The sequence below is a fragment of the Sciurus carolinensis genome, chromosome 14, assembly GCF_902686445.1.
Source record: "Sciurus carolinensis chromosome 14, mSciCar1.2, whole genome shotgun sequence".
Classification (NCBI taxonomy): Eukaryota; Metazoa; Chordata; class Mammalia; order Rodentia; family Sciuridae; genus Sciurus; species Sciurus carolinensis.
In genome coordinates this window covers 64,330,480-64,474,658 of record NC_062226.1, presented here as the reverse complement: position 1 = coordinate 64,474,658, position 144,179 = coordinate 64,330,480, and the positions used below count along the sequence as shown (strand labels likewise).

General features: G+C 37.3%; 2 protein-coding genes across 5 annotated transcripts; one reads left to right on the top strand and one right to left on the bottom strand.

Moving 5' to 3' along the window:
* Positions 1-35,311: 35,311 nt before the first annotated feature.
* Positions 35,312-89,027, bottom strand: Plgrkt (plasminogen receptor with a C-terminal lysine). 2 transcript variants are annotated; one of them, XM_047525285.1, is made up of 6 exons: positions 88,920-89,012; positions 87,811-87,926; positions 85,257-85,343; positions 42,455-42,585; positions 41,557-41,666; positions 35,312-35,503 (listed from the first exon to the last, which is right to left on the bottom strand). In XM_047525285.1, exons 3-6 carry the CDS (start codon positions 85,335-85,337, stop codon positions 35,382-35,384), a joined length of 444 nt encoding a protein of 147 aa, XP_047381241.1. In that variant the 5' UTR covers positions 85,338-85,343; positions 87,811-87,926; positions 88,920-89,012; the 3' UTR covers positions 35,312-35,381. The 2 variants fall into 2 exon arrangements, with proteins under 2 accessions (XP_047381241.1, XP_047381240.1); XM_047525284.1 differs by lacking the exon at positions 87,811-87,926 and having other exon boundaries at positions 88,920-89,027.
* Positions 89,028-106,408: 17,381 nt separating this feature from the next.
* Positions 106,409-124,758, top strand: Cd274 (CD274 molecule). 3 transcript variants are annotated; one of them, XM_047523656.1, is made up of 8 exons: positions 106,409-106,578; positions 107,970-108,041; positions 109,875-109,940; positions 110,779-111,120; positions 117,321-117,605; positions 119,645-119,755; positions 121,271-121,330; positions 122,397-124,758. In XM_047523656.1, the coding sequence occupies exons 1-8, from the start codon at positions 106,500-106,502 to the stop codon at positions 122,417-122,419; spliced, it is 1,038 nt and encodes a 345-aa protein (XP_047379612.1). In that variant the 5' UTR covers positions 106,409-106,499; the 3' UTR covers positions 122,420-124,758. The 3 variants fall into 3 exon arrangements, with proteins under 3 accessions (XP_047379612.1, XP_047379614.1, XP_047379613.1); XM_047523658.1 differs by lacking the exon at positions 107,970-108,041; XM_047523657.1 differs by lacking the exon at positions 107,970-108,041 and having other exon boundaries at positions 106,409-106,629.
* The last annotated feature ends 19,421 nt before the right edge of the window (positions 124,759-144,179 follow it).

Sequence of the window (144,179 nt, the reverse complement as noted above, 5' to 3'; positions counted from 1 at the left end):
TAAGGAAAATGGTCAGTAAATCTAAGATGCTTCCTGTCTCACTTTTCAGGACCCTGACAGAGGCTTCAGGGTGCTGCCATGTGCCCTTTTGGCACAGAACCAAGAATGAGAACCAGCTCACTGGCTCATTTTATTGGCTCCTTTCCTCTTGATTGGAGATGCTCTGACTAGGTGCCTGGTTACCACTGTGTATGCCTTCTGGCCTGCTCAGCTTTTCCTCTGGGGTCCAGGAGTTTACTTATCTCCTGCTGGAAGTTGGGCACTATCACCTCTTTTGTGGCTTCCGCATGTCCCCACACCATTGACCTGGCTGCCAGGGGAAGAGAACACCAATTGTCTCTTAGGTGAGTTTTTTTGCTATTCTTTCATTTCCCCCTTTCTCTGGTGAGAGCCTCAGAGAGGCTCTTTAAATAAAAGCGAGTTACAAAAGAAAGGTCCAAGCTTTGGACAAGAGACACTGAGTTAGGTCTGAGCACTGGTAGCCAATGGGATCGCAGGTTGTGTGGGTCCTTGTTCTGATTGGTCAGCAGCACCAGAGCAACCAAGGGGAAGTCAGAACTGCTAGGGAGGCGATGGGAGCTCTCACTGGCAAATCTCCCACCAGGTTGTCTCCCGGACCTGTCCCAGGCCACCTGACTACAAATGTTGATTAGTTCCTTGAGTAATATATGACTGCACTGCTGAACAACGTGTTCCTACCATCCCGCTGAGGCTGCTGTGGAAGCTTGCTTGGCTCAGCAGCAGCCGGACTCCTTGGAGATGGATCAAGAACAGGTGAGACGTCTGGGCCTCTTCTGTGTTGGCCGTCATGCTCTGGGGACTGCTGTGGATGTCACCTACAGACCTGAGTCTATGTGGCTTCTCCGGCTTCAGGCTGCTTTTCCTACCTAACTCAACCAGGCTTTTATATCCTAAGGGCTCTAGCTTAGCTATTGAGCCAATTGGGTCCTAGCTCCACCCTTTTCCCACCCACTTCCATGGAATTTTTATCCTCAGTACTTGTTCACCCTCCCCATCTTTCCTCCATTACTCTATCTTTATTCCCTGGGCCTGTTTACAATTGAATTTTCTTACCCTCAAACCATTTTTTATACTAACTTTATTCTGTTTTCACAGATTTTCCTTAATTGTAGAGCAAGGAATGGACATTACACTGAATTACATCGCCAAAAAATAACATTGAAGTCATCTGTCATCTTACAACCCAAAGTTTTCCAACGTGAACATTTGTTACCTTCAAGCCTAAACAAGATTATAGTTAAATTTCGTCATGTAGTGTCTGGCATATAAATTCATAAAACCCATAATGCATGAATGGATAAATTGTTGACAGGAGGGAAAAGCTGATGACTGTTACTGTGAAACATGGTTAAAACACACACATACTAGGCTTGTACGGTAATGTCTTAAATTTATAACACACTTTCTCCATCATACTTGCCTATTCCTCTGGGAGACAGCTGGATTGTAACCAGCTACCTGAATTCTGTCGTGTGAGATTATATTCTGTACCTTAAGAGATTGGAGAAAAGAAATAGAGACAGAGATAGAGACACAGAGAGACAAAGAGACAGAGAGAAAGGGGGAGGATGTAAGCACATGGCGCACAAACTACGGAAGCAGGAGACAGGAAGCAAATGGATTGGCAAGCTTTCCTTTATTCTGCAGTGAAGTCAATCCATCAGGCATGGAAGGGCTCATTTTCTGGGTATGAAAATGGCCCCCGGTTTACAGAAGGATTCTGGGTTTTATAATTTACAATGAGAGTGAATAAATCATTGGAGACTGTGAATGTGCCCTTTGCAAAGTCAAAGACCTAGATGTTCAGGTTAAAATTTTAACTCAGGAATGCAGTTGTAAAAAGTTTGAAACTCATTGTCACTGGGAAAAGCTCACAACTCGGTGTTCACTGCTTATCTTCTTCCTCTGGGACTCATTATTACCTAGAGCTTCACTATTTGCTTTTCTCCTTCCAGGACTCATCGGCAATGGGAAAGCATGAAAGTCCAGGACCCCTCAGTATTCTCCTTCCTTTAGGACCTATTGTGGTTGGGAAGGGGCAAATGTTTGCTTTTGGTGGACATGCTGGAGATGAACCCAGGAAGGGATGAAAGTTTGCCTTTTCCCTCAGGGCCCATTATTACTGAGAAAGGATGTACTGGGAGACGTTTAATGTTTGGCTAATGTCCCTTCCCTTCTCCCAAGTCACACTGTCTCTCTGTTTTTCCTGGGCTGTCTTGTAGGAATATTGTTTTACATAACCTTTCAGAGAGAGCACAAAAGGAAAGAAGAAGCAGTGGAATCCCACAATCTAGAGAAAGTATTTTGCTAACATGTTATAGCACAGAAATTATATGCTTGTTTTACTTTTTTTTTACCATAATCTGTGTTTATTGCATTTGATAAGAGGTTATTTTTGCCACCTTTAATTTAACCTTTAAAAAATTCAAGAGTCTCAGTTAATATGATCATTAACCATTATTGGTGTACAGGGAATTTTTTTACTGCAAATAGGTTCATTTTTTCCAATAGTATATTTGCTTCAATTCATAACTTACTCAGATTAGCTAAGTAACAAATACAGCTATGGAATAAAATTATTCTAATTCCAACAGGGCCCATTCAGCATTGCTCAATAATTATCCAAAACATACCAGATGAAAACATTAGGCATTGCTTTTTAAAAATAGTGTCGTACTAAGACAAGCAGTTTGGGAAAGTCTTCTCAAAGCTAGTTTTAAAGGTATTAGGTAGGGAAAGGGACTTAAGGGTCCTTGTAAAAATGAACCATTTACAAAGCCATCTTCCAAAGGAATTGTCCATTGCAAAATGTAAACTTCCAGGAAAGTTTCAATTTTTACTTTGCTTGGATGCTTTTATAGAGTCCTTGCAACTGTCCAGTGAAGTGGCCACTTTCCCATTTTACAGAGAGAAAAAAATAAATTGAGAGTGGTCACATATTTATACTGTGCAACTTTGGCAAGCATGTGTGTGGGATGTGGGTTTATACTGTTAGAATAACAGAAAAATGTTGGAGTCACAACCTTGTTAGGTGCAAATAAAAGACATTTCATGTCTTTATACAACAAAACAAATACACAAACAGAAAACCTTTTTAAGAAGAAAAGGTAAACAATTATGCATACAACTGGCAAGTGGTAGAGCAGGGTTCCAACCCATGTCTACAAGGTTTGAAAGCCCCTGTTCCTTGGTGACACTATATCCCTTGAGTCCAGTTCCAAGTGGAATTAAACATGAGTAGTGAAGGCTAACAGACACAGATCAATGTCTTTGAAAGAATCACTGAAGGTGAAAACCCTTTGACTCTTGAGGCTGATAAGTGCTGGTCATGATTTCTCAAGATCTCTTGTAGGCATCATGTTCATTTGCACTGTTCTGTCCAATAGAGTGTAAGCACACATGTGGAGGTTTCTGGTAAAGCCAGAAACTAAGTCTTCTTCTTTCCACTTTTTCTTGCCTGAAAAGACGCTGAGAAAGGGAACTGAAGCAGCCATCTTGAGACCATGAGTTGGGGAGAATCAGGAGAAAATTTTACGTGCTAAGCATAGCTGACTGGGAAAGAGGGAGGATTCTGCAGGCATCATTCAGAAACTGAACAGAGTTGGATGTTTATCCTATCGGCACCTATGAGACATTGCTTTAGTGGTTTCTGCTACTTACAGAGAACATAATCTATTCAAGAGGGTGGGGAGAGAGAGATTTAAAAATTTTATTAACTTATTAATGGGGTACAGTGTAATTTGTCAACACATGCATTTAGAGTACACTGATCAAATCAGAGTAATATGCATTTCCCTCTCCATGACATTTCTTTATGTTTGGAGTCTTAGAACTCCTCTCATCTAGATCCTCATAATATGTGATCTATAGTCACTCCAATGTTATACAAAGAACAGAATTTATTCCTTCTATCTAAATGTGTTTTGCTCCTAGTTATCCAACTTGTCTTTATCCTCCTCCACCATCTTACAAGACTCTACTAGTCAGTATTCTGCATTTAGATAGACATATTTATTTTTAACTTTCATATATGGGGAGAAATGTGTTACTTGTCTTGCTATGTCTGACTTATTTTACTTAAGTTATTGTCCTCCAGTCCCATCCAGTTGCCTACAAATTATAGGATTTCATTCATCTTTATGGTGGAAAAACATTTCACTGTGTATCTATTCATCAATCAGTGACCACATAGGTTACTTTCTTGTCTTGGCTATTGTTAATTGGTCCTCAATAAACATTGAATTGGAAGCCTCTCTTTGATGTCTTGATCTCATTTCCTTTGGAGTCTAGATCCACCTACTAGTTTTCCTCAGGACACTCCATACTTTTCTGGATATAATTTACATTCCCAACAACAATTAATAAGAGTTATTTCTCCACATCCTTGCCAGCATTTTTTTTGTCTTTTTGATCAATTCCATTCTGACAGGGGTGAAATGATACCTCATTATAGTTTTTATTTCCATTTTCCTGATAGCTAATGATATTGGCCATATTCATATATTTGTTGGTCATTTGCATTTCTTCTTTTGAGAAATACCTATCCAGATCACATGCTCATTTTTAATTGGATGGTTTCACTGGTATTGACTTCTTTGAGTTTCTTTACACCCTGGCTGTTAATGCTTCATCATATGAATACTTTGCAAAAATTTTCCCATTCTATTCATTATCTTTTAACTGTACTATTTCCTTTGCTGTATAGAAGCTTCTTAGTTTGATATAATCCCATGTGTTCATTTTACTTTTGTTTCCTGTGTTTTGGGGTCATATCCCGCCCCCCCCCCAAAAAAAAATCACTGCTTATACCAGTGTCTTGAAGTATTCCCTCCATGTTGTCTTCTAGTAGTTTCTGAGTTTTAGGTCCTACTTTTAGGCATTCGTCCATTCTGATTGGACTTTTGTGGAGAGTGAGAAAATGGTCAAGTTTCAAACTTCTGCTTGTGCCATTTATCCAGCACCATTTATTGAAGAGACTGAGTTTTTTCCAATGTATATTTTTGACACAGTTATCAAGAATCAGTTGTCCATAGTGTGAGCATTTATTTCTGGGAGATTTACCCTATTAAATTGGTCTATATGTCTTCTTTCATGCAAAAGAAGTACTGTGGTACTGTGATTCTGTAGTATGTCCTAAATTCAGATACTGCAATGCCTCCAGCTTTGTTCTCTTTGGTCAAGATGGCTTTAGCTATTTGTGCTTTCATGGGAATCTTAGGATTATTTATTCTAGTTCCATGAAGTATGCCATTGGTCTTCTGATGGGGATTGCATCGAATATTAAATCACTTAGTCTAGTATGGACAGTTTAACAATATTACTTCCTCCAATCCATTGTAGAGGACTTTTGCTTCCTTAGATATATTAAGTCCCAGGTTCTTACAGTTTCATTTTTATATTTTTGTTGCTGATATAAATGGGGTTGTTTTCATGATTTCTCATCATCCAATTTGTTACCAGTGTATAAAAATACTGCTGATTTTTGCATATTGATTTGTATTCTTTACTGAAATTGTTTATCACTTCTTGTAGTGTTTTTTTTCACTAATTTATTTATTTATTTTTTATTGTAAACAAATGGGATACATGTTGTTTCTCTGTTTGTACATGGCGTAAAGGCGTACCATTTGTGTAATCATAAATTTACATAGGGTAATGTTGTTGGATTCATTCTGTTATTTTTTCCCTTCCCCCCCACCACTCCCACCCCTCTTTTCCCTCTATACAGTCCTTACGTCCTCCATTCTTGCCCCCCCAACCCTAACCCTAACCCTAAACCTAACACTAACCCCTCCCACCCCCCATTATGTGTCATCATCAACTTATTAGCTATATCATTCATCCTTTGGTTTTTTGAGATTGGCTTATCTCACTTAGCATGATATTCTCCAATATCATCCATTTCCCTGCAAATGCCATAATTTTATCATTCTTTATGACTGAGTAATATTCCATTGTATATATATACCACAGTTTCTTTACCCATTCATCAATTGAAGGACATCTAGGTTGGTTCCACAATCTGGCTATTGTGAATTGAGCTGCTATGAACATTGATGTGGCTGTATCTCTGTAGTATGCTGATTTTAAGTCCTTTGGGTATAGGCTGAGGAGTGGGATAGCTGGGTCAAATGGTGATTCAATTCCAAGCTTTCTGAGGAATCTCCATACTGCTTTCCAGATTTATGACCATTGATCTTGTAACCTGCTACTATACTGAATTCACTTATGAGTTCTAAAAGTTTTCTGGTGGAATTTCCGGGTTCCTCTAAATATATAATCATGTCATCAGCGAACAAGTATCATTTGAGTTCTTCTTTTCCTATTCATATCCCTTTAATTTCTTTGGTTTGTCTAATTGCTCTGGCTAGAGTTTCAAGGACAATGTTGAATAGAAGTGGTGAAAGAGGGCATCCCTGCCTTGTTCCAGTTTTTAGGGGAAATGCTTTCAGTTTTTCACCATTTAGAATGGTATTGGCCATGGGCTTAGCATAGATGGCCTTTAAAATGTTAAGGAATGTTCCCACTATCCCTATTTTTTCTATTGTTTTGAGCGTGAAGGGATGCTGTATTTTATTGAATGCTTCTTCTGCGTCTATCAAAATAATCATGTGATTCTTAACTTTAAGTCTGTTGATATGGTGAATGACATTTATTGATTTCCTGATGTTGAACCAACCATGCATCCCTGGGATGAAACCCACTTGATCTTGGTGCACTATCTTTTTAACATATTTTTGTATGCAATTTGCTAAAATTTTGTTTAGAATTTTTGCGTCGATGTTCATTAAGGATATCGGTTGAAATTTTCTTTCCTCGATGTGTCTCTGTCTGGTTTAGGTATCAGGGTGATATTGGCTTCATAGAATGAGGTTGGTAGGGTTCCATCCTCTTCTATTTCATGGAATACTTTGAGGAGTATTGGAATGAGCTCTTCTTTAAAGGTTTTGTAGAACTCGGCTGAGAACCCATCTGGTCCCAGACTTTGTTGGTAGACTTTTGATGACTTCTTCTATTTCATTGCTTGAAATTGATTTATTTAAGTTGTGTATGTCCTCCTCGTTCAGTTTAGGAAATTCATATGTCCCTAGAAACTTGTTGATGTCTTCGAGGTTTTCTGTTTTGTTGGAATATAGATTTTCAAAATAGCTTCTAATTATGTTTTGTATTTCACTCAAGTCTGTAGTGATATTTCCTTGTTCATTCTGAATTTTAGTAATTTGAGTTTTCTCCCTCTTTCTCTTTGTTAGTGTGGCTCAGAGTTTATCAATTTTGTTTATTTTTTCAAAGAACCAACTCTTTATTTTGTTAATTTTTTTCGATTGTCTCTTTTGTTTCAATTTCGTTGATTTCAGCTCTGATTTTAACTATTTCCTGTCTTCTACTAATTTTGGTGTTGGTCTGCTCTTCTTTTTCTAGGGCTTTGAGCTGTAGTGTTAAGTCCTTTATTTGTTGATTTTTTCTTCTTTTGTTGAATGTGCTCCATGAAATAAATCTTCCTCTAAGTACTGCTTTCATAGTGTCCCAGAGATTTTGATATGATGTGTCTTTGTTCTTGATTACTTCTAAGAATTTTTTTATTTCCTTCCTGATGTCTTCTGTTATCCATTCATCATATAATAACATATTAATTAATCTCCAGGTATTGGAGAAGTTTCTGTTTTTTATTCTGTCATTTATTTCTAATTTCAATCCATTATGATCTGATAGAATACAAGGTAGTATCTCTGTCTTCTTGTATTTGCTGACAGTAGCTTTGTGGCATAATATATGGTCTATTTTAGAGAAGGATCCATGTGCTGCTGAGAAGAAAGTGTATTCGTTCTTTGTTGGATGGTATGTTCTATATATGTCTGTGAAGTCTAAATTGTTGATTTTCTTATTGAGATCTATGGTTTCTTTATTCAATTTTTGTTTGGAAGATCTATCCAGTGGTGAGAGAGGTGTGTTAAAATCACCTAGTATTATTGTGTTGTGGTCTATTTGATTTCTGGAATTGAGAAGGATTTGTTTGACGTATGTGGATGAGCCAATGTTCGGGGCATAGATATTTATGATTGTTATGTCTTGCTGATTTATGCTTCCCTTAAGCAGCATGTAATGTACTTCTTTATCACTTCTGACTAGTTTTGGCTTGAAGTCCACATTATCTGAAATGAGGATGAATACTCCAGCTTTTTTGCTGTGTCCGTGTGCATGGTATGTTTTTTCCCATCCTTTCACCTTTAGTCTATGGGTATCTCTTTCTATGAGATGAGTCTCTTGCAGGCAGCAAATTGTTGGATCTTTCTTTTTAATCCAATCTGCCAGTCTATGTCTTTTGATTGATGAGTTCAGGCCATTGACATTTAGGCTTATTATTGTGATATGATTTGTATTCCCAGTCATTTGACTCATTTTTGTTTTTTGACATGATTTGGTTTCTCCTTTATTTGGTTATTCCTTTAGGCTAGTTCCTCCCTTTGCTGATTTGCATCGTTGTTTTTCATCTCTTCCTCATGGAATATTTTGCTGAGAATGTTCTGCAATGCCAGATTTCTTTTTGTAAATTCTTTTAGCTTTTGTTTATCATGGAATGATTTTATTTCGTCGTCAAATCTGAAAGTAAGTTTTGCTGCGTATAAGATTCTTGGTTGGCATCCATTTTCTTTCAGGGCTTGATAAATGTTGTTCCAGGCCCTACTAGCTTTTAGGGTCTGGATTGAAAAATCTGCTGATATTCTTATTGGTTTCCCCCTCAATGTAATTTGATTCTTTTCTCTCGCAGCCTTTAAAATTCTGTCTTTATTTTGTATGTTGGGTATTTTCATAATAAGGTGCCTCAGTGTGGGTCTGTTGTAATTTTGTATATTTGGAGTCCTATAAGCCTCTTGTACCTGGTTTTCCATTTCATTCTTCAGATTTGGGAAATTTTCTCATATTATTTCATTGAATAGATTGTTCATTCCTTTGGTTTGTTTCTCTAAGCCTTCCTCAGTCCCAATAATTCTTAAATTTGACCTTTTCATGATATCCCATAATTCTTGTAGATTCTGTTCATGATTTCTTTACCATCTTCTCTGTTTGGTCAATTTTGTTTTCAAGATTAAATATTTTGTCTTCATTGTCTGAGGTTCTGTCTTCCAGGTGTTCTATCCTATTGGTTATGCTTTCTATGGAGTTTTTAACTTGGTTTATTGTTTCCTTCATTTCAAGGATTTCTGTTTGTTTTTTTTTCAGTATCTCTAACTCTTTATTGAAATGATCTTTTACTTCCCGTATTTGCTCTTTTAACTGTTGATTGGTGCGATCATTTAATGCCTGCATTTGCTCTTTCATCTCTTCCTTCAATGCCTGCATTTGCTCTTACATCTCCTTGTTTGCTTCCCTGATTGTTTTAATTATGTACATTCTGAATTCCCTTTCTGACATTTCTTCTACTGTGCTGTCATTGGGTTTTATTGATATAGTATCTAGGTTTGTTTGGGACATTTTCTTCCCTTGTTTTCTCATATTGGTCAGACATCAGTGGGACTCTGAGATATTGCAGATTTTCTCTATTGGCTTATAGTGTCCTTGTAGATTTCTAGTATACCACCTCCCAGCCTTCAGTAGCCTGAAGTCTTGGAAGAACTTGATGATGCAGTGCTTCTAAACAAAGCTGCCCCTAGTCCTCTACTGGATCGAGGGCTGGGGGCTGGTTCTGCATGGAAATCCTTTCACTGGGCGAGCCTGCTCCTAGAAACTGGCCATAGACAGGGTCTGCCAACGCCTGAGGGAGCCAGGCTGCTCGGGAAAAGCCTCTCCCTGTCCTGCCTTGGTCTTAGAAGCCACCTGCAGGCCATGGCCCCGTGCTGGGTTCAGAGCTTTGGGTTGGCTCTGTGAGGAAAAGCTCTCACTGGGCGGGCCTGCTCTGAGAACCTGGCTGTGGACCGGGCCTGCTGTGGGAGGGAGCAGGGGTGCTTGGGGAAGACTCTCTCTCCCCTGCCCTGCTCAGTGAAGGTGCCCACTGTCCAGGCCTGCCACCCACTTCTGAGCTTCACCCGGAGGGAGAGACTCACCCTGCAGCTCTACGTTGGTCTAAGTCTCGCAATACCTCCCCTTCTTGATTCCTGAGTTCTGGAGCGACAGGAGATGCAGTCACCCTCTAGTCTGCCATGTTGGATCTCCCTTCTCATAGTCTTTTAGTGGGATCTTCAGGTTTTTTTTTTTATTGTAAACAAAAGGGATACATGTTATTTCTCTGTACATGGAGTAAAGGCATACCATTTGTGTAATCATAAATTTACATAGGGTAACGTTGTTGGATTCATTCTGTTATTTTTCCCTTCCCCCCCACCCCTCCCACCCCTCTTTTCCATCTATACAGTCCTTACGTCCTCCATTCTTGCCCCCCTCATAACCCTAACTCTAACCCTAACACTAACCCCTCCCACCCCCCATTATGTGTCATCATCAACTTATTAGCTATATCATTCATCCTTTGGTTTTTTGAGATTGGCTTATCTCACTTAGCATGATATTCTCCAATATCATCCATTTGCCTGCAAATGCCATAATTTTATCATTCTTTATGACTGAGTAATATTCCATTGTATATATATACCACAGTTTCTTTACCCATTTATCAATTGAAGGACATCTAGGTTGGTTCCACAATCTGGCTATTGTGAATTGAGCTGCTATGAACATTGATGTGGCTGTATCTCTGTAATACGCTGATTGTAAGTCCTTTGGGTATAGGCCAAGGAGTGGGATAGCTGGGTCAAATGGTGGCTCCATTCCAAGCTTTCTGAGGAATCTCCATACTGCTTTCCAGAGTGGCTGCACTAATTTGCAGCCCCACCAGCAATGTATGAGTGTACCTTTCTCCCCACATCCTCTCCAACACCTGTTGTTGCTTGTATTCTTGATAATCGCCATTCTAATTGGGGTGAGATGGAATCTTAGGGTGGTTTTGATCTGCATTTCTCTTATTACTAAAGATGTTGAATATTTTTCCATATGTTTGTTGATTGCTTGTACATCTTCTTCTGTGAAGTGTCTATTCATTTCCTTAGCCCATTTGTTGATTGGATTATTTGTATTCTTGGTGTAGAGTTTTTTGAGTTCTTTATAGATTCTAGAGATTAGTGCTCTATCTGAAGTATGATTGGCAAAGATTTTCTCCCACTCTGTAGGCTCTTTCTTTGCATTGCTGATAGTTTCCTTTGCTGAGAGAAAGCTATTTAGTTTGAATCTATCCCAGTTGTTGACTCTTGCTTTTATTTCTTGTGCTATGGGAGTCCTGTTGAGGAAGTCTGGTCCTAAGCTGACATGTTGAAGATCTGGACCTACTTTTACTTCTATAAGATGCAAGGTCTCTCGTCTGATTCTGAGGTCCTTAATCCATTTTGAGTTTAGTTTTGTGCATGGTGAGAGATGTGGGTTTAGTTTCATTCTTGTGCATATGGATTTCCAATTCTCCCAGCACCATTTGTTGAAGAGGCTATCTTTTCTCCATTGCATATTTTTGGCCCCTTTGTCTAGTACGAGAAAATTGTATTTATTTGGGTTTGTGTCCATGTCCTCTATTCTGTACCATTGATCCACCTTTCTATTTTGGTACCAATACCATGCCGTTTTGGTTACTATTGCTTTGTAGTAGAGTTGAAGATCTGGAATTGCGATACCCCCTGCTTCACTCTTTCTGCCAAGGATTGCTTTAGCTATTCTGGGTTTCCTATTCTTCTAGATGAATTTCATAATTGCTTGCTCTATTTCTGTGAGGTACATCATCAGGCTTTTCATTGGAATTGCATTGAATCTGTATAGCACTTTTGGTGTATGGCCATTTTGAAAATATTAATTCTGCCTATCCAAGAACATGGGAGATCTTTCCATCTTCTAAGGTTTTCTTTAATTTCTTTCTTTAGTGTTCTGTAGTTCTCATCGTAGAGGTCTTTCACCTCTTTTGTGAGATTGATTCCCAAGTATTTTATTTTTTTCGATGCTATTGTGAATGGGGTAGTTTTCCTAATTTCTCTTTCTGAAGATTCATCACTTATGTATAAAAATGCATTAGATTTATGTGCATTGATCTTATATCCCACTACTTTACTGAATTCACTTATGAGTTCTGAAAGTTTTCTGGTGGAATTTCCTGGTTCCTCTAAGTATATAATCATATCATCAGCAAATAGGAATAGTTTGAGTTCTTCTTTTCCTGTTCATATCCTTTTAATTTCTTTGGTCTGTCTAATTGCTCTGGCTAGAGTTTCAAGAATGATATTGAATAGAAGTGGTGAAAGAGGGCATCCCTGCCTTGTTCCAGTGTTTAGGGGGAATGTTTTCAGTTTTTCACCATTTAGAATGATATTGGCCATGAGCTTAGCATAGATGGCCTTTACAATGTTAAGGAATGTTCCCACTATCCCTATTTTTTCTAGTGTTTTGAGCATGAAGGGATGCTATATCTTATCAAATGTTTTTTCTGCATCTATTGAAATAATCATGTGATTCTTGACTTTAAGTCTATTGATATGGTGAATGACATTTATTGATTTCCTGATGTTGAACCAACCTTGCATCCCTGGGATGAAACCCACTTGATAATGATGCACTATCTTTTTAATATGTTTTTGTATGCGATTTGCTAAAATTTAGTTTAGAATTTTTGCGTTGATGTTCATTAAGGATATTGGTCTGAAATTTTCTTTCCTCGATGTGTCTCTGTCTGGTTTAGGTATCAGGGTAATATTGGCTTCATAGAATGCGTTTGGAGGGTTCCCTCCTTTTCTATTTTATGGAATACTTTGAGAAGTATTGAATGAGCTCTTCTTTAAAGGTTTTGTAGAACTCGGCTGAGAACCCATCTGGTTCTGGACTTTTCTTTGTTGGTAGGCTTTTGATGACTTCTTCTATTTCATAACTTGAAATTGGTCTATTTAAATTGTGTATGTCCTCCTCGTTCAGTTTAGGCAATTCATATGTCTCTAGAAACCTGTTGATGTCTTTGAAATTTTCTATTTTGTTGGAGTATAGATTTTCAGAATAGCTTCTAATTATGTTTTGTATTTCAGTCGTGTCTGTTGTGATATTTCCTTGTTCATTCTGAATTTTAGTGATTTGGGTTTTCTCTCGTCTTCTCTTTGTTAGTGTGGCTAAGGGTTTATCAATTTTGTTTATTTTTTCAAAGAACCAACTCTTTATTTTGTCAATTTTTTGTATTGTTTCTTTTGTTTCAATTTCATTGATTTCAGCTCTGAGTTTAACTATTTCCTGTCTTCTACTACTTTTGGTGTTGGTCTGTTCTTTTTCTAGGGCTTTGAGCTGTAATGTTAAGTCCTTTATTTGTTGAGTTTTACCTCTTTTATCGAATGCGCTCCATGAAATAAATTTTCCTCTAAGTACTGCTTTCATAGTGTCCCAGAGATTTTGATATGATGTTTCTTTGTTCTCATTTACCTCTAAGAATTTTTAATTTCCTTCCTAATATCTTCTGTTATCCATGCATCATATAATAGCATATTGTTTAATCTCCAGGTATTGGAGTAGTTTCTCTTTTTTACTCTTTCATTTATTTCTAACTTCAATCCATTATGATCTGATAGAATACAAGGTAGTGTCTCTGTCTTCTTGTATTTGCTAACAGTAGCTTTGTGGCATAATATATGGTCTATTTTAGAGAAGGATCAATGTGCTGCTGAGAAGAAATTGTATTCACTCTTGGTTGGATGGTATATTCTATAAATATCTGTTAAGTCTAAATTATTGATTGTGTTATTGAGATCTATGGTTTCTTTGTTCAATTTTTGTTTGGAAGATCTGTCCAGTGGTGAGAGATGCGTGTTAAAATCTCCTAGTATTATTGTGTTACGGTCTATTTGGTTTCTAAAATTGAGTAGGATTTGTTTGACATACATGGATGAGCCACTATTTGGGGCATAGACGATTATGATTGTTGTATCTTGGTGATTTATGCTTCCCTTAAGCAGTATGAAATGTCTTTCTTTATCCCTTCTGACTAACTTTGCTTGAAGTCCACATTATCTGAAATGAGGATGGATATTCCAGCTTTTTTGCTGAGTCCATGTGCATGGTATGTTTTTCCCCATCCTTTCACCTTTAGTCTATGGGTATCTCTTTCTATGAGGTGAGTCTCTTGCAGGCAACATATTGTTGGATCTTTCTTTTCAATCCAATCTGCCAGTCTGTGTCTTTTGATTGATGAATTCAGGCCATTAACATTCAGGGTTATTATTGAGATATGATTTGTATTCCTGGTCATTTGGTTCATTTTTTAAATTTTATTTATTTATTATATTTTTGACCCGATTTGGTTCCTCCTTTATTTGACAGTTCCTTTAGGATAATTCCTCCCTTTGCTGATTTGCTTCTTTGTTTTTTATCTCTTCCTCATGGAATATTTTGCTGAGAATGTTCTGTAATGCTGGCTTTCTTTTTGTAAATTCTTTTAGCTTTTGTTTATCATGGAATGATTTTATTTCATCGTCAAGTTTGAAGGTAAGTTTTGCTGGGTATAAGATTCTTGGTTGGCATCCATTTTCTTTCAGGGCTTGAAAAATATTGTTCCAGGCCCTTCTAGCTTTTAGGGTCTGGATTGAAAAATCTGCTGATATTCTTATTGGTTTCCCCCTGAATGTAATTTGGTTCTGTTCTCTCACAGCCTTTAAAATTCTGTATTTATTTTGTATGTTAGGTATTTTCATTATAATGTGCCTTGGTGTGGGTCTGTTGTAATTTTGTTTATTTGGAGTCCTATAAGCCTCTTGAACTTGATTTTCCATTTCATTCTTCAGATTTGGGAAATTGTCTTGAATTATTTCATTGAATAGATTGTTCATTCCTTTGGTTTGTTTCTCTAAGCCTTCCTCAATCCCAGTAATTATCAAATTTGACCTTTTCATGATATCCCATAGTTCTTGGAGATTCTGTTCATGATTTCTTACCATCTTCTCTGTTTGTTCAACTTTGTTTTCGAGGTTAAATATTTTGTCTTCAATATCTGAGGTTCTGTCTTCCAGGTGTTCTATCCTATTGGTTATGCTTTCTATGGAGTTCTTAATTTGGTTTATTGTTTCCTTCATTTCAAGGATTTCTGTTTGGTTTTTTTTTCAATATCTCTAACTCTTTATTGAAATGATCTTTTGCTTCCTGTATTTGCTCTTTTAACTGTCAATTGGTGTGATCATTCAATGCCTGCATTTGCTCTTTCATTTCATCCTTCAATGCCTCCATTTGCTCTTTCATCTTATTGTTTGCTTCCCTGATCATTTTAATTATGTACATTATGTACATAACTCCCTTCCTGTCATTTCTTCTGGCATGCTGTCTTTGGATTTTATTGATGTAACATCTAGATATGTTTGGGGCATTTTCTTCCCTTGTTTTCTCATATTGTTCAGGAATCAGTGGGTCCTTAAGATATTGCAGATTTCCTCTATTGACTTATAATGTCCTTGAAGATTGCTAGTATATCCCCTCTTATCCTTCAGTAGCCTGAAGTCTTGGAGGAAGTTGATAATGCGTGCTCCACAAGGAAGCTGCCACTCTAGGGGTGGTGACCCTCAGGTGGGGTATATTCCCTGCTAGTGGGCAGAGGTGCCTCCACTTGTTGACCAATGGTCATCCAAAGGTGAACTAGGCTGCGGGCTGAGGCAAGGCCTGATTGGGCCTGTGTCTCTGGTTTTACCGTCCTTGTGGGAAAACCTCTCCCGGCAGGGACGACTCACCCAGTAGGGAGGTCTCGCTGGTCAGTTCCCCTCCTAGAGGTTCCCCTCAATCTACAACTACTGCCTGGGCCGGGTTGCCTTCCTCTGCAACATTCCCAGGGGCCTGGACCTACCTCCTGGGCCTGGGAGCCTCACCCTTCGCAGACCAGTCTCCTTAGGCTGCCTCTCCTCAGAGAATCTGCCCGCAGTCCTGAAAACTTCGCTCCGCCCTAAGCATGTCTCTGTGCAGCTCTTCCACCAAGAAGCCACCTAGGTCCTGGGACCCTGCTCTGCACCTAATCACCTGGCTATGCGGCCCCTCCTCTGAGCAGCCACCTGGAGCCCCGTACAGTCGCTCCGAGTCCCAGCGACCCGCCACACACCTCTTCCTCCGGATAGCCACCCGGTGTTCCGACACGGTCACTAGAAGTCCAAGCAACTCACTTTGCATCTCCTCCTCCCGCCTCCTCCCTAGGCAGTCACTCTGAGTCCAAGTGACCCGCCCCGTTCCTCCTCCTCCTCCGGGTAGCCCCCCAGGTGTTCAGGAGTGGTCGCTCTGAGGCCAAGCAACCCACCGTGATCCTCCTCCGGGCAGGCACCCGGTGTTCAGGAGCAGTTGTTTTGAGTCCAAACAACTCACCACTCGCCTCCGACTCTGAGCAGCCACCTGGAGCTCTGATGCAGTCACTCCTAGACCAAGCGACCCGCCGCGCTCTCTCCTCTTCCTCCGGTCAGTTCCCTGGTGTTCAGAAGTGGTCGCTCTGAGTCTAAACAGCTCGCCGTGCAGCTCCTCCTCTGGCAACCACCTGTAGCTCTGGTGCAGTCACTCTGAGACCAAGCGACCCACCGTGCTCCTCCTCCTCCTCCTCCAGGCAGGCCCCAGTGTTCAGAAGCGATCGCTCTGAGTCCAAACAGCTCGCCACGCAGCTCCTCCTCTAGGCAGCCACCTGGAGCCCCAGTGGTTGCTCTGAGTCCAAGCGCTGAGCAGCCACCTCTACGATGCTCCCAGTTGTCTGAGTTCACTGCTCCAGTGGGTGGAGGGGTGTCTCGCTGGGCAACTCTACTTCACAAACTTCCCTGCGTTCCGGGACTACCACCCCATCTGGGACACCTCCCCAACGGGAGAGACTCATCTGGCGGCTTTGAGTTGGTCCCAAGTCTCTCACTATCTCCTCTTTTGAATCCTGAGTCCTGGAGCAACATGGCATGCAGCTACCCTCTAGTCCGCCATTTTGAAAACCCCCTCTTCAGATTTTTTTGTACCTAGATTCATCATCTACAAACAGATCATTTAACTCCTGCCCTCCTAATCATGTTCCTTTCCTTTCTTTCTGCAATCCAATTGCTCTGGCTAAATCTTCCAGTACTCTGTTGATTAAGAGTAGTGAGAGTGGACATCCTTGTATTTTTACAGCTCCTAGAGCAAAGGCTTTCAGTTTTTCCATTTGTTAGGGTCCTGCCAAAACTGAATGGTCCTGGAGGGAGCAGGGAGGAGGGAAGGAGTGAATTATGAGGGAGAGGGGTCAGGGCTAGGTTTCCCTGTCCTTGATAGATGGGGTCTCCGGACTGCTGCACATTCCTCAGATAGATATCTCTGAACAGCCTTGATAAACCTGGGGCCCAGCACATCCCATTTGACCTGTATTGGCCCTCGAAGGCGCCGCTGCGGCTACTGGATCCTCGGTGCTTGCACGCCCTTTTCCTGGGGGCCCAGTTCACGAAATAGCTTGTTTATAAAAAAGGGCTGCACCGATGACACCCCGTTCTCAACACATTCGCTATGTAGCCGTATATGATTTTGTGATATTTAGCCCTCCTTGTGTTGTTGTGCATTCTTTCTATACTTAATTTGTTCAGGGATGTTATCCTGAAGAGATGTTGAATTTTGTCTAATGCCTTTTCTGTCTCTGTTGAGATAAAGTCTCACTAACCTGCTCAGGCTGGTCTTGAACTTGTAATTCTTCTTCCTCAGCCTCCCAAGAAACTGGGGATTATAGGCATGTGCCACCACACCTGGTTAACATAATTTTAAGAATGAATGCCCATTCTTCTCAAACTATTGCAAAGAATTAAAACAAAGGGAAACCTTCCAAACTCATTATACTAGACCAGCATCCCCTGAAACCAATAAACACAACAAGCAAAAAAGAACTATTGGCCAATATCCCTGATACTCTTCCTTATCACAACAAAATGCTAGAAAATAAAATCAAATCTACACGCCTATACAAAAAATTGTTCACAGATTCAGGATGGTTTAATATACATAAATTAGTGTTAAATCACAAAAACAAAATGAAGGACAAAAATTTTGTGGTCAACTCTCACAAACCTCCCTTAGCACATTTCAGTCTATCAATATCTCTAATCCATTGACTTGCACATATGTTTCACAGAATGTTGTTGACCACAAATGAAGTCCTCTAAGGAAAAAACAAATTAACTGAAATTAGTAATCCATCATTCAACCCCATGACACTTTTCAAATGGGGTCAAAGTGTTTTCAGCTGTTAGTTCTCATTTTAGGTATGGCAGATTGTGGGAATGGAAAAGGCAATTGAAACCTTTATAAACTCTTTTACAAATTTTTTTTATTTGTGGATGAGTTCTTTGTGCTGATGAAGTGGAGGTTAAGTTCTCTCCTACCTGAAGGAAACCAGGAAACTTGGCAATCTCAAAACAATAAAAACACTGATATGCATTCAAACCTTGCATAAATAATTTTTAACAACAAAGTGGGCCAAGACCTTCCACTTAAAAGCATGTTTAACTGGAAGTTAAGCCCGCTTGGTATGTCAAGAAGCTGCATAAGCATGGTGTGAACAGATGTAATTATAATCGAAGTCAGACATTTTGCCAAGTTTCCTCTGTAGAGAATTCACCTTTTTCTTGAAATTTTACAATTCAGGCTTCAGCCTTTGCACTCAGGAGAGTTTTGCTCCAGCATGAGCTCTTGTACTCTACATAGACCTAATTTATACCATGAGCCAAAAAGAATAAACGCACCCACACAGCAAAAAAAAAAAAAAAAAAAAAATTGTTTTAATTAGTTATATGTGACAGTAGAATGCACTTTCATCATATATAATGGATTATAATTTCTCATTCTTCTGGTTATACATAAGGTAGAATTCCACCAGTCAGTTAGTTATATATGTACATTGGGTAATAATGTCTGATTCATTATACTATCCTTCCTACCCCCTCCCCCCTCCCCTCCCTTCATTCCCCTCTACCTAATCTAAAGTAATTCTATTTTTCCCTAGTCCCTCTCATTATAAATTAGCATCCACATATCAAAGAAAACATTTGACTTTTGGTTTTTTGGGATTGGCTCACTTCACTTAGCTGATATTCTCCAGCTCCATCCATTTATCAGCAAATGCCATGATTTCATTCTTTTTTCAGGCTGAGTAATATTCCATTATATATATATATGTATCACATATACATATATCACATTTTTTTTATCCATTCATCTATTGAAGAACACCTAGGTTGGTTCCATAATTTAGCTATTATGAATTGAGCTACTATAAACTCAAAACTGTCTGAATCATGAATTACAGGGAATAGAAATCCTGATTTTCATCAATAACTTGATGTTACCACACTTCTGAATCTGAAAATTAAGTTGGATGTTTACAGGGTTCTGTATGTACTTTATACATTCAGAAGCATTTTTTTGGATAGCACCAAATATTTTTATAACCGTACATACTAATTTATTACCAGAATATATTGTATTAGAATACTAAATAAAATCTGATAATTTCAGTTAAAAAAAAAAGTCTTGCTCAATGAAAGAGCTGCTCTCTGCACAGGATCTGGGAACCAGGGCATGTGGAAACCACCCCCAGAAAGAACAGTCCTCAGTCACTCACCCAACTGTGTTGCTGCTAGCTCTTAAAGTTTGAATTTAACTGTTCCAGATTTGTAGGCATCACCACCAATAGGAAATAGACAGATGTGAACTGTGGCAACATGAGGTTAAGGGAATAATTCTATGAACTGTGTCTACTCTGCAGTTCCCACATACTTTCTTTTAAAAAGCAATTTACCTGTAGCCTTCCTGACTTAGGTCAATAGGATATGTTAAATTCCTCAGCAATAAATCTGCTATCTACAAACCCAAAAGGCTTCTTCTGCCAATAAGAAGAGTACCAGTTACCCTAAAGTGGAGGGTGGATGTTACTTTTGTGTCCCTTATATAGACCAGATTCCAGAATTCAAGGAAATATGATACTCGAAATTTGTCAGTATGGACCAAAGTGACAGATTTGCCTTGAATTTGTACCATGTTCAGTGGAAACTTGAAAGTCTGATGCAATCCTGATGTCAATCAAAAGTCAAGAGGTGAACCTGGGTAGAACTCTCTGGAAACATGCTTGAGACCCCCAATAAATTTGGATGACAGTAGGGGCATGTCCTCTCCTCTCTGAGAGGACCATTTCCCATTTATAATAAATTCATGCATGCCTGCTACTTTGAGTGACATCTCAAATCTTTCTGGCATGATTGCAAGAACTGGCAAGCAAGGACTGCTGTGACTGTCTGACCTGATAGCAGCTACTTGCTTCTAACATTCATCACTGACCTCTTCTGCTTTTCTCTGCAGGAAATGCTCTCATTGGGTTTGCAAGCAAAATGATTGAACAGAATTTAAACTCATTAAAAATGCTCAGGTGAACATTTCAGGCCCTCATTAAGTTCTTTAGAAGGATTAAACACAGGAAGGATAATTCTTCATACCATCCTACTTTCTCCTTCAGCCACAGTATCACTTCACCATTTGAGAACATGAACAACCAATGTTAGGAGGTAAAGTCATCAGGACTTCAGCCATGATGAACCCTGTATGGTCCAAGTGCCAACAAAATTCCCTGAATTCCCAGTGTATTCCAAACCAATATACAATAGAGTGCATTTCTTGTCATACCATGACTTTAATGAATATGGGTGCCAAGGAATAAAGGATCTCAAATTAGCTAACAATGTTATAACCAAAAGTAGAGCACACCCACATTATACAAACACACCCCTACATTCAACCTCCTGAATATTTAAATAACACCCCAAATAACCACATGCAAACTTTGACTGACCTGTGCTGTGACTCTCTCATCTCTCTCAGTCTAGCCATTAACTCAGGGAAACACCAGATGAGAGGCAATGGGTGATGAAGAAAAGACAGACACATAGAGAGAGAAAAAACTGGGGCCAGGTGGGTAGCCAACCTCTGATGGAGACTGACTGACCTAGAACTAGCTCAGCACATTTATCGTATAGGTTTCATCAAAAGATTATTTGTGGGAAATTTTCAGCAAAGCAGGCAATCTGAAGGACACAGGACTGGCAAGAAATTGGGGTTATCATGTTGTGTTCATAATTCTCTATCCCCATGAGCTGGTGCCTATGCTCAAGTTCCTGACTGAGTTTCAAGCCAGCATCACTATAGCAACTGGGCCATCTTGACCTGCACCTTCATAGAGGAAGTCCCCACTGCAAATGCAGCCACAAAGTAATCAGAAAGACCACGATTCAAATAACTGCTCTCCACAGGCCTGGAGAATTTCAGGAATATCTTGCTCCTTTTCTTAGAATATTCTTTTCAATTAATAGTAAAACAAGTACTTGTCTCTGTATGTAATATTTGTTCTTTCCTCCCACACATGACCCATTATTTTCCAGCTCAATGTTTTTGGGTGGGTTACTTTATCAATCTGGTCTTCATTTTATCCATGAAATAGGCACAAACATCATCAACACCATCACATAATTATTGTCAGGATCAAATAAAGCAAACTATATACAAATATGAACACACCGACTACCTCAAAATATATGCTTAGTAAATATGAGGTTTCCTTCTAACTTCTAATATTTGCAGATCTGACTGATCTTACCTAAAATCTCACAAAACCATCAAACATTTCAACCTTGCTTTATCCCTTCACTGAACACCAGCAGTACATTATACAGGCCTAACTTAGCATTAAATCATGTGCTGGCCTTATACTGTTTCCAAATTACTTTACCTCTCTCAATGTATCCCTTTGTTTAATTGTAAGTTCTTTAATGACAGAGGACAACTTAAATAATATAGGAGTTGCTCAATCAATTCTTTATAATCAAATAATGGTATGAATGTCGATTATGGCACAATAACCATAGTAAGAGACATCCAAAGCAATACATGGTGACTCTTACTGCACTTTTATTTCTCACTCCTTTACCTCTTCACCTTTTCCCAACCTGACTTATGTTCCCCTGTTCTGGTTTCTTTCTCCATCCATGACCTTCCACCCATATCTCTAGATATTTTATGGTAACAGGGCTGGATATAGGTGACTATTTTATTTATTTATTTAGGCCCTGGATCAATACCAGGACCTTGTGCATAATAGGCAAGTGCTCTACCACTTAACTATATCCCAAGACTGTTTTTTAGAATCACTTATCAGGAATAGAGAAGATGATGGATTAGAGAAATTCTGCATTCCTAGTTGTTCCATGGCTTGGGACTCAAGCATCAGGAATACACTTCTCAGTGAGTTCGGAGAAAGAGGTATTTCACTAAAATTCAATACTGGTCAGTCATAGTGTCTTAGAGACTCAAGAATTTGGGTACATTGAATAAAGAAAGAGTCTGTTGGATCCAAGCCAATTTGGCAACAGCTGTGGTAGTGGTGCTGGTTTGCCACAGGTGGGAGGAAGAACACAAAAAGCAGCATGACAGACAGATTTGGTATGGAGAAACCTGAGATCACAAAGCAGCCAGAACTTAGCTGATCCCGAGGATGCACCATGCACTGGTGCATGAAAAGTGCTCTGTGTTCCTCAACTGGACACAGAAAGCTGAGACAGCAGCCATCTTGAGGCACCCACACTGTAGCTTGCTCTGTAAGAGCTGGGAAATCATGGCAAATATTTCCATGCCTCCCCAGTGAGGACCTACTGTGTGCCCTAGGGTATAACTAGCAGAATTTGAGTGAAATAGGGAAAAAGAGGATTGTACCCAGGGGTGAGGGGGGTTAATGTCAGGAAAACTACAGGGGAGCCCAATTCACTTTTCATTTGAGTCTGGTGACTCACATGACATTCTGTGAGGTGATTATCAAAGTGAACAAGCAGGTGTTAATACATTCAGGGACTAAGCTTGGGAATGCTGTGTTCATGAGCAGTCTGTGTGTAGGATTGTCTCCCCTGCCCCGTAAGTAGAATTCTTGGGAAACTCTAAACATCTATACTACAGAGATAAGCAACTGCAGGGCCCTAGGTGTTTATTGATCTAATCTCTCCACAGCAGATACCACCCAACAAACCCCTAGGTCCTAAGTAGAACTAAGCCCCACCTGCCAGAACTCTGAACTCTACAAAAGCCCCACCCTAGGAGTGCAATGACCTAGTCCGTGCAGGCAGGACTCCAACTGACAACCGTATTCTGTTTTTCCCCACCCCTTATTGTGTGTTGGTATCCATATATCAGAGAGAACATTCGGGCTTTACTTTTCTGGGGATTGGCTTCTTTCCCTTAGTATGACAGTCTCCAGTTCCGTCATTTGCCAGTAAATGCCACAATATCATCCTTCATTAGGGCTAAGTAGAATTCCATTGGGTATATATACCACAATTTCTTTATCCATTCATCTGATGAAGGTCACTTAACTTGGTTCCATAGCTTAGCTACTGTGAATTGAGCAGCTCTAAATATTAATTTGGCTGTGTCACTATTGTATGATGGTTTTAAGTCCTTTGGGTATATAACACAGAGTGGGAAAACTGGGTCAAGTGGTGGCTCCATTCCAAGTGGTTTTTTTTTTTTTTTTTTTTTTTTGCGGTACTGGGGATCGGACTCAGGGCCTTGTGATTGCAAGGCAAGCACTCTACCAGCTGAGCTATCTCCCCAGCCCCATTCCAAGTGTTTTGAGGAATCTCCATATTGATTTCCAGAGTAGTCACACCAGTTTGGAGTTCCAGCGGCAATGTATTAGCAAACCTTTTCCCCACAGCAGCACCAACATTTATTGATACTTTTATTCTTGATAATTGCCATTCTGACTGGAATCTCAGTGTAGTTTTAATATGAATTTCTGTAATAGCTAGTGATGCTGAAAATTTTTTAATATATTTGTTGACCATTTGTACTTCTTCTGAGATGTGCGTGTTCAGTTCTTTGGCCCATTTATTGATTGACTTGTCTTTCTCACTCTCTTTCTCTCTTTCTCTCTCTCTCTCTCTCTCTCTCTCTCTCTCTCTCTCTCTCTCTCTCTCTCTCTCTCTCTCTCTCTCCCTGTGTGTGTGTGTGTGTGTGTGTGTGTGTGTGTGTGTGTATGCGTGTGTTTTTGAGTTCTTTATATATCCTGGAGATAAATGCTTTATCTGAGATGCAGGTGGCAAAGATTTTCTCCCATTCTGTAGGCTCTTTATTCACATTCTTCATTGTGTCCTTTGCTGTGAAGAAGATTTTAGTGTGGTGCCCTTCCATTTATTGATTTTTGATTTTACTTCTTGTGCTTCATAGGTCTTGTTGAGGAAGTCATTTCCTAAGCCAACATGATGGAACTGGGCCTACATTTTCTTCTACTATGCACAGGGTCTCTGGTTTAATGTCTATGTCCTTAATGCACTTTGAGTTGTGCTTTGAGCAGGGTAAGATATAGGGGTTAAATTTCATTCTACTACATATAGATTTCCAGTTTTCCCAGCACAGTTTGTTGAAGAGGCTATCTTTTCTACAATGTATGTTTACGGAGCCTTTGTCTGGTATAAGACAACTGTATTTATGTGGGTGAGTATCTGTGTCTTCTGTTCCATTTGTCTTCATGTCTGTTTAGGTGACAATACCATGTCATTTTTGTTACTATAGCTTGGTACCAAAATGTCTAATGTTGTGATGTCCCCTGCTTCACTTTTCTCACTAAGGATTGCTCTAGTTTTTCTAGGACTCTTATTTTTCCAAATGAATTTCATGACTACCTTTTCTATTTCTATGAAACTTCATTGGAATTTTAATAGGAATTGCATTAAATTGCTTAACACTTTTGGTAGTACGGCCATTTTCACATTATTAATTTTGCCAATCCATGAATACAAGAGATCTTTTGATCTTCTAAGGTCTTCTTCAATTCCTTTCTTTAGTGTTATGTATTTTTTTATTGTAGAGGTCCTTCAATTTTTAAGTTTTTTAAATTCATTGTACACAAATGGGTCACAACTTTTGATTTCTTTGGTTGTGCATGAAGTAGAGTCATGTGGTTTGTATAAACATACATGTACATAGGGTAATGATATTTGTCTCATTCTACCATCTTTCCTTCCCCCCCTTTCCACCCCTCATTTCCTTCTATAAAATTCAAACTTTCTCCATTCTTCCCTTATCCCCTCCCCACCATTATGTATCATCATCCACTTAGCAGAGAAAACATTAAGCAATTGGTTTTTTGGAACTGACTTATTTCACTTAGCATGATATTCTCCAACTCCACCCATTTACCTGCAAGTGACATAATTTTATTCTTCTTTATGGCTGAATAATATTCCATTGTGTATATATACCACAGTTTCTTTATCCATTCATCTATTGAAGGTCATCTGTTGAAGGTTGATTCCACAATCTAGCTATTGTGAATTGAGCAGCTATAAATATTAATTTGGCTGTTTTTTTGGGGGGAGGTCTCCTATATAGAATCATGTCATGGAAAATAGGAAGAGTTTGAGCTCTTCTTTTCCTATTTGTATCCCTTTAATTTCTTTCTTCTACCTATTTGCTCTGGCAAATAGGACTATTTAAGGACTATGTTGAACAGAAGGTGTGAAAGAGGACATCTATGTCTTTTTCCAGTGTTTAGAAGGAATGCTTTTAATTTTTCTCAATTCAGAATGATGTTGGCCTTGGGTTTGTCATATATAGCTTTTACAATGTTGAGGTATGTGTCTACTATTCTACTATAATTTTGTAGTGTTTTGAATATGAACAATGCTATATTTTGTCAAATACTTTTTTCTGCATCTATTGAGTTAATCATGTGATTCTTGTCTTTAAGTCTATTAATGTAATAAATTACATTCATTGATGTCTGTTGAACCTTGCATCCCTACATATCAAAAAAATAGTGCACCATGATCAAAGATAGTACACCACTTGATCATGGTGCACTATCTTTTTGATATGTTTTTGTATGTGATTTGCCAGTATTTTATTAAGAATTTTAACACTATGTCCATTAGGGATATTGGTCTGAAGTTTTCTTTCCTTGATGTATCTTTGTCTGCTTTTGGTATCATGGTGATACTAGCTTCATGGAATGAATTTGGAAGGGTTCTCTCCCTTTATATTTCACAGAATAATTTGAAGATGATTGGTGTTAGTTCTCCTTTGAAGTTCTGGAGAACTTGGTTGAGAATCTCTCTGGTCCTGGGATTTTCTTTGTTGGTAGGATTTTGATGGTATCTTCAATTTCATAAATTAAAATTGATCTGTTTAAAAAATTTTATGTCCTGATTCAATGTGGGTAGGTCATATGTCTCTAGAAAATTTTCAATATCTTCAAGATTTTCTATTGTATTGAAGTATATATTTTCAAAATAGTTTCTTATTATCATCTTTATTTCAGTAGTGTCCATAGTGCAATTTCCATTTCATTATGAATTTAAGTAATTTGAATGTTTCCTCTCTTTGTTAGTTTGGTTAAGTGTTTACCAATTTTATTAATTTTTTTGAAGAACCAACTTTATGTTTCATTGATTTTTAAATTTTTGTTTTTATTTCAATTCCATTTATTTCAGTTCTGATGTTAATTATTTCCTGTCTTCTACTGCTTTTGATGTTGACTTTTTAAGGGCTTTAAGATTTAATATTAAGTTATATATTTAGTGACTTTCTATTCTTTTAATGAATGAGCTCAATGCAATGAACTTTCCTCTTATCATTGCCTTCATAGTGTCCCAAAGATTTTGATATGTTGTGTCACTATACTCATCTACCTCTAAGTACTTTTTATTTCTTCCCTGATTCTTCAACTGTCCATTGTTCATTCAGTAGGGCATTCTTTATTCTCTGAGTCTTACAATAACTTCTATTTTTTATGTTATCATTGACTTCTAATTCCATTTCTTTATGATCTGATAGGATGCAAGGCATTACCTCTCTTTATATTGACCTAGAGTTACTTTGTGGCCTAAGATATAGTCTCTTTTAAAGAAGGTTCCAGGTGCTGCTGAGAAGAAAGTGTATTCAGTTATTGATAGATTAAATATTCTATATGTCTGTTAAGCCTAAATTATTAATTGTATTTTTAAATACAATTGAATTTAAAAATTGTATTTTTAAATTCTATATCTTCTTTTTTTTTTTTTTTTTTTTTTTAGTTTTTGTTTGGAGAATCTATTCAGTGATGAGAGAGAGGTGTTAAAATCATCCAGTATTGTTGTATTGTGGTCTATTTGATTCTTGAAATTGAGAAGGATTTGTTAGATATATGTAGATGCCAAAGAGTTTGGGGCAAAAATATACACTATTGTTATGTCTTGTTGATGCTTAATTCCCTTAAGCAGTATGTTTCATGTTGTTTCTGTGTCTACCCACCAAATGGTATGGATTTGAAGCAGTAGAGTTCCTACCCTGTGGATGTGGAGCATCCTCGAAGGTTTCTAGTATCTCACAGTTTAGGGGAGAAAAAAAAATAACTATTGCAAACAATTATTGTATTAAACCATATAGTCCCTGCTATGGAATCTACAATGCTAATTGTAAGAATAAACAGAAATCAGATAATCAGTTTTTGACCATTGTAAAAGCAGTAAGTTTAAAAAAGGGTTTACAATTGCAAGCAGGGAACAGGAGTAGAAAATAAGTGATGTAAGGTGTGGTGATTTTGAGGGAGGAAGAGAGAAAATAGTAAAAACCTAACAGAAGTGTGAAAGACAGAACAATAGAGATTGGTTGCTGGCAGTTGAAAAGTGAAAAAGAGATTTGAGGAAAACAGATAAGTGAGAAAAATGTATAAAATACATTTGTTTTAAATAAAAATAAAAGAATGTAAGAACAAAACTGAAACATACTAATCAAACATCCTAATCCTCAAAATACTGATCTATGAAAAATAACTGCCATCAAAAATGCTAGAAATTAGAAAACAGAAGCAGATATGAATACCTATGAGTCTCCATGAACCATTCGGGTCACAATTGAACACAGAAAAGAGAAAATATATAAAAAATAAAAATAAAAAACATCTAAATGAAAAGATGAAGAGTTGTCTTCATTGCAGTTCAAGAGATTCTTGGCTTCCCTTTTTAGCTATGTTAGGTGGAGTTGCAGGAATGTGATAGGAAATTCCATAGGCAGAGTTCCTGGAGGCTATGGTAGGCTGCAGATTCCTCTTTTTTTTTTTCCTCAAATTCAATATTTTATTCCCACCATAATGTTTGGTATTTTCTTTTCTTTTTTTTTTTTTTTTTTAGTATTTTTTAAAATTTATTTTTATTGTACACAAATGGGATGCATACTGTTTCTCTATTTGTACATGCAGTAAAGGCATACCATTTGTGTAGTCATACTTTTACATAGGATAATAGTGTTTGATTCATTCTGTTATTTTTTCCTTCCCCCCATCCCTCCCACCCCTCTTTTCCTTCTATACAGTTCCTCTTTCCTCCATTCTTACCTCCTTCCCACCCCCCACTATGTGTCATCACCCCCCACTATGTGTCATCAGATTCCTCATTGAATGACAATTATTCTGAAGATTTAAAATCAGTGCTATGGAAGTAACTATGAGGGCTGCTCAATAGCCTAGGCATCTAGCAAAATATAACCCAGCTATACAAGTTGTCAGTTTTTATCCTAAGGAATTAAATTCAACATACTACAGTGATACATGCATACCCACGATGATAGCAATACAATTTACAATAGCCAAACTATGGAACCAAGTTAGATGTCTATCAACAGATGTGTGGATAAAGAAAATGTGTTTTATTCAGTCCTAAAGAAAAATGAAATTGTGTCATTTTCAGGAAAATGACTGGAGCAATCTTGTTTTCTCTCATACATGGAAACTAGAGATGAAAAAGAAAAAAGGGAGGCAGGAATCTTTTAATTTATTGTATTTTCTATTCAGTTATACATAAGAGCAGATTGCATTCCTATTCACTGTACACAAATGAAGTACAACTTTCATTCCTCTGGTTGTAAACAATGTAGAGTCACACCATTTATGTAATCATGCATGTACATAGGGTAATTCCACCATCTTTCCTTCCCCCTACCCCCTCCTTTACCTCATTTTTCTCTACACAATCCAAAATTCTCCATTCCTCCCTTCCTCCTCCCCATTATTTATCAGCATCCACTTATCAGGGAAAATATTTGTTCTTTGGTTTTTGTGGAATTGACTTATTTCACTTAGCATGATATTCTCCAACTTCAACCATTTATCTGCAAATGACACAATTTTATTCTTCTTTATGGCTGAATAATATTCCATTGTGTATATATACCACAGTTTATTTATCCATTCATCTTCTGAAGAGCATCTAGATTGGTTCCACATCTAGCTATTGTGAATTGAGCTGCTGATTTTAAGTCCTTTGGGTACAGGCCTAGGAGTGGGATAGCTGGGTCAAAGGGTGGTTCCATTCCAAGTTTCCTAAGGAATCTCCATACTGCTTTCCAGAGTGGCTCCACCAATTTGCAGCCCCACCAGCAATGTATGAGTGTACCTTTTTCCCCACATCCTCACAACACCTATTGTTGCTTATATTCTTGATAAGTGCCATTCTGACTAGAGTGAGATGAAATTATAGAGTAGTTTTGATTTGCATTTCTCTACTTGCAAGAGGTGTTGAACATTTTTTCATGTCTGTTGATAGACTGTATATCTTCTTCTGTAGAGTGTCTGTTCAGTTTCTTGGTTCATTTATTGATTGGGTTATTTGAATTTTGGGTGTTAGGTTCTTTTAGTTCTTTATAAATTCTGGAGATTATCGCTCTATCCGAAGTGCATGTGGTAAAGATTTCTTTCAGTCTGTAGGTTCTTTTCACATTATTGATTGTTTGCTGAGATAAAGCTTTTTAGTTTGAATCCATGCCATTTATTAATTCTTGCTTTTATTTCTTGAGCTTTGGGAATCTTGTTAAAGAGGTCTGGTACTAAGGTTACACAATAAAAATTTGGGCCTACTTTTTCTTCTATTTGGTGAAGGATCTCTAATCTAATTCCTAGGTCCTTGATCCATGTTGAGTTGAGTTTTATGCAAGTTGAGAGATAGGGATTTAGTTTCATTATGCTGCATATGAATTTCCAGTTTTCCCAGCATCATTTGTTGAATGGGCTATCTTTTCTCCATTGTGTGTTTTTGGCACCTTTGTCTAGTATGAGAAAACTGTATTTATTTGGGTTTGTGTCTGTGTCCTCTATTCTGTACCATGGATCTACCTGTCTATTTTGGTGCCAATACCACGCCATTTTTGTTACTATTGCTCTATAGAGTAGTTTAAGTTCTGGTATTGTGATACCTCCTGCTTCACTCTTCCTTCTAAGGATTGCTTTGGTTATTCTGTATCTCTTATTTTTCCAAGTGAATTTCATGATAGTTTTCTCTAGTTCCATGAGATACATCATTGGGATTTGAACTGGAATTGTGCTTTTAATTGTATAGTACTTTTGTTAGTATAACCATTTTGAAAATCCAAGAACATGGGAGATCTTTCCATCTTCTAAGGTGTTTTTTTTTTTTTTAATTTCCTTATTTAGAGTTCTGTAGTTTTTATTGTAGAGCTCTTTCACCTCTTTTGTTAGATTGATTCCAAAGTTTTGTTTGTTTGTTTGTTTTGAGGCTATTGTGAATGGGGTAGTTTTCCTAATTTCTCTTTCAATGGATTCATTGCATATGTATAGAAATGCATTTGATTTGTGGGTATTAATTTTATATCCTGATACATTGCTGAATTCATTTATTAGTTCTAGAAGTTTTCTGGTGGAATTTTTTGGATCTTCTAAATATAGAATAATGTCATTGGTAAATAGTGATAGTTTGAGTTCTCCTTTCCCTATTCATATCCCTTTAATTTCTATCTTCTGTCTAATTGCTCTGGCTAGAGTTTTAAGGATGATGTTGAATAAAAGTGGTGAAAGAGGGCATCTTTTTCTTTAGTTCTTGGAGGAAATGCTTTTAATTTTTCTCCATTTAGAATGATGTTGGCTTTGGGTTTAACATATGTAGCTTTTACAATGTTGATGTGTGTTCCTACTATCCTAGTTTTTCTGGTTTTTGAACATGAATGGGTGCTGTATTTTGTCAAATGCTTATTCTACATTTATTGAGATAATCATATGATTCTTATCTTTATGTCCATTGATGTGACAAGTTACATTTATTGATTTGAACCAACCTTGTATCCCTGGGATGAACCCCACTCAACCATGGTGCACATCTTTTAATATGTTTTTGTATGTGATTTGCCAGAATTTTGTTAAGGATTTTTGCATCTATGTTCATCAGGGATATTGATCCAAAGTTTTCTTTCCTTGATGTGTCTTTGTCTGGTTTTCGTATCAGGTTGATACTAGCTTCATAGAATGTGTTTGGAAGGGTTCCTTCCTTTTCTAGTCATGGAATAATTTGAGGAGTATTGGTATTAGTTCTTCTTTGAAGTTCTTGTAGAACTCTCAGCTGAGAATCTATCTGGTCCTGGACTTTTTTTGGTTGGTAGGCTCTTAATGACTTCTATTTAATTGCTTTAAATTGCTCTGTTTAAATTGTGCATGTCCTCCTGATTCAGTTTGGGTTTATTATATGTCTCCAGAAATTTGTTGATGTCTTCAAAGGGGCAGAACTCTTATTAAAATCAAAGAAAGCTCACTAGAGGATAGGACTAAGGTTGGGAGGAGGGGAAGCAAGGGAGCAAGTGCTAAAGAGTGATATTGGCTAAATTATATTATTATATTGTGTGAATGTACCAATATGTAATAACAAATTCCATCATCATGTACAACTGTAATGTAATGAACCATCAAAAAATGGGGAAAGAAAAAAAATCACTTTTTTATTTGGCTTTGCAACTATTTACTCAACGTCAGGCAATGTATTGCATTGAAAAGAATCCTGCCCAAAATGCCAAACACCAAGGATTTAATACAAATTACTACTTCCAGATACAGAAATTTTAGTGAATCATGGAAGGCCTCCATTTCCTCAACTGTAAAATGGAAGATTGGACTAGAATATACCTAAGGTTTTTCCTTTGATCCTTAGCATTCTTGACTATAAGTTCAGTAATGGTAAATTAAAACTGTCTTGATTACTATGTGGACAATACCATGGTCTTTATATAGGGTCATGAGTACCACACTTAAAGGAAACTTCAACATTATCTCCAAACCCAAACTGAGATGGGAGACCACCATAAAAGTTTAGCTTATTTTTAATTTTAAATCATATTACTTTGGATATAATGTGGAGCAGAGTTTTATCATTTGAATGAAGATTATAAATATTTGAAACACTTAAGTACTACACTATTATAAACTACTTTGTTACTTTTTTAAATTTATTTTTATTCTAAACAAATGGGATACATCTTGTTTCTCTGTTTGTACTTTTACAAAATGATTTCTGAGAAGGCATTTTCTGCTACAAAAAAAGTCTCTGGACCTATATTTATGCCCTTCAACCATGACCAAGATGACTCATACATGTAGGGGGAGTCTCTGCATTGCTTTGTCTGGGTTAGCACTGTCGTGGGAAGGGGACAGTCTAAGGTAAGAGTAAGATTTCCTCCCACAACTTTGGTTTTGATTATTGACAAGGACATTGAGAGAGATTACCACTTTCTAATTTTTAAATATGTGTTCATAATTAGACCTTAGTTTCTTAACCTTCTCCTAGCATACTTTCTCATGTTTTCTTGTTCTTCTGGGAACAACAAACCAATTTACAAGGATTATAAACTAGGTGAGTGAAAACCATGTAAATTTTAGTATTTGGAAATATTGGAGTTTAGTAAGTAATTAGGGTTTGAGAACAATAAATAATAAGTACATATATTTAATTCACATAAATAACCAAGAGGTAGCTTGAGTGTCACACCTGAAATATTTGTCCTTACAATAAAAGGTTAATGTAATAATAAGACAGGAAATGCTCTGGATATCAGCGATACTACAGACAATTGAACTGTGTTCTAGTATCCTTGCATCATTGGAATAATGATGGTTTTTGTAAATTAGGAGCAAAAAAAAAAAAAGAGCATAAGTGCATGTGTGAGTGTGCTTATCAGCAGTGCTTCTCTTGAGATACAATTAAAAATGAACTCAGTTTTGATGCCAACATAAGAAGTTAATACAAGTGAATGGCCTAGTGGTCCCAGGGGACCCAGTGCAAATCCCATGTAAGGTCTTTAGCCAGGTCACCACTTGTATGTGCCTCAAAACTATACTTGGTGAGCCCTGGCTAGAGTATGTCAGGAAAATTTGCATAGCATAATTGAACTTAAGGGGGATAAAATACAATTCCAAATTTTGACATGGTCTACAAATCATTTTAGGCATTCATTATCCCTCAGTATACCTTCCTATCACTTCTTTGTTCCCATGTTCTCCATGGGCCCCAGTTAACCCAAGATTGAATGAAGGGAAATCACTTTCTCCTACCTCTATGATTTCAAATCAGTTTCCTAGTCCTGTTAGTCTTTCTTTCCTCTAAAAGCATCCTCAAGACCACAGCCTTATCAGGACCTGGTCAGTGCTCAATTGGACCACTCCATCTTACTGCTGAACTCTAGGATCATTCCCTTCCAATCCACTAATCCTGGTAAAATTCCAAATTGGATTATTTCACTCACATCACCCTAATAAGAGTCCAGGAGTTCTTGATGTTACATCCAAGGCCCTCCAAGAGTTGAATCGTGTCACTAGGTTCATTTCTTTGAACATGCGTAGGTGCCAGGCATGGTATCAATTGTCTGTATTTCTAGCTAGGTAGGAGACAGAGGCAGGAGGATCACAAGTCCAAGGCCACACTAAGCAATTTAGCAAGATCTTGCCTCAAAATATAAGATTAAATGAACTGACAATATTGTTCAGTGCTGAGTTTCACTGGGTTCAGTTCCCAATACACACACACACACACACACACACACACACACACACACACATTCCCCCAGCTGAAGAATCCCTTGCTCCAGGCAGCAGAATGGCCCTTTGAGCTTGGCACACATGGTCCAGCCTTTGTTCAAGCTCCTTTTTCTCTCTGAGATACCATTCCTCCTTTTCTTTTCTTTGAGTCTTGACCTACGGGTTCTCTATAACTGTAATTGTATCAACATCACAGTTGATATGTCATCAGCTCCTTAAAGATAGGGTACCCAGCACATTCATGCTTGCTCCCACCCTCAGATTTCATCACTTGCTACTCTCCCTGACTTTCTTTCATTCTTTGGCCATATGGAGTCTCAGAGCCTTTCCTCTGGCTCCTCCCTTGACCTAGAGATGCCTTCCTGTCCCCACACCCTGTTCTGCTCTTCACAGAGTGACTTAGTCATTATTCAGGTCACAGTTCAAATGTCACCTCTGCAGAGTCACAGTGTCTACAGCTCCAGATCTAAAGAAGCCGCCCACTACCCCCAATCATTCTCTCTTAGCATCTGGGTTCTATTCCTTTGAAGCATTCATCACCATATAAAATAACCTTGTTTCTTCTCATGTTAGTTCACTGCCCACCCCTGTTCTCCCACCCGTCACCAGAACTTACTCATCTAACCAGGATGTGGGGTTCTCTACTCTTCACTGATGTAGCTCTATGGCATACAACAGTGCCTGTCACACAGTGGCCTAAAATAAATATCACTGGAATGAGAGTGTTATATGCAGGGTATCCACCTGAAAAAATAGTATAAATAGGAGTATAGGTTTCCCAGTGAATCAAAATTAAAAAGGCAAGCATCCCAATCAACCCCCTTCTGCCTCTCTCACAACTGTGTTCTCAGTCCTTATTTGAATATTGCTACATTTTGTGTTTCATAGCAATTGTTTGTATGTTCCGTGTAAGACCTATGTAAGAACGATTTCAAGACTTTTGAATACAGTGTAGCCAAACCGTCCAGGTTCAGATCCAAACTATGCCCACATATGACCTTGAAACCTGCCCCGTTTTCACATTCATAAAATGACGCCTCATGGGCCCACTGGGATGATTACAAGAACACAAACGCAACAGTTCAAACAGTCTCTACATAGCAAGTTCAGTACACGTTAGTCATTGATATTGGTTGTTTGCTATTATGTAAGGAGAGGGCACTGTTAATAAATCCAAACAGAATCACCTGTGACAGCTGAATGTAATACAAAACATCTGTGTGCCAAAAAACTACAAGCAGCAGGATATTTGCTTCCAGGCACCATAATTTATTAATTTTATATTTAGACAATTATAAAAACACACATATATACAGGAAATGTAAAAGTATTTTGGAGTACCTCATGATTTTGTGTTGAATGTTATAAACTTTATTTTAAAATAGTTCAACAAAACTCATCTTGCATTTTATTATTTCAAAATAAGATCCATGATATCAAAATCTTGAATATTTTTTAAAAAAATCGTGAAAAACCATGATTCAAGTCAAAATTTCTGTGCTTTGAGAGTTAGTGGGTAAACTTGGTTTCATTTATCCATGAAGAATTTACTCTGTTCCCTTCTGGCTTTTTCAAGGCTTTCAAAAGTGATCATTCCTTTTGGCAGCTGCAACTTACTCTTTTCTGTTTCCAGTATGTCCTCTGCTTCACCTTAAACAAAGCATAGATATATTCAAGGTGACAAAGTGGTCATCGATATATTGTAAGAAGGCCTGATTGCTGTGTTCCTGTGACAAGCTGTAAAACTATATGGGGTCATCTCCCCATATTCCATAGTTTAACTTTTCACCCATTTTTCTCAGAAGTAATGTACCAATGTACCTACCAGAGGAAACACAATGATGAATTCTGAAATTTGTAGACCAATTAGAGGCCAGAAGTTTTTTGACACAAGGCAGCATTTGAAAATGTAGAGGAGAAAGAAGACAAAGATAAGCAATATTTCTTTCCTTGCACCAAAGTCAGGATCATTAGTATTAATTGTGTTTGAACTCTATGTAATTTCTCCATCTCACAATGGAATGAGATGGAGAAACTACATACGCTCATTCCCATTGTCCCTTAGTATGAACGAAGTGTTAGGAGAGAAAGTCTACTAAAAATTGTAATTTTTCAGGAAAGCTATTCTTTGATCTGAAATCACTCACAAATACCCAAAATAATATTAAATATTCCTTAGTCTGTAGGCATGCTTACACACACATGTATATATTATTTTTACATATCACCAGTCATTTTTATATTTTTATTTTGAGTCAGGGTATTGCTAAGTTGCTTAAGACCTTACTAAGTTTCTGAGGCTGGCTTTGAACTTGTGATCCTCCTGCTTCAGTCTCCCAAGTTGGTAGGATTATAGACATGTGCCACTGTGCCTGGCATATATACATTTTTTATAAATAATTCCTATTTCAAATAAGAACTAAACAAAGTAGTAATTTCTTGGACCCAGTGATATTTGCTTTTATTACTGAAAACAAATTTAAAAAACTTTTAAGAATTATATTATAATACAAGTTGTTGACATTTCATAACCCTGCTTATAAATGAAGGCAACTGTTTGCTGTAACCACTCCTCTTATAATACACAATTTAATTAATTAATTTCTATTGGCAATTTATAAGTACATACCTTTGAGGTAATGGTGATGTTTGTATTCATTTATACTTTGTATATTTATCAAATCATGGTACTTAGCATATCCATGACCTTATTCATTTATCATTTCTTAATCATACTCCAAACCCATAAAGCAGGCTACAATTTTCAAATTATAAGAACATTTTAACCATCTGCAAACACATTTTTTGCCTCAATCTTAAATAGTAAGTAAAAATTAATAAAATTATACATAAATAGTTGGTCTTTAAGACAAACCAGATGTTTTCCATGAAGATTCAATCAACAGGAATTGTATATTTTAGAATTATCACTATTAGCAGGGGAAGAAACATAATGTCAGCTTTCTATTATGATAAGTTTCCTGATGGATTCTAAAGCTATAATATTTTTAAAGAAACTTCACATAAAATGCCTTGAAATTTAAAATTTTTGATTGATAAAATTAATTTTCAAATAGATAATCAAACTTTCCTAGAAAGTAAATATAGCATTCAAGTGAATGCTATGTAATGGAATTGATATTTCTTAATATTACATGTCAACTTTTATGAGGCACTAAGAATTCCACTCTCCATATAAATATGAGGCATATTTGAGCTTAGACTAATGAGTTCTTAATCAGATGAGTAATATGAAACTGAACAGGCAATGGACATGAGATTTAATATTTGTAAACCAGTTGTGTACAGTAAATTTCCATCTTAAAATGAGTTTATATTCCAAAAGTTAATTTATAAATTAGTGTTTTGGAACTCAGAATACAACATAGTAATAATGTTATAAATCAATTTCAAGGCTATTCACAAAAACTCTTTATCCCACAATATAGTTAAACCATGATACCAATAATATCTGAATGTAAATGGACATTTTAGTATAGTTTCGGTGTGGAAGATGCATTTCCATTTTAAAATGGGAATTTGTAAGAACATATAACCCCTCCATCTCCCTAGGCTTGGGAATGAAATGTTCTGCTCCTTACTCTCAATACCTGGAGAGGAGTCTACAACTCTTCCTTTGCCATACCAAACCAGTATAATAGAACAAGGATAGGCTCATGGCCCAGGACAAGACAGGTTGGTAAAGATGAAATTTGTGAAAACACAATTTTCAATGTGCTCTGGATTGAAGGGTTAAGAAGAAAGTACACAGGGATCTTTATGAGAGTGTGACTCTCAGAAAAGTGGTAGGAATTTGGAAGACATACATATCCTAGACTAATGGGCAACCCTATCTCCCTGGGACAGGAATGGCTACTGTGTCAGCAGCACCATCTTCTAAAGTAGTAAGAGCCAGGATCCTGTGAGAACAGTGTTACTGCAGTGAATATTTAACAACCAGCTCTCTAAATAAATAAATAAATAAACCTAAGTTTATTGTAAAGTTCACATATATATAGCATACAATAAACATATAATACTCTTGATCATAAATTTCATGTAACAAATTGATCCTCACTGAAAGGTTTCACTGATTTTTGCTGAACTCTTGAATCCATAACTAAGCTACAGTTGCAGTTGATGAGCAAGTATAATTTCAATATGAATGATGATTGATGTTTTCATTTATATTAAGGAGTAGGACAAAGGTGAAACAATGATGACTGTATTGGAACTTCACTCATTTGAGAATGTGGTGAATGACTTCTTTGCTAAATCAGATAATAGTTTTTTAAATACCTGAAGAATATTTTCTCATGTTTTTACACTATTCACAATATAATGGTGTTTTAGTCAGCTTTTTTTGCTGCTGTGACTGAGAGATCCCCAAAAGAACAATTTTAGAGGAGGAAAAGTTTATTTGGGGGCTCACAGTTTCAGAGGTCTTAATCCGTAGACAGCAGACTCCATTCCTTATGACTCGAGGTGAAGATGAACATCATGGCAGAGGAGTGTGGCAGAGGGAAGCAGCTCACATGATGATCAGAAAGCAGAGCAAGAGACTCTACTCCCCAAATACAAAATATATACCCCAAAACCATTCCCCTAATACCTACCTCAAACCCTGAGGAATGGTTCTGCTATGTATAAATTGAGACCTCTGAAACTGAGTCCCCAAATAAACTTTTCTTCCTCTAAAATTGTTGTTATCCAATCTTTCAGTCAGAGTAGCAAAAAAGCTAATGAAATTAGAAATCGGTACCAAGAGTAGGGTTATTTCTGTGACAAACCTGACCATGTGGTTCATCAGCATTTGGAGTCTTTTAGAATTTGTGGGAGGAATTTTGAGATACTTAGCAGTGCAAGCTGGAAATGCTTTAGATTGTTGTAAGCCAAGCTTAGAGGATGATTTTGGTGGGAGCTCAGAAGACTAGAATGCCAATAGGGCTGTGAACAGTGAAGACAGGGCTCAAGAGGAAAGGAGGACACTATTGGAATTTGGAGTAGAGGCCATTCATGTTATGTTCTGCTGAGAAGTTGGCTGCATTTTGCCCGTATCCGGAGACTTTCTGTAAAGCTGATTTTAAAAGTGATAGATTTCTTAATCTGATGGAAGTAATTTCTAGACAGCATAACACTCAGGCAGTGGCATGGATATTGATGGCAGTTTTTAGTCAAATTTATTGTGCTAATCAGGAACAGAAAGCAGAGCAGAAATATTTTAAAAACTTGGGTTTGAAAGGCAGGAGTAAAACGGGGGCTAGTGAAAGTTACAGACATTACTACCACTACCAAAATACTACAGACTTTGCCCAGAGACAATGAGAAAGATGGCTTGAGGGCATCTCAGAGCTGGCAAGACCACAACCATCTCAAGGGAGTAAAAATAAAAATTCTCTTGAGATGAGACCAGTGGAATATCCCTCATGCACAAGGGGGCCTAGGAAGTTTTTTCTACATGCTCACCAATCCAGGAACTTAGAGGCTACTGCATCAAGGGTTCCTGGAGGCTCGGCTACTGCTCAAGGTGGTGGCAGACCTTGGTGTCAACCCATGGTGCTGGTTCTGCAGGAATGCAGGGTGCTGGAGTTAGGGGTTCATGGAGGCTTCCACCAAGATTTCAGAGGAAGGCCTGGGAGGCCAGGCAAAGTGTAGCAGGGCCAGAGTCCCTGCAGGCACCCCTGAGAGGGTGATGTGCGGAGATTTAAGGAGGAAATGAAAACTGCAATACAGATTCCCAAGATTAAAAAAATGCCAGTAATGTGGGACATCATCCTAGGTAAGCTGCAGAAATCAAGCTGAGGCATGCCAACTGAAAGGCTCTTGTGCTGCAACCAACAGGACCACAGTGGAGGACCTACAGAAGCCCTTTGGAGAAAACATCATAATGCCATGACTCCAGATGCTAGACACAGATTTACAGGTCTTGTTTGCCCAGCAGGATTTCAGTATTGCTTTGGTCTTACCCTTTCTTCCTAGGCCCCTATTTTTCTGAATATAAACGTTTACTCTGTGCCATTATATATTAAATACTTGTAATTGCTTTTTATTTTTTATAGGAATTCATAATGCAAGTTTGCCCTGAGTCTCAGAGAAGGCTTTGACCTTGAATTTTGAGCAATATCAGAACTGTTGAGACTAGTGGGACTCTTGGGAATAAATTAAATGTATTTTGCATTGTTAGATGAGTGTGAGCTTTTGGAGGTCAGGGGAAGAATGTTATAGTTCATATGTGAGCTGTCTCCCAAAAGCTCATATGTGAGACAATGCAAGAAATTCAGAGAAGAAATGAATGAGTTATGAGAACCTTAACCCAATCTGTGAATTAATCATCTGATGGTATTGAGTGGTAACTGAAGGCAGATGGGTTGTGGCTGGAGAAGGTGAGAACTCGAGCATGGGTTCAGAGCATGTATTTGTATTTGGCAAGTGGAAATTTCACTCTCTTTCTGCTTTTTGATCATCATGTGAGTTTCTTCCCTATGCCACACTCTTCTGCCAGGATGCTCTGCGTCACCTTGAGCCCTAAGGAATGGAGCCAGCCTTCTGTGGACTAAGACCTCTGAAACCATGTGTTCATCCTCTACAATTGTTCTGGTCAGATATTTTAATCACAGCAGCAAAAATGATGACTAAAACTAATGGCTACAGATACAACACATTTAGCTTAATCACTACTATCAGCATTTTTTTTCATCAATTTCTAAAGTCTAGACTATGGGTTGGCAAACTTTCTTAAAGGGCAAAACACATAGGCTTATGAGGTCTTATGTCTCCATTTCAATCACTCAGCTCTTTCATGGTCATGAAAAATAACCATAGATAATACAAAAATAAATGGACATAGATTTTTTCCAATAAAACTTTATTGTCAAAAATAATGAACTAGGCCAACTCCTGATACAGAAAATCAACAAAATAAAAATTTAAGTCTTGACTTGGCATTTGAAGATTTCCATGGTTTAAGTATTCCCACTATGACCTACCTTATGCTACCACTGGGATTTCACTTAAATGAAAGTGTTTATACATATGTGTGTGTGTGTGTGTGTGTGTGTGTGTGTGTGTGGACACACTGGGAATCGAAGGTTGAACCCAGGGGTGATTTACCATTGATCTACATTCCCAGTCCTTTTATTTAAATTTTATTTTGAGACAGGGCCTTAATAAGTCTCTTAGGGCCTCACTGAATTGCTGCGGTTAACCTCAATCTTGTGATTCTTCTGTCTCAGCTTTCTGAGTTACTGGGATTACAGGTGTCACTGTACAAGGCATGTAGCTACATTATGTTATGTTTGTATATTATATCTTTATTTCTATCATACAGATATAATTGACACAAATAATGTAAGAGTATAATAATAATTATAAAAATAAAAACATTTTGAGTATTTTGTTTTAAGTATAATTTAATATTTGTTTATTAGAATTTATTTAAATATAATTCTATATAATCTAATTTTTAATAAATTAAATGTTTAATGTCCAGTTTATAAAATTACTGAGAATTTAACCATCAGTTCTTGTGAGCTAGTAAAACTGAGTCCAGTTGCTAGTATATGAGAGGAAGCATAAATGTTGGTCATTAGAAGCTTGGAGAATTGTTCTTGTTTAAAATCTCCATAAGTCAAGGATTCATAAGGAGGGAATTCTTGAACCAGAAAATGAATCAGAAAATAGAAACTCTGGTATATTAGACTTACCTTTCATTCGTTGTAGAAGAGTACCATAGCCCAAGTCATACTGATAGATGAAGATAAAGCTTAATGGAAATATAGGGATGAGGAAGGCTGGTTTCTTTTGTTTTATTGCTCTGTTTTTCAAGAAAGAAAAAAAATTATCAAGAAATAACCTGAATATACATATATTTACACTTGAAGAAAAGAAAGATACCTGCTTTCTGAAAGAATGCCCTCTATGGCAGAAGTTATTTAATTCTTTAAATCTTCTAGGGGAATAAGAATTTCCTTACCCAATACCCCCCATCAGACTCTGCAGTTCTCAAAGTTAGTTTTTATTACCTGCATTTATTTATTTATTTATTTATTTATTTATTTATTTATTTTGATACTAGGGTTTGAACCCAGGGGCAATTAACCGCAGAACCACATCCCCATCCTATTTTATTTTATTTTTATTTTTGAGACAGGATCTTGCTAGATTGGTTAGGGCCTCACTAAGTTGCTGAGGCTGTCTTTGGATTTGCAATCCTCCTGCCTCAGCCTCCTGCACCATTGGAATTACAGGGGTGCATCACCAGCTGCTCATTTTTATTTGACTTTGACACTTAGGTTCCTGTTTTAAAATGGATGAAGATTAAGGGCTACCATTCAGGGACTGTGGAGATAGTCCAGTCTATCTTGATGTCAAGTCCGTCCTCTCCCTAATTTACAAAGTGAATAAAAGGACAGATAAAATCTAAAACCCTGAAGGCAGAATTCACTATTACTATGCTGGTTCTGCAGAGTTACCACCAAGAACAAGAGGTTTCTTTGTTTACATGTACACTCTTTGGACCAAAGTCCTACCTTTGCCAACTTAATATAATTGTAGTAAGACAAAAAGAAGTAAATTATTTTTTAAAGTTTTAAAGAAACATACCCAGCTGTTAAAGAGATGGTTGTAATGCCATAAAATGTTCCAAAATATTTGAGGAATTCCCGAGACCAAGCAACCTGCATGGCCATTTGTCTTTCCCTCATTTCATTCTGCAATGTTAACTGCCTCTCCAGCTGAGGACAAAATGAAAGACATTATGTGGTTATTTATCTTTTGAACCTGAACACAGAGTTAGTAATATGATTTTTCAGTGGATTTTCATTCTTCATTGCTTTGATTCCTTTTCTTTTCTTTTCTTTTCTTTTTTAAATCTCAACAGACTTTGACTAAAGTCCCTCTGGACAGTAATCCCCAACTGTTACTTTGTGAAATCTTGGAATAGATACAGAATAGATATTGATGTTTGATTTTTGCTTTCTGAGGTCTTGATTGCATTTGGTCTGGAGCTTCTATCCAAGCCTCAAATATATGTCCATTTTTTTCTATTACATGTGAGAAAAGATCTATGGATTTTTAAACACAGATACATCTTAACTGGCTTTTATTGTTGCATGAAACTAATTTTGCCTTCCAAATCCATGCAAGTACAGATTGAGATTCCCTTTGCGCATCAGATCACACTGCGATGTGAAGATGAAGAGGTGCTATTTTGAGACATCAGTGGAAATTTTCCTTTGCCACATTTTTTCTTGTGTCAAGTCTCTTGCCAATTAAGTCAATGCCTTTTGCTGCTTCGTAACAGAAGGCAGATAACAGCTAAGAACACAGGAGACTGAATATCCAAATGGGTTTTTAGGAAATACACAGAGAAGTAACAGACTGAAAGCCCAAGCCTGTTATTTGAAGAGAATCAGATTCTGGAGAGAGAAAAGTATTGTTTTCTTTTTGGATTTTTAATTCTAAAATCTTGGGGCTGCATATCATTAGTAAATCTAGAGGACAGCAAGTCTAGTGTTCATGATGAAGGAGTAACAACATGATTCAGTTTCCTCACCATTCCCTCTTTCTATGGTGGACAGGAACTGGGAGAGGAGAATGAGAGTTTCCATGTAAGAATAGTGTCAGCTATCTGACCTTTCTTAGGCATTAAAGTACCAGGAAATGTAAAGCAAACCTTAGATGGGCTTGGGGATTCCCCAAAAAAAGAGGATTTGTGGCCCTGCCTCCTACTGAGAATTCTCAGAGGGGACAGTTACGGCAGGGTAGAAATGGTTGTGGGGCACATCCAGGCATAGTCTCTCTCAGCTACCAAGGGGCGTGGAGAAAGTCTGCAAGATTCCTGTGTCACCTGGACAGGGGCACAGGAGAAAGACAAAAATTAAGGCAGGTGACACACCAGAGTATGTAAAACCTAGAGCCATGGGACCCCAAAACAGACATGTGGGTAGTGATCATAAGCTAGAGACTGCGTGGAGAAGGCAGATGGATCTCAAGGGATTCACAGCACCCAAATATGTAAAGGTGATGGCTAATCCAGCCTGGACCATGACTAGATGCCTTCAGAGAAAATCACCCGGTACTGCCCAGGTTGATCAAACAGAAAAGAGCAGCATAAAGGCCTTCTTCAACCAAATATGCATTCCCTGATGTCTGAATCCAAACCTATATTGTTCCAAGGAAAAGATAAACAGAGAAGGAAAGAGGGCAAAACTGAATTCAATCTCAGAATACGTGAGTTTTAAATTAAAGTCATTATATCACTTTGACTTGTCAAATTTCAGTTTGTCCTTATCGCTAGAAATAGAGGTTCATTTTGAGATCAGAATAAAAAATAATGTATTTCATGTATATGATTATTTAGTTGTGGAACTCACCCTTGCTATGTTACCTACTCACAAAGCTTGGATAATAATTCATACCATTTTCCAAAGTGATGTAAATGTATCAATCATTGGTATTTTTGATCAAAAGGCATCTGTATCAAACAACATATGGAAAAGCCCAAGATTAGTGGTTCTAAACCTTAGCTCACCACTGTGGAAAGCCATCCTTATTTAGCAGAATCAGACTAGGTTGAGCCATGGGATGCAGAGGCCTGGCCAGGAAGCATGTGGCACTGCATGGGAGTGGTTCCCTGTCTCCTTCTGGAATTTTCCCCTAAGAGAATGGCTCCCCTAACTCCACCCTATCCTGCCAATCACAGAAGCTCCTCCCAGTCGTTGCCCCCTATACCTGTATATTATAAATAAAGGAGAGTTGGGCCTGGCTTCTAGGTATGGCCAGACCCATCACGCCCCCTCTCATAAAAAGAGTATTGGCTCTTGTGTCTTTATTGAGTAGATAAGTTTTTTGGGTAATAGATAGAAAAACCTTCATCTTCCTCCAGCAGTGAACCCTTTTCTCCTCCACACAGGACATGGAAGAGAGGACCCCTATACACCACCATGAGCATCTGGGGAGGTTTTCAAAGACCAAATGCCCAGACTCACACCCCAAACCAATTAAACCAGGTGGAACTAATTAAGTCAGGATCTGGAGATAGAATCAGGTCTAAGTAATTTTTTTTAAATGTCCAGGAATTCCATGGGGCACCCAGAATTGAGAAGCACTTCCTGAAAAGAACTAACTCAGAGACTTTACTCTTCTTTTTTTTTAACCCTCTTTCTTACACCTCTACCATCTTTGAATCCAAATATTTTTCATGCATCAATTTATTGAGGAATGGGATGTCTGAAGAGTATATTACAGTTTTGTTATATATTCTTATATTTTTACATTTTTTAAAATCTGTATATATTTTTTTCTCTCACCTACCTGTCTCCCTGGATTCTCTTTCTGACTTCTCTCATATTAACAGCCAACCTCTGTTAATTCCTCCCTCTTACTATAAATTTTTACCTATATCTTCTCTTCCTCTCCCTCATAAACATCACATCTTATTCTACTTCTGTTCCTTCATTGTCCATCATTTGAAATGACAAACCCTTTTAGCAAACTTACTGTTTATGTTGTACACAATAATTGAACACTCCATTTCTGTTTATTGTGACAAAACTGTAAATTCCTTAATAGGAGCCATTTGTTTTAAGGTGGTATATTGTTTGCATTGGGTGTTATTAATATTGTTCTCCCCCTTAAAGGTAAAGTACTGGAAACCTTCAGAGACACTATAAGACTGCAGGGTAGAATCTGTACCACCTCAGCTCCATATTACTAGATGAGAAGACACACAAAGAACATTGAAAAACAAGGGAACAAAGCAGCCCAAACAAACCAAGATGTTAAAACAATAGGATCAATAGAAAACACAACTGAAGAAATATCAGAGAAGGAGTTTAGAAAATACATAGTTAGATTGGTCTGCAAAATAAAGGATGGTATTGGAGAGAAAATACAGGAAGTGAAAGATCACTTCAATAAAGAGGCAGAGATTATAAAAAGTAATCAAGCGGAAGTCCTTGAAATGAAGTAAACAATAAACCAAATTAAAAATTCAATGGAAAGTGTCACCAACAGACTAGACCACTTGGAAAACAGAACCTCAGACAATGAAGACAAAATATATACTCTTGAAAATTAAGTCGACTGCACAGAGAAGATGGTAAGAAACCATGAATAGAACTTCCAAGAAATATGGGATAACATGAAAAGATGAAATTTAATATTTATTAGAATAAACAAAGGTGTGGAGATACAAACCAAAGGAATGTACAATCTTTTCAATGACATAATATCAGAAAACTTCCCAAACCTAAAGAATGAAATGGAAAATCAACTATGAGAGGCTTACAGGACCCCAAATGTACAAAATTATAGCAGACTCACACCAAGGCACATTATAATGAGAATGACCAACATACCGAATAAAGATAGAATTTTAAAGACTGCAAGAGAAAAAAAATCAAATTACATAGAGGGGGAAAACAATTTGGATCTCAGCTGATTCTCAACCCAGACCTTCAATGTCAGAAGGTCTTGGAATAATATATATCAAGCTCTGAAAGAAAATGAATGCCAAATGAGAAATTTATATCCAGCAAAATTAAGCTTCAGATTTGAGGAAGAAATAAAGACCTTCCATGATAAACAAAAGCTAAAAGAATTTGCAACTAGAGAGCCAGCACTACAGAACATTCTCAGCAAAATATTCCATGAGGAGGATATAAGAAAAAAAAAATGAAAACTAGCAAAGGGAGGAACTATACTAAAAGAAAGGTCAATTCAAGGAGAAACTATGTCAAGTTAAAAACCAAAATAAACCAAAATGACTGGGAATACAAATCACATCTCAAAGATAACCCTGAATGTTAATGACCTAATCTCATCAATCAAAAGACATAGACTGGCAGACTAGATTTAAAAAAGACCCAACAATATGCCATCTCCAAGAGACTCACCTCCTAGGAAAAGAAATCCACAAACTTAAAGTTAAAGGATGGGAAAAAAGCATGTAACTCACGTGGACTGTGTAAACAAGCAGGGGTTTCCATCCTCATATCAGATAAACTGGACTTCAAACCAAAATAATTCATAAGGTAAAAAGGACAGTTCATACTGCTTAAGGGAACTATACACCAAGACATAACAATCATAAATATATTTATGCCCCAAACAATGGTGGACTGATGTACATCAAACAAACCCTTCTCAATTTCAAGAATCAAATAGATCACAACAAAATAATACTGGGTGACTTTAATACACCTCTCTCACCACTGGATAGATCTTCCAAACAAAAACTAAACAAAGAAACTATAGAATTAAATAAGACAATCAATGATTTAGACTTAATAGTCATATATAGAGTATTTCATCCATTATCCAGCAAATACATTTTCTTCTCAGCAGCACATGAATCCTTCTCTAAAATAGACCATACGATTGCCACAAAGCAACTCACAACAACAACAAAAAATTAGAAATACTATGCTGCATTCTATCAGATCAAAATGGAATGAAACCAGAAATCAATGATAAAATAAAAAATAGAAGCTACTCCAACACCTGGAGACTACATAGCATGCTTCTGAATGACAAATGGATAAAAGAAGAAATCACGAAGGAAATAAAAAATACTTAGAGGTAAATGAGAACACCGATACAATATATCAAAATCTTGGGCTGGATTTGTAGCTCAGTGGTAGAGTGCTTGCCTAGCACATGTGAGGCACTGGGTTCAATATGGAAAGGGGTCTAGCTAAAGGCTCACAGTTTATGTTTAATCTGTGAAAATTAATTGAGCCATATACTACAACACTGTAGAAGGCATATGTAATAAGTCAAAAAGATACATTGGAGGAGAAGGGAGAAGGGATGGGAATGAGAAGGACAGTAGAATGAATCGGAATTAAGTTTCCTATGTTCATATATGAATGCATGTCTAGCATAACTCCACATCATATACAACCACAGAATGGGAAGTTATAGTCCACGTATGTATGATATAACAGTATACTGTCATGTGTATGTAACTAAAAGAAAAATAAAAACTTTTTAAAACAAATAAAAGATACTTAGTAGAGCACTTTAAGACATTAGACAGTGTAGCTTTAGAATATATAAAGCAAAACTGTTGGGAAAACAAGAAAAAATTTACAAGTTATTAATAATAATGGTAGGATTTAACTACCCCCTTTTTAAATGTAGTAATATTGAGTGTTTAAGCAATTAAATTAACAAGCTTAATCATGTGTATTTGTTATGCTCAACAAACAGAAAATTACCCTTTACAAATACTAAGAAAACATTACAATATATAACAATAAAATATCCCAATAAAATATCCAAAGTAGAACTCAGGCCTTTATTATTATTATTATTTTTTAGGCCTTTATTTTTAATTGTAGTGCAGTAAAAGTAAAATTAAAACAACTGGATAATTATTGTCTAGCTATAAAAATTCAAGAAAATTAACTAAAATCTATTAGAATCAATAAGATAATTTAATGGGATGGATGAATGTAAGACCAACAGACAAAAGTTAAAATATTTTTTATGTGCCAAAACCCATTAAAAACCAATCAATATTACAAATACTATATAACATTCACAAAAAAATTCTAATCAGAATTCTGTCAGGAATTACCTTAATAAACATGACAAGATCACTGTAAAATATACCTGGAGGAAAAAATATGCAAGAAGAGAAAAGGCAATTTTGAAAATTGTCCCACCTTCCAGACATCCAAAGTTATTATGGAAATGTGTTCAATATGGTAAACATTAGCTATATCTGGGTATTTATATTAAAATTAAAAATTCAGTTTTTCAGTGGCCCTAACCATATTTCAAGCACTTAATAGCCACATATGTGTATGCATGTGCATATAAAAACTCACATAAATATATACCTAAAATGCATACTTTCAGCCTGTCAGATATATGTATATACATATACACATATATACAAATATATGAGAAACAAAAGAAGCTTAGCAAATAATAAAAGAAATCTGCAAATCAAAAAGATGAAGTTAACCCAGTAGAAAAAAGGTCAAAGTTATAGACATTTCACAGAAGAAAAATACAAAATAAATACATGAATATGTTCAACATAATTAGTAGTCAGAAAAATAAAATTTAAACAACATACATATTGTATTTTTATTATCATAAAGATAAGAATTGGCAATACCCTGTCTTGGTGAAAGAATGGGAAAGGGGCACTCAGATACTGTGAGTGGGACACAGGTGAGCATGGCAGTTTTGAGGACAATTTGGTAGCATCAGAAGACAAAATAGGCTTTCTTCCCCTGTAGGCTTTCTTCCCCCGTAGTTTTAGGTTAGGAAACTATCTACCAAACTATTTGTATATCTGATTAAAGATATCTGTATGAGACTTTTCAATAAAAGCATTATTTGTAATATGGGGTCCTTCTAAATACCTACCAATAAGGGAATAGTTAAATAAATTCTAATTCATTCTGACTGTAGGTGTGGGATTTAAAACAATACCAACAAAAACAATTGCTAATATTTATAGAATATTATAGTTATTTTATGCCAGGTACTATTCTATTAACTCATTTAATAGAATAAAACTCTATGGTTTGGGTGGTAGTATTATCATCAAATATCATTTTCTCATGACGGCTTTTCTGATCCTACTTTCAGGTGCCCCATGACCACACACACTGTTCCTTCCTCTGCCTTATTAAAATTTCACCTTCAGATATAGTACATAATTCACATTTTAAATTTGGTTCATTTTCTCCTGCTTCTAGAAAGCAAGTTCCATGAGGGCAAGGCTTATTTTTCTCTTTTGTTGATTTGCTATATCCTTGGTACCTAGAACAATGCTTAGAATAAGTACATAATAAATACTTTGAATAGAATGAATCATCCCCAATTCACATGACTTTCTCATGGCCACACATCTGCTAAGGAGCAGACCTGGAATTTGAACCCAGAAAGACTGACACAAAAACACGTTCTTAACCACTACATCATACATACCTACCCCATCACTATTACCATCATGTTGTCTCAAGTCCACCACCTGGTATAAAGTACATACAAGCATACTGTTTCCTGCATGGAACATTTGATCTATATGTGATTCCATGGAATACAGTGATATAAATATATCTGACATACTTACTGTTAGGTAAAAAATTTTTTTAAAAAAATCAGCTGGGCATGGTGGTACACCATGGGATTCAGCTCTCTGAATCCCAGAGATTCAGGAGGCTGAGGAAAGAGGTTTGCAAGTTCAAACCCAGCCTCAGAAATGTAGTAACGCTCTAAGCAACTTAGCGAGATCCTGTCTCAAAATAAAAATTAAAAGGGCTGGTGGCTCAGTGCTAAAGTGCTCCTGAATTTAATCCCTAGTACCAAAAATAAAAAAAAATCAGTTATAAAACAGGTGTTTATATGATTTCATTTACATAAAAATAAAATATGCCCTTCACAACTTGCTATAAAATACATAGAATCAGAGAGCCCCATAGACTAAGTAGTAGATGATTTAAGCACTAGCAAAGGATGCATCCCAAAAGAAGAAAAGCAAATACTGGGAAAGTAGTTTAATATATTTTTTTAAATCTCCATAATCACCATGGAAATATTTAAATGTATTATACTTTCTTACACCAATGCTACAGTCAATATTGCTCTGATTTTTAGTTTCTCCTGGGGCTGTGGAGATACCTTAAGTTTGGAGTCTCTAATAATCTGAATCCAACCCAGATCTGCAGATTTGCAAAAACAAAGATGATCAGGGACTCTAAAGGAGTCACTTCTGGGAAGAGGATGAGATTGGGGCCAAGAGGGTGAGCCAGCCCTTCACTTGCTTTTCCTGTGTACAAGGACTTTGTAGTTTGGAAGTTGATCTAAAAACATGCAGAGCAATTGTAGTTTTTTAAATATATAAAGAAAAACAATAAGTTTAAGTAACAAATTTTCCTAACAGATTAATGAATTGTGCCAAATCACAGAGGAACAACATCATGAAGCAACAGTTTCATCCAACAGGGCCACTTTCCCAAGTCAGCTCTCAGGACCAAGGCACTCCTCCCTTGGCCTATTTGCCTTGTCAACAGACTCAGCAGTTGTTCCATGATAATGGAAATGAGCAACCTGGAAAAAGGTTGTGTTAACCTCACAATTTTCCTGCTTTATTCCCAAAGTAGAAAACTTTAAATTTGTTCATAACATATCATTGGAAAATAAACTGGTTCATGAAGACTTTATTCATTGACTTATTTGCCATGTATTCACAGAGAGCCCACCACAAGCCAGCACTCCCTGGTGTTATGGATAGAAGACAGCTTTTGCTTTCATACAACCTATGGTGTAGTAGAGGGAGATGGACATTCAAAAATAATTTTAAAAGAAGGAGGAGAATGGGGCGGGGGGGAGGAAGAAGGGGAGGAAGGGAAGGAGATGAGGAAATTTCAATGGTGGCAATCAGAGTTGTGACAGATACATTTCAGAGCATCAAGAGAGTGTGTGACAGGGATGCCAGAGCCAGTTAAGGGGTCCTGGGAGGGCTCCATAAGGAAAGAAGTTGACACTATGGGAGTCAGTGTAATGGGAGTCAGCTAGGCAAAGGGAAACAGGTACAAGGAATGAGAATTAGGGAAGACTTCAGACAGAGGCAGCAGCATGGGCCCAAGTCTTAAGTGAAGAGCAAACACTAGTGAATTTGATGAAACTCAAAAAATCCTATATTGGTTACTGAAGAAAAAAGAGAGCCAAGGGAGGTGACAAAGGAGGGCAGGGCTGGATGCTTGAGAGATTTGCAAAGCCATGCTGACAATATTGGACTTCATGGGGAGCCACCAAAGAGAACAGTGACATGATCAGATTTTCATTTTAAAACGATCCCTGGCTACACTGTGTGGAATAGAATGGAGGGGAACAGGATTGGGTGCAGGCAGACCACCAGGAAGTTCTCCGCAGTAGGATGGTAGAAATGGGAAAAAAAATGGGTGGGCTCCAAAGGGCATAGAATGGGTAAGAACTGGTGAGAAACTGGACTTAGGGAAAGAAGGAAAGAAGATTAAGAATCACCTCCCTCTGTTGGGTTGAATGATGCCCCCGAAAAAAAATTAAAAGATATGTGCACATCCTAATCTTTGGAATCCAAGAATGTGACCTTATGTAGAAAAAAAATCTTTGCAGATGTAATTAAGAATACTGAGACAAAGCATCCTGGATTATCTCATTGGGCTCTAAAGCCTTTGACAAGTATCCTTATAAAAGACACATGGAGGAGGAGAAGAAGGTCATGTGAAAACAGAGGCAGAGAATGGAGTAAAGCAACCACAAGCCAAAGAACACCTGGAGCCACCAGAAGCAGGAAGAAGCAAAGAACAACTATCCCTAGAGCCCTTGTAGGGATATAGTCCTGAAGACGCACCTTCATATTGACCTTCTGGCCAACTGTGAAAAATTAAACTTTGCTGTTTAAAGTTTCCACGTTTGTTAAAGTAGCCCTAGAAGTGAAGGCTCTAGGACAGTACTCCAAGGAATGGCAAAAAAGCAAAACACTGGAAAAGGAAACTGAATGGACATAAAAAATGTACAGGTGATCAGATCATAACTAGATAGGAGAAATGTTTAATTATATCTGAGTAAAACAATGATTTTTATGACATTTCCAGTAAAACTGATAAAATAGTTCATACTCCCCATTATTTAGATGTTCTGTTAGCAAGGAAGGAGGAAGTCAACAGTGCATGCTATCCCAGAGTTGATGAGAATTGGCTGGATGAGAAGAATGAAATCTCACCAGGACAATGATGTTTTTGGATAGTGACTTGTAATCACCACTAAAGAATGAGATTGATTTTTATATTAATACTTTCACTATGGAGACAGCATACTGGTTTAGTCTAAATCATCTGTGAAAGGAAAACCAAACTGTACAGATGTAAGATGAAGGAAGACTGACCATGTGAAAGCACATCATGAAAAAGAGCTAAGATCATGACGGACTGAATTGAGACATGAATTAGAAATTCATAGCTACTCTTAACTTACACAGAATATAATCATCACCACCCACACAAAAAACAAGGTGATAAGATTCCAGTACAAGAATTCTGTACAACTCCTGTCACACAGAAGGTACCTAATTAATTTGAATTGCTTCCCCATCCCCCCAAGGTGTAATACTGAAATGTATAAATAAAATATAATAATTTTAATAAATGAATTTATTTTCCTCAGATATTTGGCATTGCTCATAACTTTACTTAAGAAGAACAACAATGAAAAACTGAGGGAAGACAAAGTCAGAGATGGGGAGACAGGTGAGATAAGGTCAAATGGGGGGTTGACTAGGAAGAGCAGGTCATATGGGATCTTATAGGTTGTTGTAAATGTCTCAGGTTTCATTCCCATATGGAAGCTTGTGGAAGGTTTTGAGGAAAGAAGTAACACTGTGATTATTATTTCTATGACAGTACATAGTTATAACTCAATAAAATACTTCTACTTCTTTAGCCTATAAAATTTAAGATATCAAATAAATATTGTAAGAACTTTTTGAATTGTTATAACCTTTATAACTCTTTTAATGTCTGTTATTCTTGTGACCTCCCGTCTGCTTAATATGGGTTGAAAAAGACCCCCTAATTGATGTCTTAATAGTACCTGTGTGTTTGTTCTGTAAAAAAAAAAAAAAAAAAAAAAAAAAAAAAACAAGAAGAAAAAATCTTATGGGGAAGGAGAAAACCCAAGACAGAGAAGGTGGTCAAAGGGAAAGGAAGACAGCCAAACTCTGTGGTCTACAGTTAGAAAGACATTGTTAAGAGACAATTCTTAAAGGGTCTCTCACATTTCTGTATGCCTTGTGAGCAAAGGGACACAAGAAAGTTCTTTCTTCCAGATTGTACTTTCAAGGATGCCTCTTTAGAAAAAGACTTGGAAAACAAAGAATGTCTATTTCAGGAGAAAAATATGGGAGAGATTATTGTCAGTTATAAAACACTTGAGTTCCTTAGGTCAGACATCATCTGCTGTAATAGAGTCCACTGCATATCCACATATCTCCTGGCCCTGTCCATGTCGCCCCCATGGGATGTAAGGGCAAAGGGAACTGATGCAAGGAAATGCTAGCACACTCAATACTACTGCTGACACGTATAATAAAGTCCTCTTTCTGACCCAGGACTTCTGTGTCTTCTGCTGGCATTCATAAAATTATGCTGGACTAACTTGCTAACCTGTAAATAGGATACATCTCAGATCTTATAGAGTTCCCTCTACAGTTCTTGGATACTGGTTGATGTTAGCAGTGGAAGAAGCATGGGGAAGCCATCCAGGGATTGAAATGATCTACCTATTGATCTGGGTGATAATTTTATTGGTATGAAAATGAATAGAAATGTATCAAATTGTACATTTGATATTTGTGTACATCATTGTGTCTACGTTTTTTTTTTATCTTAGAAACCATAGCTTTATTCCAAAACAAAAGGTTCTTTTTGTCACCCTAACTCTTGAGTAATAATATCAGTTGTATACAGAATTTTCTCATCATCTTCAAAACATTATTTTGTCTTTCAGCTTATTTTTGTGGAACTTGATCTCAAGCAAACCATTGCTCCTTTCAAAAGTGATAGATCTTTTATTTTTGGTTGTTTTTAGAGATCTTCTATTCACCTTTGATAATGTATAGTTGCATAGCAAGAGTAGAATTTTTATGGTGGATTTTTTTCATCCTATCTGCTGTAATTCTTTAATCTGAGAAATTACGTCTGACTAGTCAGTGTTTCTGTAAGTAAAGAAGACAACATGACAAAGGAATTAACATTTTAAAATATAACAATAGAACTTCTAGATAGAAATATAGTGATTGGAAAAGAATATTTAATTTATTAAAATTCAGACACAGTTAATGAAAGAATTGATAAATTGAGAAAATTACCAAAGATGCTGCACAATGAAATAGGGTTCAAAAATATGGTTAAGAGATATGAGAGCAGGGGCTCAGTGGTAGAGTGCTTGTGTGAGGCACTGGGTTTGATCCTCAGCACCACATAATAATAAGTGAATAAAATAAAGGCATTATGTCCATCTACAACTAAAAATATTTGAAAAACAAAGAGATAAACTGAGAACAGAAGTAAAAGATTCAGCATTCAACTAATAACAGTGCTTGAAGAAATGAGAAAGAGATTTGTGTCTGTGTTATACCTAAGCATAAGAAGAAAAGAAGAACTTGCAGAGTAGCAAAGAAAAAAACAAGGAGAGCAATTGGGAGGCTATAGAACTAATCCAAGCAAGACACTGGGGAATGAAGCAGAGCCACGGCAGTAGAGGTGGTGAAAAGTAGTTAGATTCTGGATATGTTTGGAATTTAGGACTGAAACTGATTTTCTGATGGACTGGATAAAGGAATGGAAAAGAAAGAGAATAAGCAAGAATTGACTTTCCCATGTACAACCTGAGCATAGCATATAGTGTAATTTTTGGAACTGGGGAAGACCACAGAATTAGCAGATTCAGTTCAGTGAGAATGAGGAATTGTTTCAGATATGCTAGTTTGAGACATTCATGGACATCCAGGTAGAAGTGTCAACTAGGCAGTCTGATAGATTAGTCTATAGTTATGGTCAAAGTTTGGGTGAGAAATATTAATTTGAATGCATTAGTTATATAGGTGGTATTTGAAATTATGAGACTGACAAAGATTACCTAGACTTGAAAATAGTTGACTGAGAAGACAATGGCAAACTGAACCAGGGCCACTCCAGGAAGTTACAATGGTCAGGGAGAAGTGGAGGTAAAGGAGACTGAGATGGATGGCATGGGGTGGTGGTGGGGGAGAGAGTGGGCTTCCAGAAACTACTGATGGGTGTTTTTTAAGGAAGGAGTAATTAATGATTAGCTGTATCAAAAGGTGCTAAGAAATTAGGTAAGATGACCTCTGAGACATTACAAGCATATTATTGATTAGTAAACATCTAAATCGTGCCTATGTCAGAGAAAGCCCTCAATAGTCACAGGACATATAAAGAAGATGCATAAAAATCTGTACACAAACTCATTGTTCTCAAAAAAAAAAAAAGATCATTTTTTTGCATTGAAGAAAATAAAAGTTCACAAACTGGTCCACTATCTTTCTCCTTCCTCAGTCCTTGAGGTTTTGATTAAGAATGAGCAATTAGAGAAGATCTTCACCTCATTTAGAGCAGCCTTAGGGAATGAGCCCTTAGTCATCCTGGTCCTGAAGATGATAGAGCAATGAAATGTTCTTGGCCTATTCTATACTTTACAGAATCCCCAAACTTTTGAGGAAATATCTCTCTTTGGGGAAACAGGACTTCAATTTAACGTCTCTGTTTCAGTCTCCTCATCTACAAAATAAGAATAGCAAGAATGTCAATTTCAAAATTTGTTACAAGGATAACAGATGTCAATATATGCAAAGAATTCACAACAGTGCCTAGTGTATAGTAAATGCTAAATAAGTATTAGATATTTACTATAGCATCATTGTATATTGCCAGTATCCTCCAGCTAAAGACACCAGGAACGTACCTGTAGTAGGAAAAGCAGGACAATGCAATAAACAGTAAAAATATAGCATATTAGCCAGAATGGGGATTCTTGGTCACCACCGTGCTCTGGACAACATTCATGTTGTCCTCTATATTTTATTATGGTTACAAAGTGCTCTTGTTTTTGTCTTACTCCATCATGGTCACAGCACAGACTTATCTGATGATGACCTGTGACATTTCTATTCTACAGGAGAACACCATGGCCTTGCTGACCACTCCAGGGAAGATCCCAGCTATGAGGGGAATGTTTTCTTTATCGGTATAAAATGTCATGTGAGGAGAAAGAACTTTCATAGTTTACTGTGACACCATCTGAGTAATGGATCATGAGACAGAACCTGGGAGTGGCCAGGGGCCTGAAGTGTAAAATGTGCAGGAAGGTTATAGTACGGCCAGAAGTACTAGAAAGATGTCTTCAGGATCAGATGTTCATTCCAGAGACCCATCAGAGTCAGAGGAACCAGTGCAGGCTGTCTAGGAGGCTCTGAAGCCAAGGTGCCAGCCTTTGTCTGCCTCAGGCTAGGGTGTTATTGTATAAAATCCCAGCAATTTCCAACTCTGTGTCTAATTCAGATCTTTATTATACATTGTTTGCCTTTTCTCCATGTAAAAAGTAGCCCTGCAAAACTGTGGGCCTGGCAGGGTAAGACCTGGACATGTTGATACTACTACTGAATAGATCAAGGCAACCTGATGCTGGACAATTTTCAGAATCTAAAATATCATAGGAAGGGCCAGAGAGCCCTCAGGCAGAAGAAGTCAAAGGTAGGCTGTGAGGGCCTGGAGATGCTTCCTGCCAGGGTTCCATACCCACCATATTTAAAAGCAGAAGGGGAGCACCATGTCGTCATTCTTGCCTGTCCTCTACAATTTTTATTTTCTCCTCAGCATGCCATAAATCACTGTTATTTGGATCTGGAATGTCCCCTGAAGACTCATACATTGAAGGCCTGGTCCCCAGTTGGTGGCACAACTGGAAGGTAGTGGAAACTTTGGGAGGTGAGACTTCACTGGGGGAAGCAGGTCACTTGGGCTGTGCCTCTGAAGGTTTATTTTGTCTCTGGCCTCTTCCTCTCTCTATCTCTCTCTGCTTCCCAGCCATCATGAACTTTGCTCCACCATATCTCTCTGTCATGATGTTCAGCCTCACCTCAAACCCAAAGTCAGAAGGGGCTAAGTGACTATGGAAAGAAAACCCTGAAACCAGGAGCCAAGATAAATCTTTCCTCCTGTAATTTGATTTTCTTAGGTATTTGACATAGTGATGGAAAGCTGACTCACACAATCACTGAATCAAATTGGGGTCTATGGCTTTGGAGCCAGAGAGACCCCAGTCTTCAACTCAGGCTCCTTTGGGTATGAGTCACCTGATCTTATCCATGGCACTCCTCTAAGATGCAGCTCTTCCACCTGTAAAATGTATCTGCTAACATATTCCTTAAAAACTGGTTATGAGGCTTAAGGATAATACATGAAAAAGGCAAGCCCTGATGTCACCAATAATAGAGGATGAGGCAAAGTCAAATCTACAGGAATGTTGCTTTTCATGTTTCACATCAAGTGGGGACATATGAAGTGGAAAAGGAAGGAATTTTTAAATATCTTCAAAATACAAAATAATTAAATGTTTTCTAAAAAGTTCCACTTACTGGGCTGGGGATATAGCTTAGTTGGTAGAGTGCTTGTCTTGCAAGCACAGGCCCTGGGTTCAATCCCCAGCACCGCAAAAAAAAAAAAAAAAAAGTTCTACTTACTAACATACTACTCAACTGTCAGAAAATTGTAACATTGGGGATATTTTTTCTTTTGTCCTGTTGGGTCTCACCATCTTAAATAACAAAACAACACATATTCTAAGAACAACAATTAAAGACGCTTAGAATAACCCAATAGCTGAAAAAATACTTTGAGGAATTTATGTTAGCCACAGAAGACCTTAAAACCTTAATAAGAATAGTTAAGTATTTGTGTGTGCTTACAGCATCATTAACTTTATCTAAAGTCATTGATTTGAGGCTGTCTTGGACAATGTAAAATAGTTTTGATTTGTGCTAAATCTGAATAAGATTAGTTTTCTTTGAAACAATTGCAGTTTATGGCAATTGGTTTGTCAGGTGAAACAGAAAAGAGCCAAGATAGCAAAGAACAATGCCGAGGGTAAAATGAAGATAAGAGAAGGAAGTCATAAACTGCTGCAATACTAGTTTCATCTAGTTTATCACAATTCTCCTAATGGTAGCATATTTTGATTTTAGATCAGAAGATTACACAAAACTCATTTGTCATATATAATGAGTTTTGCACCTGGATACAACAATGTTGCCACATTAACTCTTTCTTAGAATCTTTGATCAGAAGCAGTGATAAACTGGAGAAGATCCAGCTCTGCTTTCTCCTCATTGCTCTGTTATCAGGGACATCGATATTGGAAACTGTCCTTCAGGTTTTGTGACCTTGAAGCAAGAGTAAATTTGGCCTTTCATCATGGAAGAACCAAGAAATAAAGCAGACAGCCCCAGAGGTGCCCTGATGTGTTCAATCACAAGGATGCTTTGTCGAGTTTAACTGTCCTCTAACTTTTAGTAAGCCAAGAAACACTGGAGCCAGTAACTTATTAGGAATGTTGGCTGAAAAAGCCCCACAGGTAATTTGAATGAAACTTTCCTCCCCCACTGCTACTATACAAAGTGAGGGGAGGGCATGTTCCTCTGTGTTGGACAATTCTAGGCTCTTCTCCCAGGCCCTTACCTCTTAGAGTTCTAACATTTGTACTGAGGTCTAGAAGAAGAAAGTGGATGAGGCAACAAATCTCTTAGAACAATGCTGGGAAACTGGTGTTTAAATAAATCAAGGCTCAAGCATGCTAAGCATGCATGGCACAACACTTGACTTTTCTGGGCCTTTGGACTTATTCCATTTACATTTTAGACAATATAGTAATTGTTATATCATCTGATCTCTTTAGGATTACTCCTGGAATGTGCTATTAGGGTAAACTAAGTGACACTTGTCAGGTTATAATAGATGCTCACAATAACATACTATCATAATTCTGAGTAGTTGCTTACGGTTAATATATTTATGTAAACCAATTGCCAAACTGATGGATGGGTTAATGAGCTGCTAGCACTAGTTTGTCTGTTTTCCCCTGTTTCTGTTTTATGTCACGTCCTCTGTGCCTTACTTCCTAAATAATTAACCCATAATGTCAACTTTGCCTGTAAAGATGAATAAGGGAAAACATCAAAGAACAATACCAGTAATACGACCTCATAATCAGTCATTTTTCTTTGAATTTACAGAAACTAGGAATGTCTGGAACACCTAGTGACCTGTGGACAACATTCAAACCACGTCAAGAGAACTAATTACTTCCATGAGTTACTGACCATGCCAGTGCCCGTCTCTCTATGGCTAAAATTAGACTCCCCAGAGACCCCATATAAGCTTTTGCACCTGTGATGCCTAGCAAGCTGGAATTTGGATCATAGTTCTTCATCTTCTACCTACTAGCTTATTACCAACAAACTGTTTCTTCTCCCATCACCTTCTCTCCAGTCGTTGACTTCATTGGGCAGCAGCAGAATACATACACATACATATGTGAATATATGTACGTATATGCACACATATATATACATATGCATACACATATATATATACACATGTATATATTAAAAACTGAATCATGATAATCACATACAGATGTTTAATTATTTAAGAAGAAAAGCATCTTACATTTTACTGGGATGCATTTTCCTTTGATTGGTAAATCTATAGAAATTAACATCTCCATAGCCCAGCCTTCTATCTGGCACTGCTATTTTTATTATAAACACAAATTTCATACATCCATTTCCTAAGGAACTATGAACACATTAGTTTTTAAGTTACCTTTGGTAAGTGAAATGCTCAAATGTCTAGCAATCTAGACTTTCTGATACAATAACAGATTTTTTTTTTAACTACTAAGAAATAAAAGCAGAAAGCCTGTATGACATGCCGATAAAATGAGGGCAGGGGGAGGAAAGCAACTCGGGATGTGACAGCCAGGAAGTGGGGAAGGGGGAGTCATAGCCAGGGAAGGGGCCACAGGAAAAAAAAACATACCCTCAGTGACCCACCTCCTCCAGCCATGCCCATGTACCTACAGTTACCAAACACTCAATCAGTCCATTCAAACTAGGATGGACTGTTTAGGTTATAGCTCTTGTAATGCAATCATTTTAACTCTGAATATTCCTGCACTAACAGGAGCTTTGGGGGACACTTCATATTAAAACTATACAAAAACTGAAAGGTATTTGTCTCAGCCTTGTTACCCCAACTCCACTCTGGGTCACCTCTTTCTCCAATTTATTTTCTTTTATTTAAAGACTAGAACTGGGAGGCATAAAACTCAGAGGACATAATTGAGATGTGTGTGAATAAAAACTGTTCTTATCAGTAGTCCTGTGTTAGTGTTGGTTAAGCTTTAATTGTCTCTTTAGACAATCAGATGTTAAAGACTATGGAGATCTTTTTTCTTTGTTCCTTTTATAACTTGTCATTGTGCATCTATTAAATATTGATCAGGGTTTCAAGAACTGCAGTAGGTTTGAAAACAGACTTGTCAATATTGATTTGGGGTCTCCCAGAGATAGAGTTCACAGTTAATTGTTCAACTCTAATATAACTGGCCATTTAAAATTGAACAACAGTTTATTGTTTGTAACAATGTCAGTTGTTAACCCTTGACATTTCAATTAAAACATGAATTGTAGTTATAACTCAATGTTATAATTCAACAGTTGTATTTGGAGTTAAATTATTTTAACAAATAAGTTTATTTAATGAAAAAAAAACTGTAGCTGGGAAATTAGGATATATAGTGGGTGAACAGCAAGAAATGCAAGCAGACCATGAATAACGTTCCTTTCAGGTGTGAGGTTCTCTGACTATGAGTGAGTGGCGGAAAGGGCAGCGGCAGCATCCTCACCTTCCTCTGACCTCCCCCAAGAGGGACTATCAGGGGTCATACTTCAGAAATGCTGTTTTGCTCTCTGAAGCCCTGAAAATGGCACAAGTCATCCCTAAAGAAGTCCACAGACAATTTAGTCTCTGAGTTTTTCATATTAAGATGCAGTAAGTTTTCAGTTTGATAAAGCTATAAACATGCTGGCATTTCTCATCCACTGCACCCAACCCCACAATAGACTATGAGTGATGTAAAGCAATAGCTGTGCTTTGGGATCCTCTCATAGAGAGATCTGCATCTGAAATATCTCACTTTTATCATAAAGCTTTGTGGAAATTATGTAGTGTTTAAATATCTTTTTAAAAGACAGCATTGTTATACCACCAAGTAGTAATGGGGTTCAAAATGTTTAGGTACAAAACTATAGCTGCAACTTTCATTGTGTTTTTGTTGTTGTTGTTGTTTATTTGTTTATATGCCTAAAAAGAAAACATAGTTGCAAAAAAGATTTCCCAAGAAAAAAATATCACTCATAATTTCCTCACTAAACATAACTTTTAACTTTGAAGTCTTCATGTTCAAAATTCCCTCAAAATGAATAAGACTTTGAATTTCCAGGTGCATAACTGAAAATAATTATTTACACTGTAAGTTTATATTCAAATTATGTACAATAATTTTAAAAATCAAATGATGTGCCCTTCTATAACAAAAATGTAAATACTAAGTGACACAATTTTATTATCATAATGAAATAAATCCCTAATCTGAGGGCCCCCATATTTCTAATTTGTTTATGTTAAATATACTAGAACTGAACCAAATCAAACCTCCCACATCACTGAGATTACAGGTCTGCATCACCAGGCCTTGCTAAAATTTTTGTTTATTAAGCATGATCCAAGTCTTTTTCCAATGAAAGTATTATGTGTAATAACTTGAACCACAAGAACATATGAATAAATATTTTAAAAATATTAATCTTGTCTTTTCATCTTTATATCCTTATTGACCAGTAGAGGGACTGACATATAGTGAACATTTAATAAATACTGAATACATAAATCACTATTAGAACATTCTTTTTGAAGTTCTATCCTTAACATAAACATCAGTGTGAAGAGACAAATGAAAATATTAACATATTTAATGACCTATAATATGTTTAATGACTAGTAGTCACTAATATAATGCAATTCTAACATATATTTCCAGAAATATTCTGAGGTATTGCTTTGCAAATTTAAGCTCACATGTAAGAACAAAGATAGGAGAAATGGGGGTCTTGGGAGACTTTACCCTCAAAACCCCAGAAACCAAATTAGATAATATTGTAAAATAATGGTCTTAGAAATAATCAAATAATGTTTTCTCCTAAATATTTTTTAAACAAGGAAAAACTTCTATTGCTGGCCTTAATTATTATTGTTAATTTGTGGGGAAGGTGACTGATGTTAGCATTTAAGTCTGTCCATTTTCAGATATTCAAGTTTAGTGTTCCATTACTCAATCTGTACAACAGACCTCCTGTTGTGCTCAAGTTGTGAAAATTAATAGAATCCCCGCAGGCCACAAATAATAAAGATAATAAGTTTAAATAGAGGAGCCTGAAAACAGTTATCGATACAATTATGCTTCTCTAGAAAACTCCATTAATTTGTTCCCATTGAAACTTTGTCCAATGATGTCGTGTGTGGCATGTCATTTAGAGTAAGGTAAACATCCTATAGAACAAAGAAACTTAATGAAGCAATAGAGTTAATAATTAAGATGGTGTACTTCCAGTACAGTTCTATGGCCTATATGCCATACAAAGATTAGAATAGATGTCAAATCTCGTGATAAGAAAAATTGAAAACAGGAAATATACAAGGAACATTAAAAAATAGTACAGAAATTTATAGGAGAGACAAAAACCTAACAAAAATAGTTTTCCCATCTGGGTAAACTGTGCTGGAAGGCTGGGTAGAAATGAGTATGATTCTGTTACATTTCCATTACTGTTGGTCCCATTCCAGAATATAGAAGCCAACATTGGATTATTCTAAATGAATAACAAAGATTAGAATGATTTATCTTACCAAAATTAGGCACTTTATCTAAAAGTGTATTGAGGGAACACAAGACAATTCTTATTCTTTGTGTTGTAAATTTTGAAATAGTTCATACTTCACAATTAGAATAAAGGCAAAAATAGAAATGTTTCTACTGCTGAATCAAAATAAAACAAAATCACAGTTTTAACTAGACACTTAAATTTTAATATCATTCTCACATTCTGTTTCGAGTTAACCTCTATCCTAGATACAAATAGATCAGTGTTAAGTATGAATGTGAGGATAGGACACAAAATTATGAATTCTCTATTAGTGATAACAGATGGACCAATCCATCACTAAATGAACTCATGTACCTTCACGTAAGAAGACGAAAGGAAATGCTATTTCTGTTGCCTCCATCTGGTTCATAGCTTCCCCTTCACTTGACTCAAGGCTCTGCCCAAATTCTTCTTCCTCAGAGAATGGTCTTCCTTGAATCCCACATCCCAGTCTAGTGTTTATCACATTACTTAACTGGACCCAACAGTTTACATGTCTGTGTTTATTCATATCTTTCATATTTAAAAATTAGACTCTATTTAAGCAGTGACTTAGTTCAATTCTGTATTTTACTACTTTAGATGGATATCCAGTAAGTATTTGCTGAATGAATAAATAAATGAAAAAAGAAAAAAAGAAAAAGAAAAGAATGAAGCAGTGGTCAGCATGGAAGGGTTGAGGTATTTCCCCTAAGGAAAAAAAATTTTAAAGCCACTCTTGCTGGAGACTTGGGAGAAGGTGTACCTACAGCAGGCACCTATCACAGGTGCTGCTCTGAGATCTGTGGAGAAAAGTGACAGAGAATGGGAGAGCAGTGACTGAGATTGGAGGTCTCTGATGACCTCATGGCCGTGGAGTGCCTGGTGCCTGGGAATATTTCTGTGCAAGGGCACAGCATGCCTAGCTGCTGTGGTAAAGCCCTGTCTGAGGAAGCTCTGTGCAAGAGTCCTATCAGCTTTGACTTTGCTCTCATGCACGTAACTCCTGGGAATAGAGGAATTCTCATGCTAGACAACCACAATGTTTCACCAGCTCTGCTACTCCTGAGCCTGCCTGCTTAACAGTAACTTTAAACAATGGACCTTCTTGAGCTACACAAAGCTCCTAACATTGCACATTGCGACTGTGGATTGCAACTGTGGAAAAGTTGAATAGATGTTTCTAGTCCTGTAACTTTCTGAGTACAAAGAATAATGCTTGCATAGTCTTTAACTGATAATGAGACATATATAAATAAAGATTGCTGGCATAACTCTTCAGATCTGCTTCTCCATCAGAGAGCAGCACTACACCTGATCCCAGCTATTTGTCTTCAAAATCTGTGTTTGTGAGTGTTTGTTTTTCTAATCCCCCATTACCCCTCACCAGAACCACAAGTTTAGCTGTGCTGGTTGCTGAATTCATGGGAAATAAAGCTGGCTGTGGTGCCAGCTGTACGCAGCAAACCTGCTGAGGTTTATGAGCTTCTTCCTATCTGAATGGGGTCCCCTTCAACTGTGAGGTCAATGATGCTAGGCCAACTGATAGGGCAGCAAGTCATATCCTCAACTTTCAACCCCTCTACCCTACAAAAAGGGAACATCAAAGGTTATGCTCCAGAAATGCTTTGCTGCTTAGATTAAGAAAAAATGAGAAACCTAAGTCTAGTCTTGGAACTTCAGCAAGAGCACATCAGGAACTCTCCAGAAGTAAGGCACTTTTAATTGCAGAAAGTTGTAAATACTGAAGTTTCCGAAAACCAGGTAAAGTGATCCACAGGGAAAAGATAATTCTGTTAAGCCAAGAAAGTAATGCAACATTTCACCTGGAAGAAGAAAAACTGAGAGAAGTGAGTAATGATCTTCCCTCCTTAAGCAACTGCTTTGAGTGCCCCTGGTAAAGAAAGTCTATAGACAACCATTTCATCTCTAAGTTTTAATATTAAGAAGTGCTAAGTTTTCAGTTTGATAAAACTATGAGCATGCTGGCATTTCTCCCTCACTGCACCCAACCTCACAAAAGAATATATGCATGGCACAAAGCAAATGGATGTGCTTTGTAGGTCCTCTCATGGAGGAACAGATCTGAAATACCTCATTTTGCACCCTAAAACTTCTGGGAAATTATATTATGTTTAAACACTTTTTTTTTTTTTTTTTTTTTTTTTTTTTTTTTTTTAGAAGGAAGCACCATATGGTGATATGATGCCAGGTAGCACTTTACCACTAGATAACTTTTCCTCCAACAAAATACATGAAGAGGACAAAACCATGGTCATTTACTTTCACCCCATGTTTCTTAGGATTACTTGTTCTTCCTTCTATCATTCACAATAGGCAGATTGTTGGGGATTTTTTCTTCATATGTTTTGTGTATTTGGGTATCTAGTTATTGTGAATGACAGCTCTCAAATATGGAATTTATAACTGGTGTATTTATTAAAGGGTAAAAGAAACAGAATATTACTTAGGAATTAATTAATTTTGAGAGGTTTTTAAAAAAATCTAACCTAATATAGATTCTTTTGTTCTGAAGTGTCCTAAAGTTTAAATATACAAACATTTTAAAACTAAAAATATAAACAAAAATTGAATTAAAATATATATTCTCAATCAGCAAATTAGTTGTTATTGTTAAGGTATAAGGTCTAGAACTACAACTCACTGTGTTGTTCACTTGTTTGTGTAAATAGTAAGATAAATTTAGTTTTTCAAGAGAAGAAAATAACTTATAATTTCTACTCTCTCATAGCATTTAAAACTTTGAGATATTCATGCTCAAAATTTCCTTAAAGCAAATGTGGTTTAAAATTAATATATTTTGCTGGCATGGTGGCACACACCTATAATCCCAGTGGCTCAGGAGGCCGAGGCAAGAGAGTCACAAGTTCAAAGCCAGACTCAGCAAGAGCGAGGCCAAATACAGAACGGTCCCCTGACTAAACATGAAATAATGATTTGATTCAGCTTGAGAGAATATTTTCAGAATTCTGGTTTGGATTAGATCTAATATTTGGATAACAAATTTTAAATTTTTAAGTAATTTTTGTTTTCATGAGAAATTATGGTTATATATGAATCAGAATTAGTTGCAAAGTAAATGCTAAGTACTGGGGAGATTCCAAATCATTTGACAGAAAAAAAAATGAACAAAGAAAATATCCAGATGGCACTAAAATATTAAATAAATAAATATTTAGGAAGAACACACTGAGGAAAAAATATTTTTGCCCTCTGAGAATCAGTGCTGAAATAATACTTAAGCATTATTTTGTTGCATTCCTATCATTGTTCTCAATGTACAGATGGAAAGCCAGCTATGGATAATTCTACAGTGATACATTGAAACACACATTGAAACAATTTGTCTCATTAAAATTAGGCACTTTGTTATTAGAGAGTTGAGGGATCACACAATGATTCTCATTTTTAAAGTTGTAAATTGGAAGTGAGTCTCATTTCATAATAAAAATAAAGTCAAAAATGACAATTTTTTTCTTCTGAATAAACCAAAATCACCATTTTAGCTAAAATTTCAATTTCAATTTTATTCTTATTTTCTATTGAGTATACTTGCCTAGAAGCAAATATTTAGTCATAAGTATGAATGTGTGGACTACAAAACAAAATTATGGGCTTTCAATTAGTGGCAACAAGCAACATGAATGAAGCAATCATGCTGGCTATTCCCTCACCTGACACAAGGCTTTACTCGGGTGAAACCTCAGGTTATACCTCTCCTAGATATCTCCCCCTCAGAGACAGATTTTTCATATAATATATATATATATATATATATGAAAATGAAGGCTATATGTGGGCAGTGAATCTGTTTGCCATTATTGCATCATCATCACCTTAAATAAAGTAAATATCTGTGAAATGAATGAATCAGAGAATGAATGAAAAGTGGGACGAAGTAATGGTCAGGCAGTTAGAGGGCTTGGTTAGCCTGGCTTGTGCATGAGGAATGCAGTCACTACAGGTAATTGTCTAAAGTGCTGCCTTCAGTTCACTGAATTCATGGGGCACAAAAAGGCAGCAAGCGTTAGCTGGTCCTAGTGTTTGGTTGCACTAGGCATAACCCCTAAGGTTTGTGAGCTTTTTCACCATTTCTAAATGTGGCTCTGAGGCAGTTCTTTGGAGCCCTGGACACTTCCTTCTCTACCTTGTATCCATTTATTTAAAAACTAGAACTGGGAGACATAAAACTTGAAAGAAGGCATAGTTGAGACTGTGTAAATAAGAACTCTGCAGCAGAGGAATCAAAATATGAACATGGGTTAAAGCTGAGTTTGAACCATACCTTCTGAAGACATGTAGCAAGATTAGATTATCTGGCAGATGGACAGCAAAATGGGGCAAAAAATAAATAAGGTCTCTTCCAAGATTGAGATTCTCTTTGTGACTCCAGACAAGCTGATAGGGCAGTAGCTACATCCTTGCCCATCCCCCAATCCCACCCTGCAAAAGGGAAACACCAGGGATAGTGATGATCCAGAAATGCTTTGCTGCTCAAATTTAGAAAGAATGAGAAAACTACCACCCAGTTGTGGAACTTCAGCATGTCAGAGACTCTCCAGAAGAAATGTAAGCTTTAATCACAGAAGAGCTATAGAAACTTAAGAGACTTAACAGACCACATCAAGAGATTCAGGGAGAAAAAACCAATTCTGTTAACCTGCAAAATTGGCACAAGCCTTCTACTGAAGGAAGGAAAACTGAAAGAAGTGGGCATTGATCTTCCCTCCATCTAGCAACTGCTTTGAATCTTCTTGGGGAAGGAAGTCCACATAAAACAATTTGATTTCTGAGTGATTAATATTTAGGTGCTCTGACTTTTCATAAAAGTTTTGGTGATTCTATGAGCATGCTGGCATTTCTCCCACATTGTAATGAATAACAAACATTACATTACTGAGTAAGGTGTTATTAAGATTACAAATTTGGTTTAACATTAATAAATCTCACTATAAAATATGAGGAACATAAAGCAAAGAGCCGTGCCTTTGAGATTCTCTTGCTGGAGAGGTCCACATCTGAAATACCCTATTATATACCATAAAGTTTTAGAGAAATTATATCATGTTTAAACATACTTTAAAAAAGGAAGGAAAGCATTTGCAAATGACAGTTTTTGAAAATGAAAGCTCTAATTGCTCCATTTAAAGGGGCAAATAACAAAGTACTATGTAAAAGGGAAATAATATTAAAAGGTTTTTAAAACTAACTGAATAAAATTGCCTTTGCTTTTTAGCATCCTAAAATATTTGCATATGCAAATATCTAAATACTACAAACATGAACAGAATATCAAATCAAAATATTCATTGCCAAATAGGACTTATGGTGTTTGGACTTTTATTATAATATGTGCAAAGACTGGTTCACCCAAAGCCTGTGGGTGAACAGACTTCTTAACAGTAAGAGCTGCTACTGTTAAGGTCTTTATAAATATAACACATAATCAGAGTTTTTCAAGAGAGGGAAATCACTCATAACCCCACTACAATACAGCTTTTAAAACTTTGAGGTCTTCATGTTCAAGGTCTCTTCAAAATAAATATGACTTCAAATTAATATTTTTATTTTGGGGTACATAGCTAAAAATAATTATTTTTGATATAAATTGGCATCTAAGTCATCAACAATAATTTTAAAATCAAGTGGATATTTCCACATATAACAAAAATTCAGATTCCCAAATGATATATTCATATTATTATAATAAAATAAATCCCTTATATAATGAGCCACGTTTCTAATTATCTTCAATAAATAACCAGAAAATCTAAAACTAACATCATTCATTTACCAAATAGATTTGAAGAGAACACAAAATTTTTGCTTACTGAAGATGATCCAACTATTTCTTCTTCCAATAAAAATACCATGTAAAGTAATTTGAACTATTTCAGAACACATAAGTACCATAAAACTTCTAAACCTTGTTTTTTCATCTTTATATTCTCATTAGCACAGGGCCTGACATACAGCAGCCTTAATAAGAATTGAATAAACAATAACTCTGTTTTGTAATACTCTTTTTGGGGTTCTATCTTTAACATAAACATTAATAAGAAAATTTAAGTGAAAATGCCAACATGCTCCATCACACTGTCAGGCAGAAGTATAAGGTAATTCTGACGTATTTTTCAGAAACATCTTGAGGCATTGCTTTACAAATTCTTGTTTAAGTTTAAGGATAAGTATAGATTTGGAGAGATTTTACCCTCTAAAATCCAGAAACCAAGCTCATAGGACAACAAAATAAATGATAAAATTAGATTTGGGCTTAGAAATTTATTTTTAAAAGCAAGAAAAAATTATAACTGGCCTTAATTGTACCTGTTAATTTTTATTTATTTATTCATGATTATTATTTTTGGCAACAGAAGTAAGCATCTAAGGCTGTCATTTTCAAGTGTAAATGATTATACTTCATTACCCAATCTATGCAACCAACATTGCTATCAGCTTAAGACAGAAATTAACAGATGCCATCAAACACATAAAAGTCGTTCTGCTGTCATGTATAAACTAATTAGATCAAATTAAAAAAATTATAATTAAGGCAATAACTAGTTCTAGTATCAAAGGGACTGGATTAATTGTTGTAGGTTATGCTTCTCTAGAAAAATACACTGAAGCTTTTGTTCACACTAAAACTTTGTCTAACATTGGGGTCTGTTGCAAAGCATTTGGATAAGACAGATCCACAGTATGACCTGGATCCCAGAGAAAGGCAAGAAATAGCACATATCTTTTAAATTTCAGATAATGGCTTATACAAGAACATGAACGTGCCATTATCTTCTTTAAGTGGTATCAACAGGAAATAGAGAGTGCACGCCCTCTTAGACTTGAAACAGTTTAACTAAAAAGAATTTAATTAAGGGACAGTGAGCTGACTGTGATGGGGTTTAGGTAACCACAGGGATGGGAAGGCATCAGAGGTTTGTAACAATAAGAAGTCACTCTGTCTTCTAGTGAAGAAGGAGAAAGGGAATGGAGTTGGATAAGGGTAAGGGTGAAGTCAAACAAAATAACCAACATAGCAGTCACCTGGTTGACATGAAATAATGATTTGAAGCAGCATGAGAGAATATGTTCAGAATTCTGGTTTATATCCAATTCAAAAGTCTTAGAAACTATTAAAGGTAGATAATGAATTTTAAATTATCAACTCTTTAAAATTTTCAGTTAAAAATATGGTTACATGCAGATTGGAAATATTTGTAAAGTGAATGCTAAGTATGATAATTGGTGTCAAATCTCTGGACAAAAAAAAAATTGAAAACAGGAAATATCCTTATGCAATCAGTCAGCTTCAAATACATGATTCAGTAAAATCTCCACTCAGTAACTTCCTAACTTTATGCTGGTTTCTTTTCAATATTCCACATAGAACACAAGTCAAATTGCTATTTGCTGAGCTCATTTTAAACTAGGAATGTTTTGTTCTGAAGTTTCCTAAATAAAGAAAAAAGAAGAAAAAAACATTAGGTCAGGTCACAGGAAATTTTTGGAATGACTCTGGTTCTTCCATGTCTCTGGAGGAGATACTCAAAAATGTCTTCTAGTGTTTCAGAGCTAAGCATGCCCATTGGGATCCAGTAATCCTCTGAAAGGCTGTGGGCACACAGGTAATTTGGCCTCTCAGTCATTTGCCAGAATTGATTGTTTAAAGTGCTAAATATCCTACATGGCAGTGGTGAGGGGAAACTGGAAGAGCATATGCTTACTCCAAAACTGAAGGTATAGGGATAAGGAAGAAAAAAAAAAGATGGCAAATTTCATTTCCTGCATATGGATTTTGTTTTCCCAGCACCATTTGTTGAAAAGGCTATCTTTTCTCCATTGTATGTTTTTGTCACCTTTGTCTAGTATGAGATAACTGTACCTATGTGGGTCTGTCTCTGTGTCTTCTATTCTGTACCATTGGTCTACCTGTCTATTTTGGTGCCAATACCATGCCGCTTTTGTTACTATTGCTCTGTAGTATAGTTTAAGGTCTGGTATTGTGATACCTCCTGCTCACCCTGTATAAAAGTCAAAATGAATCAAGCACCTAGGAATTAGACCAGAAGAAAAAATAGGTCCAAATCTTCATCATGCCAGCCTAGAATCTGACTTCCTTAACAAGACTCCCAAAGCACAAGAAATAAAAGCAGGAATCAATAAATGGGATAGATTAAAACTAAAAAGTTTTTCTCAGCAAAGGAAACAATCAACACTGTTAAGAGAGACCCTACAGAGTGGGAGAAAATCTTTGCCACATGCACTTCAGATAGAACACTAATCTCCAGAATTTATAAAGAACTCAAAAAACTTTACACCAAGAATACAAATAACCCAATCAATAAATGAGCTAAGGAAATGAGCAGACACTTCACAGAAGATATACAAGAAATCAACTGATATATGAAAAAATGTTCAACATCTCTAGTAAGAAGAGAAATGCAAATCAAAACTACCCTAAGATTTCATCTCACCCCAATTAGAATGGCGATTATCCAGAATACAAGCAACAACAGGTGTTGGCAAGGATGTGGGGGAAAAGGTATACTCAAACATTGCTGGTGGGGCTGCAAATTAGTGCAGCCACTCTGGAAAGCAGTGTGGAGATTCTTTAGAAAACATGGAATGGAACCACCATTTTTCCCATCTATCCCACTCCTTGGCATATACCCCAAGGACTTAAAATCAGCATACTACAGTGATGCAGCCACATCAATGTTCATAGCAGCTCAATTCACAATAGCCAGATTGTGGAACCAACCTAGATGTCCTTCAATTGATGAATGGATAAAGAAACTGTGGTATATATACACAACGGAATACTATTCATCCATAAAGAAGAATAAAATTATGGCATTTGCAGGTAAATGGATGGAGTTGGAGAATATCATGCTAAGTGAAATAAGCCAATCCCCAAAATCCAAAGGCTGAATGATTTCTCTGATAAGTGGATGGTGATACATAATGGGGGTCAGAGGTAAGGGAAGAATGGAGAAAGGATAGATTGTGCAGAGGAAAATGAGGAGTGGGGAGGGAGCAGGGAGAAGGAAAGATAACAGAATGAGACAAACATCATTATCCTATGTACATGTATGATCACACAAATGGTGTGATTCTACTTCATGTACAACCAGAGAAATGAAAGTTGTACCCCCATTTTTGTATAATGAATCAAAAAATAATATTAATTTTTTTAAAAATATGGCAAAGAGTGAAAATAGGAGAATGAAATTAGAGATAGAAGAATAAAATAGTGATTGTGAGCAAACAGAGAGGAAAGTAGACAAGGAAAAAAAAAAGGAACATTATTCAGCATATTCTGCCACATGACCTAGTACTTGGATATTATCCCATCTTAGAGATGAAGAAGCCTATGTTATTTAAACAGGGTCATTTTCATGTCCCCCAGGAGCTCATGTGTCAAAGTTGACTCTACAATGTACCAGTGTTCAGAAGTGGGGTTTTTGGAGGTGGTTGGATCATGTGGGATCATGAATGGATTAATCCATTTATGGATTCATAGCTTAATGGGATTCAGGGACGTGGCTTTGTTAAAAAAATGAGCCCTCTTGCTGTGCTTCCTGGCTACCATGAGATGGGCAGCTTTGCTCCTCCACATGCTCCATACCATAATAATCTGCCTCACCGCAGGCCTAAAATGATGGATCCAAGTGATCATAAACTGAAACCTTAAGAAAAATCTTACCTCCTTTAAAATTGATCATCTCAGGTATTTTGCCACAGTAACAGAAAGCTGCCTAACACAGTCACTCAACCAGTAAGTGATGAAGGCAAGGTTGGACCCAGATGTGTCTGAGTCCAGTGCCTGTGAACTTCCAGTTACACACAAAGGAGAATGAATCCCTAGTCCTTGGCAGTCATACCTTGGCCTTAAATCCTGTAAGCAACAACCTGGGGCCCAATTTTCCTTTCTAGGTTTCCTCTTATGCCTTGCCAACCTGCCTGAAAGTTCAGTCATTCTCTCCTTTCATAATCTTCAGTCTCAAACAATATTTCAGAGTAAGACTGATTCCTTCTTGCTCAAGCAATAAAGGACTAAAAAACAATTACATTTCACTCTGATCAGAAAATAAAATTATAGCGTGAGGAAGGAAAAGAAAAAGAAGAGCCTTTTGATTTTCTATAACTGGATTCACTGGTCTCACTTAAGTTTGTGAACAAACCTAGAATCAGTGAAGTAAGTGTAGGAAGTGTCTGGTCCCACTGTCTGGATGGAAAGCATAGGTAGCAAAGGATCAGTTTGGTGGCTTGACCTTTATTTACTATTTGTCTACCTTTGTAGACATGCATTTATGGCACCAACAATATTCATAAATTGTTTCACTTTCACTCCCTACCATTCCTAGACAAAGACCACTAATAAGTCAAGATGTCCTCTTCATGGAGATTGTGTGAATAGGACCTTCATCTGAGGCTGTTATAGACTTAGTCTGCTACCCCAAATCTTTGCTGTACAGTGGCTAACTTCATAAAGAAAGGACCTCATCAGGAGGATTGCAAGTTCGAAACCAGCCTCACAACTTAGCAAGGTCCTAAGCAACTTGGAGAGACCATCTCAAAATAAAAGATAAATGAATTAGTTAATTAAAAGGGCTGAGGATGTGGCTCAGTTATTAAGTGCCCCTGGGTTCAATCCCTGGTAAAAGAAAAAGAGAAAAAAGAAAGAAGGAAAGAATTTTTTAAAAAAAGAATGGATCTCAGGCTAGGACAACTGGACATCCACATGCAGTATGTGTATATATCACATACCATATAACAAATTAACTAAAAAATGGGTCAAAGAGCAAAATAAGAGCTAATACCTTAAAACTCTCAGAAGAAAACATAGGAGCAAATCCTTATGACCCTGAATTTAGTAATAGTTTTTCAGATATGACACCAAAAGTACAAGCAACAAAAGAAAAATTGGATTTCACAAAAATTAAAAATGTGTGCTTCAAAGGACAGCATTGAATAAAGACAACCCACAGATTAGGAGAATACTTTTGCAAATTGTGTATCTGACAAAGATCTAGTACCCATAATATATATAAAGAATTATTACAACTCAACCATGAAAAGACAAATAATCCAATTTTAAAATGGGTAAAGGACCAAAACAGACATCTCTCCAAAGAAGATATCCAAATGGTAAACAAGCACATGAAAAAATGTTCAATGTTGTCAGTCATTATGGAAATTCTAATCAAAACTATGATTAGATACCCCACTAGATGGCAAGAAGAAGGAAGAGGAAAGAAAGATGAAGAACAGAGAAAAAACAAGTATTGGTAGGGACTGGAAAAATCAGAAGCCTTCCACATATGGTGAGAATGTAAAAAGTGCAGCCACTGTGGAAAACAATTTGGTGGTTCCTCAGTGAGTTAAACATAAAATTTCCACATGACTCAGCAATTCCATTCCTAGTATTTACCCCAAGATAATTAAAAACAAGTGTTCAAAAAGAAATCCTTGAACAAGAATGTTCATAACAGCATTATTCACAATAGCAAGTGGCAGAAACAACCCAAATATCCACCAAGAGATGAAAGGATAAACAAAATGTGAAATATCCATAATGGAATGTTATTCAGTCTATTTAAAAAAAAAAGAAAGAACAAAGCACTGATACATGCTACAACATGGCTGAATCCAGAAAGACATTTGTTAAGTAAAAGAAGCTAGACACAAAAGACAATGTGTTGTAGAATTCCATTTATATGAAATGTCCATAGAGACAAATCCATAGAGACAGAAAACAGATTCATGGTTGCCAAGAGCTGGGGTTGGGGATGTGGGGATGAGTGACTGCTTTACAGGTGTAGGCTTCCCTTTTGGAGTAATCCAAATGTCATAAAATTAAATAGTGGTAATGATTGCACAACATCGTAGATTTACTAAAGGCCACTGAATTGTAAGTTTTAGAATGGTGATTTGTATATGATGTATATTTTACCACAATTAAAAAAAAATACCTCAGAAAAATGATTATTGGTAAGTGACATGGGGAGAGAAAGAATAGATAGTGGGTGTGGGAGACATAGGCATAAAGGGGTCCCAGAAGGATAAGTTAAGGACAGTTGGAGACCCAAGCATAGGAATTTGATCACGCTTCCTCACAGCCACACAAGGTCCTGGTGAACTTGTGATCAGGTTGCCCCTTTTATTCAAGGCACTTCCTAGCTAAATCCCCTGACACTTCAGGCCCTGTGCCACATGCCACCTACTCCCTCATGTCTCCACCTGCAGAAGATTTGGCTACTCTCCCCAACTTCTCACCACCTACTCTACATTTTGGGTCCCTTGTCACCACAAGTCTACAAAGTACATACTGTGCTGTTTTGCTTTTCTGAGAACACAGAGCCCTTTCTAGTTCAAGATGCTGGCAAAGTTTCCACCTAAAGCAAACAGAAAAACAGATGGGAGGGCACAAGAAGAACAGACTTTGGAGTTATGAAGGCTTAGGCAATTTTAAAGTGTTCTTTCTGATGAAAGTTATTTGCTTGTTTTAATTTTTGTGTATCTGAAAAAGCACATTGAGCACACACTATATTTCATGTCATAAAAAGCATCAGGTCATGCCATTCCTCTACACCAGACCCTTTCATGACTTCCCAGGTCAGAATAGTCATGATAGGTGCTGGGCCATCAGAGTCTCTCCCCGACCCTTCCAGAACTCAGGCCACACCAGACTTTTTGGTGCTCCTCCAACTCAACACGGGTCCTCCCCCTCCAAGTCTCTGCCCTCACTTTCCTTCTGCCTGAAACCATCTTTTCTATACTTTCTTTTGGCTTACATTTTCAGTTCCCTCGAGGCTCCGCTCAAATGTCACCTTTCTGAGAGGTCTTCACCACCTATTCTACTGAAAATGGCATCTCCCCACCAATCCACATTCTTTGAAAATTATGCCCTCACCCTGCTTTTTTCCCTCACAGAACTCAACACCAGCAACACACCCTGGCTAGTTGGCTTGATGCCCGCACCCCTGCTGGCATGTAAGGTCCATGAGGGAGGGACTTTGCCAGCATTGTGCATTGTTGTATCTCCCCTTCCAAATTATTGCCTGGAGTAGAGCAGGGCTCCACAAATATATGGTAAGTGAATGCACGACGGCACTGCTAGTAATAAAAGTTTAGCTCAAATTACTGACCTTGCCGAGTGTTACATGGGGTCAATGGTCTGTGCTAAATTCCTGCACATGTATCACCTCATTCAAACCTCAGAGCAACTACACAAAGCATAATAATCCTTATTACTAAACTACATACTTAAATGTGGGAGATGAGACCTGCTCACAACAAGGATTGATTGGGTCTCATCTCACAACAAGGATTGATTGGTTCTTATTCAAAGGACACAGATGTCAGGTTGAACGAGCTCCCCCTAGCCAAAAATGGGACAATTTGAGCATCAAAAACAAGAATGACTGCAACTGATTAAAATACATCAAGAGTTTACAGTCATAGTATACAAATAAAAAATTATTTTGTTAAATATGTAGATTGCTCTGGTATCAGTTCACTATTATGAAAATGGCTAAATTAAAAGAAAGGGTCAAGCATTCATTTTGTGCTTCCTGTATCAACTGTACTTGAGATAACCAATAGTTAGTAAAGGAAAGTTCTTAATAAGCTTCCAGCTAATAAATGCAGACAGAAGGAATCTTTTTAAATCACCATTTCTCAGCCCGAATGAAGTAATCTATCTATGTAATGATCACAAATGGGTAGTAAAGTCACACAATGACAGGTTGGTGGGGAACGTTATAAGGGATAGGTAAGGTTGACATCACTGAAAATAAGACAACCATGTCTTATATGCTTGTGGTGTGATGTACAAACTCTACTCCTAAGGGATTCTTGAAAAAAAAAAAAAAATTGAACCTGAGTCTCAGCAAAGCCCTGGATTATGTCAGCATGTAGGAAGGATGAAGGACAGAAGGACAGAAGGATATGTTCGATAATTTGACGAGGAAGCAATCAGGGGACAGCCATAGAACAGATGACCTGGTTTCTTCAGTAAACAAATGCATGGCAGGTCAAAAGGAAGGGATATTGTCACAAATTAAGAAAGACTTGGGAGCCCTACTAACCAAGTATAATGCAAAAACTTGGATTCAGATTTCAAACAATTATAAAAAAAAGTGTATGAAGAAATTGAGATAAGGTATCACAAAAGGAAAGAATTATTGTTAATTTAGTTAAATATGGTTATTAATAACTACATTAATTTAGTTAAATATGGTTATAACCATATTTAGTTGCCACACAACTAATCTTTAGCCCTAACCAATTTGTCTACATAGCATTGTAGTATAGCATACAATCTGTCAGAGATTCATACTGAAGTATGTACAGTTAAGTTGAAATTTGCTATAAAGTACATTCCAGCCAAAAACAAAAAAATAATAATAATAAAGGTAAATGAAGATAGGGTTGAAGAAACAAGATTGCCAAAATGTTGGCTTAAAATGTTGGCTCTATATGTATATTAGCAAGTTAGATTTTGCTGGTAGCTCTTAATATGTCTTTATTAATTGGCGAGATTATATATCTTCAGTTAATTTTTTCAATGACACCTAGATGACTCATTTTCTGAATATCTGCATGTCTGAATTTCTCTTTTCATCTGCAAGTATGTACAATTTTCTAAATGTAGAGTTTGGGGGTTTTCCTCTCAAACCTGAAGATGTTGCTCCATAATCTTCTAGCACTTTGAAGACATTTGACACCAACTCAATTTTGGTTCACAAACATTACAGAATTTTCAGTTCTGAACACAGTATTGAAACTGCTGGTTGTCATTGCCCCTGGGCAAGAACAAGAATTGCTTGGAAGAAGAAATTCATTTAGCAAAGTATCTTAGTTCCTGATTCAGCTGGCACATGTTAGACATTCCATAGAAATTTATAGAAATGGAAAAATGAATATTGAAATGGCTAAGAAAACCCTCACAGGATGTGTCTGGAACTGTTTTCTTTTTATTAGTACATTTAGAATACTATCTTTCATCTGCTTTCAAGGAAAATGAAAGGAATCTATAAATTCTGGCTTCATTTTTTTCACTGTACAGGTTAAAGTCTGTTTTCATGGTTTTTTGCTCTTGTTTTGAGTTTTTTGACTTTTCTTTTTCTTGTTTTTTTTTTGTTTGTTTGTTTTGTTTGTTTGTTTGTTTTGGTTCTGTTTTGTTTTGTTTTTTAATCTTTGGTTTGTTGCCCAAACATAGCAAACAATGAAAAAAATTTATTCATTGCACAACTAATCTATAACCACAATAGCATTGTCACATAGCATGGACCTATGAAATCCATTCTCTCATTCTTTCTGTTTTAGACTTCCTGTTTCCATCCTAGTTCATAACAGCAAGATGCTTTTCTGGACAGTCAAGTGAAATAAAATTAGTTTAGGTGTGCCACCTAGTGGCATTTTAAGAAAGTATTCATTTTCATAGGCGTAAAAGCTTACTGACTACCTATCCATCACCCTCAGTAAGATGTTAGAAAAGGCAATTTCTAGTGGGAAATTGAAGATTGCTCATGATTTGAAAATATCACTATAACTCATAGTATGAATTTCCTCCATCTTTCAATAGAAGAAAACATTTCAGTTTCAGGACTTACAAATTTTGATTGACCAGACCCCAATAATTAATTTCATTTCATGATTAACTTCCTATGAAGTGAAAACTTATTTGGTTCCACCTCCTACATAGATTTCATTGAATCACTTTCAATCACTAATTATGGTTATGTAGCATCACAAGAGAAAAAAGGAAAGGACAAAGTTTCTCATGCCAGACAGTGTACTATAACCCTCTGGAAAGCTTAAAATAACAATGACATCCACACAGAGCCATGAGAGATCTGATTGGTCTGGGGCAGGACCTAAATATTCAAGAGCCCATTAATGAACTAAATGTACATCCAAGATTGAGAACCTGTCCACTGGTATAGGAGATGTTGCTAAATTTCTAATTTTAGTCCTTTTCCATGAAAGAAAAAATGATAATAAGAAATTATTGAGTTGTGATTTTTCTTTTTTTCTTTTACAAAGTAGAAATAAAACCCACTAGAATAAGGATTCAAGTCATTATATTTTTCTCTAATAAAAATTTTGCTTATTTATTCTATTATTTATCATTTTCATTGAAAAAAATAGTCAACACATACACACAACACATAATCACAAGTTAAATATATTATTTAAGCGTGGTATTTCAATCAGGATTTTTTTGTAATTTCTCGTCTGAAGATCTTATAAATTCATGTCACCCTCCATTCCAATGGCCCATGTCATCACAATTGCCAGGTCTTCCTCTGTCCTAGGGACTTCTAGACAGGAGGTCACGTATATAACCTAGCTTTCACAGTTTGGAGTCACTCAACAAGTAGGGAGGATCCTACACGTAGCTCCCGAGTATTGTGATAACATAATTCTTAAGTTATTTGTGGGTTGGTTGATGTTCATTTTACTATGCTTCATAACTTAAACATTTATTATAAATATATTCTGTTGTATATGTCAAATACTTCATGATGCTTTTTTAGAAAGAAACAATAGCTCTAAACCCAAGAATGATTCTGGAAGTTTAATTATTTTAAATAGGGAATATTTAAGGACCAACCTGATCTTCCAAAACTACTACAGATGGCAATGTTTCTCTTTAGGCTGCCCCCGTTAGGATCAGAACTCAAGTAACTTCAGGGTTCCAAGACTTGTTTAACTGTGTAATCTATATTCTCCTGGCTATCCTTCCTTGAAATTAACAGATAAATAATAATCAACAAGGAAATAACAATCAATGGGAAAACCAGTCTTCTTAATCAGCACATATGTTACAAGAATTAATCCCCCATAGTCCCTGGGTCTGCCTGCACGTTCTTGCGGGCTAGGCCAGGGTTGCAGCTCTCTCTTTGGGCACTTTCCCAGAGTTGTGGTTAGCAGCCTTGAGGGATAAGGTAGCAACTCCTCCTCATTAAAATGCAGGTTTGCTTGCCACTCACAATAAAAGTGGTAGGTTTCACAAACCCATTGTACGCAACTCAACCTCCAACTAGGCTCGCCTACATCCCCTTCATGGGAAATGGAGTACACAGAAGACTGGTGCCAACATGCAGCATGCTGTGCGGTGAGAATAAGGTCTTTCACTAGCATCTGTGAAATCATAACAAGCTAACTTGTTAATTTGCAAGTCGGGCAAAAACCAATTTGGGCAACAAGGATGAGATGATGATAGACACATGGCTTTCTGGAAAAGACAAGGCTCTCATTGTTTGAGTTAGAAGACATAGTAAAATCCCTAAGATCTCATAATACCTGCTCTCTCCTGCATGGTGAGGGTGGGAGGGTAAAGCAACACACTGTCCTGTATGGTGAGTGAGACTGAGCACCAAAAAGTAGGGTTGAGAGTTGGGGATGCAGCTCAGTGGTAGAGTGTTTGCCCCGCTTGCTTGAGGCCCTGGGCTCCATCCCAGTACTGCAAAAAAATAAAAATAAACAGATAGGGTTGAAGCAAGCTGCCCAAATAGTGCTTTAGTTGTGGCAATACTCTCCTCTGGGGTGGGAGACAGGAAGAATGCTCTGATGATAATGGGGCAGCAGGTTCCACATTCCAACCAAAGGCAATATAACGTGTCTGTGGCTGCTGAAGCACGGGGTCCCTGAAGCCTAAAAAATGGTGTCAGGGATGAGTATATAGAACTTTGGGTCAACTGAAATCATTAGACATTTAATTTGTTGAGCCGTGGCAGGAAGCCACTTGAAACTGAAAGTAAATACAAAAGCTTGCTTTCTGGCACCAAGCTGCTTTCCCCCGCTCCTTGCCCTCAGGAAAGACTGTAGGTCTTTCAGAAAGAAGTCTGGGTGTGCTGGGGAACTTTGAAGAGGGACCCAACTTTTTATGGCTCTGTTGGATGTAGGTACCAGAGTTTACTTGGTCCCACGGAGAGAGGTGTGCTGAGCACTAAGGTGGCCCAGGTTACCAAGGGCCACAGGGCAGCACTGTGGTACCAGTGAAGGCTAAAAAAGTAATTCCCCTGGACAGCAGTGCTCTCCACAGCCAGGGGCACACAGGAGTGTCCATTCTGTGATGAGGAGTCAAAGAACAAAAAGTCCTTCCTACCCTTGTGTACTCCTGATTGACCCTACCCACCTACTCTCCTGAACCTATATGATAACCCCTGAAGGACTTACATCATACTATTTGGTTTGTAGTCAAACTGAGAGGGTAGGAGGAAGCATCTGAACTCAACTGGTAGAGTGAGCAAAGTTTATAATGAAGAAGGGAAATTAGAGGGACCTTGAACCAATTCAAGATACTGCACTGTGTCCACACTTTCCCACTGCATATAAATGTTTCATGAAATTTCTGTGCTACATGTTTGTATTATAAAACCCATAGTGACCAGAGGATCTGAATACCCTAATATCCTCCCAGATGGTCTTATACAAACATGGTAAAGTCCCTGGGAAAAATAGGGGAAATGACAGGTGACGTGCAGAGAGGCCCATTGCCTTGTACTGCAGCGCCACCTGCTGGAAACAGACCAAATACTCTTTGTAGTGATTCACCAGGCTGCAGTAATAAGGGAAAGGCCATAAACTGGCTAGTTTGAGCAAAGGAAGTTTCTAGTCTAGGTCCTAGGCATTAGACCAGAGACCCTGCCCCTACTAGAAGAAAATGTAGCACCAATTTTCCATCATGTCAGCTCAGGAACTAACTTCCTCAACAAGACTCCTAAAGCACAAGAAGTAAAATCAAGAATGACAGCAAAGGAAATAATCAAGAACATGAAGAAAGAGCCTACAGAATGGTAGGAATCTTTACTGCTTGCACCTCAGATAAGCATTAATCTCCAGATATATAAAGAACTCAAAAACTTAACATCAAAAAAACAAATAACCCAATAAATAAATGGGTAAAGGAACTGAACAGACCCTTCACAGAAGAAGAAATACAATCGATCAACAAATATGAAAAAATGTTCATCATCTCTTGCAATTAGAGAAATGCAAACTAAAACTACACTGAGATTCCATCTCATTCCAGTCAGAATGGCAATTATCAAGAATACAAGCAACAATAAACATTGGCAAGAATGTGGGGAAAATGTTCACTTATACATTGCTAGTGGAACTGCAAAGTGATGCAATCACTCTGGATAGCTCTATGAAGATTCCTCAGATAACTTGGAATGGAGCCACCATTTCACCCAGTTAACCCACTCCTTAGTATATAGCCAAAGGACTTAAAATCAGCATAAGCCACATCAACGTTTATAGCAGCTCAATTCACAATAGCCACGGAACCAACTGTGGTGCCCTTTGAAAGATGAATGGATAAAGAAAATGTGGCATATATACACAATGGAATATTACTCAGCCATAAAAATAAATGACTTTATGACTTTTGCCAGTAAATGGATGGATCTGGAGACTACCATGCTGAGTGAAATGTCAATCCCCAAAAAACAAAGGCTGACTGTTCTCTCTGACATGAAGATACTAACACACAATAAGGGGGAGGAAAATGTAGAAGTTCAGTGGATTAGACAAAGGGGAATGAAGGGAAGGGAGGGAGAATGGGAATAGGAAAGACAGTAGAATTAATCTGACATTACTGTCCTATGTTCATATATGAATACACCACCAGTGAACTGCCGCACCATGTACAACCATAAGAATGGGATTCTAATTAGAATAAGTTATACTCCATATATATAATATGTCAAAATACACTCTGCTGTCATGTATATCTAAAAAGAACAAATAAAAAATAATTTGTTTAAAGAAAATGATGTGTTTGAGAGTATGGCTGGCCTGTTCATATCCAAGTATCATCTCAGTTATGCATAAGAGAATAATAGCCAGCCTCTGGGGAAAACTTTATTCCCCCCGACTCTGCCACTTGAGATAAAACTGCTAGCTCAATAGGACCCTGGACTCACAGATATTCCCCTAAATGCCTGGGTTCACCTTTGGTTCAGCTAAGCAATGGCTAAATTGCTACCATTTGACCTGTCCCAGCTATGTAAAACCTGGCCACTGGGATGGGTGGAAAAAACCTCAAAGCTATTCTCAGAATCTGATAAATCAGGATATTATCATGAGCCCAGAATGTCCCTGCACATTCTTGCAAGTTAGGTCAAGAATGAAGGCCTTAACTGCTCTTTACATGGGCCATTTCTTGCTTGTGCTGCAGTGAGCAACCTTGAGGAATGAGATAAAGCAACTCCCTTTCTTCTTCCCCTCACCCCTCCCTCGTTCATGGCTCATTATAAACGCAGAAGATTTCCCAAGCTAAGCATTCCTCAAATGTGATATAAATCCACTGAACAGCACCCAACTAGTCCATGCCCACCTTTGTCACCTCCATGAGTCTTAGAGGGCATTGGGAATTGACACCAAAATTATGCTTATGCTGCTCGTTATGCTGTGAGTAATAAAGTCCTCCATCTCTGCTGTAGGTGTCTCAGGGCTTCTATAACAGACTAACTAAAGAGTTTTCCATTAGGCTAAAATCCCCAATCCTTCACAGACACTGATGGTCATGGGGACTATAGTTTCTAAAGATCTTTGACAAGGATGTTCTAAGTATCTGACATAATTGACTGGTTTCAAATATCTAATATTTGGTCTCTTGTAGGTCACTTTGCTCTGTAACAATAATTCAACTGTCCATTCTTTCAATTGTTTCATTCCCCCAAAAGAAATATTTATCCTGCACAGGACACTCTTATCAATCTTTAATATCAATAACAACAGCAATACCTAATACACCTTAATGTCTAGAGGCATTTTTCTAACTACTGGAGGTGTGGTTCTATGTAATATATATTGACTTTACTCCTTAAAACATCTCTCTGAGGGGGATGTTATTACCTCTAGAGTACAGATCAGGAGACTGAGGCACAAATCATATAGTTAGTCAGGGGTGCAGCTGGGATTCAAATCCACGCAGTCTGGCTTTGGTCCTCATTTTAACCACTGGCTCTACTGCCTAACAGTAGAACCTTCTACTCCCAGCACCATAAAGGACAACCAAGACCTAGAAATCTTTATCTAAAATCTTAGGAAAACAATTTGGGTCAAACTTTTAACCCTTGATTTTGAATTCCAACATTTCAATGTGCTTTTTGACAACTTTTATTAGACAACTAGACAACACTCTACTGTGCTTGATCTTTTTTATCTACTCATTGTATAATCTGGTATAAAGGTGTAAATTATAAGAACTTAATGGTTTAAAAGAATAGAAATCTATCATTTTACAGTTGTGAGGTTTATAGTACAAAATGACTGACAGGACTTAGTCCGTATGGAGGGTATAGTGGAGAACCTGTAATCTGTTTGTCTTTTTTACATTCTAGAGACTGCCTGTATCCTTTGGCTCTCAATCCTGACTGACTCCATCTCAAAGTCAAAAGTAGAGTAGTTCAGTACCTTAAAACTCTCTCTCTCTCTCTCTCTCTCTCTTTCTCTCTCTCTGTATATGTATATGTATATATATATATATATACATATATATGCATACATATATATATATGCAGATATCTTGGAGAGGGCATTATTCCACCTATCATACTCTATAAGTAGTTATCTCTTTCTACAGAAAGGAAATTTTGAAACAAGTATCTGGATTGGAGACAAACAAGGGCATTTGCCAGATTATTAGCAATTCATTTCATCTTGTCTTTGAGAAAGAGGCCCCAAGATCATTTTATTTTTTTATTTAATTTTTTTGGAGGGGGAAGGTCAAAGAGAACAGCTAAAGTACAAGTGGCAGAACTTAACCACTGAAAAAAAACGTAACAGCATAATTATTTCAAAACATACCTGAAGTTGGGCATTCGTAAGCATGAACTCCTGCTGATTTTTCATGTTTTCATTCATAGATTTTGAAAATATAAACCCCATCTTGATCTAAAAGTGTAAAAAATACAAGGAGACTTAAAAAAATATACTACATACATCCTTGCACGCTCTGCTTTGGGCTACCATGACCTTATGACAAAGTTAAAAAAAAAAATTTCTGGCTTAGACTCTAGTCTTTGCTCCTAACTAGCCATCTAGCTTAACCAGCTTGGCCATCATTTACTTACCTAAGTCTAGATGACTGGAATAGATCATTTCCAAAATCTCTCCCTACTCTATAAGTATATGGCTCCATATTTCCTGGTTTTTCTTCCTGCTGTAAATCTTGAGAGCAGGGTGGACAGCACTCATCCTCTTACCCTCTGTACAGGTGGACAATAAAACCTTGCGTCTCAGGGGAAGTGAATCAGAAGATGCTTTGAGTATCTTGTGAACAGATTTTTGTGTGCTCACTGCCCTTGTGTTTTAAGAAGATTTAGGTGTCTCAGGGTCAGTACATCAATCCTGTCATAACTCCTGTCCCTCTTCAACATGCCACTTATTTCCATCCACACATTTCTGACATCACTTAGCCATCTTCCCCCAGTTTCTCCTTTGTCCTCTCCAAGTTAGTACTGAAGTTCCCAAAGGACGGAAAACATACCTATGTTTAAATATTCTCGGGAATGCACTTTTTTGTGTGATTTTTGAATTATTTTTTTTTTATTTTTACAGACTGCATTTTGATTCATTGTACACAAATGGGGTACATCATTTTGTTTCTGTGGTTGTGCACAATGTAGATTCATACCATTCTTGTAATCATACATGGCCTAGGGTAATGATGTCTGTCTCATTCCACCATTTTTGTACCCCCCATCTCATTTCTTGCTATGTAATCTAAAGTTCCTCTATTCTTCTCTCACTCCTCACCCACCCCACCCCCATTATATATCATCATCCACTTTTCAGGGAAAACATTTGGTCTTTGATTTTTTGGGATTGGCTTATTTCACTTAGCAGGATATTCTCCAATTCCATTCATTTGACGTTGTGTACTTGCTCCTCCACTTACAATGGAGGAGGTTTCATCCCAATGAACTCATCATAAGTTGAAACTATCATTGTCAATAATGCATTTAATATCGCTAACCTATCCAACGTCATAACTTAGCCTAAACTACCTTAACCATACTCAAAACACTTACATTAACCTGCAGTTGGGCAAAATCATCTAACTCAAAGCTTATTTTACAAAGTGCTGGATATCTCATGTAATTGATTAAACACTATACCGAAAGTGAAAAATAGAATGGTTGTTGTATATGGTAGCTCAGGAAAAGACTGAAGTTCAAAATTTGAAATATGGCTTCTCCTGAATACATATTGCATTTGCACCATCATAAAGTCAAAAATCCCAAGTCAAACTATCGTGGAGGTCAGAGATCATCTCTATCCTCTATCATAAAATCTTACTTGAGAAGTACTTAAATGGGCTGTCAATTCTAGGTGGTTCAGAATTCCAAATTTTGTTCTTTACCCATTCAGTAAGAGAAGACACTTAGTTCTTGATTTTACATTTAAAACATGGCAAAACCCAGAGAAAGTTACGACTTCTCTACCTTCCTCAACAATGTTGCTGATATAATTTCTTTCTAATAGGTTATTGCATAGTGTGGTGGAACTTCTGTCAGGATGGCCAGACTTAATGCTTTATATCTAGGATTCATAGGTATCCTGTGGAGGCCCAGAAAGCTCCTATTTTCCATATCCTTCCACATCAGGAAATCTTGGGTTCTCGCTAACTTAGGAGATGATGGGAGGGGGTCAGTATTTAATGTCAGGCAGAATGAGTTACCCCTGCCAATGGTGCTCCAGGTGAGTGGGAGCTACAAGCCAGACTTCAGTGGCTTCCCTGTGTTCTGACCAAGGAACACAACCTAGAATTATAGGGACCGCTGAGCCAGAATCAGCATTAAAATTGGGCAAGAGAGAAGAGGCAGGGTGCAGAAAAGACCTGGTAGTCATAAGGTTTTTCTCTCCCTCTGTCCCACTCCAACAACCTGTGGCCAAAGATAGAGGCCACCCAGCGAGGGTAAGGAGATCTAGCAATTCTCTTCTTTCTCTAAGTTTTAGCACCCCACATACAGACCAGACAGCAGACCAGCAGAACTTGCCTAAAAGGCCTGAGCAATAGATTATCCATCTTGACAGTCTCCATGGTGTCTACTTCCCACAAATGTTTGCACGAAGCAGATGATGCAGTACAAGAAGAACTTAGGCTCAAGTCATTGCCATCCCTTATTATTTTTTCTTCTGCACATAATACAGAATGGTTGAATTTTTACATCTGCTGCAAACATAAAGAAAACGTTTGTCCACTAGTTTCCATGCATACATTCTGTATGTCACAGTTCTGTGTCCCTTAGAATGCTTCTGTTTGTAAGGGGGGTGGGATCTCCCCTGAAGAAGGACAGTCCTCATGTCAATTATCTAGAGAAGAGAGACACTTTAGAAAGTTAGGATTTAGATTTACCTCTTTCTGGGCCTTGCTCTCTTGGGACTGAGCTTATAGTCTGGGACACTCCCAGGTAGAAGGGTTAAAGGTGGAAGCTGGGCAGAAAAAAAAAGCTTTCCTTCTGGAGTCCACACCTGAAAAACACGTGTGCCACACCTTGTAAACTTTACCCTCAATGGATTTAGTATTTTAACCTCCTCTCCTTCCCTACTGGTAACAAATCCATTTTCCAAAATCTGGGAGTGTTCAGAATATTCTCAACTTTCTTTCTTCCACTTACAAAAATACTAATCAGAAAAAAAGAAAGTGTGATCTTGCAATAGGAATAACTGATTTCACTGATTTGTATAAGGTAAGTCTAAAAAAATCCAACACTTTATCATGGATTACAAATGTGTTACTACTTTTACAACTTGTGACACCAGTGTGTCTCAGAGGGCTAAGAAAATTGACTTGGGTCCCTTCTGCCTTCATTTTTCCTTTAATTACTTATGAGTCCTTGGAAGAGTCTGTAATGCTCTAGCCCTATCTTGGCTATCCTATAGATTACTGAGGGAAGGTGTATTTTGAAGGAGGAGAATTACAAATTCCAGACAGTCTTTCTGTGGTCACCCCTGGAAATCCAAATCTGATTTTCAGGGAGAGACTATGAATTCCATGACTTCTAACATCCAAATATCTGCATTTATTTCCTGATCAAAAAACACAATGCCTGAATTTATGACTGGTCGCAAAATCACAATCATTTTCAATAGATGTTTGTGATCCAAACTAGGCCATTCCCACCTGCAAATTTCAACCCGGTGACAGGAGGCTTTCTGTAATTGTCTCCATTCTCGATCTTTGGAAAAAAAAATTGCTGTAATTTAGACATCCCCATCAAGTGGTAGGCTGATTTCCTTCGCTAACTTGTCCCAATTCCATTGTAACCATACAAAGAGATCTCAAGTCAATGTGAACAGAACCAGTTTTTCTGAAATGTGTTTGGCAATACCTATCAGCTCTAGGGGCAGTGGGAGAGCCAAGAGTGGGCCCAGCTCACGAGGAGAGCAGCCTCTCCAGTCCGGGCCGGGAGCAGCGCCGGCCGACCCTCCCTCCCCACACTCCCGCGGCAGGCGCTCACTCACCGGCAATGGGTAACGGGGCGCACGGACCAGGAGACGGCTGCAGAGGCCTGCAGGCCAGGGCTCCCTTGTATCGCGGCTGGGACCGCCCTGCTCCGCAGCGCCTCGGGATTGGCTGGCCATGACAGTTGTTACGAGCTCCAGCCAATCAGTGAGGCCCTTGGCTTCCTTAAAGGGCCCGCGTTCCTAACAGAACCCTGGAGTATCCGTCCGGTCGAGGCGGGAGTAGAAGTGGAACAGGCAGGTCAAAGAGGCAAATTCAAAACCATAACAACTCAACAGTAGTTTGTGAAGCAATTCAGAAGAAATAGAATGGAAATCTCAAATAAATGCCTCAGTTTCCTCCGCTGTAAAGCTGCCAACATTAAAGTAGCAAAAGGGTAAGACGGGAAACAAAAGAACAAAAGATCAGAATTACTTGTTCTTTTTTGAATAGAGCCATGTTCATCCCCTGTGCTCTGAGAAATACTCATTTTTTCATTCCGACCAGCAATTTCCAGCTTGAGTAAACCAAGTTTCTCAACTTCCTTGAGAGAATATTTGAGGAGTTATCTTCTGTTACCAAATGGCTAGGGAAAATAGCATGGATTTCATCCGTCTCTGGCCTTGAGGAAGGTCCAGCCTTCAGTATTCCTTAGCTGTCAAACAATATTTGTTCAATGGCTGAATGGGAAAATTGCAATGACATCCCCACTCCCAGATGTGGGAGCAGGAGTGTGTTGCCAGGAGCAAAACCATGAGGAGACATTAAAACTGATCCATGAAGTAGGAAGTAACATTTGAGAGCATGGAATAGTGCTTGACTGCACAGACTGCCATAAACACACCTAGATCCAATGTCCAGCTCTGTCACTGTCACCCTGTCACATTATCGCCTCTATCTACAATAAGATTAAAAACATCTAATTAATTAAGCTGTAAGGACTAAATGAGATAATATATTTAGACACTTAAAGTGTCTGGCATATAGGATTTAATAAACAGTAGTAACCAGCAACAATGAGAACTGTTACTAATAAGTCTGAAAGGACAGGAAGAGAGGTCAGTTACTATAACCAGGTGAGATTTGAAGTTGCAACTATAGGAGAAATTACCCAATAGAAGCCATATTATTTATAGAGGAAAGCAGTCAATGCCAACCTTTGGCAAGGCAGGATGAGATTCTATAGTTGTAGCCACTGCTGGGACCTCAGTTCAAAGTGGAAACAAAGTGAAGAAAGAAGGCCCACGTCTCTGTCCTCCCATGTTCTGATATCCTGCTGGCGTCCTCCATTGGCTAGATCCACACGGCAGTCAGAAGACAAGGAATTCAGGTTGATGAAATCTATGGTAGTCAGGCTCCTAGATACAATGCCTAGAGGGAAAACAAGAAAATATTGGCACACCATTTCTCTGACCTTGGGTTTATCATGTTTCAAAGTCGTAATTCAAAAGAAAGAAATGCTTCCATTGGAGAACCCAGACATGGTTCTACTAAATTGGAAGTTGAAACTGCCCTCTGGTAATTTTGGTTCATCATAGTTATAAAACTGAAATGCTTTATCCCAATTACTAAAAGGAAATTGGGTTGTACCCAATTTTTCTTGTATGCAAGAAGAGCAAGAACTATGTGTGACAATCAGAGATTCACTGGATAGCTCTTAATTCTCTCATGAGCAATAATAATGATCATTAGTTTGCTGCAGTAAGCCAATAAAGTTGGAACCAATTAAATTTCAAATTATGCAAAAGTTGAAGTGTTATATCACTACTCCAGGTTAAACATTCTGATCTATCAAGTAACTGGCAGAGGGCAGGGAAAACATGAGTGAATGAATAGGAAGCTATGATTATCAACTTTAGCTCAGCAAGAAGCTGTAAAGTCAGGAATTATATGATAGCTCCACATACAAAATGTTAATTGACTATTTCTTCCCTGCTCCTCTTTTCTTCTGCTACCTTGCATAAAGAGTACTGGTGAAGACAAATGTAATTTAGTGTTTAGATGAGAGTATACCTGAATTGACCACATCTCAAGGCAATATGGTAGCTGATGGGACTTACAAAAAATCAGAGCCAGACAGTAGTTAAAGGGATAAAAATAATTTTTATTCAGTAACTATTGAAATAGGAGGGGAAAGGAGCTCTGTAGAGAACTGGGTTCAATTTCAAATATAGTAAGAATAAGTGAAGGTTTATAGCTAAGAAGCAAGGTGGTAGAAGCAGTCAGTGGATTAAAAAGCACTAAGTGGAGACATGATAGAGGGAATTCTTACTAAACTGACTTAAGAATTCTTGCCAAAAGCAGGTCAGAATGATCAGATATCACCTGAGAGATGGTGGGGAATAAGTAATTTGATATCTGGTCTAAGTGAGAAGAGGGCTTTGAGAAGCCTTACAGAAGTTTGGATGAGGACAACATGATTTCTATGAGTAGAGGATCAGTTTCTCTTCATCTGAGCCAAGGGCAAGAATAATGCTGGATGTCAAAGTTCACAGACTCTCTGGCTCTTCTGTCTGCCTTCCGTTATATACATTTTCCTCCCTCTTTGTACTTAGTGGACCACAGAAGATGGCCTCTTAGGAAAGCATCATCTGGGTTCTCCCCAGCTGATTTCCATTTGGGGCTTCCATAGGAGCGAAAGGAATTCTTTCTCTGGCTGTGTTCCTTCACAACTGCAGTTCCTGAAAAGTGTTCCCTCTTCTATAGTTCAAGCTTACTAGACTCTGGACACTGTTCTGTCCTTATTCTATAGCCTAAACATGTCACAGGCTTCCCACTGATGCTCTGGATGCTTCAGCTTGATGGCTCTCTTAACCCACCCCAAGCCTTTTAAATATTGTCCTCATTGATACGTCCTTAGTTGAGACAACTGAGTAAAATTCCAATTCCTGATTGGAAATCCAATAGATACACTGTAAACTATATACACAATTATAAATATATTACATATATGATATTGTTCATAATTTTAAAATGTAAGTGAAAAAGATGATTGTGAGAATATGTCTAGGGAACTGAGGAAAATCTTGGTATAGATACTGGACACATTTTATGAAATCTGGACTAAAATGATTAAAGGAAATGTTTTGATACCAGTGACATAATTTTAACTGATACGTAGATTACATTCAGTTTTATGAATTTGCGAACATATGTGTGCATATTTTCACACACATACAAATGTATGTGTCATGCATTACAGCATGAGAATTTTCATGTTATTATATAACATTCATATTGCTAGTTTTAACAGCTATATGATTTTCATCAAGTGTGTGTACAGCAACTTCCATTTCGAACATTTCTGATTTTTTATTGTGAATAACATTATAATAATCATCTTCATGTATATGTAGCTTGTTGTATTTTGATTAGAAATGCTGGATTAAATGAAATTAGAGAGAATCAATGTAAAATCCTCAATTCAGTGGACACTCCTTACACCAGGACAGTGAAATTTGTCCAATAGTTCTCTTTACCTCTAAAAAGTATGGGGTTTTTTTTCTTTAAAAAAATATTGATTTTGATTCAGAGGGAAACCAATAAGAATATCAGCAGATTTTTCAATCCAGACCCTAAAAGCTAGAAGGGCCTGGAACAACATATACCAAGCCCTGAAAGAAAACGGATGCCAACCAAGAATCTTATACCCAGCAAAACTTACCTTCAAATTTGACGATGAAATAAGATCCTTCCATGATAAACAAAAGCTAAAGGAATTTACAAAAAGAAAGCCAGCATTACAGAACATTCTCAGCAAAATATTCCATGAGGAAGAGATGAAAAACAATGATGCAAATCAGCAACAGGAGGAACTAACCTAAAGGAATAGCCAAATAAAGGAGAAACCAAATCATGTCAAAAACAAATATGAGTCAATTGACTGGGAATACAAATCATATCACAATAATAACCCTGAATGTCAATGGCCTGAATTCATCAATCAAAAGAAACAGACTGGCAGATTGGATTAAAAAGAAAAATCCAACAATATGCTGCCTGCAAGAGACTCATCTCATAGAAAGAGACACCCATAGACTAAAGGTGAAAGGGTGGGGAAAAACATACCATGCACACGGACACAGCAAAAAAGCTAGAGTATCCATCCTCATTTCAGATAATGTGGACTTCAAACCAAAACTAGTCAGAAGGGATAAAGAAGGACATTACATGCTGCTTAAGGGAAGCATAAATCAGCAAGACTTAACAATCATAAATATCTATGCCCCGAACATTGGCTCATCCACATACGTCAAACAAATCCTTCTCAATTCCAGAAATCAAATAGACCACAACACAATAATACTAGGCGATTTTAACACACCTCTCTCACCACTGGATAGATCGTCCAAACAAAAATTGAATAAAGAAACTATAGATCTCAACAACACAATCAACAATTTAGACTTAACGGACATATATAGAATATACCATCCAACAAAGAACGAATACACTTTCTTCTCAGCAGCACATGGATCCTTCTCTAAAATAGAGCATATTTTATGCCACAAAGCTACTGTTAGCAAATACAAGAAGATAGAGATACTACCTTGTACTCTATCAGATCATAATGGATTGAAATTAGAAATAAATGACAGAATAAAAAACAGAAACTTCTCCAATACCTGGAGATTAAATAATACACTATTATATGATGAATGGATAACAGAAGACATCAGGAGGGAAATAAAAAAATTCTTAGAAGTAAACAAGAACAAAGACACATCATATCAAAATCTCTGGGACACTATGAAAGCAGTACTTAGAGGAAGATTTATTTCATGGGGTGCATTCAAAAAAAGAAGTAGAAATCAACAAATAAACGACTTAACACTACAGCTCAAAGTGCTAGAAAAAGAAGAGCAGACCAATACCAAAAGTAGTAGAAGACAGGAAATAGTTAAAATCAGAGCCGAAATCAACGAAATTGAAACAAAAGAAACAATTGGAAAAATTAACAAAATAAATAGTTGGTTCTTTGAAAAAATAAATAAAATTGATAAACCCTTAGCCACACTAACAAAGAGAAAGAGGGAGAAAACTCAAATTACTAAAATTCGGAATGAACAAGGAAACATCACAACAGACACGAGTGAAATACAAAACATAATTAGAAGCTATTTCGAAAATCTATACTCCAACAAAACAGAAAACCTCGAAGACATCAACAAATTTCTAGAGACATATGAATTACCTAAACTGAACCAGGAGGACATACACAACTTAAATAAACCAATTTCAAGCAATGAAATAGAAGAGGTCATCAAAAGCCTACCAACAAAGAAAAGTCCAGGACCAGATGGGTTCTCAGCCGAGTTCTACAAAACCTTTAAAGAAGAGCTCATTCCAATACTCCTCAAACTATTCCATGAAATAGAAGAGGAGGGAACCCTCCCAAACTCGTTCTATGAAGCCAATATCACCCTGATACCTAAACCAGACAGAGACACATCGAGAAAAGAAAATTTCAGACCAATATCCTTAATGAACATCGACGCAAAAATTCTCAACAAAATTTTAGCAAATCACATACAAAAACATATTAAAAAGATAGTGCACCACAATCAAGTGGGTTTTATCCCAGGGATGCAAGGTTGGTTCAACATTCGGAAATCAATAAATGTCATTCACCATATCAACAGACTTAAAGTTAAGAATCACATGATTATTTCAATAGATGCAGAAAAAGCATTCGATAAAATACAGCACCCCTTCATGCTCAAAACACTAGAAAAAATTGGGGTAGTGGGAACATTCCTTAACATTATAAAGGCAATCTACGCTAAGCCCATGGCTAATATCATTCTAAATGGTGAAAAACTGAAAGCGTTCCCCCTAAAAACTGGAACAAGGCAGGGATGCCCTCTTTCACCACTTCTATTCAACATCGTCCTTAAGACTCTAGCCAGAGCAATCAGACAAACCAAAGAAATTAAAGGGATACGAATAGGAAAAGAAGAACTCAAACTATCCCTGTTCGCTGATGACATGATTATACATTTAGAGGAACCTGGAAATTCCACCAGAAAACTTTTAGAACTCATAAGTGAATTCAGCAAAGTAGCAGGTTACAAGATCAATGCTCATAAATCCAATGCATTTTTATACATAAGTGATGAATCTTCAGAAAGAGAAATTAGGAAAACTACCCCATTCACAATAGCATCGAAAAAAATAAAATACTTGGGAATCAATCTCACAAAAGAGGTGAAAGACCTCTACAATGAGAACTACAGAACACTAAAGAAAGAAATTAAAGAAAGCCTTAGAAGATGGAAAGATCTCCCATGTTCCTGGATAGGCAGAATTAATATCGTCAAAATGGCTATACTACCAAAAGTGCTATACAGATTCAATGCAATTCCAATTAAAATCCCAATGATGTACCTTGCAGAAATAGAGCAAGCAATTATGAAATTCATCTGGAAGAATAAAAAACCTAGAATAGCTAAAGCAATCCTCAGTAGCAAGAGCGAAGCAGGGGGTATTGCAATACCAGATCTTCAACTCTACTACAAAGCAATAGTAACAAAAACGGCATGGTATTGGTACCAAAATAGACAGGTAGATCAATGGTACAGAATAGAGGACATGGACACAAACCCAAATAAATACAATTTTCTCATACTAGACAAAGGTTCCAAAAATATGTAATGGAGGAAAGATAGCCTCTTCAACAAATGGTGCTGGGAAAACTGGAAAACCATATGCAACAGAATGAAATTAAACCCCTATCTCTCACCCTACACAAAACTCAACTCAAAATGGATCAAGGACCTCAGAATCAGACCAGAGACCCTGCATCTTATAGAAGAAAAAGTAGGTCCAAATCTTCAACTTGTTGGCTTAGGATCAGACTTCCTTAACAGGACTCCCATAGCACAAGAAATAAAAGCAAGAATCAACAACTGGGATAGATTCAAACTAAAAAGCTTTCTCTCAGCAAAGGAAACTATCAGCAATGTGAAGAGAGAGCCTACAGAGTGGGAGAATATCTTTGCCAACCATACTTCAGATAGAGCGCTAATTTCCAGAATCTATAAAGAACTCAAAAAACTCTACACGAAGAATACAAATAATCCAATCAACAAATGATCTAAGGAAATGAACAGACACTTCACAGAAGAAGATGTACAAGTAATCAACAGATATATGAAGAAATGTTCAACATCCCTAGTAATAAGGGAAATGCAAATCAAAACTACCCTAAGATTTCATCTCACCCCAATTAGAATGGCGATTATCAAGAATACAAGCAACAATAGGTGTTGGCGAGGATGTGGTGAAAAAGGAACACTCATACATTGCTGGTGGGGTTGCAAATTAGTGCAGCCACTCTGGAAAGCAGTGTGGAGATTCCTCAGAAAGCTTGGAATGGAAACACCATTTGACCCAGCTATCCCACTCCTTGGCCTATACCCAAAGGACTTAAAATCAGCATACTACAGAGATACACCCACATCAATGTTCATTGCTGCTCAATTCACCATAGCCAGATTGTGGAACCAACCTAGATGTCCTTCAGTTGATGAATGGATAAAGAAACTGTGGCATATTTATACAATGGAATATTACTCCGCAATGAAGAATGATAAAATTATGGCATTTGTAGGCAAATGGACGAAATTGGAGAATATCATGCTAAGTGAGATAAGCCAATCTCAAAAAACTAAAGGACGAATGATCTCGCTGATAAGCAGATGAGGACATATAATGGGGGGTGGGAGGGGTTAGCATTAGGTTTAGGGTTAGGTTTAGGGTTAGGGATAAGGAGAGCGGTAAGAATGAAGGAAAGAAGGACTGTATAGAGGGAAAAGAGGGGTGGGAGGGGTGGGGGGGAAGGGAAAAAAAATAAACATCATTGCCCTATGTAAACGTATGATTACACACACAAAAAAAAAATATTGATTTTGAAAACTCAAAGTGGACTTAAAGCACACCCTCCAGCAGCACCTCTGCCTGTTCACCCATCCTATTGGGCATTGACTCACTTCCATTTGAAATAGACCCCAACTGTGCCTGTGCCAGAGGTGGTTCCTGCAAATGTAAAGAGAGCAGATGCACCTTATGCAAGAAACGCTACTGCTCCTGCTGCACCACAGGCTATGCCAAGTGTGCCCACGAATGTGCCTACAAAGGGGCATCAGACAAGTGCAGCTGATGCCCCAACAGGGGGAGAGCCCTGCTCCCAGTGTACAGAGTGATGTGTACAAACTGCATTACTTGTCAGAGTCTCCTGATATATTTGAAGCATTTTTTCTATGAAATATGTGTATGATAATAAAAACCGTTGCCTTAAAAAAGGGGGGGGGTGGCGATGCGTGCTTGTAATCCCAGCAGCTCAGGAGACTGAGGCAGTAGGATCAGGAAAGAGTTCAAAGCCATCCTCAGCCAATTTAGCAAGGCCCTAAGCAAGCCAGAGAAACCCTGTCTCTAAATAAAACATTAAAAAGGGCTGGAGAGGTGGCTCGTTGGTTAAGCAACCCTGGGTTCAACTCCTGGTACCAAAAAAGAAAAAAAATGCAGGGCTTTGAGATGTTTTCTGTGAGGTGCTTTCACAGAAATGTGAAACTTCTGCCATTAATCTGAGAACCAGTTAGCCAAGAACCTTAGTCTGTGAAGAATTTAAAGTAGTTGCAAAGTGTAGGACTGAGGCTAGATGCTCTTTAATGTTAAACCATTCTGGAATGGGGTTCCCTAAATTCCAAATTTTAACTTTTCACTCCAATTCTTGGACACGCCTGTAGCCTGAGCACAATCTGGACCAGCAAATCACCCCAGAACTCTATAGGAGCCTTGTTTGGACTTCGTGCATTCCTCAATAGTGATACTGTGTGGCAATGTGTTACATAGCAGCAGAGAACTCATCAGATCCTGTATTTTTCCTACCTAAAGATTTTTAAATTGAAGAAGAATTTACATACCGTAAAATTCACCACTACTTAATTCCGTAACGTTTTCCCCCCAAAGAAAACTCAAGAGTAGGCCCTGGGAAGTGGTGCATGCCTATAATCCCAGTGATTTGAGAAGGCTCAGGCAGGAGGATCACAAGTTCAAAGACAGCTAAGCAACTTAGTGAGGTCCTAAGCAATTTAGTGAGACTCTGTCTCAAAAAGAAAGAAAACAGACTCATTAGCAGTCACTTCCCATTCTTCCCTTTCCCTACGCCCTGGCAATCCCTAATCTAATTTCTGTTTTCATAGATTTGCCTATGCTGGAAATTTCATAAAAATGGAATGATCTTCTGTGTCTGGTTCTTTTACTTAGCCTACAGTTTTCCAGGTTCATCCATGTTTATAGCATGTATCAGTTCTTCATTTTATAGCTGAGTAATGTTTCAGTGTGTAGATGTGCCACATTTTGTTTTATCTATTCAAAATTGATGAATATTCAGATCGTTCCCACTTTTTTGCTATTATGAATAATACTGCTAAGTTTTTGTGAACATATTTCAGTTCTCTGGGATATATATGTAGGAGAAGAATTTCTGTAACATATGATAACTCTGGGTTTAACTTTTAAGGGTTGAAAAATATATATAATGCCACCAGCAGTGAAGAAGGACACTAATCAACACTTCGTAGGTGTTAAGAGCAGACACTGGAGACATAATATCTGGGTTTGAATCCTAGTTGTGCCATTGTTCTAGCTGTGTAAGCTTAGATAATTACTAACACTATATGTCTCAATTTCCAATCTCTAAAATAGAGCCAATAATAGTAACTTACTCATGGGATTGTTTTAACATTTTAATAAACTAACATATATGAATCACTAAAATAGTGTCTGACATTTTAAAAAATGCTCTTTTAGTATTACAGCTCCTTTTAATCTTTATTGTTATGATTATTGCTTTTTTTTTTTTTTTTTTTTTTTTTTTTTTTTTTGCGGTGCTGGGGATCGAACCCAGGGCCCTGTGCTTGTAAGGCAAGCACTTTACCAACTGAGCTATCTCCCCAGCCCCTGCATTTTGTTTTATTAATTTAAAAAGTAATTACATAGTTTGTTGAGGTTTGGCATTGAAAAGCAGTATTGGAAATGACAATCATGTAAGGGGGCAAGAAGGTCAAGGAAAACTTTTTTGAGCAGGGGAGATTATATTTCAGAGTATAACCTGAATCAAACCAAAGGTTCATATGGTTCAGTTCAAGCATGCATTAGCATTCTCAGTAAACTATGGTGAAGTATTACAGAATATTCAAATGTTCTGTACAGCATAATCAACAGGAACTTCTTAAAACTTCTTTAGATATTTATCTTTCCAGATAATTTCCATTCACAATAGCTGCTTGTGTCTCTCTTCCTTCTCAATTGTGATGCCACCAAACCACTTGACTAAGCCCCTGTTAACTTCCTTCTGAAACTTATGCAACTCATATGACCAGTCTGTGAACTCACATGTTCTCAGTCTGTGAAACTCAACCTCCTGTAACCCTGAGAAATTCAGCCTGCTCTTCTACCTGAAAGCTTCTGTTTTTACAGAAAACATTCCCCGAGTGCTAATGAGTCAAATATCTACCTTATTTTTTGTGGTATTGTGGACACCCTTGGTCTCCATCCCCATTTTCTGGCACACGACTCCTAAAGGCTTTGTAATTTCTTGAGGGATAGTGGTAGTAGGTACAACTTTTGTTCTGATATCTCATATTTAACCCAGTTCCTGACACAGAGCTCCTGATGCCATTGGAATTTCCTGAGTCACAAGACTGTCTTTCATTCTAGAGAAGTGACTGTGAGCTCCTGGGTAGAAGACAGTCATCAGAGAACAAGCCATGATCAGAAGTTTGGAATTTTCAACCCAACACCCATCCTCCACAAAGGCGAGAAGACTGAAGATTGAGTTAACAGTTACTGATGTGTATGTGATGAAGTCTCCATAAAGATTTAGAGGGTTCATGGGACTTCTGGGTTGCCGAACACCTGGAGGTTCTCAGAGAGTTTGGAAGCTCCCTGCGCCTTCCCCCCATACATCACCCTGTGTACCTCTTTATCTGGCTGTTCATCTGCATCCTTTGTAATTTCCATTGCTATAAAGTGGTAAAGGGAAGCATACTGTTTCCCTAGGTTCTGAGAGCCACTCTAGCAAATTAATCAAACCTGAGGAGAGAGTTATGGGAAACCACAATATGTAGCTGCTCTGTCTGAGATTCCAGGGGCCTGGACTTGAGATTGGCATTCGAAGTGAGAGACTTCCTGTGTGACTGGGTCTTTAAATTGTGGTATTTTTCTATAACTCCCCATAGTGTCAGAATTGAATTGAATTCTAGAATACCTAATTGGTATCTGCTGGAGAATTGGTTGGTGTGTAGGGAAACTCCATGCACACTTTGGAGACCATAAGTGTTCTGTGCTGTGTTGCATATCAGAGTAGGGAAAAGTTTTAGTTTTTCCTATCTTATATAATCCCCCTTTTTTATAGTTATTCACAAGAAAGACACCAAAAAATCATATCTGGACCTCATCTTCTTTCTTTTTCTCCTCTTTCTATGGTAATCATCATTCAAAGTAGTGTCCCTCAAAGTTCTTTCAAGCCAACCTGTGACTAAACATGTCACTGTTAGAACTTGTTCATCCCTATACTAATTCTCCATCTTCCTCTTGCCCTCCAAAAACATGTGGAAAAGAGGACTTAACCATGCTAAAATTTTTGCAGTTACAACAGGCATTAACCAAAACCAAGCAAATTAGGGTTATTGTCATAACTATTAGAGTCTCAAATATAGGGAAATGGATACAAAATTATTTTACTTGAGACCAACCTTATGACCAGAAGTAAAATAGGGCTACCTTTTCCCAACCCAAACCTAAGCTAGGCCTCTCTGTGTTGGGGGAAATTGCTTATCTGCATTCCTGGGGACTTGCCCAGGAAAGGTTGGACTTCATGGGTTAGAGGTACGTCTGCTTTGCTCTCACTTCCCAGGAATCTCATTATTCTGTCTTACTCTGAAAACGCTATCATAATCCCCCCCACCTTCTCCACTCCCACAGCCTTTGCTTTGGCATTTCTTATTAGCACAAAAAACAACAAAAACTTCTGGGTTAAGAGCATTCCCTCAACATTATGAGTCTATAACTGTAGTCTGTAATTTACACGTTTTTATTTGGCTTGATGGACAAATCTGTGCTTTCCACTTAGTCTCCTCCCTGCTCTATTCTGTAAGGCAGTACATATGATTCATCCTGAGTTCACACACACCTGCCTTCATGCCAATGCCCAGGCTGATGGCACTGTTCAGTCAATTAGTCTTTCCCTCTGTGTACTTTGTCCAAAAAACAAAAGCTCTAACCACTTCTCATAAAGTTTTGCTCTCATACCTGACCTGGCACTCCCCATCAATTTCTTCAACTTCTGATGGAAAGTGACCCAAAGCAGTCATTTCCCAGACTGGTTTACAGCAAGTTCCAGGAGTAGGGTTAAGACCCTGAAATCACTCCCAGCAACCGCCACCAACTTCCTTTCTGTTTCCAGAAAGGATTGCAAGTTTGTCTTCAGAAATTATTTGTCTCTTCATTGTCTTAACTGATTTCCCAGTTGTCAGTGTAAAAGGAGAGTTTTGTTTTTGTTTTCAGACTTTTTAGAGAACTCACATAATTCTGGTAAAAGACACTGGTATAGATTATCTGGTTGTGGTAATTTGCTCTGGAACAGCATATTAAAATAAATATGATTCTTGATTTCCTGTTTCCATTATCACTAATATCTATCAACAGGTTCTAATGATTCTACTTCCAAATCGTCACTTGAATTTGTCTACAGCAATCACTCCTAACGGCCTCCCAGCTTCCATGAATATAAGACCCCTCTATACTCCAATCTTCAGAATGTCCATCAGGTAATTCTTATGTTTTAAACTATCCAGTGGCTTTCCATTGCAGTTAGAATCCAGTCTCTCCCCTCAGTCCTCAGGGCCATTCAAGATGTGACCTGTTCTCTCATCTCTTTCTTGCCTCTCTACTTGGGACACCATGATTGTTCCATCCTTGAAAGTTACCCAGTTCTCCCCTGGCTCTTACAGTTTTTGCACCTGTTCTTTCCTAAAACATACTCTTCCTAGAGATCTTTCATGATTGTCTTCATGATTTATATCTCAAAACCCACCTCTCATGTATTCCCTGAGCACTGAGTGAACACTACACTTGCACACTCTGCTGTATTCCTTCCTGCTTTCTAATTATTTTTTCTTTTTAATAGAACTCTTTAGTGTCTGAATTTTTTACTCATTAATTTACATTTGGAATGTACCTCTCACAGAGCACAATAGTCTTGCTGCCCTTTCAGGAAAAGGTGGGGAAAGGAAAACGCTACTTCTAATTCTTTTATGATGAGCCTACATCATAGCAGATTATTTAGTTTCTCAGTCCAGTTCGCCTGGAGGTAACCATAATTGGTCTTTGAATAAATACGTACTCATATGGAAACAAAACAAAACTAAAAATAATTGTTCCCTTCAAAGTAGAAGTGTTGTAGGATATTAGGTTTGTGAGTCATATTTATTGGCTTACAACCAAGGGTCAGTATAAAATAATGCTTCTGGAGATTATTCTATAAGAGACATTTAAACCAAGTCATGTCCTTACATCAAGTAAATGACCCATGGGGTAGCTGTTTCATTTGTATGACATTCGCTTAGGTTATTTAGGTTACTTAGGTTATTTAATATCACCTAATATTTAGGTGAGCTCCTAAAAGTTCACCTCGCTATTGCAAACTATTATTTAATGGTTTTCTGTTGATTTATCACGATTCCCTGGAATGAAAACATTGACCACAAAGTGTTCACAAACTCCCACAGCATTTGTTCAGTTCGTAATTATTTATGAATGGTTTTGTGTACTTGACAAGGACAGGGATTATTTTTGGAGGCTTTATCTTTGTTTTTAAGTTCCTGTGGTGTGGGAGCTCCTCGGTAAAGGCCTGAGCTTCCAGGTGAGAGGACAGGAAGTAGATAAATACAGCCCTAGGAAGGGAAGCATCTGAGTGTCAGGTGAGGACAGCTTCTACTCTCTGGTACCCACATATTAATTACTTCTGTCATCTAAGCATTGTTTTGTGTAACCAGAATAAAGTATTCTGTTCAGGAGTCTATATGCATCAATCTATAGCAAAGATGGGGCAACCAAGGTCAGGGTTTGGAATGGAAACAGTGAGAAAGAAATGGGCTTTGCAGAGGGCCGTGGTTTACCACCATGCACAATTCAAATAGAAAATGGGGATAAATCTGAACATGGTCTTTTCACTTAATAAAATTGCCTTTTAAATATTCAATGCAAACAAAGCAGTTTGCCAATTTTGTTGTTGCTGCTTTGCTTTGTATTGAGTATCTTTTCAGTACATCCTGCTTTTGAAGATCAAGAAAGTTCACTGGAAATTGCTCCTTCACTGGAAAATGATTCACATCATTTCAGGCCCAGCTGGAAGACCCTGGAATCTATCCTGCTTCTGAGATCAGTACAAACAAGGCTGATCTCTCTTGTTTAAGGGGCAATAGGGGCAAATGGAGTAGGCAGAGGCAGAGTGAAAGGTGGAATTGATCTAAATCAGCCAAATTAGATATATGAAGAGGAGTTGGCACTGTACTTACAAAGAATTCTTGGTTCAATTTTTTTTTGTCCCCTTTAAACTTTAAGCCATCTTTTTCAAATCTTCAATCTGAACATGACTCAAATGGAAAGAGTATCAAAATGTCAACTCCCAAGACTTCCCCACTCCAGCAAAGTTTGGATCCAACAGGTCTATGGCAGAGCTCTAGAATCTATATCTTAAACACCTATCCCAAGTCAACTGTGATGTAAGTGACCCTAGCTGGGCATCACATACCTGTAATCCCAGTGACTCAAGAGACTGAGGCATGAGGATCACAAGCTCAAGCCCAGCCTGGGTAATTTAGCAAGATTCAGAGTCAAGATAAAAATAAAAAGGGGTGGGGATGTAGCAAGGTGGTAAAGCGCTACTGGGTCAAATTCCTAGTAACAAGGAGGAGAAGGAGAAAGGGAAGAGAAGGAGGAGGAGAAGGAGGAGGAGACCTTAATAGTGATGACTGCACTAGCAGATCATGAAGTCTACTTCCTGGATCTTGACTATCATTTTTTAGAAAAAATAAATATTAAAAAGGAAATGTCATAGAGTATTAATTGCACACACAGCTACTGTTGCATGAAACATGGTTGTATATGTGTATACACTCACACCCTTACAAATATCTGTGCAAACTGGATTAACACATAAAGTCTATATTTTGTCACAAGTTAAACACTAAAGTTGGGAAACCTGTTCTATTCTACTATATGGTCTCAAAAGAGATTTGAAAGAAAGGGCACTGAAATTGAGTCTCCAAAGTCTATTATAATTTTACTGATGCCAGAGAGAATCCCACATCCCTACCAGATATCTAAGGAAGTATCATTTTCAATATTATCCAAGTTAAATATTAAAATTTTCTAGTCATGGTGGCACAGACCTATAACCCAGTGACTCCAGAGACTAAGGCAGCATGATTGCAGGTTCAAAGCCAGCCTCAGCAACTTAGTGAGGCTCTGTCTCAAAATTAAATTTTATTTTTAAAAAGGGGGGGGACTGGGATGTGGTTCAGTGGTAAAGTGCCCATAAGTTCAATCTCTAGTACCAAAAAAAATAAAATAAAATAAAAATAAAAATCCGTAATACCTGTGTGAAATTTTGTACTGGGGAAGCAAATCCCACAGTCATACCAAATGGTATCTCAATATTCATTCATCATGCAGTATTTTGAATTGTAGTTGAAATGAATAAGCAGGAAAGGCAAATTATAATAAATTCAATTTGTGGACAGGAGGAAGGAAAGCAGGAAGGACCTAGAAGTCTAACTGTGGGGATGTTTAAGTAAATTAAGACACCATGTTCTATTAAAGTCACATGATTTCAGTTTGGAGACACCCTCTGATTCAGAGTTTCCAGAAGGGTGGTATTCATCATCCAGGATATGCTTCCCTAGCCTAGATCCCAAAGATGGTAGTATAGCAAGGATTTAGAGCATTCTTAAAAGGTATAGCTCAGCTTGTGATGGGAAGTTCATTTAATGACAAACCAATTGAAGTTTCATTATGTCGAGGAACTTTGAGGAAGTCACAAAATCCACAATTTAAAAATATATTTCCTATTATACACACATAACTACTTTCTAGAATAAAAACCAAAGCCATATGAGTCTGTTGCTTACAGTCTATATGTTGTACCAAGGTGTATCAAGTAATGTCAAGATGTTCAGTCATCTTCCAAAGGTACTTATTAGAATGGGGCAGAACCTGACAGTAGAATTTACTAAGATGTTCTGGAGGAAGAATGGAAGAATCTAAAATCGAAGACTGAAATCTTTGTGATTTCAGATGTTGGTTTATTTAAAACTTTTGTTTAAAACATAATAGATATAAGCTCATCTATTATGTTTAACACATAATAGATATAAGCTCATAATAGGTATAAACTCATTAATGAACTTATATAGATATAAGCTCATTAATTTTGAGCACTGTTTTTTAAGAATGGTTAGATTAGATTTTTTCCACATTTTTAATTGGTACATTATAGTTGTATGTGAGATTTTTGTTACATATTCATACATGTACACAATATAATAATATAGTTTGGCCAATATCATTCCCCAGTATTCCCCTTTCCCTCTTTTCCTCCCCCATTTCTTTTCTCTATTCCACTGATCTCCCTTCCATTTCCATGAGACTTTTCCCTCCACACCTTTCTTTTCCTTTTTTCTCTCTACTTTCCACATATGAGGGAAAACATACAACCCTTGACCTTCTGAGTTTGACTTATTTCACTTAATATAATATTCTCAAGTTCCATCCATTTTCCTGCAAATGACATAATTTCATTGTTCTTTGTGACTGAATAAAACTTCATTGTTTATATATACCACATTTTCTTTATCCATTCATCTGGTGATAGACACCTAACCTGATTCTCTAGTTTCACTGTTGTGAATCCTGCTGCTTATAAACATGGGCGTGCACATATCACTCTAGTATGATGACTTTAATTTTTTAGGATAAATACTGAGGAGTGATATAGCTAGGTCACACGGTGGTTCCATGCCTGGTCTTTTGAGGAACTGCCATGCTGATTTCCATAGTGGTTGTTACTAATTTACAATCCCACCAAAGTGTCAAAGTGTTCCTTTTTCTCTACAACCTGTCTAGCATTTATTATTGTATTCTTGATGACTCCCATTCTGACTGGTATGAGATGAAATCTCAGCCATAGTTTTGATTTGCCCTAATTGCTAATGATGTTAAACTTTTCTTTCTTTTTTTTTTTTTTTCCATTTATTTGTTGACTTTTTATTTTTTCTTTTGAAAGGTGTCCGTTTAATTCACTTGAGCACTGTTCTTGATGAAAACCTGATTTACGGGAAAGCTGGACTGGAAAGTTTCACTTTCGTTTCGTTTTCATAGGTATTTATTCCAAGAACCCAAAATCCGCTAACTTCCAGAACTGAAGCTCCGCGCGGCAGGGAAAAGCCCTGTTCACCTAGTGGAATTGCCCTGGGCGGGGCTTTGGAGCAGAGGCGGGCGGGGACGCTGCAGCGGGCGAGGTCTTTAGAGTGCACATGCTGCATCCCCTGTGGCCTGATCTTGGGCACAGGCTCCGGACTCCGTGCCGCCAGCGGAGAGTCTCCCAGCCAGCAGGTAGGGAGCGTCCTTCTCCCGCCCCGCACCCACTCCCAGGAGTCTCCGGTGGTATGTGGGGCACTTTAAAGAGAGGTTCTCTAGACGCTTTCTCTGGGACGGAGAGAGGAGGAGGGAAATGGGAAGTGCGATAGTTTGTGGGGCATCAGAAACGATTGTACGGTAGCGTTAAAACCTAAGAACAGGCAGTATATCTGACCTTTTGACAGTTGCGATTGTTTTGCTCTAATGTCAGTCTTTTATGTGAGTGCATGTGCATGGATATGGTCCTGAGAGAGAGCTGAGCTGGGTCTAGAGAGAAATTCCTAGATTGAAAGCCAGGACACCCGGGTGCTAGTCCAGCCTTAAGTGACCACTAGTAATGTGACTCAGGATAAGTCATCCCACTTGCGGCATCTCCTAAGGCCGCTTCCTGTCTTAAGATCCAGGACGCCAAAGCCTGTTTCTTGCTGTATCTGCTTGAAAGACCTAAGGGAATCCTGAAGGAAGCGTGGAAGAGCCTAAGAATAAAAATGTTAAGACATTTCTTAGACGCATTGACTTTGGCCTATGTCTAAGTTCAGCTTGGAATTGCCTTAAAACACAAGGAGTAAAAGTACAATTGTTCTAGCTAGTTGTTGTTACTGTAGATTTAACTGTGAATGCTTTTCTATGAATTAAGTAGCCTTCTAAAGTTTTTTTAATTGTTGCACTTCATGGTGCTGAATAACCAATATTATGAGATTAATCTCCCATTGCTGAACTTAATGATTATTTATATGGGCCATTATTCACCCTGGCCATTCACCAAACAATTGCGTGTAAATCTCTAGGAAATTGCCAGTTTTGCCTTCAGATAAACTGTTAGAAGTGTAACTAGTCAGTGTCTTGAATATTTGAAAACCCTTTTCATGAAAATTGAAAATTGCCTTCCAGAAAGGATGTACCAGTTGACAATGGCAGTGGCCAACAGTATATAAGGAGAACTATGATACTCTTAAAAAAAAAAAAAGACTTTTTCATTGGAAGATGGTAGGCAGAAGCTACAGGACAATAGTGGTCTTCCAGAAGGCCTGAGAAGTAGTCTGGGGGTTTGAAGCCACATGTGGAAAGTGTATTAGTATTTCTGTATTTCTTATAAGAGTGATTCATTGTGACAGGGGTGGGGGTGGGAGGATGACATTTAATACAGTTTAATAAAGCTTGAAAATTTAGTAAAGATTTAATAGATCAACTCTCTTAGTCCTTGCTCCTACTGTTGAGAAAGAAAACTTGCATGGTTGCATCTTCCTCCTAGCCATCCTACCCTGGGAAGATAGAGACATGGTTATCACTTCCTTGGTGTTATACTAGACTTCTCCCAGGGGCAAACCTACTTCCCCATCTTGAATGAGCCCTTGTTTCTTCCCCAGGTCACATTTCATTGCTCTGTGAAAGTCTCAGAATTGTCTGGGAATTCACTCTTGTCTGGGAATTCACACAAGGTCAGTTTCTTACGTGAAGATGTCAGTGTTCTCTTGGACCAACTAATCTCAAGTGGGTTTTAAAGATCAAAGACCATGTTTATTTACATGGTCTCTTTCCTCCCCCCTTTCTTCTCCCACTAATAATAGTTGTACCCCAAGGGAACAAGTCTTAGAGGAGAAGGGATGATGAAGAATTAGGTAGCTATCAAAGTAATCCAGACAGACACACACACACGTGCACACACACACACTTTTTGTTTAACAAAAGTGGATTTCTGCTTCATATACTGTTCTGAAGTTTACTTTCTATGCTCCCTTTTATAAAATCAATACTTATACATGTACTGAATTCTATCCCTAATGGTATTACATCAACAGAATAAAATTCATTTAATCATTCAGACCATCTAGGATATTTCTGATTTGGAGCTATTATTAACAATGCCATGTCTTTACATATATTATTGTATGTATGTGTTTGTGGGTTTGTATGATAGGTTTCTAGGAGAGGGAGTGAAAGGTGCTAGGGTATGTACATTTAAAAATTTTTAAAAGATTACCAAACTGGCTTCCAAAAAAAAGTTTCTTATCCCACCATTGATGGGCAAGAAAACCTATTTGTATATATCCTCATAAACACCAAACATTAGTAATCTTTGAATTTTGGTCAAGATAATAAGTGAAAATTATATCTTACATCCTAAATATACTTTTTATTAGTGCCAACCTTTCATTTGTTTACTGGTTATTAGTATTTCTTAGTCTCTGAGCTGTATGTTAGAAATCATTACTTATTTTCCTCTTGGGTTAGTGTGGTTTTCACATTGATATTTAGGAGCTATTTATATATTAGGAACATTAATCTTCTGCTTTATATATATATATATATATATATATAAAGTATTGATTAATTGTATATGTATTTAGAGGTTGGAGAGATACTGACTTTTTTCTTATCAAATTGTGTAAGTATAACACAAAAGACAAAAATGCTAATAAATAAACAGCATGACTGAAATACTACAAATTTCTTTTCCTCCCTTACTTGAATACAAACTCCAAGAGAAGAACGACTTTTCTTTCCTGCTCACAGCCATATCTCCAGTTTCTAAAATACTGTCAATCATAGAAGAAGTGCTTGATCAATGTTTGCTGAATTAAAAAATCAGTAAAAATTTAAGCAAGATGACAAAATGAAAAAAAGAATGAAGATAGATAACTCTGAGAGAGTGATCATGAGGAATTCATATCAACACAAATTGGTCAAATCTCTCTCTTCTTCCCAAGACTCAGTTTATTGAGAGAATATGATTTGTCGTTTGGAATAAGTGAGACGCATAAAAGAATTTGAGGGATGAGTCCAGCCTACTTGGTATAGAGAAGTGGAAGTCTTGAATAGTCAAAGGTTAAAATGAAAATATTTAGTTGTAAAAGGAAAAAAATGTTGAGAAGTAGAAGTCAGATTTTCCTTACTTTGAAATTTTTGCATAGGGCACATTTGGGTTTCTACACTGTAACATATGAAATAGCTGAGAGAATTTGGATAAAATATTTTCTTCTTGGCTTTTTTTTTTTTTTGAGTGTACATTCCAATTTACAATTTTTTTCAGGCCTGTAACCAAATTTAAAAATTCTCATCATAGTAACTCTATTCACTTGACTCTATGTGATTCTGTGTTATTAAATAAAGGTATTTAACTTCCAAATTCCCCTGTTATATTTCCACACTTAGAGATCAGTCATCACCTGTTATCAGAACTGTTTCACTTAGAACTACCAAGTGCTATACCATTGTGCTATGTGTTGAACTGTTGAATAAAGCAGTCTTTTTTGTGTGTTTTCCATAACTAGGTCATTCCAAAAAGATGAGGATATTTAATGTCTGTATATTCATATCCTTCTGTCATTTGCTGAACGGTAAGACCCCAAATCCTTTCATTAGGTTTTGTATTTTAACTATTTTAACCATGAGTTAAAAACTTCAATAATGATTTTAAATGGATATAATTTGTATAGTGAGAACTGTCTATTCATTTCATTAAAAAGTCACCTGTGTCACTGTATAAAGACAGAGAATGTAGACAAACTGAAAAGAATAAAATTCACCCTTTTTCCAGAGATAACCTACTGAAATTTTCTAGAGAAACGGCCTATAGGTACATTATTTGCTCGTATTAAACAAAACCAGTATCATTGTTGATATTGCTTGTGACCTGCTTTTCCTGATGAAAATATTCTAAGGAAGAATTTTAGTGTGCATGGAAATTTCCAGGGTAACCCTGAACTGGTAACATACTGAGGCCCTATCTATATGTCCATACCCACATACCTCTGACCAGAGAATGGATCAAAAATGCAGGGTAGTAAGAAGAGAAGGCTGTTGGAATCTACCATTCAGACTGTGTTGAAAGCAAGCATGTATCCAGTCAAAGGACATTCTGGGGATGTCCATGTGAAAACAAGTCTCTGGTTATAAGTATTCCAATCACCATATACTATTTTTATAGTAATGTATGTTTACAAATTATGGGGCAACTTCGTTTAGCTAATTTTATAATTCTAATGCAGGGATCAGAAATAGCGTCCCAAAATATGTTTCAAGTCCACTGGCTAAAACATGTATTTTAAGGACTTAAGTCATTAAGTATAATTATCACATAACTCACCAGATAAAGTGAGTATAAGCCCTCCACCCATTTTGTAAATGTTTTAAGGAATTTTCCATGTTCTGAAGATTTGTCATCTTTCTTTTCAGCCTTTAGTATCACAGTTCCCAAGGACCTGTATGTAGTTGAGTATGGCAGCAATGTGACAATTGAATGCAGATTCCCAGTAGAAAACCAGTTAGACCTGAGTTCATTAGTTGTCTACTGGGGAAAGGAGAACGAGCAAATTATTCAATTTGTGGAAGGGAAGGAAGACCCGAAGGTTCAGCACAGTAGCTACAGGCAGAGGGCCTGGCTGTTGAAAGACCAACTCTACCAGGGAAACGCTGCCCTTCAGATCACAAATGTGAAATTGCAGGATGCTGGGGTATACTGCTGCATGATCAGCTATGGTGGTGCAGACTACAAGCGGATTACCTTGAAAGTCAATGGTAAGAATTATTGTAGATAAAGAAGGCTTGACTTAATTAAAAAAAAAAAACACATCCAAAGTGTTAAGAGCTTATCATGCTTGGAAGTCTAGACTTAATTAAGTCTAGACTTAATTTCCAACAGAATAGCAGGAGCCTGTTCACTCATTCATTCATTCATTCATTCATACACTCATCTAGTGAGTACTTTATTGAGCACCTTTTATTTGGCAGTCACTGGTGATCCAGAGTCAAATAACACAGAGCCATGTTCTGTAGTATGTTCAGTTTTCCACATAACAATTCCAGTTTTTACTTGTTTTTATTATAAAAGCAATACATGTACCTGCAAATAATTTGGGTGCTATGGAAAGGACTAAAATGAATTGCAAAACTTCCGTTCTCCATTCACCAGTATTTTCTATGACATGCAAATATAGTTAACACTATTTGTATATCCCTTAGGAAGTATTTTTTTATTCAGTTGCTATTTTTTTATTCCATAGGTCTACTGCATTTTTCTTCCTTTGAATCTCTGTATGTCTCAAACTTCAATAAATATATTCAAAACAAATGCCATCGTTAGGTTTACATTCAATAACACTTGAAGTCAATCTATGAAAGCAAAAAATAGCCACATAAGTAGAAAGCCATTTGTCCTCAGAGATGCCAACAAACTCTGCTTACCAGGCATGCATTCATCTTGAGAGAAGTGTTGAAGAGGAACTGCAAGTGTTAATTCCTGAGTACTGACCCACAAATATGTCATCAGGTTCAAAGTATTGGGTTGGTACTAAGGGAAGGAAAATACCTTAGCTGACCACCTCTGCTTTCACTGTTGAGGTTTATAGAATTGAGAGCTGAAAGGATCCCAGGCATAAGCAGGTAATCCAAACTCCCACAAAGAACAAAAAATCCCCAAAGGCTCTTCTGGGTTTTTTGTTTTTTTGGTTTTGTTTTGGTTTTGGTACCAGGGATTGAATACAGGGGTGCTTAACCTCTGAGCCTCATCCCCAGCCCTTTATTCTTTTTGTTAAACCAGGATCTTTCTAAGTTGCTTAGGGAATTGCTAAGTTGCCAAGGCTGGACTTGGAACTCGTGATCCTCCTGCCTTGGCCTCCCCTGTTGCTGGGATTATAAGCATGCACAACCATACTTGATAAATCTTCTATTCTTATGTTCCCATAATGACACTATTGTCATTTGGAAATGCCTTCCCTAACCTGTTGAAATTTCTGCCTGATATTGAGCTGAAATCTATCCTCTCTAGTCATAACTGTGAGATTATCTGCCTACTCCTTTTGTTCGTCATGACAACCATTTAATATTTGACCAGAATTAAATCATCTCCACTTGGTCTTTCCATTCCTAAGATAACTATCATCAATCTGAAGGTTCATAATATAAACAGGAAAATTTATATTTATTATAAAAGCTCACTGATAATTATAAACTCAAAAATAAAATTATACAGGGATTAGGAGAAATGTATCTGTTTTATGGCACATTACTGGGTATCTGATGCTGGCTTAATTAATGCTAGTGTTGTTAAGAAAATGTCACTTGCTTCATGAAGTATATTTAATTTTCATTGTTTTACCATTTGCTTCTTCCTCATGACAGTCATGAAAAAACTTGGGATGTGGTTGTTTAAATCGTCAGCTTTTCTTTGGTTCATTGGCAATATTAGGTATCTATTTTGTTCAAAGGCAGTTAAAGATATTAGCAAGCCTTAAACTTTAAGCTTGCTAGATCTAGGATGGAGTGAAAGAACATAATCCTGGCAGTCAGAAGGAAGAAAGCATAGAGCTTAAGTTTGTTTCCAGAAGTCTTTCATCAGCCTGTCAGTAATATGCAGGCAAATGGCTGATTTTGTAAGTAAGAGAGTTTATTCCAGGTTACCTGGGGCTTCATAATATCTCTTCCACACTATAAAAGATCTTCTAGCACTAAAGGTTTTTCCTAGGAGAGGTCCTTGAGGGAACAAAGCAAATGACCAACCAGATTTGACATCTGGTTTGTTTGGCCATTCCATTTTGTTTTATAAATTACTAAATTGGCATCTAGTCCCAAACCATCTTGTTTTTTGCATACAGTGGTTTACAGATGAATTGAGCTAAAGCAAGTCTGCACCTTCTGTGTTGAGAACAAACCAGTCACCAAGCTTCATTTGTACTCAGGCACTGCCATCTGTGAACTTTCTGGTGGCTAACATGCACAATTTTACAATGCAAAGAAATAGAACTCCTGAGTCACCTCCTTATGCAAATGATTTCACAGTAATGCTATTGGGCTTCTCTTCCCATCATTTCTAATGTGTGGTAACACAGCTTCCCCATAGGGAGTTTACTCACCATGGGGTTTTATAAGTGAAGCATTTCAAAAGTGAAATTTGAAGAGGTTTGGTTTTGGGTTAACTCAATTCTTATCACTTTGGGTGTTATTGCACCTTTCGTGAATAGGTTATAACATGGGAAAATTGATTTCCAAGGGTGTTCATCAGGAACTGCCATAAGAATACACTTCAGTATTAAAAGAGGAAGAGAAGCAGCTAACACTTGGGTAGCACTTACTATCACGTAAGCGCTGTGCTAAATTTTTTTGCCTAAATCATTTCATTTAATCTTCAACATGACTCTAAGATGGACATTTTTCACATTTTTACTATCTCTGAAATTTGAATGTGTCTTTTGATAAATGGCATCTTAGATTCAATATGTGGCATTATTGTTCCCATTTTAAGGATGGGAAAACTGAGGTCTGGGAAATCAAGCAGTTTATCCAAGGCCATCCAGCTAGTAAGTGGTAAAGCAGCGTTCTAAACCTAAGCAGGCTGGCTCTGAAGTCTGTGTCCTTAATAATCATATTTTTCTGATTATCTTTGTACCTCTGACATGTGTATCAAGTTGTATGACTTCAAAAATACCTTGAGCTTCTCTTGATCTTGATCAACCAACATTAGTGTAGTGCTCTAGATCTAGTAGACCAAGGGTCAGCAAAAATTTTGTATTATCTACCCCATCTATAAAGCATTTTAAACTAGTATATATGTAATTATAAAGAATATACTTTGTACTAATATATAGGTTATATTATAAGAAATTGACATTTTAAAGGGCAAAAGAGGATGACTTTTACCAATTTCATATGGTACATGATATGTTCTAGGAATGTACAAAAATAGACATTTTGAAAGGTGAATTAAAATTTAACAAGCAATGCTTTTAATGTCTTGCTAATTGAGATGCTTCACTCTCATTAGTTAATATGTCAAGGCATAATGCACCTTAGGGTAAATTTCATCATTAGCAAAGATAGACGGTCTTGATAATCTTGTGGGTTTTAGTCAACATTTGTCAAGTCCAATTAGATACTTATTGTTTTTAACCTCACAAAGTAGCTGATAAAAAAAAAATCCCTTCTGACATTTCCTTTTGGTTTGTATTTAAATTACTAGTATTATCTTCAATTCTTAGTTTCTTTGTGGGAAAGTTTTTAATTAGTTGTTCATTTTATGAGATGATTAGTTTAGTTAAAAGTAGATATTAGAATTTAAAAATCCATAGTAAGTTCAAAGTGGGTCACCATTCTCCCTTTTGTGTTGTGAAAGTCCTCTTCCTATAAGACCCCTGTGTGGCTGACAAAATGAGACCCAGTGTCAAACAGCAAAACTTACAAGCTTAAATTATTTTTTCCTAAAGTATTCATTTATTGAACTTTAAAAATTTGTGAACGTGAATCATAATTTCTCAGTTTATAAGAGTCACAGGTAATAGAAATTGCAAATAAAAGTATCTATTGCAAATAAGAAAATCTAAGTCGAAATGTTATGGGTGAATAATGTATTAGAACTCTAGCTAGATTCCAGCATATTAACTTGAAAAATGAAATTTGGCAACCAGGATCCTGAAGTTCACTGTTGATTTCTCTACATCATATACAGTCACTGCAAACATAAGTTGAGTTAGGGAGCTTAGTGCCTTGAGGGTGATTTTTTTTAAATTTTTTATTTGTTTTAATTAGTTATACATGACAGAATGTTGATACATCATATATAGTGGAATATAACTTCTCATTCTTCTGATCTATACATGAAGTAGAATACCACTGGTCGTATAGTTATATATGTTACATGAGGTAATAATGTCTGATTCATTCTACTGTCCTTCCTACCCCCATACCCGCTCCCCTTCCTTCACTCCCTTCTATCTAATCTAAAGTAACTCTATTCTTCCCTAGGTTCCCCCGCCCATTGTGAATTAGCATCCACATATCAGAGAAAACATTCAGCATTTGGTTTCTTAAATTATTTTTAATCGATGTGACAGAAATGCATATAAGTGAAAGTTCTAGCATTTTCTTCCCATGCCTTCGTACTTGTGCCCAACTTTAGAGACTGATGCATGGTTATGTAATCAGTTCCTGTGGCGTGAAGTCACTCATTCATTAGCCCTTCGGTGTATAGCATACGTGTACTTGCTCCTCTGTGTGAAACAGCATCCTCCTTTACCCTTCTTCCATTAAACTGATAATAGAAGGGTTAAAAAAAAAAAGTTTTACCCCCAGTATTTACAACTAACAGTGAGTTTAGGCTTGAAATTTTAATTGCCCATAAATCAGGCTCTATGCTTTGTGAACCTCTATGCTTTGTAAACTGGATCCTATTATGGTAATAGCAGTTTGTGAAGTATAATTAGTGGATTCATTTTTAAGTGGTTCTTAAAATATGACAGATAAAAGATGGATGACCCAATAATTTTTGTGTTTCAAAATCAGAATTATATTGATTTCGTTGGTTGTAATTTCCTTGATTTAAAAGCACCGAAACAGCACATCATTATTTATTTTGTTTTATGCTAGTTGCTTTGCTAAATCTCTATGAAAATATTATATCACAAAGCTTTTGTTATGTCTTTGGTAAAGAAATGAAGAGTTCTAGATGATTAGTTGTTCATTAAAGTATTAGGAATAAAGCAATGGTTATGTCAACAGAATTAAAAATATGTTGATGTACTTGTAGGGAGAAAACATGAATATAGATCCTATGCTATACATAAGCATTAAACAATCTATTAGAATAGTCAGCAGACAGAGCACCTTAATCCTAAAATACTCCCAAACCAATTGCCTAAAAACTAATCAGGCTTTCTTCCATGAGTATAATAATTAAATGTTGTGCTAAAATAGCCAACATAAAAAAGCAAAACTTTTTAAAAAATCATATTATGGCATCCCAGACGGGATCCTAGAGCAGAAAAAACACATTAGGGAAAAGTTGGTGGAATGGAATAAATGATGGAGTGTGGTTAATAGTGATGTACTAATGTTGGTACTTCAATCATCGTGGCTATTCCATGGTGATATAAGATGTGAATAATGGGGGAATCTGGATAAGGAGTATATAGTAACTATTATTTCCCCAACTTTTTTGTAAATCTTAAACCATCTTCAAATTTAAAAACATATTTAAACTTTAAAACCTATTACTAGGAACAAGTATCAATTTTTACAAGTGACATAGTATGTCCTTTTATATCTAACTTCTGATCATTGACTCAAAGTTGAACAAGTAAATGACTATCAAAATCAGCTTTTTCAATAAAGCCTAAAGATATAGTGCTTGCTAGCTAGAAAGGTTCATGCTTATGAAGATAGCTTTACAATAAAGAAAGGAAATATCTAGAATTAAATGTAAGAAGAAATGGAGCCCTTTATAAAAGCTATAGCATTTTTCTGGGAAAAACCCCAAAACTTGAATAAATAGATATTTTTTATATTTGGATAGAAAGACTATTGGTTTAAAGATGACTAAAGTTTACTTTAGTCTATATTTTAGTTTGAGCCCAATACATATACCAACATGATTTATAAAATTTTTTTATTTGTTCTTTTTATTTATACATGACCGTAGAATGTATTTTGATATATTATACCGACATGGGGTATAACTTCCCATTCTTGTGGTTGTACATGACATAGAATTATACTTTTCATGTATTCATATACCAATATGATTTTTATAGCAAGACAGTTGTTTCTTAAAACCCATACTTGGCCTGTGCTTGAACAGAAGAGTTGAGGCCAACAGGCAGGGATTTCCCCACTGACCATTAAGCTTATTTCTCTGAGAACCAGCCTGCATTGATGATTTCTAATGTAGACAACACCAAGACACATGTCTAGAGAAAGCCTTGACTTCTTTTTTCTCATCATGCACGCAGCCCCATACCGCAAGATCAGTCAAAGAATTTCTATGGATGCGGTCACCTCTGAATATGAACTAACGTGTCAGGCTGAGGGATACCCTGAGGCTGAAGTCATCTGGACAAGCAGTGACCACCAAGTCCTGAGTGGCAAAACCACCACCACCAAATCCCAGAGGGAAGAGAAGTTTTTCAATGTGACCAGCACACTGAGAATCAACACAACAGCGAATGAGATTTTCTACTGTACTTTTTGGAGATTAAGTTTTGGAGAGAACAATACAGCAGAGTTGGTCATCCCAGGTAATATTCTGAATGTGTTTACTAAAACATGTCTAACACTGTCCCTTAACAGCTACTGTGATGCCTGCTCATCATAGTCATTCACCAATGGTTGAATAAATAAATGAATGAATGAAAAGCATGGTATTTACAAAATGCATGTTATTCCCTCACCTCCATGCATTCAAGTCATATTGCTACTTAATACAAATTCAGCAAATATTTATGGAATAGTCCCTACTTGCCAAGTAGTATATTTAGGATCGGGTATTTATAGAAGAATGGGACACAGTTCATACTATCCAGGAAACAGGTAAGAAGTGCATGTTGCATGCATTCCATTTGCATGTTGGAAATGTTCTTGTAGTCGGGACATCTGTAGAACCTGAGAACAATACTCAACTCAAGACATGTTTCAGGAATCCAAAGTCTAGCACATCAAGCTGCTCCCTTTTCTCCACAGTTTCTGTAACAGGAAGCAAATGGAATGTACTGTTCTATCTTATTCCAAATTAGGGAGATCCTTTCTCCCCATGTGCCTCTCTCAAGCTATTCTATGGTTTTTCCACTCAAGACATCCTGCTTAGCACATAGAATGAAAGGCTGCATGTCCCTGGGCAAATTACTAGACTTCTGTAGGTTCCACTTTCCCTGTAGGGGTATATTTATCAGGCAAGGTTATTGTAGGGGGGGAAATGAGCTATAAGTATATGCAAATGATTTGAGACCCTTGTGAGCACAAATTCAACTCCTTTTAGTCTCACTATTCAGCAGAAGTAGGTGGAATAGCAGACAGAGTCTGATGAGAGTCTTGGACCATTTGAATAAGTGAGGAAGATGAGTATGATGATTGGTATAAATCCAAAGGTGTTCTAATGAGAAGCACTTTCTACCGCCTCTTCCACCTGTAGATGTTGACAGAAAAACTCCATGTACTTCAGAAAAAACAACTGGAAAGCTGGTAGAAAAGCCAACCCATATGAAAAGACAATCCAGGGTGGTCTTTTGAGCGAAAAGAGAAAAAAAGCTTTAGAAAATAGAGATGCTCTTACTGGAATTGGCCTTCAATTAAAAGCTGTATTAATGGGTGCCTGCCATTTAAAAATTGTTTTATGACAACTTATTTGTGGGGCAACCTGGACTAAGTCACTTAACTGCTCTGAGTCTGTTTTCACATCTGAAACTTGGGAATTTTTTCTTAATACCTGGTATGCCTAACTTGTAACGCTGTTTTGGGACTCAAAATATGTGGGAACAGATTTTATAAACTGTCAACTACTAGACAAGGTCCAGCTGCCATTGTGACTTTAAAACTCGAACTAGTTAGTTAGGGATCATGGGTCTCAGTTGACAGTGAAGCCAAGCAAGAACTGACTTATGGTGAAAGATAGAGGAGTTAGCATTCTCCAAGCATCTGTGTTCTGTGGGACCCCTTAGCTCCTGCATGGGACTGCAGAAAAACTGGTGAGAGAAACCAATGATGTCCCAAGATGTTCAAACTTGAGAGAAAGATAACAAGTGTTGGTCCTTGATCATAACCACAAATATGGGGAGGCAGAAACTCCTTGAACAGTGCCGGGTGGCCTTCCATGTTCCACAGTGGGCCATCCTTGCCATGTACAGTAGACTGCTAACTTCTGTATTAAAGAAAGCAAGACAAAGTGACATAATGCATTCTGCCATTTAATATTGAGCAGGCATTCCCTCTGGTACTATGTGAGCACTTTACAAATGTTAACCTCACAAGAAATTTCTTAGCATTTCCATTTTGTAGGCTGGTCAAAAGACTTGCTGGCGATCTCAAAACTGGTCGGTGGTGGCAGAATTCAGTCCAAGTCCATCTGTTCAAAGCCAGGGCTTCTTCCACTTCTCCATGCTGCTTCCATTTTCTTATCAGAGATATCTCCTCACTCCAGCCACTCACTGACCAGGAGCTTCACTCTTTAAGAAAATTAACCTGAAACTAAACTAAATTAAACTTCAAGGATCATTATTTTCCTGACTATATTCTCTCTATATTTCTGACTAAATTTTCTCTTTGGTCTTTTTTTCTTTTTCAGAACCAGCTACAGTATTTCCCCAAAATCAAAGGACTCACTTTGTGATGCTGGGAGCTGTCCTGTTGTTCCTTGGTGTGGTGCCAACAATCCTGTTCTGCTTAAGAAAAGATGGTATTTCTTTTATTACAATGATCTCCCCTGGGGATGTGGAGAAGTATGTGAAGGTTTTATTGTTGGCATAGTGGCACTTAGTAGGCAGAACCAGAGATGCTGAATGTCCTGCATGTGCAGGACAGTCCCCTTCGGGGGGAATCTATCCCACTCAGAATGCTAGTGCACTGCCTTATGCTGCCTTCCTGTTTAGCTTCCCTCTCAGGGCCCACTTTCAGCTATGCAAATGGATTTCAGTTTTGCCACTGGGTGAACCTATGTGCCACCTCTTCCTTCAATCCTGCTCATTTTACTGTTCTGCACCATCACCTATATCGGAGGGTGGCATTGAACCCTGAAGTAGCATTTTTCAAAGGGTGAGAGGTGGATAATGTCTACAGGGAAATTGACTTAGTTTTGCAAGGTGGCACAAAGATCCACTGTTAATAGCAATCATGGTGAAGCTAAGTGGAATTGCCAGAAGATGGCGTGTACACTGGTAAGAGGTAGAAGAATGGGCATGTGTGGATAGAGGTTGAAGAAGACTCAGTGTCATACAGCTTCTTCCCACCATGCAAATAACCACAGAATTATAGGAGAGGATGCACACAAATTCATGTTGGTTTCAGTTGGATTTTGAGTCTTATATTAGTTACAACATTGCATTAAACTGGTTTCTGAGTGCCCTAAGTAATAAAAAAATAGTTCCTTCTATAGAACTGTGGTATTTTTATCATGGAATATTTTGCAATACTTCTGGAGAAGGGTATTACATAGTTTTAGAAATAAGTTGCATGCGTTTATTTATTTACGTACCCATGGGAATGATTAAAATTCAGGAAAATTAGTAGATTCAAATGATTTCCTCCCAAGATGATTCAGAGCAAACATTTCCCCCCAATACTTTGAGATTATGTATCAAGAGATCCAATGATGTCATTCACATAGAGTTATCTGATGTCACATAAGGAAGTAGAATATGGAGGGAATTCCAATAGTCATTTAGAAATTCCCTACAACCCCTTAGAAGGGTGGGTGGATCTGGGAAAGTATGTAACTGAAGGGGTAGAGATCAGTTGTTTCCAAAGAGTAGGCCCTTAACAGAACTGAGACAGTCAGGCAGGATATACGGGTCAAGTTTCAATAACAGTGAGGTACCGAGATGCAGTCGATTTGCACAAGGAAATGATTGTTACCAACTTGCATTTTGAATATTTCCCTGAAGAAAAGATCAGTTGGCATTAGGAATGGCTAGAAAACCAATAAATAATAAAGTACTTCAGAATATGGTCCATCTCTTTTAAAAAGGATAGAAAATGAAAGTATATACTCCTAAAGAAAATCTAAGAGCAAAAGTATATGTTCTAAACTGTTGAGTTAATTAACCTGGTAGGTTAGGACCTGGGAATAAGGAAATTCACCTGATTTTCCAGGTAATTAAAAATGTTTTATAGGAAAATGGAGTATAAACTTGAGTCACTGTGTAGGGCATGGTGTTGTGCTACATGAAAATGAAAATTACTTCTCTTTCTTTAGTGAGAATACCAGATGTGGAAAAATGTGGCATCCAAGATATAAACTCAAGGAAGCAAAATGGTAAGAATATCAGAAGATATTGGGAAGTTGAAGGAAAAAAATAAAAAAAAATTAAAGTAATAACAAGGAGAATTCTCTCCCTTCCTTTTGGAAAAGGCTGTTGTTGGAACTGCTGGTTCCTCTTTGTGTCACAACTCTAAGAAATCCTTCCAGTCTGAGGAGGTTTAGGGCTGACCCTCCAGAGGAAAGAGTGGAGAGCAGCTTTGTGGAGAGAGGAGACGAGAGGGAAAAGGAGAAGAGGCAGCTTCTCTTCATGAACTTTCCATTGCTCTGCATCCCAACATCTCCTGCCACAGGGGACCATGTTGACTTAAGTGGATGGATAATTAATTCTACAGTGTTGCATAGCAGGTGCTGATTCATGTGTAGTATGTAGTATCTAATTTAATCCCCTCCTCCCACCAAAAGAATGAGAGATAAATGCTAAAATTATCTCCATTTTAGAGCAGAGAACAGAGGGTCAAGAAGATAATGAAAAGTACCCCAAAACACACAGCTTATGACAAAAACCAAATATGTGGGCCCCCACTCGCCTGACCATAGACCCTTACTCTTTACCTATTTGCTTCGATTCATTTTGCTACAAATGTCTACATTTATAAAAGGGCAGAGAAACCTCACCCAGCTGATTGAACCTAAAGCAATTATATTAAATCTTCTGATTCATTTAAATATAGTTAGAAACAAAATTTAACAATGAGCCCACTTTTAAATACTCTTAAGTTGGACAAGCCCAGGCAGGTTTCATCATGTGGTTCATTTGCATTGTAAAGCTAATTAGTAAACGTATGGGTCATCCTAGGGAACTAACCCTCCCAGTTTGCTCAAGACTTAGGGGTTTCTTGGGACATCAGACTTTCAGTTTTAAAACTTGGACAGTCCCGGGCAAACCAGAAGTTAGTCATCTTTTATCAGGCAAGAGTAATTGGGCATAAATATAATCTGCCTCTTTCTCTTATTGAAAACTATTGGATGGTCTAGAAAATATGAGTTTTGTTTCTTGTCAATTTCTTGTTTTTCCAGAACCCCCTCCCCATGCAACTAATATACTGTTATCGCTCTTCAGATACACAGTTTGAGGAAACATAACCAGCATTGAAATGTATGCTCTTCAAGCAGGGATTCTCGACCTGTTTTCTGGGAGTTCACCAATAAAGGGGCCCATGAGATGCTGATGATGTTGGACTTTAAAGGCCCAAGCACTGAAAATGGGACTTGGGGAAAGAAGAGAAGAACAAAAAAAGACAGAGTAGAAAGGAGAGCTGGGAAGGAAACCTGGGTCCTTCAACATAGCCAAGAGATTGGTTGGTGCATGTAAAAGAGACAGCACTTCTGAATGGGGCATCTCCAAGCAAACCATCCATCACTCACGCTAGGAGAGTGGGTTGAGCATCCCTGATTCGGTGGTTGTTCTTGCAGAAGTGTCCCTTGCCTTCACTTGCCTTCGGCACCTCTTAGTGTTGCAACAGTGTTTAAGTATGAGTTGTTTCTATTTATTTTGAGTCTGTGGGGTTGTCTTGTGAGTGTGGTTATGAATGATTTCTTTTGAAGACATACAGTAGTAGGTGTTGAAATTTTGTCACCAATCTCAACTTACTACTTAACTGTGTTCAGTAAAACATCTAGTGTTTGTGAGATACTTGGTATTTTCTGTAACTGGTGTTGACAAATAGGAAGCGTAGAAAATAAACCATTGATTTGTATAGGATTGTACCTTATTTAACCCACTGATATTTTGTTCGACTTGAATAATCTTATTCTCAGACCTCAGAGGTCTGTTGCAATATCTGTTCCATTTAAATATCAACTTTGCAACTGTGTAGTACTGTACTAACATGATCTCATTCATCCCTGTTAACATCCCTGTCATTGTAACCATTGTCATACCGGTTTAATAGCTGAGGAAGCAGAGAGATTAAGTAACTTGTCCACAGCAGTAAATAGCAACCTTCAGATTTCCTCAATTTACCTGCTGCCATTTTAGAATACAATTTACAGCTCTATTTTAAGAATTTTGATTATTTAAAAAAAGTTTAAGTACCTTTGTGTGTTACATGTGCTTTGCATTGGGCCAGGCTCATATCTACAGATATGAGCAAGACAAAATATCAGTTGGATATACTTAAAAATGATAATAATCAAGGCAATTTTAGTTTATAGAAAGTCAGTATTTTAAAGAACTGTGGAAAATAACTCTGTAATTCCTTTTCTAGCATTATATTTACCCCTGCTATGTCTTTGCCATATAATCTGATATTTCTCTATATAGTGTCTGGTATAGTTTAGCCCGTCCTTTTTTTTTTTTTTTTCATTTATGCTTATTTTGTGTTTGCACAAAGTGATGCCCATGGGTTCCCAGATTAGTGAGTCAATCCAGAATTGAAAGGCAGCCTTTTTTTCCTCTATTGAACCCAGGACATTGCATGTGCTAGGCAAGCTCTCTACCTCTGAGCTGCACCCTCAGCCCGTTTTATTTTGAGATAGGGTCTTGCTAAGTTGCAGAGAATGGCCTCCATTTTTTGATCCTCCTGCCTGTGCTACCTAAGTGGTTGGAATTACAGGCATGTGCCACTGCACCTAGCAACAGCTTTATTATTAACTCTGTATGATAGAGGCATGTCAAAAACTTTTAAAATATGTTTTTAAAAATACGTTTTCTTTCTTTTTTTTTTGGTACCACTGAGCCACATCACCAGTCCTTTTTGTATTTTATTTTGAGACAGGGTCTGCTAAGTTACTCAGGGCCTCACTAAATTGCTGAGGCTAACTTTGAACTTGCAATCCTCCTGCCTCAGCCTCCCCAGCCACTGGGGTTACAGCATGCACTATCACACCCTTGAGTATAAACTTCACCTTGATGATGCACTTGCATAATTACATGTTATTTCTGGAAATTCCAGCAGTGTACCTTGACTGCTGGCTGCTCTGCACCCTCATCTGCACTAAAAAGGGCCCATTTCTCCACTTAAACCATTGAATGCCACCAGCTCTCATCCCTACATGGGCCTCATAAGATATTGTTTTCCAGAGGAGCTGAGATTCAGGTGACCTTTCAAAACTTTTCTTTCCCTCTTGACAATTTATTAGCATCTTCTTTTTTTTGCCACATGTCAATACTGAAGAAACAGAATCTCCTCAGAACCCCCTTTATTATCTGTTTGTACATATTTATTTATACAATAATTTGTGTGACAATGTTCTTTGTTTGATACAAGTAAAGACTGTGGCTGAGTAAGACATTCATTCATTCCAAACATTCACTCCATTCCTAAGTCTCAACACCTCTTAGTGTTGGATTTGTAAGCACTTTAACTATTGTTTTGTGTTTCATTGTAAAGTACATAGGCAGAGATGCTGTCTGATTCTATGTTTGATTGTCACTGTTTATACCTGCATTAATTTAATAAAATATTCTTATTTATTTTGTTTCTCAGTATGCCAGTATGTCTATTTTCTTATTTTCTGTGTGTTTTATAAAGCCACTCCCAGTTTTACCTACCAATAGAAAAAGTAATTTGGAATATCTGCAGCCCTCTTCATAGATTCGTGAATGGATGGATGGACAGATAGATGATTGATAGATAGATGGATAGATAGATAGATGATAGATAGATTCCATGTTTACACAGCATGTTCTTGAATCCTACATAATGAAAGAAATCAAAAAAATTTATTTTAAAATATAATTCATTGAATATTTTAATTTTCTTTCACTTTCTAGCTTCTTTTACAACAATACAAAGACAAAACATAATTCTGTCACCCAGCCAGGTGCAGTAGTGCACACCTATAATTCCAGGATACTGAGGCAGGAGGATCACAAATTCAAGCCAGCCTCAGCAACTTAGCCAGGTCCTAAGCAACTTAACCTGCCTCAAAATTTAAATAAATAAATAGGGCTGGGGATGTGGTACAGTGGTCAAGAGTCCCTGGCTTCACTTCCCAATACAAAAAAAAAAAAAATTTTTGTCATCCAAATTGAAGATCTGAGGGAGAGAAGGTAGGAGAGAAGGAGGAGGACTCAAGAGGCATAGGGAAATGAAGGGGCTTTCCTCCCAGAGTATACCCTTCTCAGTCTATAAACATGATGTACAAGTCAAAGCAAATAAAGCTAGATATATTTCAATCTCCAGATTCTGAAAAGGAAGTGAGAAACCTAGAACGAAGCCAAATTGAGGATGAAAGTCTAAGAACTAGGTGGGACTATTAAAAACATCTATGATTTTAAAACAAACATAATAAGATATCATTCAAGGAAGAATGAATCTTTTTCTGTCATCTAGTTTGATTTCTTAGTCATCAATTCAGTTTAAAGAGGCGTTGTATCATTTCTCTGAATCAGATGTTTTTAAAGGATGATGTTGGCTATATCTTAATACATAACAGATTCTTCATGGTATTTTTCCAGTGGGGTCACTACCACTGAGTTATATTCCCAGTCCTTTTTATTTTATTTTGAGACAGGCTCTCACTAAATTGCTCAGGCTGGCCTCAGACTTGCAATTCTCCTGCCTTAGCCTCCCAAATAACTGATATTACATGCACATTCCCTAGTGTGCCCAGCAATATCTCACCTTTTTGATCTGGGAAGAACATAGAGAAGCAGTCTTCCTGGCTGGCTTTGGTGATCACAGTTACAGCTGGAATTTTGTGACATTGGGAGGGTTTGTATATAGAAAAGATAACCTGAGGACTGAGGATGTAGCTCAGTAGTAGAGTGCTTGCCTGGGTTCAATTTCTAGTTAAGAAAAAAAAAAAAAAACACGAAAATAAGTTATAACTTGCATTAAACTTTTCTCCAGCCCCTTTTCAAGCTGTGTCTGTCTGCTATAAGCAGGCACATATATTTTTATCTAAATTATTTTTAATCTAAATATTTTAGAAAACTTGGAGATTATTACTATTTGTATTTTTTATTGGTAAGGAGGTTACTAGGGAGTGAACCCAGGGGCACTTAACCACTGAGTCACATCCCCAGTCCTTTTTTATCTTTTACTTTGAGACAGGCTCCTACTAAATTGCTTAGGGCCTCACTAAATTGCTGAGGCTGTCTTTGAATTCACAATCCTCCTGCCTTAGCCTCCAGAACCTTTGGGATTACAGGCATGCACCACCATGCCCAGAAAGATCATTACTATTTTAAAGCTGAGAATTCAGAATTAACTTATGCACTATTGATATCTCTGATCAAATCTGTGAAGACAGATATATCCTGTTTTTAGAACTATTTCCTACCCTAGGCTCCTAAAGTTTCAAGGAAATTGATATAAGAAACCAACTTACCCCTATTGTAATTTAAACATACCCAGAATTATTTACATTTTGAAGGAAGTAAGTAATTATGACCAGATGAAGTAAGTGTAAGTGGCAGGGTCTTATCATTTATTAATCATGATGATTACTACCATTTGGTGAGTGTATACTGTATGCCAGGCACTGGGGTTGCATACATTATCTAATTTAATGCCATGTACTGACAATTAGTTGTACTAAATAAAGGCACTGTGTTTGGAGAACCAAATCAGGAAAGTTAAATAAACTGGAATATTTAAAAAACAAAAAATGTACAGTGATAATACTTGGAAGTTTTAAAAATGAAAGTTCTTTTTTTTTTCTTTTAAAAAAAAAGAAAAAGAAGTTTCATTGCTTTGCTCACAAAGGAGAAACACAGGGGACTCCTGTCCCAGAGGTTGTGATTCTACCTATCAGCAGGAACAGAGGGAAAACAAAATTTCTTATTATAATTCTTGCTGATAATTTACTTATATCTTTTCTCCTCAACACAAGAACAAAAAATGGCCTTTACAAGTAATGCATATAAAAATAAGACATTAATTTTGAATGGAGAATAAGCGGCCAAACAACGGCTAAAATCCATGGTTCTGAGATTCATAGTTGTGAAGCTATCATGTGTAATATCCAGTTGTCACCAATTTCAGATCTAATTGTGAATTCTAAAGTAGAAAATTGCAATTGGATGTACAGGAAATTCATAATATCCATTTCCATCCAGGGAAGCACTATTACTAAACACAGATTTCCAACTTCCTTCTTCCAGTCAGTGTGACCTTTCTAGGAGATCTCTTGCACAGAATGAGAACTGCTGGGTGTGGTAACACACACCTCCTGCTCATGCAGGAGAATGCCAAATTCAAGACCAGCCTCAGCAACTTAGCAAGACCCCGTCTCAAAAAATTAAATAAATAAAAAGGGCTGAAGATGTAGTTCAGTGGTAAAATGTCCTGGGGTTCAATCTCCAGTTTGAGGAAAAAAGAAAAAAGAAAAAAGAAAGCAAGATGAGAACTGCTAGCCCTATCTTGCCAGGGAAAGAGTCCGCTCGGGGACTTGGTTAGCATTCAATGGTTCAAAGTGAAATCTCACTCACGACTTAATCCCACATCAGTGTTCCAGGCTGGGATGACTTGGGTGGGGTGGAAGGTCAAGAATGTTAAGCTCCTGGCCACTGCTGAAGGGACACCTACTTCAAAGATAAGTTTGAGAAAGCGAATAGCAACATTTCCCTTTGATGAAAGGGAAGCTAAGATCTACTCGGTCTTTAAATTCACATGGCCTCCAGGTTGGTTGACTATAACTCTGGTGAAACTAAGTGAGGACAGTATTCCAGTGCCAACATTTGGGGGAAGGAAATTTCGAGACAAGAAATAAATGGGTTTATCAGCAGGTTTTGTGGCAGAATTACAGCATATCTCAACAGTAGGTATTTCGTTTCCTTCTACCTCCGTTCTCCTTCTTTCTAACTGAGGATAAACTAAACATTTCCCTCCCCTACCCCATGCCCAAACTGAGACATACACAGTACCATTTAATACCTGAATTTCCACTTACCTTTTCCACAATTCCACTGCAAACATCTCAATGAGTTACAGCTACTTACCTGTATCTTCCACAGGCTGAGGACTTACTGGGCATTGTGAGGGATCCCAAGAAACATTCAATGTCCTCGTGGAGTCTACAGTCTAACTGAGGAGATGATACACGAATTCACAAATAATTAAGTAACAGTTCAAATATTGGAGAATATGAGACTTTAAGAAAATGTCTCAAGACAGTGAGAAGAGAGGACAGCAAATGCCAAAGTAAAGGAGAGAGGATGCTATAGTTTGGGTGTGGTCTGTACCATAAAGATTCATGTGCTGGAAATTTGCTCCCTGTCCAACATTTGTGAGGTGATGGGACCTTTAAGAGACAGTGATGGGCTGGGGAGATAGCTCAGTCGGTAGAGTGCTTGCCTTGCATGCACAAGGCCCTGGGTTCGATCCCCAGCACTGCAAACAAAGAAAAAAAAAAAAAAGAGAGAGAGACAGTGATTAGGTCCTTAAGAGAGATTGATGATTTTCTCAGAAAGTGAGTTAGGTCTCAGCAGAGTGCAGGAGTGCTATTCTCAGTTCTTGTTCTTACAGGACTGAATAAATTACCGATTGTTATCAAGTGAGCTCAGTTTCCTTTATTTGCCCTCTTGCTTCCTCTCTTGCTGTGTCAGTGCTGCATGCACTGCTGGCTTGTATCAGGCAGGCTCCCAAATTGTGATGCCATCCTCTGTACTGTGACACCACATGAGGCCTTTGTGCCAATTGTAGCCACCCCAGTTTGGACTTTTCAGCCTCCAAAACCATAAGCCAAATAAAACTCTTGTCCTTATACAGCAACACAAACTAAAGCAGAAAGACTCCTAGGGCCTAGGAAACCTTCACAAAGGAGGCTGCTTCACATTTCATTAAAGATAAATTTAACAAAGAAATCAGTGCTCCTTACACTGTTAGTCATAATGTAAATTGGTACCACATCTAGAAAGTATATTTTGGAACTATCAAAAAAATAAATGAGTGAGATGGAATCTCAATGTAGTTTTAATTTGCATTTCTCTAATTGCTAGAGATGTTGAACATTTTTTCATATATTTTTTGACCATCTGTATTTCTTCTTCTGTGAATTACTTGTTCAGTTCCTTTGCCCATTTATTGATTGGGTTATTTATTTTTCTGGTGCTACATCTTTTGAGTTCTTTGTATATCCTGAAAAGTAATGCCTTATCTGAGGTACTGGTGGAGAAGATTTTCTCCCAATCTGTGGGATCTCTGTACACATTCTTGATTGCTTCCTTTGCTGTGAAGAAGCTATTCAGATTGATACTATCCCATTTATTGATTCTTGATTTTACTTCTTACTCTTTAGGAGTCTTGTTGAGGAATTTGGTTCCCAAGCTGACACGTTGGAGAGTTGGACTTACTTTTTCTTCTAGTAAGTGCAGGGTCTCTGGTCTAATGCCTAGGTCTTTGATTCACTTAGAGTTGAGTTTTGTGCAGGGTGAGATATAGGGGTTCAATTTTATTCTTTTATATATGGATTTCCAGTTTTCCAAGCACCATTTGTTGAAGAGGCTGTCTTCTCCTCAATGTATATTTATGGTGCCTTTGTCTTGGATGAGATAACAATATTTATGTGGATGCGTCCCTGTGTCCTCTATTCTGTTCCATTGGTCTTCATATCTGTTTTGGTGCCAATACCATGCTGTTTTTGTTACTATAGCTCTGTAGTACAATTTAAGGTCTGGTATTGTGATGGCTCCTGCATCACTTTTTGTGCTAAGGATTGCTTTAGCTATTCTGGTCTCATTTTTCCAAATGAATTTCATGACTGCTTTTCCTATTTCTGTGAAGAATGTCATTGGAATCTTTATAGGAATTACATTAAATCTGTATGGCACTTTTGATAGTATGATCATTTTGATAATATGGATTCTGCCTATCCAGAAACATGGGAAATCTTTCCATTTTCTGAGGTCTTCTGAAGTTTTCATTATCGAGGTCTTTCACCTCTTTTGTTAGGTTGATTCCCAAATATTTTTGATTCTATTGTAAAGGGGATGATTTTCCTGATTTCTCTTTGAGCTGATATATCATTGGCATATAGAAACAGCAGTTACAAAGAATACAAGTAACAATAAATGTTGGCAAGGATGTAGAGAGAAAAGTACATTCATACATTGCTGGTGGGACTGCAAATTGGTGCAACCACTCTGGAAAACAGTATGGAGATTCCTTAGAAAACTTGGAATAGAACCACTATATGACCCACTCCTCCGTCTATATACTCAAAGGACTTAAGAAGAGCATACTACAGTGAAACAGCCACAATAAGCTGAATGTTTATAAGCTGAATGTTTATAGCTTAGCTATAAACTAAGCTAAGCTATGGAAACAACTCAGGTGTCTTTCATTGGATGAATGGATAAAGAAAATGTGGTATATATACACAATGGAATATTACTCAGTCATAAAGAAGAATGAAATTATGGCATTTGTAGTAAGTGGATGGAACTGGAAAATATTATGCTAAGTGAAATAAACCAAGCCCCAAAACCAAAGGCCAAATATTCTCTCCAATTTGTGTATGCTAATTCAAAACAAGGGAGGGGAATAATAGAAATAGATTGGACTAGACAAAGGATAATAAAGGGAAGGAAGGGGGAGGGGAATAGGAAAGACAATAGAATTAATTGATCATAACTTTCCTAGTTTTGTATTTGTATACACAACCAGGGTAACTTCACATCATGTACAACCACAACAATGGGAATCTGATAGAATAAGTTATACTTTATGTATGTATATTATGCCAAAATACATTCTACTGTCATGTATGTATATCTAAAAAAAATGTTTTTAAAGTATAAATGAGGGCTGGGATGTGGCTCAGTGGTAGAGTGTTCACCTTGCATGTATGAGGCCCTGGGTTCAAACCCCAGCACTGAAAAACAAAAAGAAAGTGTAAATGACCCAGCAATTCCACTTCTAAAATTTATCCTACAGTAATATTTTCATGTTCACAAAATGACACACATATAAGAAAATCCATTGCATCTTTGTTCATAATAACAGAACACTGGAAACAACCCAAATGTCCATTTATAGGGAACTGGTTAAATAAATGTGGTAGAACATCCAAACATTAGAATAACTTACACAGCCACAAAAACAAATAAGAAATCCTTTCTGTACCAATATGAAGAAGATCTCCAACACACATTTGTTACTGATTTAAAAAGGAAGATCTAGAACAAAGAGTACAGTGCATTATATTAATTATACATAGAATAAGCATGCCATGATAATTAGTTTGCACACTAGGTCCTTAGGATGAATACTTGTACGCTGAGATTGTATATTAGGCACGTTATGTGTCTTTCCAGATACAAACTTTGCACTTTTGGAAAGGAAAATGTCATTTGGGGTTTTGCTTGCATATGCAAAAACCACATGCAAATAAAACTGCTTGCGTCTAGGGTGGCAAATTGGGTTCCTAGTGGGAGAATTTTACTATACCACCTTTCATACCTTTTGATTTTTGAAACTAGTAAACATATTACCTATTCCAAATAAATAAATTATAATTTTAAAAGTCTAAGCTCAATTATTTGCAGTCCAGGGACTTTCATGAACTTTTAAGGAAATTATAACTTATTGATGTATAAGGCCAAATACAAACTTTAAAGATGAGGGAGTCTCAAAAGCTCAATTCAGTCACCCTTGGATTTCAGTCTGGACTTAACTGAATCCAATAATTTTCTTTCATTTTTTCCTATGCTGAACTCATGCCCAGCATAGACTTTAATTTGTGAACTCATGATCAATTTATTTATGGTCTCTAATTAAACAGTTGTATGTTTGGGTCTGCATTGCTGATAAATTATATTATCCCATTATGAAAGAACAAATGAACCAAATCAATCCAAGGTTTATGCTTCTACAGACAGGAAAAAATTAAGATGTTTGGACCTTGGGAAATCTTGCAGGAATGATCTCAATTTATATTTATGCATTCTGAGAATTAAGTTTAATTCGCCCTTGCCAGAGAAGTTTCAGCATGACAGAGATGAGGCTTTTGGTCAGCATTTTGGGGCTATTGAGAGCTATCAAAATCCTCCAAACCTAGGCTTCCCCTCTCAGCATCTTGGCTTCTTCTTGGGAAATTTTGGCTGCCTGACTTAAGATCAAGTATCCTGCCTTCCAAAAACACACAAAGCCGCTTTCACCTCAGTGCTCTGCAGTGGAGAAAAATGAAGAGAAAGATCAAGAGAAGTTACTCAATAGACAACAAAATTCACATAAACAAAACTGATTAAGAGAACATTCATTGTTATTGTAAAAACTGGGAAAATACCATGTCAGGCCTAAATAATGGGGAAAAACTACATCAGTAATGGCACATGACCAAGAGTAGGCTTCCTCTAACAATCATCTCTTCTTTCTGGACATAGATGACTTAGAAAGCTTGGGGTAAGTTCTGAACGCTAAAGTGTATGAAATCAAATAATATGCTCTCTTTCTAGGACACTGAAGGTGTTTGCAGACTTCAAGACTTGATTAATATTATTCAGGTATCTAGTAAAAACTGCAAACAAACAAACCCCACAAACAAAATAAAACAACAACAACAACAAAAATACCTATTCGTACATACCAGGAAAGTCAGTGATCTAAGAATTCTTTTATTCCAGGTGACAATGACAAAAAAGAAAATCCAGCTGTATTAATGAATGTATTTATATTTGGGAATAGGAGAATGCTTTGAAGACCTGAAATCAGTCAGACCCAAACTCCAGTGTTCTTACCTGTATGACTTCAGGTATGTTATTTAACTTCACTGAGCCTATCTTCTGGATAAAAAGGAATAAGGACTAAATAAGGCAGCATATCTAAAAACAATGCCCAGTACTTAGGGAGCCTGAAATTCTTTTATATAATGATGTTATTGATACCAAGAAATGGTTTGTTAAATTATTTTAAGGTCCAAGAATGATAAATCCAACCAGATTGTTACTGTTATGGGTAACTTAAAAACTGATTTTAATTAATATTTTTATTTATTAAAATTTTTAAGTGTTTTGAAAATGAAAGGATTTAAACTTTGTATCTATCATTAAAGTTAAGATAACTGCATTAAAATATACCAGGTGGATAGGCTTGGGTTGTGGCTCAGTGGTAGAGTGCTTGCCTGGCATGTGTGAGCCCTGGGTTCAATCCTCAGCACCACATATAAATAAATAAAATAAAGGTCCATTGACAACTAAAAAAATATTTTTAAAAATGTACTAGGTGGAAGATCTAAATTGATAGTAATTTTGGAATCTTCCATAATGTCAAAATTAACTAAAATTTCTTTTCTTTTTTAATTTGGACATTTAAAATTCTGGTATCAGTTCCTTTTAGAACAATTTGGGTCTCTGTTGTCCACAAATGTTGAGCTGTGGTGAAGCCAAAGTTACTTACACAGGATTACATAACTGATCTAGGAGCAATTTAGTAGAAGTTTATTTTGAATAAATCATGTTTTGTTTTAAGAAAGATGCCTCGCTTTGCTAATTTCAAAACAAACAGCTTTCTAGTGGAAAGCAATTCCTCTTTTTATAACTCAAGTTAAATATTTCTGTCTATTCTGTAGTCAAAATGAAAACAGAACATAACAAAACAATGACCTGGCTTGGTTTTTAACAGATAGATGTCAGCACATTCTAAATAATAAGTGACCCTCTTTTTTAAACATTCATTGAGTGCCTACTAGATTCACTAAACATTGTGAAAAATACAAAAATGACTCAGACATGAAGATGGAAACATAGTGCCTTGATTTATGGGCTCAGCTCCTAATCCTCCAAAAACAAAACAAAACAGAAACGTTTTGTCAAAAATCCAGACACAAACCAATGAAGCATGAAATCATTGCCGTCTCCCTTCTTCCACCTGGAATGTAAATCTATCCAGTGCACTCTTGTTATATACGCTATCCACTCATTGGTCACTTAGCAGTCATCTTGATTATCAGACTGTCACAGTATTGCAATGCTAGTGTTCAAGTAACCCTGACTTTACTTAATAACAATACCAAAGCTGGAAATTTGAATATGCCAAAGAGAAGGAATAACATGTTTTCTTAAGAGAAGTTTTGACTCAAGGAAAGAAAAGAAATGATATGCTGAGTTTGCTAAAATCTATAATACAATAAGATACTTTGGGAGAAAGAGAAAAAATACTACATTCATATGACTTTTATTTATAGTATATTGTTATAATTTTTCTATTTTATTATTTATTGTTTTTAATATCTTACTATGCCAAATTTATAAATTGAACTTTATCATAAATTTTTGTGTATAGAAAAAGCATATTATATATAGGGTTTAGTATTACCTGTGCTTTGGGGCATCCACTGGGAGACTTGGAAAGTATTCTACAAATATAAATGAGAAGGGATAAGAAGGTACTTTTATAGGTTCTCTATCTTTTCTATTTTGCAGAAATGCTTAACAGATTTTAGACTCATGAATTAAAAATATCTTCTCCCCCTCTGTGGGTTGCTTATTCCCTTTCTCTTTCTCTCTCTCTTTTTCTCCCTCTCTTATGGTGCTGGGAATTTAACCCAAGCCCAGGGCCTCCTGCATGCTAAGCAAGTGTTCTATCACTGAGCCACAACCCCAACACAGCTTATTCCCTCTCTTAATGGAGTCTTTTGACAAATGGCAGTTCTTAATTTTATGTGGTCCAATTTGTCAATTTTTTCCTAATGGCTAGCATTTTTTTGTGTGTGTACTATTTTAAGCAAATTTTTCTTACTCCAAAGTCATGAAGGTTTTTCCAATTTTTCTTTTAAAATCTATGTTGTTTTATCTTTCACAGATCTGCAATCCTTCTGGAATTAGGTGTTTGCATAGAGTGTGAGATAGGGGTCAAAATACATAATTTTTTTTCATAAGGATGGCTGGTTGTGCCTAATGATATTAAAAATATCATCCTTTCCTCCACTGTATGGCTGGGTCACCTTTACCATAAACCAGGTGACTCTATCTGTATTTATGTCTGTCTTTCTATCTACCTATGTATCTATCTAATATATATGTTTATGGACTCTTATATTACATTGATCAGCTGATTTATTTTTATGTTTAGGAAATTTCATTCAAGAAGTATTTACAAGTTTGAATTTTGCTTCCTGAAACCAAGACAACATTTGAGGTGGGATTTCTCACCTGCAACCCTAAGCCACCCCACGGCAACTATCAAGGCATCCATTCTGTGGGTATTTATGCAATACAAAAGATAACCCCTATCACTTTCCACCTTTACCATAAGTCTTCATTCAGTCTCTATCTTCTCTCTGTATGTGTTTGTCTCTCCATGAGTATAAAATTATGTTTTTATCATTTATGTGTTGGATATTTTCTCTTCCTTATGCATCATTTTAAAAGCAATTGAATTAGAATTTACCATATTATTTTTTTTTAAAAAAAGAAAGTTGAATTACACTTACTTATGTAGCTTTCAGTGAATTTTTTCTACTACAAATTCGGTGGCTTTTGATTTTATAAAAAGATTCTTCACTCTTACTATTCTTCCTCCTATTAGAAGATTTTATTCCCATCTGATAATCATAATAAAAATATGTGCCATTTCCATTGTAACATAAACCCTTATAATAAGAATGCATATTGTATGTAACTGTGCTTTTCCACAGCTACAGTGTTGTAGGACCTCCTACTATCACATAATCACATGTTAGGAGTACAGTCATGCAGTAATATGAAAAGCACATCCCTCGTTGGAATGTCAGTTGGTTTAGACTGGCACACTTACTGAACAATAACCTTCCCAAAGCAGAGACTGTGGGTCACACTTGACATTTCTCCATGTGTGTTAATGGTTAATCAATTTTCCAGTTACCAGAGCTAAAATCCTCAGGACCATTTTTCACTCCTTCCTCTTCCTCATGGTGCAACTTTAATATAGACCTAAAAGCCCTTTTCACAGACTCTCTTGTCCAGTTCTTTCTATGAATTCACTGTTTCTATCTTCTCTTGGGCTTTTTATCAGACTCTTCATATTGACTTAAACAATAAGAAAGTTCGTTATCTCATAAAATAAGAAATGTACAGGTAGAATGACTGTTTCTGCTTCTCTGAAGTTCTCTTGGCTCCACCCTACTGGTGGGTTGATTCTGTACCCAACCTAGTATCAAGATGACTACAGACCTCATCTCATCTAACTTCCAACATCATATGACATCAGACATTATAGTAATTTGTTGGTCAGGGTCACAGGTGGCTTCATTCTGTCTGAATCTTGACCTCCCTATTCCAGATCCCCACAATCAAATTCCCATCTATCCCTTATCCTTTCTTCTCCCTAGTCCTTTGTAATAAGTGATGGGCAAATCGCAAATGTTTGCAGTAGAGGTTCAGATAGTAAATTATTCCAGGTTTTGAGACTCATGTGGTCTCTATCAAAATTAATCCTCTCTGCCCTTGTAGTGCAGGAGCAGCCAAATGCATACAAGACAAGCAAGTGTGACTGTGTTCCAATAAAGCTTTGTTTACAAAATGAGCAGCAGATCAGATTTAGCCCATAGGCCACTCTTTAACAAATCCTTCCTTATAGGATCCCACCTCTTACTCCACTGGGCACTATACTGGTTAAAAACAACACCCTCTTGGAGCTACAAAGATGACAAGGTAATGATGTAGGGCAGTCCCATGGACACAGGCTGTCTAGTAGGGTTTGGGTTTCATACCTGACAATATAGCAGTGACATGATTTTAGTTTTTTTGTAAATTTATTTATTCAATTAGATTATTCAGTTGGTGCATAGATCCTCTAGAGGTGTTTCTAGACCTTTTCTAGGCTGTGTTACATTTGTTTTTCTAATTAAGACAAATAAATGGGTTTATTTTCCCACCACCCAGATAATATCTTGGCATATCATTAATTCAAATTTCTTCCCACCTTTATCCCCAGACATATACCCTTCTCATAGAATCATCTCTTTGACTTCATCTCCCTATTAAAAGACTGATGAAACAAAAGGAAGAAATACAGTAGTAAGGCACGCAATATTCCACCAATAGACTTACACACACGGAGGCTTGTTGAGAAGCAAAGTCTTAGTGAACCAAGATAATCCAGACCAATGTCAAAGTACTCCCCATGATCCTAGGAAACATAAATATGTTGGGAAAGACTAAAGTTTGGTTTGTTTATTTCTTTAGTTAGTTGTTTTATGCCTGTGTCAGCCAAGAATTTACTAAAACTCTGTTAGAGAAATGGATCAGTAACGTGATTAAGAACATGGATGTTAAAGTTAGTCTGGTCTGATTTGAATTCTGGCTCTGCTACTTCCTAGTTATCTAACCCTGAGTAAGTTACTTAACTTGTCTGTGTCTCTATTTCTTCATCTATGTAATGGAACCAACAATAGTATCTGACTCCTAGAGTTGTTAATGTTACTGTCTAGGGGTTCTGGATTTGTCATCTCTGCTCAGCAAAGAATTGAAGAACAGGACATAGAAATGACAAGCAAGAGCAAGTTTATTGTAAAAGCATCAGTAACAGACTTCTCCAAAAAGATGGGGCCCCACAGCCAAGAGTCTGGTAGGAGAATTTGGGCTTTTTCTTTTTATGGTCTCTGGAATTTCCTCCTTTCCTTATTTCTTCCCCTGTTCACACTCTTCTATTATTGACTGGTGCCCCCTGTGTCCACCTGTCTGTTTTCATTTTTCTATTGGATCCCCTGCATAGGAGCATGAATACAGAAGTGTCTGTCTGATTGGGTCCCCACTTGCATCCACAAGCACTTTCATCAACTGGGAAGCTGACTTCATTAGAAGACCCTCTCTGTGCTGCTTTGTTCTGGTCTTGTCCCCGACTTTCTCATTTGTCATCTTGCCCTGGCTGCCTGTGCCCTTCTACATCTCCTGTTTAGCACAATTAGATGAGTTAATATATGTTAAGAATGTATATAAGTTGGTAAAAGAATACATATGTTCTGTCTTAGGCATGGGATAAAATTCATACAAAAAAAAAAAAAGAAGAATCAAAATCTACTTAGGCCATAGTCTGCTCCGTGAAACCATTCAAGGACTGAGATGGACAATGATTCTGCTATCTTTAACACATGATTTTATGTTTTTCTTGGAAAGCTGGATGTGGCTAGTTGGACTGGGAGAGCAGAGAGAATCTCACTGGGAGATTTTTACAAGCTGGGCTTGAAAATAGTGTACATAGTTTCCTCTCATATTCTGTTAGCATTTAGTCAGAATACCATCTCTAATTGCAAAGGAGGGTAGGAAATGTAGTCTTAGCTGCCCAGGAGGGAGAGGGAGAAAATAATAAATAGATAGATATAGATATACATACATAGACAGACAGATGGGGGAAAGAGGTATCAGAGTTAGTTAGCTATAGCTGAACATTTAGGCAACACCACAATGGTTCTGGTATCTAGCAATGAGAACACATTAACTTGTAATGTCTCTAACATTATTAAGCTCTACTGAGGTTATTTTAATAAAATAACTTGTTTAAATTGGTTATTGAGTATAGTATAAAATATTGATGAGGAATCCCTCATTTCACTACATAGGTGACATTAGGAAAACTCTCCCTTTCATCTTAATGCCAAAATAGTTGTTCCCCAAGTAACAAATTGCTTTGCTTTGACTGCCAATCTTGGAAATTTTTAAAAAATTTTTAAAAATTTGTTCTAATTAGTTGTACATGACAGCAGAATGCATTTTAATTCATTGTACAGGATTGGAGCACAACTTCTCATTTCTCTGGTAAAGACAGACCATTTGTGTGATCATACTTTTAATTGCTTAATTGTCCAAGATTGGCTTAGAAAGCTTAGATATTATATTCTTTCATTCAAGTAATATTGACTGAGCATTAGCTACATATCAAGCTTAGAGCAAGACACTAAGGATACAAAATCAAATAAAAGACCTAGCTCTTGCCTCAGGAAGCTCACATTCTAGTCAGCAGCTAGGTATGAAGATACAAAATAAACAAATGGGTAGCTATGTAAGTGCAGATTGTCAATCAATAAAGATCCAACCTAAAGGATAACAGAATTGGAAACCAACTTTAAATAGCAAGAGTGGGAAGGGGTATTGCTGAAAATGTGACATTTAAATGGAGCTAGCCATACTAAAGGTGCTGTAGCCCCAGCAGGTAAGTGCAATGTACACCAAAGCACTAAGGTAGAGTTGAGTTCAGCAAGTTTAAGGGAGAGAATGGAGACCAGGGAAGCCAGGCAGTGGTGAGCAAGGGTATGAGGGACATAAACTGAGATGTTAAAGTTCATCAAGCAGACCCCCAAGGGCCATGGTAAAGAGTTCAGATTCTGTTCTAAATGCAATGGGAAGTGGTTGAAGGTACTAAGTAGAGGAATGATTGATCTGTTAGGGGACCATTTCACTGTGGTGTGGGGTGCACCATAGGAGTATGGGAGCAGGGAGAATACCAGGGGTTGGTTGTCACAGTTTGGAAAAGCTGATGGTGGCTCAGGCCTGGCAAACTGGTGAGTCCTGGCAGCAAGCAAACCCTCCTCCCGCTTATGCCCAAGGAGAGGAGGAGACTCTGACTTCAAGTCCTATTTTTATTTCCCTCCTCTTTCTAGACCGACTTCTCATCTGTGCCTGTTGTTGTATATTGTAGACTCTTGTCAACATCCTCAAATCCTTTCTGAATATCCTGGGCAGTCCTAGAATCCTAGAACAGATTTTTTTCTTTGTCCCCAAAGTCATTTCATTATATTACCTGAAAAGAAGAAATATCCTGCCAGGTATGGTAGTGCACACCTGTAATCCTAGAAGCTGGGGAGGCTGAGGCAGGAGGATCATGAGTTCAAAGCCAGCCTCAGCAAGTTAGTGAGGACCTAATCAACTCAGCAAGACCCTACCTCAACATAAAAAAATAAAAGGGCTGGTGATGTGGTTTAGTGGTTAGGTGCCCCTTGGTTCAATCCCCAATACCAAAAAGAAAAAGAAAAAGAAAAAAAATGTCCTTATTGTTTCTCCAGTGTGTTTGTGTTTCTCAATTATAAGAATTAAGTTGTGAAAACAGTTGGGACTTGAAAGTAGATCCATAAAACCCAAATTGTCAAAAGGAATAATTAATGATTGTAGATGATAGAGCTCAGAAAGAAATTTCTCTTTAACATTTTTCCTGGATTTTGTGAAAAGAATACAATGGGAAATTTTGTGGACAGAATCAAGAAAGTCTCAAGTTCTACTGCTATGATGGTTGGGGCTGCAACTGGGGAACTGAGGAATGAATGTGGAGAGGGTGAAGTAAGATAGGAAGCTATTCCTTCAAAGGTCAGGGTGATTATGAAAATGCTTTGGTTTGAACTTCAAGAGGTTACTGGAAATGAATCAACTACACATGCACGTGTTCATGCATGCACACCCCCCCCACACACACACACACAACAAAAAGTAGAATAAACATTGTTCATGAAAGAGCTTGCATCCAATTAAAATACCATGATTATCCTTAAAATTTTTTGGTAGAGGAACTGTATGTCAACTTCCCAGTGTAGTTCTGAACAGAGAGTGAATATAGAAGTTGTTTTAACCATAATAGAAATGCACTGTGGTCCCTTTCCAGTCCAGCCATCCCAGCATGCCAGTCCCTTTCCAGTCCATTGCAAGATGGTTTGCTGGCTTGTCCACTCTTTGGTCACTTCTGCCTCTCTTCATTCTTGGTACTTTGACCCAATCGTTTTCCTGTCTTGAACAGTGAGGTCATAAATCTTGCACATATACATATGGAAGTAAAATGTTTACTACATTATATAACTTACTAACACTTCTAGAAAATTAAAAATCTGTGGAGACAAATTTTGTATGTGACACGTACACACACACACACACACACAATGCACATACAAAACAAATCCAGGGTGTGTGTCTACTGTATTCAAGGTAGTTGCAACCTATGAAGGAGGGACACAAGAAACAGGAAGGAAAAGGGTAAGGAACTAGAGGTGACAAAGAGTAAAAGCAAAGATGGACCATACATCCTACTTTCAATTCAAATTCTTCAGCTGGAATCTCCTTTGTTCTCTAAAAATGCTGTTGTCTTTCCCAGTCACAAGCCAGGTAAGGCTCCATTCGGTACTCTTGTTGGATCAGTCTTTGATCACTCTTAAAAGACTTCACTTTGATCAACTGGCTCAAGATTGATCCCATGAGCTTCTCTAGAGTCACTTGGATGTCTAATCTGTTTATCTTGAGAATGTCTAATCAAAGATAGAATCACAGATGCCCTTTATTACCAGCACTAGCGTAATGATGAAGAGAAGGAGTGGTAAACAAAAGGAACCCAAAACCAGATTGCGGGGGTTAAATCTCAGTTTTCTCATTCACTTGATGTGTGACCTTCTGCAAATTGTCTACCCTCTCTGGGCCTCAGTTTTCCTATTCATAAAATGGGAATTGATGAGGGCACCTCCCTCCCAGGATTGTTGTGAGAATTAGATGGATTAAAACACAGAGCACTTGGAATTGGCCTGGTGATGTTTAGACCTCCATAGGTGTTAGCCTCTGTTTCTGCTTTTGTCTTCAGTTAGGAATGACTGACAGTGATGGCAGGTGGCACATCCCACTGGTCCTTTCTGGTCAACCCTCACACACCCCAAGCCTGTGTGACCCAGTGCTCTACCCTAGGTCTTCCTCTAAGGGGTCAGGAAGGGAGGCTGGAAGGAAATACATAGATGGGTGGACCTCTGGTTTACATTGGAGGCCCAGGTGGTTCCTCCCCTCCCCCACCTATGAGACGAGCCAGCAGGAGCTGGCCAATCCTTGATGCAGTCCTCCTGTGGCCTTTCTTCCCACTCTCTGTCCACCCTTTGCTACTCTCCAGCCAGTAGAAGCTGGTGGGCTCTGGCCACCACTGTTGTGTATTGCCTTGTGTCCTAGCTTCATTTGCTGAGGAAGATGCTCAGGATTACTGCCAGGGGATAAGGAAGTTTGGTGCCTGGAAAAATCTGCCCTAAGTTTGATTGAAGTAAAATACCCATGGACATTGTACCCTTAAAAACTTCCTCAAAAGTTACGTGACATTTTTCAACTAATTGAACTTCTCTAATCTGATTTCCTAGAAAAGTCAGAAATTCAGAGAAATTGTAGGGCACTAGAGGTCTAACAAAGAGGTCAGTAAATTCTCCCGTAGACTCTCCTCTCAGGCCTGAAAATTTACCTGCTAGCACAGAAACGACGTCTCTGGAACCTGTAGGCAAGGACAGACTCATAAGTAACTGCCCTCCCATAAATCGACCATCAGCCAGGCCCTGAGTGACCACAAAAGCCACACCATGTCTGTTCTTGTCAAACCAGCTGACTAGCTGAACTGTTTTCCCAAAATATGAGTTCCTCTCCTGGGACATGTTTCCACAGATATACACCCTTTGATCCACTTACAGTAAGTTGCCCCAGGGAAATACTCAGACAAGTGCCCAGAGCTGGCTTTGCTGAGTGACATTGTCTTGTAGTAGCAACAGTACTGTATTGGAGACAATCTAGATGGCCACCAATAGGGGATAGCTTAAATAAATTATGGCATACCATATCATGAAATACTTCTCAGTCTGCACAAATAAATATGGGATCTCTAACTATTGACATGAAAAGATGCCTACAGCATCATCTTATCATTGGTGAATGATAAAAGGTATTCATTGAACTGATTCTGACATAATTGCACTTATTAAACTTTTATAAGTGTGTCTGAAGAGTCATAGAGAATTATGTTCACCAAAATACTAACAGCAATTATCTCTGGGACTTGGTATTTAGGTCATCTTTACTTTTTTCTTTATACTTTGTTTTTGTATTTTAAAAATATTTCATAATGATACAATGTATTATTTTGGACTCTGGGAAAAATGAATCCTTTACAGTTAAATTTTGAGTGAAAAAAAATGAGCTAAGTTATTCACAGTTGGGGAATGTGATCTTGGGTTGGCCACACCAACCAGTAATAACATAAGATTGAAATAATAAACATTTTGAGCATTTACTATGTGCCAGCAAGCACTGTTTTAAGCACTTTCCCTGTATCCGTTCATTTAATCTACACAACAACCCCACGAGGCAAGTCTTTTATGACCCCCATTTTACAGATAATGACAGAGGTACCAAGAGAGGAAGTCCTTTGTTCAAGGTCTCCGGGTTGATAAGAAACAGATTTGGACAAACATCTGATCATAGCCAGGCATAGTGGTACATACCTTTAATCCCAGGGATTCAGGAGACTGAGGCAGGAGGATCACAAGCCCAGTCTCAGCAACTAAGTGAGCAACTTAGTGTCTCAAGATAAAAAACCAAATAAAAATAAAAAGGGCTGGGGATGAGGCTCAGTGATTAAGCACTCTTGGATTCAATCTCTAGTACCAAAAACAAAACAAAAAAAATAAAGTGATCATGATCCCTGTGCTGCTCAGCATACAGCTTACCTGTTCTATTTGCAGGGGACAAGAGGAAGGTCTGAGCAGGAGCCAGAGTGATGAGGGAGCAAAGAAGACAGAAATGACTGCTCTTCAATCTCCCACTTGCCACCGCAGGGCTTCAGATTCATCTTCTGTTTAATGAAGCAGCCTTTTTCAAGCCATTCCATTTAGAATTCACTAGTCATCTTACATGCCAACTAGGGACCTATTAGCTACATCTATTGTGACACTTATGCTGCTCCCCTACTACCACCAATATCCCATTGTTTCTGGTTATGAGACACAGGCCCCAGTGTCCCCTAGAAATCCAGTTGTCAGAGAAGGCTGAAAGACAGGCATTCCCTGTTCCTGCATTCACCATCCTCTATGATAATTCTGTTAATTTGTCATTCTCCCCATTGGACATGATCCCCTGGAGTCAGGGACAATGTCTCATGCAGCTTTGTGTCCCCAGCTTCTGAAATATAATATTCAATAAACAAACATCCTCTGTTGAGTGAAACAGAAATACAGCCACATGGCCTTGTGATTCCGGAGTAATAGGAAA

Bases quoted from the DNA above. Each gene is read 5' to 3' on its own strand.
- Plgrkt (XM_047525284.1), bottom strand. From the start codon at position 85,337: ATGGGGTTTATATTTTCAAAATCTATGAATGAAAACATGAAAAATCAG. The intron at 41,667-42,454 runs GTATGTTTCTTT...CTTGAAAAACAG, and splicing joins ACCATCTCTTTAACAGCTGG to AGCAATAAAACAAAAGAAAC. The intron at 35,504-41,556 runs GTAAGTCTAATA...GCTTTGTTTAAG, and splicing joins TCTTCTACAACGAATGAAAG to GTGAAGCAGAGGACATACTG.
- Cd274 (XM_047523656.1), top strand. From the start codon at position 106,500: ATGCTGCATCCCCTGTGGCCTGATCTTGGGCACAGGCTCCGGACTCCG. The intron at 106,579-107,969 runs GTAGGGAGCGTC...TTTCTTCCCCAG, and splicing joins GAGAGTCTCCCAGCCAGCAG to GTCACATTTCATTGCTCTGT. The intron at 119,756-121,270 runs GTATTTCTTTTA...CTCTTTCTTTAG, and splicing joins GTTCTGCTTAAGAAAAGATG to TGAGAATACCAGATGTGGAA.